Source organism: Argiope bruennichi, chromosome 1 (assembly GCF_947563725.1).
Source record: "Argiope bruennichi chromosome 1, qqArgBrue1.1, whole genome shotgun sequence".
NCBI classification, from domain to species: Eukaryota; Metazoa; Arthropoda; class Arachnida; order Araneae; family Araneidae; genus Argiope; species Argiope bruennichi.
In genome coordinates, this window is record NC_079151.1 from 72,394,144 (window position 1) to 72,520,804 (window position 126,661).

A 126,661-nucleotide genomic window follows, 5' to 3' on the forward strand; every position below is an offset into this window, starting at 1 on the left:
GAATTAATAATTAAATCAAATTAATTATTATCAGATAGTTAATTATTAAATAAATTAGCTATCAGAAATTTAATAATTCATTCAATTATAGTTACAAATACATGCTTGAGACACTTACTGATATATGTTTTTCAATTATATGATCAATTACATATGCATTATTTTGCACTAAAGTATTATCATGGAATACTGATTACTTATTATAAAAACTTCATAATTTTATTCACATTTATAAATAATCCTGCAATGAAGAAAACAAATTGGCCTAACAGATAAATAAAAAATGAGAAAATATCAAATAGCATTCTTGAAACATCGAAAAATATTTTATTTCACAACATCATATATTTAAGTATGTAAAAATTGAAGCACCACACATTAGAATTCAAAAACAGCTCTGTAAAGTCAATAAATTAAAGACAAATTTAAAACTATAGATGAATTTTTCACACAGATATTTGTTCATAAATAATTCAATCACAAAATCACGACAGAAAACACAAATCTAAATAAAATTCATTAAATTTAAAACTAAAAAAAAATCACAATGACTAATCGATACTAAACTAATCACCAAATTTTTAAAACTACTTGTTAGAAATAAAGAAATTTTCATATTTTTAATTTGTTCCATATTATGTTAAAGTAGTTCATAAGAAATTTAACCATCACACATGAGAGATCAAAAGGTGTTTCTGAAGTCAATTAGGTAAACATTTTTTTTAAAAAAAATTAGAATTCAGATTTTCACACAGATGTTTTTATGTCATAAATTATTAGACCACAAAATCACAGACACAGAGAGCAAATCCTGCTGTACAATATTATATAATTTTGTGCAATATTATATTATATAATTTAATATTTAACAATATTATACAATATTACGAATATTATCTAATATCACACAATTTTGTACAATATATATGTGCTACTAGAGAAGTGAATAACAAGGTTATAAATACATAAAATCTATATCTAAAAGAAATATCACAACATTTAATGGATACTAAATTGATCATTGAATTTTTAAAAAGAATATTAGTAAAAAAAACGTTTCATACATGTGTATATTTCAATTTTATATCGAAATAATTTGTAAATATTCAAGCACCATATATGAGAGTTCAGGAGTTGATTTATAAAGTTAATTAAGTAAAAAAGATTATGGAATTGAGCTTTTCATATATCGTAAATTATTAAATTACAAAATCATTAACAAAAACGCAGAATTATAAGCACATTAAATCTATAGCTAGAAGAAAACCACAACAACTACTACAATCACAATCAACTAGTTGAATAGTTTTTCACGAATTACATTACACAATATTTCATAAAAGATTTAGTGCAGCTTACACAACACGTATTTTGAATTTTCATTCCAAAATTCATAAACAAATTTTTGACATTTATAACAAGCGGACATACATTCATTATCCATAGAGAGATAAGATGCTTACACAAAAATACAACTACATTCACATGTTCTAATACCTATTCTATGTTTCATCATGTTTAGATTGATAATTAATGCATGCAATGAAAAATGTTATATGATACATAAAACAAATCTGTTGCTTCCTTTTACTATGAATATCACAACAAATGTTCAAAGATAAGAATACTCTTAATTTCTTCAAGATTTGAAGTGTTGTTCAGTTCGCACTATGTAACGTTAACATTGAGACATCAAACATTAATAACCCTTGTACAGATAAAATGTCTGCACAAAAAAACACCCTGGCATTCACAAGATCTAATAACTATTTTATGTTATCTCTTGTTTAATGCAATCGCAATATTAATTCATCCACATAAATATATCATTTTTTTTTGAGTATCACAGCAATTGCCAAAAATAGTGATAATATCTCCATGGTCTGAGCTGCTATTCAATTAGCTCAGAGAATCCAACTACGTGAGCGAATTTGGACTTGCTCATCAAGTTCAACTAGCTGTGGATCAAAGTGGCAATAAAATGTTCCTCGTATGTAAAGTCAATAATTCGGGGCATTTTTCTTTCATTTTATATGAAGATCTACTTTTCTTTTTTATAAACACATCATGAAGTACAATTTTCATCTAAATGTAATAAAAGTCAACAATATCACTTATCTTTCTCGTCTGAAACCGTTTTTGAATAGAATTAACATCGTTAACAAATTTGTATGTAATATTTTCAAAAAGAAAGGTCTCATTGTCAGACCAGTTTCCTCAAAAGAACAAAATTCATCTGGTAGCAAAAATGACTTCTTTTAGGGCTTCTTTTATTTGTTACAATTACCGCGATGAAAAGAATTAAAGTCTTTTTTTTTTACTTAAATTTTTTAGTCCTAATAATAAAAAGAAATGCAAATAGCCATAAATTTAAACACCACACATGAAAGTTCACATAAAATTCTGTAAAGTCGATTAAATAAGAAAAACTAATTACTTTTGAACTTTTAACACAGACATTCATATGTTACAAATTATTAAAGAAAAAAAAATCATGAAATGAAAACTCAAAATTATGAGCACATCAAATGTAGAACTCGTAGAAAAGTCACAATAATAATCGAAACTGAACTAAATAATTATAAAATGAATAAATTATTAAATCGAAAATAAATTACCGATACTGATAAATCATTAAATAAAAAAAATCATGAACTGAAAACATAAAATTATTAGCTCATCAAATCTAGAACTAGAAGAAAAGAGTCACAATGAATAATCGAAATTAAATTGATCACTAAATTTTAAAAACAACTTAATAGAAATAAAAGAAAGAAATTTATATTTTTCCGTATACTATTGAAACATATCATAAAAATTTAAGTTCATTACATAATAGTTCAAAAGGTGTTTTGTCAAATCAATGAATCAAAAAATTTTTGAATTAGAATTGAGCTTTGTCCACATAGATTCTTATGTCATAAATATTCATTTTATAGTGAAATAGGTGGTAAATATGAGACTTCACAAGGTGTTCTGTAAAGTTAATTAATCAAAAAATTTAATTGGAATTGAGCTTTTTACACAGATATCATAAAATCATAAATAATATCATAAATTATTAAATCATAAAACTATGAAACAGAAAACATAAAATTATAAGAACATAAAATACATATAAAACATAAAATTATAAGAACATAAAATACATATAAAACATAAAATTATAAGAACATAAAATACATATAAAACATAAAATTATAAGAAAAAAACCTCACATAATTAGAAGAAAAGTCTGTAACTAAAAGAGAAAGCACAATAACTAATCGAAAATTTTTACAAAAATTAATTCACATAACATTTCAAAAAATATCCAGTTCAGCTTAAACAATACGTATTTTAAATTTTAATTCCAATATGGATAAATAAATTTTTATATTAATTTGATAATTAATATAAAATATATAATTAAATAAATTTTTATAATAATTAGATAAATTTCTTTACCCACACAGGGATAAAATGCCTTCCCCAAAAAATGCCACTACATATACATGTTCTAATGACTATCCTATGTTTCATCTTGTTTAGATTGATAATTAATGCATGCAATCAAAAACGTTTACGTAATACATAAAAAGTCTTTTGCTCCATTTTACCATGAGTATCACAACAAATGTTCGAAAATAAGAACACTCTAAATTTCTTCAAAGTCAGAAGTGCTGTTAATTCCGCACTAAGTAACCTTAACATTAAAACATAAATTCTTTTTCTCATGTAGAGATGAAACACCGACACTGAAAACCACCTTGATATTCACAGGATCCAATAACTATTCTATGTTCTCTCTTGTTTGGAAAGATAATTAATTAATGGAACCACAACATGAATATATCCACGAGTATCCTTTTAAATTTTTTTCTCTGATTATCACAATAAATGTTCTAAAATAAGAATATTTTTAATTTCTTTAAGGTCAGAAGTGCTGTTCAGTTCGCACTAAGTAACCTTAACATTAAAACATAAATTATTTTTCTCGTGTAGAGATGAAACACCGACACTGAAAACCACCTTGATATTCACAGGATCCAATAACTATTCTATGTTCTCTCTTGTTTGGAAAGATAATTAATTAATGGAACCACAACATGAATATATCCACGAGTATCCTTTTAAATTTTTTTCTCTGATTATCACAATAAATGTTCTAAAATAAGAATATTTTTAATTTCTTTAAGGTCAGAAGTGCTGTTCAGTTCGCACTAAGTAACCTTAACATTAAAACATAAATTATTTTTCTCGTGTAGAGATGAAACACCGACACTGAAAACCACCTTGACATTCACAGGATCCAATAACTATTCTATGTTCTCTCTTGTTTTGAAAGATAATTAATTAATGGAACCACAAGATGAATATATCCAAGAGTATCCATTTAAATTTTTTTCTCTGAATATCACAATAAATGTTCGAAAATAAGAATATTTTTAATTTTTTTAAGATCAGAAGTGCTGTTCAGTTCGCACTAAGTAACTTTAACATTCAAACATAAATTCTTTTTCTCGTGTAGAGATGAAACACCGACACTGAAAAAACACCTTGACATTCACAAGATCTAATAACTATTCTATGTTCTCTCTTGTTTCGAAAGATAATTAATTAATGGAGCCACAACATGAAAATATCCACGAGTATCCATTTAAAATCTTTTTTTCCCCCTCTGAATATCACAACAAATGTCAAAAATAGAGATAATTTCTCCATGGTCTGAGCGCATGCTTAGTCTTTCAACTCAATTGTCTCAATTTTTCTCAACCGACTGCGAGAGCGAGTTTGGACTTGCCTCTCGACGTCGATCACGTCTTCGAAGTATTCTGTACAATCAGTAATTAGGTACATTTTCTTTTTTTGCTTCTGTTTATATGGAGATGCACTTTTCTTTTTCAGAAACACATCATGACGTTCCGTTTTCTTCCAAAGATAATAGAATTCAACAATCTCTTTTATATTTTTCGTCTGCACCACCTTTTGAACGGAATTAAAATCTTTTCCAAACTGTTCCATGCCATTTTCAAAACGGCGGGCCTCGTTTTCTGACCATTCCTCTGAAGTGAAACTTCCATCTGGGAACAATTTGAACTTTCCCAGGGCTTCTTCTGTGTCATAATTATTACGATGCAAAAAAATCAGAGCCTTTTCTTCATTTAAACCTCTTCGTCTCAATAATCGAACAGACTTCAAATAATCAACGACTTCATCTTCAGGTAGAATGGATGAGCACCATAGACAATTGTCCTTATCAGTTTTTATAATATCTGTGAAGTTTAACTTTTCTAATTTGGGAATTTTTGCTTGAAATTCAGAACCCACGCGTTTTACAGATGTCTCCTCCTCCTCACTGGTGCTTTTCATATACACCTTCTTTTTTACTTTCAGGTTTACTGGACGTTCCGACATCGCAACAACAGTAACAGAAATGAAACAAACAGATAATGTGAAGCGGGAAACCTCAGCAACACGTTATACCCCCGAACGGACGAATCCCGCCGTCAAGCGTGTGTGCGAGATGCCCGAAATCTAACAGATAATCAATCTAGCCACGATGAATTTGTTTTTCCGCTATGGACAGACTTAGTCTTTCCAAGATTCTGCGCAGATCACGGTTGCTATAGCAATGGCTGAACTTCACTTTTCTTGGAACAGGCCAGTAGCGTTGTTTATGACATCCAAAGCACTTGGCGCTCTTCTGTGAAAAACGAAATCTTTGAGAATTCAATTATTTTAAAACAGGATTTCGTAATTCTACAAAATTGCTCTCAGCCTGATCGTTTTGTTTTTGTTAAAAAAATCATGCAGACAAGAATAGCCTCCATTAAATCCTAGGAAGGTGATCAAATTAATTTTAATCTTTCGATTGTTTTGAAATATGCTTCTCTTACAATTAAATAATGCTTAGCGGAAGGGTGAAAAAACAGAACAAAAGATTCACATTTGGAAAGTTTGCTCATTATCTTTCTCTGATTATTTGTTTTTAAAATAAATATCACAAATGGTAAATTTCGCTAAAAAAGGACTCTTTACCATTTTTGAAAATAAAATTTACTTTTTCTAACTCATGCCTTATAAGTGAAGAAAAAAACGAACATTTTTATTAGAATAAAAGTAGGTAAATGCAAAGTGATTAAATTTTTCCAATTTCAATTCTAAATATTCGCCAGAGGATGAGAAAATACTGATAGGATAAAATCCTCTTTTTCTTTAAAAACATTTTAAGAATAAAGCTAATAAAACTGATAATTATTTTAAAAAAAGAAGCTTTAAAATTTTGATATTGCTTTACCATTTTTTATTTATCTTATGTATCTACATTGGTTATATTAATGTCATATTATACTTTGAGTGTCGAATAAGTTAGGGAAAAATTCTTCTAAAGTAAACTTAAAAAACTAATTCTAGATAATCCTTTTTTAATGCATATATATACTATCGAAAATGGAATATGATAATACAGAATATTTAATTTATATAAAGTACACTTCTTCAAACCGAAATTACTTTTTTTAGAAGAGACAATAAAGAGAAAATCACAACTGTGCTACCTATTCTTGAATGTCTGATTATTTCATACTTATAGTAAAAGAAGGGGATTCACTATTTTTTAAATTTAAAATTAACCATTTTAGACGAAATTAAAGAATTTAATCAAATTAAATTTTTTTTTCTTGTGACTTACTTGATTAAAAGTAAATATAGGGAACATTAAATTCATATTGAAAATTAGCTAATACGAGACATCTGATTATAATATTATATATATATATATATATATATATATATATATATATATATATATATATATATATATATATATATATATATATATATATATATATATATATATATATATATATATATATAAAGATTGTTATTGTTAGCAATTTATCTCAATGAAATTTTAATGACAGGCAATTAAAATTTTATTGATCCAATAATAGTCTTATGATATTATTGGATTAGGATCCAATATAACTATCTTTTAGTACTTTTCCTCTGATATTTCATAATTTTTATATAATTTCAGTGATACTAATATAATTCTTTTTGAATAAATCTAGACACGCAAAATTAGAAATTATAGGTATAACAGGCAAATTTATGCACATGACATTTAGGCCTAAACACGGTAAGAAATTTGGTTTTACCTGATCTTTACACCTAGCAATAATGAACCATTTCTGTAATATAACTTGCACTTTAAAAGTAAGCACTAGCACACTACAGTGCTTGTCTTCCGAATTGATTTGAAATTTCGTTTATTTATTTATTTTGAAATCCTGATTTTTGACTTGGGCATACTAAGTTTCTCGAATTTTGTTTAGTTAGAATTAAGGTTTGATACTAATCATAAATCAGAACTTTTTTAAATGATAATGAATCAAATATGACAATTCAGAGAATTTCAATTGTGGTTCTAAAAGACGAAGGCAGAATGTTTATCTGGCAAAAAACAATGTGGTATAGCGACAGTATACAAAATTTCAACCATCTAGCTCAAAACGTTTTTGAGCTATCTTTGTTACAGATAGATAGACATTTTCCAAAAATGGGTTTTTCGAACTCGGGGGAATCTAAAAGGTGGAGATTCGTCAAAATCTCTAGTTTGAATTTTTGATGATTATTATATTTTCTCTATACTACGTATACGAGAAGGTAAAAAGCGTTAAATAGAGAGAGCTGGTTTTATAGAAAAACATGCTGAATCGATACTAATGTGGAACGAAAATTCTTAGTGCCATGAGCCTTGGAAAAAAATGCCAAATTTTTACCTTTGGAATTTTACTAAAGAAAAGCAGCTGTAATTTTAGAAGTTAAAGATTTTTAAAAGCTTCTCTTTTGAGAAGAATGTCTATTTGTTTCTGCTTTCAAGGAAAAAGGGATGAACTTGCGTTCTCATGGGGAAAATATACAATCCTTTTGAGTTTGCATTGATTTACTTATTTGGCGAATTAATTTTTCATTTCGAAGAATATTTATAAAATGCTTCATTTCATTCATGAATTGTTCAGACTCTTGAAGAAGTAACTCATTTTATAATAACTCAATTTTATAGAAGTAAAACATGGCTTTGGTGAAATTAAAGATAAATTGTGTAGATCGATACCTTCCAAGAGGAAATTTAAAATACTTTTATTTTTTTCTAAAACGTACGCATATTTTTATGAAAATAAAAAATTGCATGTAATTTATATGGACCCTATTCATGTACTTTTTACGCACAACATAAATCAATGTGTAACTTGGAGTAATTGTTAAGATCTTTCCGACAGTTTTTGATATTATAGCACATAAATGTTTTTTTTTCTCGTTTTGAAAATTAAGAAAAAAAAAAAAAACAATGAAATGTTTTTTTTAGTGACTGCCTTTTTTCTCTTGAGTTTCTGACAATTTCTTTGTGACAAAATATTTGTGCGCCAGTTTCAACAATATTTCATTATGATGATTAAAACTGATTTAATTATTTTTATCAGTATTACACAGTGCCTTATCTTCTATTATTAAAATCGAGCCGGCGTCCTGGCATAGGGGTAGCGCGTCTTCCCCGTGATCTGGGCGTCCCGAGTTCGAGTCCCGGTTTGGGCATGGTTGTTCTGTTGTTCTATCTGCGAGATGTGTGAATGTGCCCTCCTGTAAAAAGGGGTTGTGCAAGCGAATGAGTTATGGGTGAGTAGCAAAGTCGTACTCTTGGCCCTAGTTGGCGCTGCTATAAAAAATAAGAGACGTTCCCCTCAGGCTTAAATCGCTGTCTTCGTAACAGCGGGCTTGTCAGTGGCAAGTGCCATAAGAAACAAACAAACAAACAATTAAAAGCGTAGGAAAAAATATCAGATTTTTAATCTGTGAAATTTGCTTGAGGAATAAGAAAATGAAGTTAACAGTGCTACGAAAGACAATGAACAATTAGAAGATAGATTACTGGGCAATTACGTTCTTAATGGCACTTTGATGTTATGGAAACAAACTTCATTAGGAATGTTCATGAAGTAATAAACAAAACGGAAGTAAAGCTAAAAAATAAGCTTCATGGCAATCATGAACGTCAAATTATACAATTAAGCTTTTATTATTATTAAGCACGATCAATATTCTCGGTGAACAGCTGGTAATAAACAGTTGACGAATTCGCAGCTGCAAAACAATTAATATAATAGAAAAGAGATACTTTAAACCTTTTTATATGATTCTTAATGAGCCACAGAGACATGGAAAGTAATCATCGATTTTGGAATAGATAAAATGTAAGTTCATAAGCCAACTCTATCAAAGATCCATTGTGTAAATAGGCCTAGTTCATAACAAATTTTCTATAGAAGTTTAAAAGGTCCTTCCACTGGTATGGTGAGGAAGTTAAAAGAAAAGAGGGACAATTCATGCCTTCACGTGACATTGAATTAAAATTACAAAATTCTTCCGAAAATTATTGCCCTCATGTTTGTTTAAAGCTGGATAATATTATAAATAAAGCAAAAAAAAAAAAAAAAAAAACCTAAAAAGAAACAAATAATGTTCCTTAAGATGTTACAGTTTGATAACGTGTTAAAAATTTAACATAAAACCACACAACTTATTATAATTTTTAGGATAAGGTTTTGCAAGATTTTGTTGGTGTTTTTTTATTTAATGGATTTACAACGATTACATTAATTATTTATTATTCTTTATTGTTCTTTAATATTTATTTTAATTTTTCATTACTTTCTTTGAAATAATCTATTTTTGGTGTTTTGTAAAAGATTTCGGATTCAGCCTTAGATCCATAAACTTTAAGACGAGCTGTAATTATCGCTTTAAAGATCTAGTAATCTACATCGCTGTAGTCACGTATTGATACATGACATGAGTTTCAGTTTGAACAGACATAACAATACAACTGACAACAATAGTTTACATAGATAAACAAAAGTATATGTAAACATGCTGCTACATAAAGAATTGAAAAAATAATTAATAAACACAGATTTTTATTTCATAGATTGAACATTTGTATTTTTCGGAAAATAGTATTCAACTTTAAGGCTGTACTAAAACTTTTTTTTCAGGGGGGGGGCAGTTGAATCTTGTATTCTGTTCTTTATCCAGTAATCTTCAAACTTTTACATCGCATCACACAAACTTCAATACATATGGAAATTGAAAAAATTTGCGTTATTTAGTCAACGTTTTTTACAAAATCATTCCAAAAAAAAGCCCTACAATTCAGTAATTTTTTTCGCTTAATAAATGAATAAAAATGATTTAATATCCAATTAATGACAAATTATTGAAAGCAGATAGAGATAAACGTTTAAAATTTGCCAGATCAGCAATATCAAAGTACCGTTTAAGAAAAATTTGGAATTTAAAAAATTAAAAGGAAATGAGCAATCCTTTTGTATCTGAAGTGATATTTTTTTTGTATTAATGGAATAAAAAAATTTATAAATTAATTGTACTTACATTGTATAAGAAACGGAAAAAAGCAGGGAGAAGTATCACATTTTCCCCCTTTCTCAATGTGTACTATACGACGCTCAAATATTCAACAGATATTATACTAACAGTATCTGCACGGCATTCTAATGATATAAATGTTGGAACTCTGTTATTTCACTACTTGTGAAGAAAAAATATGTGGTACATTAAGCCAGCATAATCTAACGTGAAAGGAATATTGCCAGCATTTTACAGCGCATAAATGCGAAGAAAATCTTAGAACCCATCACGAACAGAATTGATCAAAAATCAATAAAAATTATTCTGATGTTCTTACTTTAAATTATGAAGAATTGTTCTAGTTATCACCTAACGAATTGCAAAAACATGGCGAAATTAGAATTTCGAGGGCAGGAGTTTTAGTTATTGTTTTTAAAGTTTTAGGGAAAAACATTAAATTTTTAATAAACAAAATTGTTGTTTTTATTTCGGTTTTATTTATTGGTCATTTTATGCCATTTGAAAGAAAAATAAAAGTTACTACATTAATAAAAAAAACTTATAATTGATTTTAAAAAATTGTAAATCGTTTCGATTATTTTAATTAATTTAATCCACATGAGAGTATTTTAACCTCTTGTACTGGAACGGCGAGTACAGCTCATCTTGAATTTTCTAGAGAAGATGATGAGCTGAAGTCGCCAGAAATTATTGATAATTGATACTTTTCATGAAACGTTTTATTTATAAAAAATTTAAAGTGTAGATTCTTCTCAAATAGGGCAGACTGTCCATTGATTTGAAATTTCACAAGCATATAAATGCAATAACTGAAACATGCAAAGACTTGAATATATCAAATTTGGTATGTGATTTTATGACTAAAATTGCATTTCTATATCAGGCCTTGTCTTCAGTCTATTGGAGAAAAAAAAAATCGAAAATATATTTTTGGTTTTCTGGTGCTTGTGTAATAACCACATTCCAGAGCACCAATTACCAAAAAAAATACCAAATATCGTACGCTAATTGTATATTTCATAACTATTATTGGTCAATAGTGTAATTTAATAATACAAATTTATATTTCTTAGTAAGTATAAGAAAATTCCAGGAATTTCTTTTGTTGCTTTCTTTTAAATTGTTGTAAATCGAAATGAGAAAACTTTTTCAATACAAGAAATGTATTATAATGGCCTGTTACAATTCTAGTTATTTTTTTATTATTTTATACAACGCTTTTATATGTCTAATTAATAATAATTTGTTATTAAAATATGAATACAGCAAAGAGTTCTTATGAGTTTTAAAGAAATAGGAAAACTGAAAATGTATGTATATTTATTAAAATAATTTCACTATAAAATACAGGAGATTCACATTTGATAATCGAAAAAAAATTTCTTACAAACTGAGAACAAGATAAATTATAAAATAAATATAATAAAGATTAGAGAAAATATTTTTAATGATTTACAGCGATTTTATTATGAAATTCACAGTAATTGTAGGCAAACAATTCATAGTTCCATCAATTGAAAATTCCAATTTCTTGAGAAATTGTATTTAAAATACTTTGAGTGTTAATATTTTTAATAATTTCAAACAATTTCTTATTACAAATAATGCCATTATAACAGCAACTAACACAGTATATTTATTTTAGTTCAAACAAATAATGCCATGACGTTTACTTTTAATAGTAAATAGCAAAATATATTTTTGAAAGACATGTCATAATTCTTGTACTAAAATAAAAATATTAAATTAAAAAAATTAAAAATAAATAAATGCAATAATTTGCAACGTACTTGTTCTCTAAAGAATCATTTTATGTTCTAGTTATAAGAAAATCATTCATAACTTAATCCTCTGATTATTTATGTTGACTGGAATTCTAAAAAATCTTTTTTAGCAAATTCTTTAGATGAAAGAAAAACAACTGTTTGAAATTTAAATAATACTAATTTGCTAAATAAAGAAGAACTCATAATTAAACACGCAATTAAAGACAAAAAAAATGTTTCATTTCCCATTCTGTTATTAAATTCCTGAAACTAATTTATTTATTTATACATATATGATGATCTGAATTTATGAATTATGAGCTAAAAGTAAAGATTTGAATAAAACAACCTCCTTGATTTCTAAAGTGTTTCACTGAAGAACAGTGAACACAATATTTCATGTAGTGTTTGTAGAATTCAAAGCACTGGGAATAATTTCTCACTGTGAATGATAGCTTTATTACGTGATTAAAACGAAATAATAAAAACTATTATTTTTGGTCTCTTTTATAAGATTATTTTACTTATTATAACTATTTACATTTTAAGAGTGAAACTATTAGAAATGAAAATTGAACCTCTTTCGCCTTTCACGTTCGGAAGACATGTTGAATTTTTAACTGAGTTTAACGTCAAAATAAATGACGATAATTTATTTTTTTTCCATATGAATCAATCTTTTATGTCTCCAGAATGGTAAATAATGTCTGTATTTGAGGATAGTTGAATTAATCTATTATAGAGAAAGACGATCTTGTCATTATCCAAACTACAAAAAAGGGATCCACAGTGAAATTTTCACTGGTAAATTATTGGTTTCATGCTGATCTTGCGTGTTAATTGTTTTTATAATGCTTCATGAAAAATAGTTCTTTAATTTAATGTGTGTGTTTTTCAGATAAAAGCATATTTAAAAGTTTAACCATATATAATGAAATTTCTATTCTTGTTACATTTTTCCACAAAAAATTATACAAATCTAAATAAACGAGTGTAAAAAATGAAAAAACAACAATTAAAAAGTTTATTTCAAACTTAATTATTTAAATCAAATTAATCAATAGTGAACATTAATTAGTTATTTATAATTTCTTCTTTCTTTAAATAAAAAATGTAATAAGTAATCCATAAAAAATGTAATAAGTAAAAAATGTAATAGGATTTCATTTGATAATCATTTAATAACTTAATTAAAATTAATTGAAAAACGAAACAAAAATACAACGATCTCCCAACTATTAAACGGTGATATTTCATTATATGTATATATATTTAGCAATAAATTATTATGTTGTTTCCCTCTATTGTTCTTTTTCAAAAGATCACATAACAGGTTGTTTAAACTTTTCTCTGACGGACATTAAACTTATCAGCACTCATTTGCAATCTATTCGAATGGGATTTTACCTGTCAACTAAGCCGAGTGACATTGCAATTAATGTGCTCAGTAGACGAAGAATACAAAAATATTGCACTAATGAGGAATAGAAGAAATTCTTAGCAAAATAAACAGCCCATTGTTTTACTGAATGACAATGCAGATATAGATATGACATCAAAAAGTCGTTTAATATCTGTAAAACACTTCGACAATGTAACGAATATTCTTTAATAGGCTTTCTTGAAGTTTGATTGATTTTCATCAAACGTCTCTTTTCTTAAAAATAGAATTATCTTTGGAGATTCTCACAGAGTTTTCTCTTTGTAAATCGTGCGAAGATTTTCATAGAGGTATAGACTTATCCAGAAGACAATGGACAAGGCAGCCAGAGTCCGGTTGGCGTACATCACAATGACCGGAGCAGAACCAAAACTTCGCACTTCTGGAAATATGATTTTGTCGAGCACAAAATATAGAATACATCTGAAAAATTCGAAAGGTGGGGCATAGCGGCTAGAAAAAGGAAAAAAGAAAAAAAATAATTAAAAGTGTATTGTCTTGAAACGAAAGAAAGTCATTGTAACTGTGCATATTTTTCACATTCCCTGCATTCGAACATGCAACTTTTAATATTCAGCTTTAAAACAAGAGAAAGAATACTGTTAACTTTTCAGTGACAAAATTAACTAAATATTCACACCAACCAAAATTTTCCCCATTTCTCCACTGTAATTTCAGAGAAAATTACCTCTAAAGCAGTATTTTTATGGCAACTTAAATAATTTCATATCATCCCGAATAACTGAATCGGCGCAAGCGATTTTGGAGTAAAGAGATCTATAAATACTCCGTTGCCAGGTAACGGAGAGACTGAACTACTCTACCTTTATATTTTGGTATTTCTGTTTTGGGTTTTTAAATATCGTTAGGAAATGATTTTTTTAAAAATCTTTTTAAAAGAATCTTAAAGCGTATTTAATTAAATTTGAAAAAAACAAACAAACATTGCTGTCAAAATCGTCTGTTTTCTTTGTCTTTTAGGAATTAATAAATAAATAATATTAAATTGAGAAAATTATGGAAATGAAAGTGGTATTACGGTTTAAATATGCCTAAAAGAAAAATACAAATTTAACACTGAAATTTAAACGAATGTAAGAGGATAAAACTTTGAGTATGTGCATATGAAATAGACGTTAAATTGCAGTAGTGGCTTTGGAATATCAGAGACCTTGCCAAAATATGAGAGGGTAAATAGTATGCTTTTAATTAATTGGCTGTTTAATTAATTCTTAAAATGTTCCTAAGAACCTTTTTTTAAATTTCAATATCTGTGAATAAAATTTGAATTATTTGTATATAAAATATTAGTGACTTATGGAGAAATTTTGCTATAGGAGGTTTTTAAAATTCATTTGATTCAAATAATACCTTTATTTTAATTTTAAATACTTTTCAGATGATAAAATGATTTTCTGCATCATAATAATTTATACAAAAGATGTTTCTTCTTTAAAAATATTAACCATGTAAGTATTTTAATTTCGTGCAAAAATTAATTTCGTATTTTTTTAATTATTTATTTTAATGCTTAAAAATTATGCATTTTATTTGATATTTTGTATGATTAATGAACTAAATCTGATGCATTACTATCATATTAGATACCATAATCTAACTTTACATTAAATCACTGACTATCTAAGGACATTTAATTTAGGATTTTTCCGCTATTTGTCTATATATTAATATTTTCGGACCGATATAAATGTTTATACAAGATTATAAAATCGATATTATATCATTATAATCCCATTAGATATTTTTGCTTTCAACATATATAAAATAATAATTAAATAATTCTTTTTGGTTCAAAATTAAAATAAAAGAAGAATGTTAAAATTATAGGCGCCTTGACGATGGCTTGAATTTGTGATTGTCTTACTCACACAAGAAAATGAATGATTTATAAACTGAATAATTGGTAATATACTGTATTTTAGCAATATAAATATTGTTCTTGAAAACAAATAAGAATACCATTCATGTAAATATATTCTACTACATATTAAAATCAATTTTTATCGACAATTAAAACTACAAAATAATAGTTTTATTCGGAAGTGATAGAATAAATCTTTAACAAATTTAAAATAATCTGTAACTTTTTATTGCTGGGATTTCATTTTTCTCTGTATTTGATTTATATGGTGTATTTGTCATTGAAATTACACTATGTAATTCACTTTAAAACTTATTATTTTATTAAACGCAGTTATAAAATTTATATAATTGTATTAATAAATTGTATTTATCAATACATTTAATTATTAAACAATATTTGAGAATCAAAATTATTTTAAAGTACTAAAATTAATCTTATCTTAAAAATAACATCATAGGAAAAGCTTAGAGTTTACCTATTATCCAGCATAAATCCCATGGAAATACAAGAATAGGCAATAAACGCGGCACTTGTTCCTGTCGTAAGTTTCGATAAAACCTAAATGAAAGGAAATAACAACAGAGTTATTTATTTCCAATGTCAAAATAACACATTACAGAATGTTTTCTCATTCCTAAAGAATACATTGCTCTTAATTTCAGTAAGAAAGAAAAGTAAGAATTAAAAGAAGAATAAAGAAATAAAGAAGAAAAAGTAGGTAAGAAATAAAAATTATTCTTAAAAGTTAATAAGAAATACTCGATGATATCTTAAAAATTAAATGAAAAATTTTTTGCCAAAAGTTTCATAAATAAATTAGAAGTATTCTGATTTATTTTTTGTTTTCATCTGATGAGACAGATTCCTTTCAGTTTTTGTAAAAATATTGAAAATATTTTTCTTCGTAATGCATCCAACCCATAACTTCAGTTTAATTGTACTGAGTTTGTTAATTGCTTCAGTTTTTATTGTACAATGTCATACTCTTTTTTTTTTCAAATATACATAAGCGAACCTTGATAAAAACCAGAAATATTCGGAAAATGGAATTTTTATGAACGCAAGTTAAACTTTTCAAACATTTACCAAAAATAATTGGTAATTTATGTATATTTCTTTTATTTCGTAAATAAAATATTCTTTATAGTTCTTTGCAATTAAATCCAACTACTTTTTATACAGTACTCGGACGTCATAGAATTTGATTATAGAAATATCAATAATGTTGAAATTAGTAATTAGTTACGAACTGACATTTATTCGTAAATTAAATGAGTGTAAATATATTACACCGAAAAATACACTTTCGTAAGAAAATGGTAAGATCTTATTGAGCACTTATCTAAAATTTTCGTCGTTTAAAAAAAATAGAATTTTCACCACTTTTTTTAAAACAAAACACAAACTAAGAATAATTTTTTACTAAAAGAGAAAATAAATGGGTGAAATGTGTTATACGAATAAGGTTCAAAATAAAAGAAAAATAGAGCAATATTTTACGAAATAGTAGTTTATTTTATAAATTATTATTAATATTAGAATTATAACTACATTTAAAATTAATTAAATGCATGAATTATTTCTCAAAATTAAAACAGATTACTTAGAAGAAGTGTAATTAAGTTAAAAACGTTCTTCTAGATGCATCAGCCTTCCGATAAACATGGATAATCAATTTTAAAATAAAAGATCTTAAATAATAAAAATTTGCTCTAAAAATAATATTTTATCCGTCATGTAAAATAGTTAAGCAATGATGCATATTTAAATCGTTTGTACTGCGTCTTTTAATTGCATTTTTTTAATTTCATTTATTTTATATAATTTTGAGTGATAAATTTTTTATTAAAAACTTTTTGCTTTTAATAAAAAAAATTATCAATCAAAATTATACTTCATTTCATTTCAGTGCCATAAATTAATTTTAAAAATTATCTCCCAATATTGTCAGCATTTATATTTATAAATTTATGCAACCTCAAATGAAAAATTTAAAAATATTGAAGATGAGCGCACGTGGCAAAAGCTTTAATGTCATGAGAAGTCACTGATAGATGGCGTTCTATCGAACGCCTTGTTTATGCGAATTTTCGATCGATAAAAGACCGATGTTATGTAATTGATGCAGTGGGAGAATAAACAGGTGGTTGGATGGCGGGATTTTATAGGAAGAACGGGTCAAATGGGCCAAATGAAAATTGTAAAACATTCAATTCAAATTCAACGACAAGAACAAGTTCTAGAACCCACTAGATCCACTGACGCTATTATTCTTTTTATGAAAGTTTGCAGTATTTTCGATTTCAGAAATATTTAATGATATAATTAAGTCTAATTTATTTTTTTTAAATGAGTATTAGAAAAATTTTTTGTTACAGACATATTTTTTAAATTAACGAAATTCATTATTTCAACGACGCGATTTCTTGAGCTAACATAATTAAGTATATAAATTCCGGATAAAGAAAAAAGAATTTTTAAAAAATGTGGCACCAAGATTTTTTTTAAAAAAGTGAATCCTTTATAGAAACATCTTTCTTATGGAGTAAAGCTAATTTCTGATTGAAGAACTCACCCTAATTTGCCGATCATGTTGAAAGTTTGGAGACAAAAAAAATAGTAAAAATTATAAACTTGAATAGCAGATATTTATTTAGTAGAATTGGAAGTAATGGTGAAAATACTTACACATTTGTAAAGACTGATTTAAGGTTGACATAGTTTTAAGATTAAGAAAGTTAAGATTTTAACAATATTATAAGGTTAAAATATGAATAATACAAAGTCTTGGTTAATTGTTCATTTCAGTATCCCGCGATTACCATTTTTCGACGGTTCTACTTCTCGAAGGGGTGAGAACATTTCAGGAGTCCATTATTCTTTGGCCTTGCTTTTCGCACTTAGTAGATACTTTATCGTTCAGTTTTTTTTCCCGTGTATGTGAATATGGTGTCGTTTCTGACTTTATTATTTTTTTAATTCAAATTTAAGTATTGATTGCTTATATGGCAAATTCAAGTGACAAAAAAGCTTTCAGAAATGGCGTAGAGAATATTTTTTATAATGCCGTAGTTATCTACCTTAGTTAATATCAAAATGTCATAAAAAATTCAATAACAAATAAAAAAAGAAACATTTTAACATAAAAAAATTATTATTAGTATGCAAAAAAAAAAAAAAGTGAATGATCGAATTTTAAGAACAGAAATCTTCCATTTATTTGTCAGAATTTAATGTGTAAGCCTCTTCCAAGAAATAAAAACTTTTCTAAAATATTTTATCGTGAATTAGAATCTTTTTTCGATAACATTTTCCCGCTTTCCGTGAATAATCCGAGTTTTCTTTATTGCTCTTGATCTACACCACGATGGCCCGCATACCCGAAAGGGTATAAGACCTTAAAAGTCGCCGGGAAGAGAAGAGTTTGCTTCATTGTTAAATGTAAATGTCTCTTTTTCCTTTCTCTTCTCTCCTCTCACCCCCAATTTTGACTAAATAAACGCACTCTAACACATGCCCAAAAGTGCGGAGGTGTTTTGAATCCGCGAAGGAACAGTAAGCGAGAGATATGGTGAAAATTATATATATGTATGTGAAATGTGAGATTTTGCCTATATGTTGAAAATTGTATTTGCGTACTTTGAGCATTGTTCTTATGTTTCTTTATTATATACTAGCCGCCTTTCGCGACCAGCCGGTTCGCTAATCTTAATGCTTGTTAAAATTTTAATAATTAAATATTTTATGTAACTCCTATTTTAATAGCTTCTTCATCAAAATATTTTAAAGCTTCAAATTTTGATAGTCAAATAATTCATTCATAATATTATAAAGGCCTTCAGCCATAATGTAATGTGTATCTCTCTAATTTTCTGTTACTCCTGTAGAATTTATACTTTAAATTAAAATGGAAATGGTTAAATTGCAATTAATATAAGAACATTTTTTACTGAAACGAAGCATTTTTTTAATATGAGTACTGAAAACAGAGTAAATGAGTATTTAAACCTTATGGGCACTAAAGAATATATTTCTTAATTTGTGTAATATCTCAAGGAGTTTTCAGCAAAATTTTCTCAGATTCATCATGAATAGATCAATTAATTAACAATCTTTAGTTTTAAATGCATTAAACTCTAAGAAAATAAACAGAATCGTTTGAAATAATGGGTCGGAAACATATTGTCTTCAAAACCAAATACGTATCCTTTGAAAATAGAGTTGTCAACAATCAAAACACAATGCGCATGCGTGAATTTTCAACACCAATTATGGTAACGCAAATGAGCGAATTTTCTACGCCAGTTGGGGTAACGCTACGCAGATTAGAAATTTTTAATTTCCTTTATTCTGTTTTATTTCAATTCAAAAGTACTTCAGAATGAATCTGAAAGATCGATTCATTAACAATGTTTTATTTTAAATGCATCAAACACTGAGAAAATAAATATAATTATTTTAAATAATCGGCCAAAAATATGTTAAGCCTATCCTCATTAGAGTGAGGAAAAAAACTGAAGCCTTACTTATTTGGCGGTGGGGAAATGAAAAGGTTTTTTTGGCGAGAAAGTTAGTTTTTAATTAATAATTAAAGTTCTAATTAAAAATTCAAAAAAAAGAGATCCCAGGTGTACATTTCCGATCTCCAAGGTATGCATGTGCCAAATTTGGTAGCTGTAGGTCAAACGATCTGGCCTGTAGAGCGCCAACACACACACACACACATTGAGCTTTATATAAGTATAGATTATTAAACTATTCATCAGATAAATGGGAAAAAATGATCTGCTCTCTGTATTTAAATTTTTATTGTAAACAAATCTGTACTTTTGTTTTTAGCAATAGATTTTATTGCTATTTTCAGGTAGTGTCGGAAATAGATCGATCTTTATATTCATTTTAGAAACTATAACTTTAAATGGCAATTCTTTTATAAAATGATTATTCAAAGAGAAATTTCATAATTTTTACATAGAGAGATAACAAAATTATTTAACAAAAGACAAATTTCAAAATCAATTAGATTTAAGTAGCCAATGAAATGAGTCTTACCGACATGTTGAGAGCCAGCATGTAATATGCGTTAATAAGGAAGCCGAAGTGTATGAACGTGTAAGATTTGTCCAGCAATGTTAACTGCGGATTATACTTCTCGAACTCAGGAGCAGGCTGTTGGAGAAAAATATTTTTTATTTGGTCAAAAGTGTAGTGAGAATTCATTCTGAATATTCAAGTACGTATTTTTTTTTTTTTTTTTCTAGATATGATAGTAGGAATTTGCTGTTTGCAGCTGGAAGATAATATATCAAAACTCGATTCCATCGAAGATTGGATGAGTTTAAAGTTCAGTTATATTAACGTCCCGTTTTCAAAGTAACTCTAGGACTATTTTGGTACGGACCTCGTAATTTTGAACCGCGGTTACAAGACGAGGACGGCGCTTGGGCTGGCTCCCCCTACTCCACATCGCGCTGGCGGTGATGGTGGGAAGAAGGTTTAGCATGCTACGGGATCACTTACACGACGGATCTTCTGCGGAATCGAGTCTCGAACTTGAAAGCCTCCGGTTCCAAAGTCGCGATCATGTCACCAGATTAGATGCCCCCGAAGAGTAGATGAATACGTCGGACTTAGTTTCATTTTAATTATATTAAAATCCCGTTTAAAAGCAATACTAGGGCTATTTTGGGACGAACCTCGAAATTTTGAACCGCGGTCAGATGATGAAGACGACACCTGAGCCGGCACCCCCTCTCCAAACTTTCACACCACACCAGTGGAAGGTCGTTTGTCTCCGGCAAATTTCCCTTGCGCCAGACTCGCTTACACGACGAAATGGAGACTCAAACCTGAAATATTCCGATTCCGAAGCTGAGACCTTACCTCCTCGCTGTGGTCTAAATACTTCGGAAAGAAGAACCCGGCTTTGTGATCACTCATACTGGGAATTTGTAATCAATATAATGATAGATGATGAAAATGATTATTTTCAATTAGTAGACTGGCAATGATATTTAAAAATGGCAATTATCATAACTACAGTAATTCATGTCAGTATTAGATAATTCATGGAAAAGCAAAATAATTGTGCGATTGAAAGTAAAATTCTGTGCTGTGAATTTTAATATCCGAAAGTCTAGGATGCCAATACATGGGTGGTATTTACATCGTAAATAATTGATTAATAACAAATGAACAACTTAGCAGATTTTTGAATTAAAAATATCTTGAATAATCTCTTACTGAAAGTGGGCGCAGCAATCTAATAAGTAAACACGGTAATTCTTTCAGTAAATATATCATCATTTTTAGATTTCTTTATGTCGGATTTTTTGTATCATTACTTAAAATTAGATATTTGTATATTTTTGGAAAGTGGAAAATGTCTACTTATTCCAAAAATTAACTATACATTTTGCAAAGATAAATCTTTACAACAATTTATTATCAGTCATTTTCTTGTAAAAACCATTATCAAAGTTTTCTTTTGAAAGAAGACGTTTATCGAAGCGTGAATAGCGGCAAATAACACTTTTCGAATATATAATAAATCTCAAAAATTAACAACATTTTAATAATGATTAAAAATTTATCATGTAAAGTTTTCTATGGCAGTCGATTTTTTATGAATTTATAACCCATTTTTAATTCTTAATTTATATGCAACATTTGTGAATTAATCCAAATTACTTTTACAACTAAGGGATTTGTTAAATGTCTGCAGAAGTGTATTCATGCATTTGACTGCCCCAAGTAGGCTCTTTTTAAAAAATAATCAAGCCAATTTTCGCAGTTCACTACATTTTTAATTAATTAACATGGCAATAATTTATTTTATTTTATTTTTTATTCTAGGTGAATAACTTTGTAAAAATATATGCTTTTATTCATTTATTATTTTGAAATTTGTATATCATCGGAAGAAAAGGGTTAAAGTAATAAAGTTCTCGAAAACTGTACCGTAGTTATTATAATATTTAACATATGCCATAATTAATAATTTCTTTACTTACAAATAAAAGCATTTAAATATTAAAATAGATATAAAGGAATTATAATTTTCAAATAGATATAACATTGAAATTATTATTTTATAAGACCAGTCAAGGAGAAGATAGCATGATAAAACTAAACGAATAATCAATATTTCGATGTATTATAAATAAACAATTACACTTAAATATGATTTTAACTAATCACTCTCAACATACATAATAGCTTAATATTTTATAATATATGGAATTTGTATTTTTATAAGCTTATTTTTTTGAAATAATAATTTATTTGAAGCTTATTTATTTGAAATAATTTGTATAAGTTTTTTCGTGGAAATATGAATTAATAACCTTTTTGAATTCACATGTCTACGAATTCTCCAAACCCAATGGCCCTAGGTAGCTGATTAATCTGAAATCCCTCATTTACATTATAATTTTTCTCGTCAAATTATTTTAAACTAGCCGCCTTTGGCGACCAGCTGGTTCGCCAATCTTAATGTTAGTTAAAATTTTAATAATTAAATATTTTATGCAATTTCTACTTTAATAGCTTCTTCATCAAAATATTTTAAAACTTCAAATTTTGATTATCATATAATTCATTCATAATATTATAAAGGCCTTCAGTCATAACGTAATATGTATCTCTCTCATTTTCTGTTAGCACCCGTAGAATTTATGCTTTAAATTAAAGTGGAAAGAATTTATCTTCAATTAATATAATAATATTTTTTACTGAAACAAAGCATTTTTTTATAATCTGATTACTGAAAATAGAGTCACTTAGCGTTTAAACTTTATGGGCACTAAAGAATATCTTTTTAAATTTATGTAATATCTCAAGAGTTGGTCAACAAAATTTTCTTAGATTCATTATGAGCAGATCGATTAATTAACAATGTTTAAATTTAAATGCATCAAACACTAAGAAAATAAAACGAATCGTTTAAAATAAACGGTTGAAAACGGTAGAATTTATGCTTTAAATTAAAGTGGAAAGAATTTATCTTCAATTAATATAATAATATTTTTTACTGAAACAAAGCATTTTTTTATAATCTGATTACTGAAAATAGAGTCACTTAGCGTTTAAACTTTATGGGCACTAAAGAATATCTTTTTAAATTTATGTAATATCTCAAGAGTTGGTCAACAAAATTTTCTTAGATTCATTATGAGCAGATCGATTTATTGACAATGCTTAAATTTAAATGCATCAAACACTAAGAAAATAAAACGAATCGTTTAAAATAAACGGTTGAAAACAGGTTTTAAAAAAACTACTTAAAAAACGATGTACTTAAAACTATAAGCATATACAAAAAATATATAACTAACATAAATACAATTTACTTACAAAAGCATGCAACTAACCCAAAAATAATTTAAATCATCCATTGATAACGTTGTCATGGCAACAATCAGAACAGAATGCGCATGCGTGAATTTTCTTCGCCGGTTGCGTAACGCAAATACGTGATTTTTTCTACGCCAGTTGGGGTAACGCTATGCGGATTAGAAATTTTTAACTTCCTTTATTCTGTTTTATTTTAATTCAAAAGTACTTCAGAATGAATCTGAAAGATTGATTCATTAACAATGTTTAATTTTAAATGCATCAAACATTAAGAAAATAAACAGAACCGATTGAAATAATCCGCCGAAAATTTTTAACCCTAGCCTCATTACTGTTGGGAGAAAAAAAAAACTGAAGCCTTTCTCGTTTGGCGCTGGGGATAATGGAAGATTTTTTTTGGCGGAAAAGTTGGCGGTGGGGAAAATGGAAGATTTTTTTGGCGGGAAAGTTAGTTTTTAATTAATAATTAAAATTCTAATTAAAAATTCGAAAAAAGAAACCCCAGGTGCACATTCCCAACCTCCAAGGTATACATGTACCAAATTTGGTAGCTGTATGTCAAATGGTCTGGCCTGTAGAGCGCCAACACACACACACACACACACACACATTGAGCTTTATTATAAGTATAGATAATAGAGAAGTACTTGTAATTCCGACGTAGCTTGAAGTGGAGGTTTGAATAAATGAATATGAGTACCAATTTAGAACAAAGGAATCAATCGATATAGCTTATTGATATTTTAAACTAGGAAATTCAAAACTTTCATACATACTACGTGTAAGTTTCACAATTGTAAATGAGTTTTTAATGAAGCATCTTACATGAGGTATGTCTTCAATGTTTCCTGTCCATGGTTTTCCAGGTGACCAGCCAGGACCTTTGAAAATGACGGATAATTTGTTACCTATTCCTTCAATTTCCCAAAATCTGTTCCAAATGTTCCTGAAATGTCTTGTCTGAAAAAAAGACAATGAATAAATACATACTCTAATTTTTAAATAAGTTTATCTGAATTGAAGTAATTCTATTTATAAAAATTTTATTACTTCAGTGATTACTTTCGGATCGAAGTTACAATTACAATATAAGTAATAATAACGTGTAAAAGATAACTATAGAATCGAAAAAATAATACATAATAAATAATACATAATAATAATTCTTAATAAATAATACATAATAATAATACATAAAATTAATAATATTTTTCCTTTTGATCGATTGTTTTCAAAAGAATTTCTGATGTTTTCTAGTGTTTGAAGGAAATGGAAATTAGACTAACTATACTTTCTTGAAAGGATCTAATGTTCGAAACTTATTCGATTCAGACTAAACCCTGAATACTATTATTACATATGTAGCTCAGCACTAAAACAAGAAAATCCCATCACCACCAATGTTTTCTTATTACAAATAGTACAAGAGATGAAAATAAAAGCTAAAATTTGCCCTCATTTTCTACTCATGTATAAGAAAAATATACATCTTTTTGTTGCTGAGCATTTAATATATTACTGAATGTATGGAGAAAAATTCAGATCATTTATGACTTTTCTTACAAAGCTTTCACATATTAATATGGATTTGCGCAATATTTTTATCAGTAGATTTGTTGAGCAAAATCCAATTTTTATCCAATCCCACACGAACACTATAAGAGGAGATGTTTTCTCGATTGTTTGTGTCACGCATCATGGATTTTAATGCTAGAGTTGTAAAGCTCCATTTAGATAATAAAGGGAATGATTGGAAACCTGTGAACTGAACACGATATTAGAACTGTAAAAAGACTGTAGAAGCTTCTCTTCAACATAGGAAAAATATTGGTTACTATGGTACATGCAAATGCCTAATGTAACCACTTGCGAAATGATAAGAACGTAGGGAATCTCGGGACAGAATTAATAAACCCTTTTATTTCAAATATAAACGTAGATGATAGCTGGAAATTTGGGAGAACTGAGATGATTATGTGTCTTAATAGAACTATCTTTAGAAAATTCGTTTGATGCGCAGTTGACTCCTCTCGAGTTTTGCTTTCCAGAAGAAAACAAATATTGCATATTAAGATTTAAAAATATTCGTTTCCATCTACCTACAAATAAATTATAGTACATTGAAATATTTCTCACCCTAACGATTTTCATCTGTAAGTAGAGCTTTCTGACATTGCAACTAAGGATTTGCTAGTAATTGTACAAATATAAAACTTGTTTGTTTGGAAATTAGGGAAACCAGATGGAACCAAAAACTTTCTTGCATACTCTTTAAGGAAATTGTTATCACAGATAATGCCTTCAATGGCATCCGCGTACAATAGTTACGAAACATTAACGTTTGGCATGAATTTAGTATTTTTACTGAATCTATCGTGTCATCCTTGGCGAGTGTTTTGGCGATTAAACCTTGGTATGCTGTCAAAAGTAAAGAAAATCAAATTTGTGCTTTAAACACTTCTTTCCCAAATGTTTAAATGAAAAATCTGTATTTATAGTCACAAAATTTCATATCAAATTTGATATATTTAAATTATTGCATTTTTAAATTATCTCATTTACATGTTTCTGAAAGTACAGGTCGACAAACAATCAACTCGATTAGATTTGGCTCAAAATTTTGCAGATTAGATATTATGTATTATAGATGTTAAATGTGACTGATTCTCATCTATCTAGGCTTTCTTCGTTTTGTTGTTATCCTCCGTTTGTAGTTATCCGTGGATGTAGAGTTTTCATTAAATTCTTAGTAATTCATTATAAATTATGCTAGAATCGTTAAACTGAGTTGAATGAAATGGTAAAATTGCATTTCAATAGGACTAATTGGATCCTAATTAATTTGACTTTCTAATGTCATCTGAACAGTTTTCTTCAAGAAAAGGTCCTCTTTGAAGTCTGATTTAATTAAATAAAAAATTAATGATTTCAAAATCGCAGAATACTGCCTAATCAATTATGGAATTTTCCTTCTTACAAAAATTCTCTTTAATGGTACCTCTTGTTTAGCTGAGCTACATGTCCTGTTGAAATGTTTTTAATGATACTTCCTGGTGGTGTGAATGTAAAGTATATGGCTAAATATTAGATACAATTCCTCTTGAGGTAGGCAGCTTAAAAGTCTCCATTTCCCTCAATTTCGAAATGAGTATGACCTCTTTTAATCCGAATTCTAGAACTTAAATATGAGATGAAATGTGAAACCACCTGTGTCACATGAAAATTAATAAATTTATGTTTTATTTGGAGCAACTGAAAATACAAACTCACATAAAATAAACGAATGAATTCAGATGCTCTATATGTTTTTAATACATTTTATGGTAAGTTGTCAGAAATCTATTCATTTGGACTGACTCTTCGTTACATGGAACTTTCGTAGTAGTAGTAGAAATGATGTAGAAAGACTAAGTGAAAATTTTTCGAATAATATTAGAACGCAAAGCATTACATTTACTGAGCAAAGAATTTTAAGACGATCAATGATAGCAGATAATGTGCTTTGTCTATGATAACACGATTTTAAAAACATTTAAAATCGTGTTTAAATATTATTATGCGTTTATAATATTCCATGCGTTATGCATTATTCTATTATCATGGGTTTATAATATTCTATGCATTATTCTATTATCATGCGTTTTTAATATTCCATGCATTATGCATTATTCTGTTATCATACGTTCATAATATCCATGCATTATGCATTATTATATTATCATGCGTTTATAATATTCTATGCATTATGCATTATTCTATTATAATGAGTTTATAATATTCCATGCATTATGCACTATTCTATTATTATGCGCTAATAATATTCTATGCATTATGCATTATTCTATTATTATGCGCTTATAAAAATATTCTATGCATTATTCTATTATTATGCGCTTATAATATTCTATGCATTTTATAATATTCTAAAATATTTAAGCTGTGTTCAATTATAACGTTATCAACGTTTCACAAACACGCGCATTTTATTTTTACATTTTTATATAAACACGAACATTAGAATATATCACGAACAAGAATACATATAAAAACACAAACAAATTATGGATGATCCTATATATTATCGTCAATAGTTTGTTAGACGATTTATTTTTAAAACACCATCAGGAACAATTCTTAAAAATCTTATTAAGTTTTAAAAGTTCTATTTAATCCTAGAAATAAATAGGACAGGAGATAGAGAATAGGTATATAGAAAACTTTCTCATAATTCTTATTTTAATGAAAATTACGTAACTTTTTTCATTTTTTTTGCAGTTTGTCTTAAGTTTTTCTTATTTGAGAAATACAAAGTCGAAATGGAAAATAATAACGTTATTGCTGATGCAATTCTTAATAAAAATTAGATTAATATATATTCATTGCTGTGTATGAAAACTTAATCGTGTTTGATATATAATCGTAATACAATAACAATACGCATGTTCAAAATGATTAAATTAAAAGTGGGATTTGGATAAGGAAATAAAAAACATTCTAGAATATAATATAGGCTAAATGGTTAATATATGTTAATACAAGCTAAATTAAGATAGAAATTAGGAAATTACTTAGGGTTTAAATTAGATTACGAGTTATCATTATATATACGTTTTTTTGCAGCAAGAATAATCAAAGAATAGTGCAATTAATTCAAAATCCGGAATATAAAATATTTTAGAGGCTTTTATTAAACTTTATAATATGTCTTTACAGCATTTTTGATAATATTAAAATTAAGATAACTGAAATACCTGAATAATAAGCGGATTGTATGACTTCATTTGAGTTGTACATCCGTACAATGGCTTTTCTTCCGGATCTTCAGGTTCGAAAGTTCCAAATATTCGGTCCCATATTATTAAGAAGCCCCCGAAATTCTTATCGATGTAGCGCCGATTGCGACCTGAAATTTTGTCATAGAATTTCGGAATTATTATTCAGTTATATCTAAAAAAATTTACTATTGATTTTTAAAAAGATATTTTGAAAATGTAGTTAAACGACTCAAATTAAAATATTATTTTTCAAAATGAAGATAAAAAATAATTTTCTTTAATAAATAACAATATAAAATTTAACGTTATCATGGAATACATTAAAATAATCAAGAACCCTAAATAAATATATTCTTTTTTAATGGATAAAGATAGTAAATCAGTAAAGTCAACAATTTTTTAATGTGATCTTTCATTAAAGATAATTATGTATTTTATATCTCCTTGTGTCAAAATAAATTTTTAATGATTCTTTTGAAAAGCACATTTCTTATTTCTTAAACAATAGTGAAAATCTTTTTAATGATTGAAAAGAATTATTATAAAACAGGATGTACTGCGTCTTATACTTACTCGCATATTTAATCACTGTTAATAATATTAGTAATAAGAATATTAATTAACTGTAGAAATCAATTATAGATATATAAAACTAGAGTTCACTTTTGCCTCCGAATTAACGGATTGTTTATTTTCGGTTCTGTATAATTCATAATACAAAGCTATAGATGCACAATTCTAATTTACTGTTTTTTTTTTTAAATACTCATTTAGAAATTTATTCTGAAAAGATAAATTTTATAATTGAGAGAAAAATCTTTGAAGATAGTTTGAGACAACTGAAGTAATATTTTATTGTGGTAATAAATTATCACAAAGGATATTTGCATATTTTTTAGGAGGATTTCGATACGAAATTTAAAAACAGCAAATACTTCGGAATAAAAGTTTCTGCCAACAGTGTATTATTTGAAATGAGGCATATCGTCTGCTATTTTATTATAAAAAAATCAGTTTGGAAGATATATTTTTGCGCTTTCCGAATATAAGTATTCCGATTCCATAATTCAAAAACATTGTGAAATGCACAGTAGTAAAAAATTTTAAATGCAAAATAAGTATAAAAGATGAAAAATCATTAATCACAGCTTCTACATGGAAAAAGGATTCCAAACAAATACCCGAGAAACGGTGCATACCATTTCAAATATTTCTAAAATGAAATCGCTTGCTATAAAAGAAATTCCACAAAGCAGAAATCAATTGCAAAGTCTCTAAATACACCCACAGCAACAATAAATAAAGTAATAAGCAAGATCTACAAGAAAAAGATTAAAAAAAAAAACATAATGTTCGAGGCATGTGGCTGAACGCAGAACACTGCTATAGCAAGACAATTTGACAAAAGAAAAACAGAAATATAAAATAACAGGAGATAAATGAACTCGTATGAATGAAGCATGGATTTACCTAAATGGCAACAATAAAAATATATCTATTTATTATCGAAAACGAAGAGGGAAAATGTAGAAAACTAGTTCCAGTCTGTGCATATTTTTTGCAAATAAAGTAACAGTAAGAGATTCATGATTGTTAAAGGATTCTCCTACAATGGAAAATCAAAAATAAGAAGAGTAGAAAACCAATATTAAAATAATTCCTGCGTAGTATCAAGGGAGAATTTTACTTCGACTGTTCACAGAAGACATTATATTTCTTTATCCAAATGACTTTTAAATAATAAAAAAAGGTAATCAATATTGAAATCTATTAGTTATACTTCGGAAAATAAGTACACTGCATGATTTAAAAAAAATGAAAACTGATACTGAATATATGCCTTTTTAATATATTCCAATGTTGTCTCCTGACGCCTTCACCAATGGATTATTATGATTTTGGCGTGTTGAAAAGAATTCTTTCTAAAGTGCAAACCTACCATGATAAATGGACCCTAGAAAGTAGTGGAAGGGAAATTTTACGAAAAGCCTTTCTATCATGGAAATCACGATAAAGACCTATAGTTCTGTAAAAAAAAGGCTATCAAATCGATTTAGAAAGATAACCTTTACATTTTAAACATTGATTAAATGGCCCCAAAATCATTCTAAAAGTTTGTAAGCACCTCCTGCTTTTACAGCCTGCTTCTGACAGCGGTAAATATCGGTAAGGTATCGGCTTCGAAGCCGCAGGGTTTCAGATTCGAGACCCGATTCCATCGAAGAACCGTCGTGTAAGCGGGAATGGTGCGCGTTAAATCTGTCGGGGACAAATGTCCTCCCGCTGGTGTGGTGTAGAAATTTTGCGAAAGGGGGGGAGATACCAGCTCAGGTGTCGTCCTCGTCGTCTGACCGTGGTTCAAATTTACGAGGTCCATCCCAAAATAGTCCTAGTGTTGCTTTAAAACGGAACGTTAATAACACTTGTAGCACCTCTTTTCTCCCTTGAGCAGAGAGCGCCCCCTTGTGGCGTTTTACAGAAGACAAGTAGTTGAACGGCAGACCTGCATCCTGAGGTCGACTTTTTCCCTATGCGCAACCCTTGCGCTAACACCGAATGCTTGCGACTGGAAACCGTGGAATCCCTCCACTATACTGTTTTCTTTAACCTAATTTTCTATGTGTGTCTGTAATAATGTGTTTGTAAATTTTGTAGTGTAGCTGCGTTCGTGGAAATTAAAAATAGTGTATTTAAAACCGGGCAGTTCCTTAGAAAATCACAACACACCCACTATAAACAATATTAAACTAAACTTTACAATATGCTACTTCGACTTCTTTCTATATAAAATACGTTTAACCCCGAAATATATCATATTGTGAAAGTGCAGAAAGATGAAAGGGGACTAATCTCAATTTTTTTAATCTAAAGAAAAGATTGAATTCGAAAGAATCTTACCATGATGAGCTCGGTGATGACTTGGTGTACTTAACATATATTCGAGGGGAGCAGGAAGTTTATCGATAATCTTCAGATAGAAAAACATTTTTTATGAATATAGTGAAAGCGTAAAAAAATTTCATAAATATTTGCGTACTCTAAAATAGAGCATTATTTAATATTGTTTAATTGCCACTTACTTCTGAATGTAACCAATACTGATATATAATACTGATTTGGTAATGGACGAGGTAAGTTGTTGGTGGAATTGCTAGAGCCATTGGCAGGTACGTTATCTGAAAAATTATCCTTTAAACGTTAGATTAAATAATAATATGTAAATCAATACTAAAAAGTTTTAACTAAATTGATCTAAACATTAAATTCTTATATTTAAATAAGGAATTCTCTCTAACTTTTTAATCAGTTAACTGTTTCGACCTCTTCGAAAAATGCATATCTAAACTGCCATAAACGTATATATATGTATATTGTTACGAATCTGTGAGGCGGCTTCCCAGCATAGTCGGCTCCATAGGAGGTCCCAGAGCTTGGCGACAAACTTGGCGACTTTGGCGCCAAAATAGATTATACCCGAAACATGGAGAATTTTCCCTTCCGTCCCGTAGGAACGGAGATACGCCTCGAACGTCCCTGATTGGTTGAGAAGCTTCTAGTCCCGCCCCCTGAGACCTATAAAAGGAAGCACCCGCACTGCCGGGCGGTGGTACATTCGAGTCATTTTTCTCCACAGTCCTCAGCCATGGAGGAGGACAGTTGTAATGAGAGCGGACGCTCAAGTAGTTGCTCATCAGCATCACGATTTGTCATTACAGACCCAAAATTGAGAGCTGAGATGGACTCATCTTTAGGTATAGCTAGCAAGTACAATTACCATAGCTCGATAGAGTCACTCCTTAAAACCAAAAAATTTTCTACGCAGGCAGTAAAGAACCAAAATTCAACACATCCAGAAAGTCAAGACGAGATGGAAACTAATTTGCCCTTCCAGCCAGTTGATAAAAAACACACGGCTAAAAGGAAAAACTCAATTGATAATTCAGCAATAGACACAGCCAACAAGTTTCAAATACTGGAAGACGAGCCACAACAGCAAACAATAGATTCTCCCCCTATCCACCTGAAATTATCAGAAGACTACAATTTAATCCTACAAGAGATATGCAGAAAATACCCAGGTACCGACAACAAGATGAATAACGGGTTCATTAAAATAACTACAACTTCAGAAGCAGACAGACTGGGCATCATAGAATTCCTCAATAAAAAGAAAAAATAGTACATAATCACTGAAGATCCTACCAATAGACCGATTAAAGTCATCGTCACAGGACTGCCAGGAAGTCATGAAAAAGACGATCTCAAAAGGGAACTTGAAGAATTAAAGTTTACAGTCGGAAAGATTTCTCAACTAAAAAACTTCAGAACCCAGACCTTCCACCCCATCTTCCTGATAGAAATCAAAAAAGTAGGAAACTACAATAACATCTACAACATACAACACCTGTCGTACATGAGAGTGAAGATCGAAACTTATAGGAAACCAGCCAAAGCCACGATGTGCTTTAGATGCGCCGGATTCTTTCACAGCGCGCGGTATTGCAGAGGCAATCCACGCTGCATTAAATGCAATGGAATCACCTGACGGCGGACTGCAGCATCAAAGAAAAAATTCCCAACCCAGTCTGTATAAACTGCAAAGGGACAGGTCATCTAGCTTGTTGGAAGGGGTGGCCTGCCTACCCATCTACAACAACAGAACCCAGACGATCCTATGCCGATACCCTCAGAAAAAGAATCCCAAGAAATAATCCTGAAATAACTCAAACTCCAACCAAAGCTGCACTACAACAGCGACCCAGAAACCAAAGAAAACCACCTGGGCCCAACCCAACTTCAGCACCCCATGCGACCAACCCGGATGTCTCAGATATATATAATATTATTGAAGCCTTTAAAGAAATAAAGAAACTCATAGAAGAATTCCCTGGCCTCCTGACAATAGCTACAAAATTAAAAGAATCGAAGTCCAAAGCAGAACGAAAACTAATCCTCCTAAATGCTCTCCTAGAATAAACCCCAGCCCTCACGCCCACCTCCAAATAGCAAGATCCTGATTCGCTGAACTCGAACAATAAATTATCCACCACCTGACCCTTGGAACTCTGGAAATTCAGAAAACTTCACCCGCACCTACTCCACTGTCTCGCTGCTTTCCCATTGGCCAAGAGAACTCACCCCCTCTCCCACTCCCGGACTCTGCTCCTCGCCACTGTAAACGACCATCATTTCGTCCTGAGCTTACCATCAGTTCAGGGCACCATCCGCTGCCAAGTCGGCATGCTGCTAGGAAGGAGATAGCCCCGCTTCGCCGGGCGGGTGCTCCAAAATCCCAAATCTCGGCCCAAATCTGCCAGGCGGTGGTGAGTCGTGACTAGGGATTGCAATACCGAATACCGGTATTTTGAGCCATTTGTACAATTTTGTAATACCGGTATTCACAAGTTTAAATACCGGTTTTTCGGTATTTACTAGAAATTTTTAAAATTTCTCCACTATATGTTCAGGTATCGCGAACATAGCAAAATAGTATACGTTTTTGCTTTTATGTCTCCCTAACGGACGAAATTAATTAGTTAATTAATTTCTTAATTAATTGTTTAAATCTAAATTAGCGAAACATGGATTATCACTGAAAGAAAATTTTGTATCCGTAACGACTGATGGAGCAACAATTATGAAAAAAGTTGGAAAGTTGATTGGTGCAAATCAGCAGTTGTGCTATACACATGGAATTCAATTAGGAGTAATAGATGTGTTATACCGAAAAAATAAAGAACAGAAGAATCCAAATACTGGGGATGTAGAAACTTCGGATTCCAACTTTAAAAAGAGTAAGAGTGAGAGTGATATTGACAATGAAGATAATGACAATGTAATTGTTGAAGAAGATATTGCTAATGAGGATAAAATATTAACCTATCAAGAATTGCTTCCTATAAAGTTCGAAAAGTTGTTAAGATATTTAAACGTTCCCCTATAAAAAGGATCTATTACTTAAATATATACTAACTGAAAATAAAGCAGAATATATGTTAATATTAGATTCTAATACACGTTGGAACAATTTACTCCTAATGATGGAATGATTTTTGAAACTGAGAAATCCAATCCAAAAAGCAATAATCGACTTAAACCTGTAAATTAATATTTTAGATTGGGAATTCGACTTAATATCCAGAACTGTATCAGCTCTACTTCCAATAAAACTGACTATTGAGGCATTATGTCGGAGAGATTCTAATTTATTAACAGCTAATGCAACAATAAATTTCATGTTGCAGTCACTGAAAGAACAGCACACATCACTATCTGAAGAATTATATATTACATTGAAAAATCGCACAGAAGAAAGGCGTACCGAAACAGAAAATGTCTTATGGCATTTACATTATTATAGTGATTTTAAAAATGAAAATGAAAAAGAAGAAAAGAAAATAACCAATTCAAATCTGATTAAGTTTAGAGCAAAGTTTCTTAAAAGTTTTTACCCACAGCCCTATCCACATTCAGAAGAATTCGGTTCAATTATCGAAGATTATGACGTCACTACTGTCGATAGTGACAAGGAATTGTCTCTTGAACAAAAATTAGAATTAGCAATAAATAAATAAAATTTCAACGAACCAAAATACAATACAGAAATCAGCTATATCCAAAACCATCCGACGAGAAATCGATTTATTTGAAGATGAGGGATTTAGAGGTAAATACTTTGAAAAAGTATATTGCGCATTGCTAACGGTACCACCAACTAGCTTAGATGCCGAAAGAGCATTTTCGACAACTGGTAATTTTTACACAAAATTACTTTTCAGGCTTAATGACAGTACAATCGATGCATTATGTTTTTTAAGATCACATTTCAAAAAGTTGTAACAGTACCCCAGACTGAATAGTGATATTTACACTTTTTTGTGATTTAAATAAATAAGATGTTTCTTTACTTTTTTGTGATTATATACTGTTATAAGTTATAAGTTATTTTTTGTGATATTTGCACTCTCTAACAAAACTGGCAAATAAAACAAAGAAACACCTGTATTTTCTTTCTTTTTCTAAAATTTCTAAAACCGGTATCCCGGTATTAAGATTTAAAAAATACCGAATACCGGTATTGAACTTTTGGTCCGGTATTGCAATCCCTAGTCGTGACCCAGCACTGGTGAATTGAGGAGAAGTCGGAAGCGACAGAGCAGAGTAGAGTGAACCAGAGTCGTCGTCGTGAATTGGAGTCGTGGACCAGTGGAGTCGAATAGTAGTCGGAAGCGACGGTGAAGAACTCGTCTTACAGGGACTAGCGGAGCAGCGACGGAGTAGAGCTGCTGTGTATACTGTTGTATGTTGCTGTTTGTATGCTGCACGTCTCGGCTGAAGATAATCGTCTTTTGTGCAGTATATAGTTGTCGTCTTTGTGCTGTCCTGTGTGTCTTCGTGTAAATAAACGTCGTTGTTTTATTTTCTACTGCCGCCTAGTGATTGAGTGTTCCCCACACCATATCACTTCCACTATCCAAACGAACCCCGAGAAATTTCGTAACAATATATTAGATAAATATTATATAAATAATTAATTATAAATATAATAATTTAACAATTTTTACATAAATATAATAATTGTCATTGAATAAACACGTCATAAGCAAAATATACTTTTTCCATGTGGGGTATACTTGTCAAAAACAGTTATCTGGCTAAAAACTTGAATATTTAAAAATCGCGAAATATTATTTCGGTAGTGTAATAATAAATTTTGAAATACCAAACACTAAATATCTTGTATGATTATTTTCTATTCATCAACAGAATGTCAGAAATGTTACAGTGACTAGAATCAGTACTACGCGTTATAATATCAAAAAGAAACATATTGATTATTGAGTTAAGGAAATTAAAATCTTACAACTTCCATAGCTATGACGAATTTTTGATGAAAAAGAATGATTACTATTCATTTCGTTCCCCCCCCCCACAAAAAAAACTTCATTTAACATGAAATTCTATTTATAAATTCATTGTAGTTTGAAATATTTTAATTGAAACAATATAAAAAGATAATATCGCATTTCTTTTCATAAATATCTCCAATTTTTAATATTTGCTTTAATTATTTTCTGCAAACGCGCAATTAGTGCTTTAATAAATCCTATGAAAATCAAATCTATCCTCGAAATTCTGGAGGAAATCTTGATGATTTTTATTTTATACTAATAAAATGGAAAACTTCTAAGAATCTTTGCTATGCAAGTAATACACATTTAATAATTTACTTTACCGAATACTTAATGTCTTTCTGAAAGAATTTGTCTTAACTTCAACCGAGCAATTCTTGTAGGCAAGACCGGAGTTTAACCCCCTGCTTGCTCAATTTTCAAAAATCGCCGACAAAGGTCTTGCGCCATGTTTTGCGAAATGTTCAAAAGCGAGGGAACAGATGTCCAATCATAGCGCATAATAAAGGCGAAAAATAATAGGTTTGCCAGTCTGGAGATTGCCAGCTTTGGTGCTTTATCGCAACTTGGCGAAGAAACGCTCCTTGTATATATAAAAATTTATTTATTTCGTTTACCTCAGAAGCGGTTCAACCGATTTTGATAAAATTTTATAATTAGATAAGGTTTTGCTTTTTAAGTTTATCTACATTGAGGCCTTTCGTGAAAAAACGAGATCTTACCCTAAAAAATAAACCCATTTTTTTTTAATAATGAACTATTAGAATATTCAACTTCCTCTGAGAAGTATGCAGGGGAAGTGCAGTAGAGTGGTCAGAACTATTTGAATGACGTGTGTGTAAAGGGTCCTCGGTTCGAGTTACGCTTTATATTTTTACTTATGTTTTTATACTTAACATTCTTGTTTTTTAACTTTACCCATATAGATGTCTTTCCTGAAAAAACTCATATACACACAAAAAAAGCCTTTTTTATAACTAAATATTAATGCCTTTTTCTATCTGCTCTCATGCTGACAATGCCATATAGCGTCATCTCCGACCCGATTTCACCACGATAAAACTGAGTATAAGTTCAAAAATATAAGTAATGATAGGTAAACTGTAAAATGAATACTGTAATATAGCTGACTGTTTCGAATAACATGTTAAATTCATGATTATTCATATGTAAGTAAAATTGGAAAATATTCATAAGTAATTAGTTGTGATTTGTATCTATATATTTTCTCTAAAAAAACACACACACAATTTTACAAAAAAAAATTAAGATAAATGTTCCTTTATCAATGGGATAGAATGATATTAAAATGTTGGCATATCTTTATTTAATAAAGCACGTTTCTTCCATTCAGAGTACTTGCTTATATGCTCTGCTGCCCACTTACCCAATGAATTGGCAGCAAAAATATGTGATTTCTCATTGGCGACGTAAACATCATGTCTTCGGGTGTGTGATGAGTTTCGTGGATGGCCCACAGTATGTTCACCTCTGTATTAAAAAAAATCAAAGTTACATAAAGTAGAATATTTGAAGAAGAAATTCGATTAATATATAAATATAGCGTCAAATGATTCAAACAGTTTACTGGATAATTTAAACAGAGGAAATTTTTTTGAGTGGTTTAAACACTATTCTTATGAATATTTTCTTATCATTCTACATTACTGTTTCTTTCTATTGAATTTCATCTGGAAACATTGATGTGTTATTTTAATTTTAAAAAATGTTTACAATTCACAACATGAATATTTTCAAATTATTTAATACCAAAATCTTAGTTTATTGACCCATTTAAAAGATAATACAGGCGTCTTAATAGCTAAAAAATAAACAAACTGTAAAAGGACAAAAAATTGGAGTTTCTTTTATTGCTCAAAGGGGTACGGGCACACTATCTATATATTGTGTATGAGAAAATCCTTCATTTTATAAAAGAAAATAAAGAAACTAATGCTATAAAGAGATGATATTACACTTTACACCACTACATCTCATGATAATATCACCCTTGATCATTTCTGGATGGATGAGATGGAAAATGACGCAATGATGTGCAAGTAAGTAAGTCAACCATCTAACTCTCCGACCCGCCCGAAGGCACACGGATTTAAACCATAAAACTGAATGACCGGACCGCCGCAACAGCAACATTGGCGGGAATTGTGGTTGAGTCCTAAGGGCCGTCATCGGCCACGGTACAACCCTCCCCGAAGGAAGTACGTCCCGTCATCGATGGGAGGAGCCAGATCTACCACCTATTAGTGTACCCTCCAGGGTGGCGAGATCCAACCACCATGCCGGAAGCATCTCATCCTCATTTCGAGGTGCCCCCCCGGGGGGTTTGTGCAAGTAAGTAAAAATGAAGTGATTTGAAGTAAACAATGTGATGATTTTCTTTCAGTGGTTTAGTGACTAGGACGGTGGCTTTAGGGGCATATCGAGCAATGGAATAATTGGCCGGTTTACGCCTCTTTTAAAGGTCAAATAAGATTAAGAAACGAAAAAATAATACATGTTCAGGGCTCTATTTATCCTTATTTGCTTAAGCAATTAATTGCGGAATTTCTTCTTAAAAACTCTTTACGCAGTGCGAAATCAAAATCAAGTGATGATCTGTATACACGTCGAAAGCATTACAAATGTCTGCATTATAAATTTTGCGAAAAAATCATAGTATAGTAAAGAGAATAAAATTTCTTTCTTATTGAATAAAATAATTAGCAAATCATTGTTGGGAAAAAAAGGTAGAGTTACTGAAAATTTAAAAATTGTCAAACATTAAAATGTAAATATTAATGGATGAAGTTGTTGGTACAAATTTGGGCTAAAGTTTTTTGAAGAGATATGTAGGTTTTGCAGGTGTATTGGATCGACGAATGTTAATGTTCGACAGTTGTTAAAAAAATCCAAGAAGTGTTTAGCGATTGTTCACACGAACCAGAAATTACGAAGGGTCTTCCTAGTTCGCGAATTTTATTTATCTTGTTGCAATCGTTATCGGGAAATAATACCCTATATACAAAGAAAGTACTGGGAAATCTCGATATACAAATATGGGGAAAACCCGATAATTTGGGAAAAATAATCATCTCATTTTGTATAAAGCAATACATTCTACGGGAAATAACTTTTATACCAGAGAATATAACCTAATTTTTAAAAAAAATTATAGCAGGTTTATTTGTATTAGAAAAAAATATACCACTAATTGACATTTGTATTACTAAAATTTTGAGTTTTTTTATATAGAAGGGTAGTTTTTTATTTTGCACCACGTGTATACAATCGGTCGCTTCAAAATTAAAAATTTTGATTGATGTGTATGTGTATACATGTTATAACGCAGTTTACATGTTATAACGCAGTTAACAGGTTAAAGTAATAAAGGCTAAGGGTAAAATAGTAATATTATGCCCTGAGCATTACTTAGGGGCACCTCAGCTATGAGGATCAGAAGCTTTCGTTGTGGTGGTTGATTCTCGCCACTTGGTGGGTACATAAATAGGTGGGAGAACTGACTCCTCCCATACATGACGGGATGTACTTCCTTCGGGAAGGGTTGTACTGTGGCCGGTAATGGCGCTTAGGATTCATCCTCAATGCTGCCGCGGCGGTCTAGTCATTCAGATTTATTCATGTGCCTCAAGGATTTTCGGAGTAGTCAACTTGTAATTATCCTCACTAAAGCAATGTTTTTTTTTTTTTTTTTTTTTTTTTTTCGTTTTTATATATGTGAGTAAAAAAATAGTGCGAGGAAATGCTTACAATTATTTGAAAGATGTTTTTTTTAATGGGATTATTTTTACTGTATACGAGTTCTGAAATTTGCAACAAAATTACTACTTTTTTTCACTCTTTGTAAGTTGTGACATTCATGCAAGAAAAAGAATAAACATAAAGTAATCAACTGAGATTGAAATACATACAGAATTATAAAGAGTTGCTAAAAGACTGAAAGACAAATCGATATTCTTTCTATAAAATGAATGATATTAACATCGCTGTATACAAAATGCGACTAAGGCAATTAAGCCAGATGAAAGCACAGACTTAAAATAATATCATAAGTAGCCAGCTTAAAATAATATCATAAGTACGATGTTTCGGATTAGAAGTTCTAAGCTGCTTATTTTTTATTTTTGTAAGCTTATTCTTTTGAATTTCAAAGAAAAGTTTTTCGCATGCTTTTTATTATGTTAAATTAAAATAAAGTCATCTAAAAATTATCATTTGCAAATATTTTGATGTCATTTAGATATTGAAAGAATATTTGAAAATTTGTGATTAATTTGCTCCCTATTTGATATTTAAAACTCAAGTAGGATGAAAACATTATAAATTTAGTAAAAAACGTATTTGACTTTCTATTCTTGCTTTCATCATACTAAAACACTAAATAAGAAAGACTTAAAAATATGTACGGTGTATCATTCTATGCATCCAGTAATAACAGAAATCTGTTATGAACCAGCAGGCAATCCATGTCCACGGCGAATCCCACGGGAGTTCTATTAATCGGTAGTTTTTGTAAATCCAAGCATACACCCATACCTCGGCTCCTTTGAACGGAATCCTGAAAGAATAAATTACTTAAGATTATTACATACTTTATTTAACTCGAGTTTCAAGGTCTTATAGATGGAGATTTTTGTAATGAATTTTTCATTTATTTCCTGGTTTATTATAGTAATGAAATTTTGCGTGCATATATATTTTCAATCATAAAACATTATTTTGTATGGGTTACATAACTCTACTTCTTCTCTTTTGATACAACAGATGGCGTTACCTTATTAACATCAGGGTATATTTCCCATGATCCTTCTTGGGGGTCATTATTAGATTGTATTCGTAGTGAGAATCATGTATTTTCGTGTACATGTTTGTTTTGTCTCGTGAAATATGGAACTTAAGAAAATAATTAAATAACTCTTCCTGAAACTCGTCTATTATTTTCATCTCTTATAATGAAGTTATAAAGAGTCTCGTCCCTCTAAAATTTTAATTATATCAAAATTTAAATTTTCTCTTTTTATTTTGTATAATTGTTCATAAAAAGGAAACTGCTTTTTATAGATAAATCACAGATATTATAAAATAATATCTGTGATTTACAATTCTTTTTCACAATTCTAAGTTTAGATAACGAGTAATGTTAATTCCAAGAGGCAGGAACGACATATATTCACGTTTACGTAATTATAAATATGAAACTAATAACTTAGTAGGTGCTAACTGACAATACATAAATAACAAAACTAAATGCTATGAAGTCTATTCATGTGACAGCACAGACAAGTGACATGCGCAGCAACAACAAACGCTATTATGCAAGTCACTTGCAGCACGTACTACCGTGTGCTTTTCTTTTAAAAAAAGTGCAATAGGTTTTCAAATTAATTGGCCGCGAATTCTTTAACGTACGTCATGTTATTATGAATGGATTCCAGAAATACATTTTTACATTGTTTATATATTCCAAACGACCAAAGAAACTTTAGTGCAGAAGGGTATCCATGGAATGTTGAAAATAATGTCGTTTCATTAATCACTATTATAGAAGCTATCATCCAATAAAGACTATTTTAAGATCTAAAATATACGTTTGTCAATGGTTCACCCCAATAGCTTTCATTGCAGGAAATAATTGGAACATCGAACATTTCTGTGAGAATTGCATTTGTTTGGAACAACCTATGTGTATCGAAAAAAAAAATATATGACTGAATATATATGTTATGATGATGAATTAAATTCCTAATTTTTATCTTAATTTAGCCCATACTTATTTTCTGATCCAGTTCCATTTTTTATTTAAATACTTTTAACAAGCGCTCTAGAAAACTGCTGAATTTCGCAGGTTCATATATTCCAAGTGAAGGAATGAAAATTCTTAATGCTCTCCACATTCTTTCTTCCGTTTCCTTTCCTAAGACTACACGTATCAAAGAATTCCGTATCAAAATTTCATAGTAAAACCACCGAAGGGAAAAATTTCAGTCTATTTTGCTCTTGTGTCGCGATGTAGACTGATGTATTTCTTACCGCTTATTCTTTGTACGTAAATTATGCCTCCCTTAGTAAAATAAATCAAAGTTTTAAATTTTAAAAAGTTCTTATAATCGGCCACGCAATTGCACAAATGTTTTTACACACACACACACATATATATATGCATGTATGTATCCTTATGTGAATGTTTTTTGAAAAGTATTCTAATATTTTTTTTTATATTTACAGTTCTGTAACGCGAAGAAAATGGTACACAACACCATTGCTTTCGTTATTAAAAATTATTTTTTACATAAGAATATACCAAGTGTCAGAAAGCGGTATTACACTCTAATCCTAGAAATTTTGAAAATTTGTACAACCGAAAAATATGAATCAATTATTCATATTTTTCGGTTCAAAACTCATCAAATTAAGATTAAATATTTATATTTTTATAACAGAATGAATGGTTTTACTTTTTTATAATTAATAACTTACAGTTTAACTTACTTGGAAAATTCCATTAGAAAACCATGGAAAGTATTGGATATTGTATCTGACAATCTCCATAATGGCTTTTTCTGGTAAAACCGGATAACCTGTTCAAGTAAAACTGTCACAAGAAAGAAAGGAGCTACCTAGAAACGAAACAAAAAATATTTCGTTCAAAAATCCGAAAATATCGGTACAATGAACGAAAAACCGAATTGTACAGTAAATTTTTAGACCTAAGCGATTAGAACTAGTTTATTTTAATAAGAAAACACACTTTGTACATATTGGTGTTAATATTAGAGCACATAAAAAGCGCATTTATTTGATCGCGATTTTCAGAATTACTACCTTACAGTGTGTATTTTTTATTATTTATTTAATTTGTACTCTTAGCATGAATTGCAAAGAAAACTCTCGTCACTCATTTTGCTCTTGCATAAGACTTGTTAGCATAAAAAGATTGTTACATTTTTAAAAGTTATGGCAAAATAACGTCAAAATTTAATTAATTAATTAAAATTTCAAAAATATATTTGGAAGATAAATGAATGGGCCAAATTTAGTAACTCTGGGTCAATTAGTCTGATCTACAGGACGCCAGCAGAAACACATTGATCTTTATTACAAATGCAGAGAAGTAAAAAAAATGACTTTAAAGGCAGATTAAAAATATCACTTGCTAATAAATTTAAGAAATTTATTATTTTTATTTTATTCTATTGTATAGGCAATTAAAACAGCATCACAATATTTTTTTTTTGACATGACGTTACTAGAATAGATATCGTTTATTTTGTAATTCCTCTTCTATTATAATATGACCACTCACTCTAAATCAACTTTCTATATTGACTTTGGCGAATGAGGTTGACTTCTGATTGGCTGAGAAGTTACGCACGTCTCTCCCTGATATCGAGTATAGCATCGAATACATTTTTAAGGTTCTAAAATTAACTAATGAATAATTTAAAGTAATTAATCCTTAAAATAATTTTAATCATATTTGTATTTGATAAAGAAATGCTTATTAATAACTTTCTTCATTGATAAATTTCATTTTTTTTCTTTCCTTTTTCGTTTAGATAGGTTAAGCTACCTGCGGTTGGTAAAATAAAATGAAGCAGTGATGAATGAATAAATAAAGAGTGTATTACAAAGGAATGAGTGTTATTTTAGATCATAAATATTTAAAAATTTGTCACAGGTGTCATTTTTAATTAATCTTACCTAAAAAAAAGAAAGAGAAATTATGAAATCATAAAAATATTTTGGCTTTAGATTCTGACAAATTTTTACTTTTCAGACCTCTGTGAGCTCAGATAACGCATTTCTTTTCGATACTGCTTCGTTCAGTGATGGCTGGATGGTCAGCTGTACACAAGAAGTCCAGTTCTCGCTTTGAACACAATAACTCAAAAATGCACGGAGCTAGATGGTATGTTTTCTTGGCTCTCAAATTTGTAGATTTCTATAAAAATGTGGACGAAATCCGTCAAAGAGAAGTCTGTCTAATCTGTCTATCCGCAACAGCTATATGATCACAATAACTCAAAAACGCAAACAGCTATATGAATGGAATTTGGTATACAGATTTATCATCAAAATTTTAGATGTATATTAACTTTTGAGCTGAATATGCTAAAGGAACCAACAGTTCATTTTGTATTCGCCTATCTGTGAGCGCATCAACTAAAAAAAAAAGGCAACAAATTATATAAAGAAAATCTGCTATGTTTATGACTAAAATGATGAATCCGTGCGAAATTTTGGATCTAATCGGTAAAAAAGAAGTCATTGAAAACATGTATTCACTTTTTTCATTATGTTACGAAACACATACATCACGATCGTCATATCGTTCATCAGCGAGGAATACTCATGCTTGTGAACTATCATGATTGATTTTTGAATCTTTGCTGCTTACTTCCCTATACTATTCCACCCCCATTATAAGTATATCGGGTGAAGAGAACGTTATGGATTGGCTAATACTTCTTTGGGATTTTCTTATTTTTTTTATGCAAGAATTTACAGTAATCCAGCAATGACCAACCCTCTCCCCCCCCCCTATAATTCTATACAGATGATTGGATAGCATTAAGAGTAAAACAAGTCACAACATAATTAATTTCAGTAATCTATACTTATAATAAAGCTCAATGTGTGTGTGTGTGTGTGTGTGTGTGTGTGTATGTGTGTGTGTGTGTGTGTGTGTGTTGGCGCTCTACAGGCCAGACCGTTTGACATACAGCTACCAAATTTGATACATGTATACCTTGGAGGTTGGGAATGTGCACCTGGGGTTTCTTTTTTCGAATTTTTAATTAGAATTTTAATTATTAATTAAAAACTAACTTTCCCGCCAAAAAAATCTTCCATTATCCCCAGCGCCAAACGAGAAAGGCTTCAGTTTTTTCTTTTCTCCCAACAGTAATGAGGCTAGGGTTAAAATTTTTCGGCGGATTATTTCAATCGGTTCTGTTTATTTTCTTAATGTTTGATGCATTTAAAATTAAACATTGTTAATGAATCAATCTTTCAGATTCATTCTGAAGTAATTTTGAATTAAAATAAAACAGAATAAAGGAAATTAAAAATTTCTAATCCGCATAGCGTTACCCGAACTGGCGTAGAAAAAATCACGTATTTGCGTTACGTAACCGGCGAAGAAAATTCACGCATGCGCATTCTGTTCTGATTGTTGCCATGACAACGTTATCAATGGATGATTTAAATTATTTTTGGGTTAGTTGCATGCTTTTGTAAGTAAATTGTATTTATGTTAGTTATATATTTTTTGTATATGCTTATAGTTTTAAGTACATCGTTTTTTAAGTAGTTTTTTAAAAACCTGTTTTCAACCGTTTATTTTAAACGATTCGTTTTATTTTCTTAGTGTTTGATGCATTTAAATTTAAACATTGTTAATTATTCGATCTGCTCATAATGAATCTAAGAAAATTTTGTTGACCAACTCTTGAGATATTACATAAATTAAAAAAGATATTATTTAGTGCCCATAAAGTTTAAACGCTGAGTGACTCTATTTTCAGTAATCAGATTATAAAAAAATGCTTTGTTTCAGTAAAAAATATTATTATATTAATTGAAGATAAATCTTTTCCACTTTAATTTAAAGCCTAAATTCTACGGGTGCTAACAGAAAATGAGAGAGATACATATTACGTTATGACTGAAGGCCTTTATAATATTATGAATGAATTATATGATAATCAAAATTTGAAGTTTTAAAATATTTTGATGAAGAAGCTATTAAAGTAGAAATTGCATAAAATATTTAATTATTAAAATTTTAACGAACATTAAGATTATCGAACTGGCTGGTCGCCAAAGGCGACTAGTACTTATAATAAAGATCAATGTGTGTGTGTGTGTGTGTGTGTGTGTTGGCGCTCTACAGGCCAGGTCATTTGACATACAGCTACCAAATTTGATACATGTATACCTTAGAGGTCGGGGATGTGCACCTGGGGTCCCTTTTTTTGAAATTTTAATTAGAATTTTAATTATTAATTAAAAACTAACTTTCCCGCTAAAAAAATCTTCCATTTTCCCCACCGCTAACTTTTCAGCCAAAATAATCTTCCATTTTCCCCAACGCCAAATGATTTAGGCTTTAGTTCTTTTTTTCTCCCAACAGGCTAGGGTTAAGATTTTTCGGCGGATTATTTCAAACGATTCTGTTTATTTTCTTAATGTTTTATGCATTTAAAATTAAACATTGTTAATTAATCCATGTTTCAGATTCATTCTGAAGTACTTTTGAATTAAAATAACACAGAATAAAGGAAATTAAAACTGTATAATCTGCATAGCGTTACCCCAACTGGAGTAGAAAAATTCACGCATTTGCGTTAACGTAAAAGGCGAAGAAAATTCACGCATGCGCACTGTGTTCTGATTGTTGGCATGGCAAACATTATCAACGGACGATTTAAATTACTTTTAGGTTAGTTGTATGCTTTTGTAAGTAAATTGTATTTATGTTAGTTATATATTTTTTGTATATGCTTATAGTTTTAAGTACATCGTTTTTTAAGTAGTTTTTTTAAACCTCTTTTCGACCGATTATTTTAAACGATTCATTTTATTTTCTTAGTGTTTGATGCATTTAAAATGAAACATTGTTAATGAATCGATCCGTTCATGATGAATCTGAGAAAATTTTGTTGACAAATTCTTGATATATTATATAAATTAAGAAAGATATTCTTTAGTGCCCATAAAGTTTAAACGCTCAGTGACTCTATTATCAGTAATCATATTATTAAAAAAATGCTTTGTTTCAGTAAAAAATATTATTATATTAACTAGCCGCCTTTGGCGACCAGCCGGTTCGCCAATCTTAATGTTCGTTTAAATTTTAATAATTAAATAGGTTTAACCGGAGTTTAACCCCCTTCTTCGCCAAGTTGCGATAACGCACCAAAGCTGGCAATCTTTATTATGCACTATAATTGAACATCTGCTTCTTTGCTTTTGAACATTTCGCAAGGCCGTTGTTTGCGATTTTTAAAAATTTCGCCAAGCAGGGGATAAAACTTCGGTCGTACCATTAAACATTTTACGCAATTCCAACTTTAATAGATTCTTCAGCAAAATATTTTAAAACTTCAAATTTTGATAGTCATATAATTCACTCATAATATTATAAAGGCCTTCAGTTATTGCGTGATATATATCTCTCTAATTTTCTGTTACCCCTCGTAGAAATTATGCTTTAAATTACAGTGTAAATGATTAATCTGCAATTAATATAATATTTTTTACTGAAACAAAGCATTTTTTTTAATAATATGATTACTGATAATAGAGTCACTGCGCGTTTAAACTTTATGGTCACTAAAGAATATCTTTCTTAATTTATGTAATATCTCAAGAATTTGTCAACAAAAATTTCTCAGATTCATCATGAACAGATCGATTCATTAACAATGTTTAATTTTAAATGCATCAAACACTAAGAAAATAAAATGAATCGTTTAAAATAATCGGTCGAAAACAGGTTTAAAAAAATCTACTTAAAAAACGATGTACTTAAAACTATAAGCATATACAAAAAATATATAACTAACATAAATACATTTTACTTACAAAAGCATGCAACTAACCTAAAAATAATTTAAATCGTCCGTTGGTTGTCATGCCAACAATCAGAACAATGCGCATGCGTGGATTTTCTTCGCCAGTTACGTCAACGCAAATGCGTAAATTTTTCTACGCCAGTTGGGGTAACGCTATGCAGATTAGACATTTTTAATTTCCTTTATTCTGTGTTATTTTAATTCAAAAGTACTTCAGAATGAATGTGAAACATGGATTAATTAACAATGTTTAATTTTAAATGCATAAAACATTAAGAAAATAAACAGAATCGTTTGAAATAATCCGTCGAAAAATGTTAACCCTAGCCTAATTACTGTTGGGAGAAAAAAACAACTGATGCCTTACTTATTTGGCGATGGGGAAAATGGAAGATTTTTTTGGCGGAAAAGTTGGCGTTGGGAAAAATGAAAGATTTTTTTGGCGGGAAAGTTAGTTTTTAATTAATAATGGACTACCCCTAACATTTAGGGGGATGAAAAATAGATGTTGGCCGATTCTCATAGATACCGGATAAGCACAAAAAATTTCATCAAAATCGGTCAAGCCGTTACGGAGGAGTATGGCAACGAAAACTGTGACACGAGAATTTTATATATTAGATTGCAGATTAATCCTTTACATTTTAATTTAAAGCATAAATTCTATGAGGGGTAACAGAAAATTAGAGAGATACATATCACGTTATGACTGAAGGCCTTTATAATATTATGAGTGAATTATATGACTATCAAAATTTGAAGTTTTAAAATATTTTGCTGAAGAATCTATTAAAGTTGGAATTGCATAAAATATTTAATTATTAAAATTTTAACGAACATTAAGATTGGCGAACCGGCTGGTCGCCAAAGGCGGCTAGTCTTACATAAACATAAAAAATAGGTTTAAATTATACAGTATTCGGTTCGCGACAATCCGGCCTAGTTTTCTTTTATCGTAATTCAGTGAGGAAGGCAAGGCATTGCAGAAGCGGTCATCTATTAAGAACTTTTTCGAAAACTAAAAACTGTAAGTTTTGACTCTTATACTCTTATCTTAGGGTTATCTTTTCATATCTGTGTATCATTTATCAGTGAAAAATAAAATCAGCTTGAGTCAATTTTTTTAAGAATCGGGTCTACGACTTACTTTAACGTTTTGCTTAGGTTTCCAGTATTTAAGTTAAGCAGAATTTATGTTAAAATATGATCACTTTATATCCTTTAATTTACCTATTTTCTAATAAATTCTTGAAACGTCCAATGCAGTATATAAACTTATATACTGACTACCATTACAGCGAACTGGTAGTTTATATATGCTACTAATATCAGTCTTCTACTATTTTAACTCGTCACGTTACTGTCAATTGCTTCTATGATTCACCAGCCCGCGGCCGCGTTTTCATTCTATGTGGCTTGAAATAAATGGAGAGCTTAGCACTCAATAAGAAGTGAGAAAGTACGTAATACGTTTGGTATAAAAACCTTGTCTTCTGGTTTTGGCATGCAAAGAAATGAATTCATAGAATTCCGGTTTATTCGGCTCTTTTATTATCCGTTCTACCCTTCCGCCACATTAGGCCGGGTACTCGCAAGTGTACTGTATTTAATATATATTTTCTATAGTGTAATCTTTTATTAATCTATATAATTTCTATATTTACTATAGTAATTAGGTAGATTTTGCAGTATTTTGGCAATAAATATAGGTTTTATGTTTAAAATGTGTTTTTCTAGATTAATTTCAATTTATCAAGCAGTCCTTTCATTTGACATAAACCGGATTACTAAGATTGTACTGTATTTATTAGTTATTTATTATTCGCATGAGCCTTACTTTCAGATGTTTTATTGAGTGTCGCTGGTTTTCTGTCCTATTTTCTTAGCACAATAGTTAAAAATTTAAAAATAACCGGAAATAACAGTGAAACAAAAGGCAATTTTCTCGTGCAAAACGCATTAGTAAGTCTTATTTCATAATAATCAGATATCTTTTTCTAATTTGTTTAAAAATAACTCTTTAGAAGTATAATTATTCAAAGTAGCTTTCTTTCATGATTGAGTTCCATTTTTCCCCTCTTCTAGATCACAATCTTTTACAATAATATTCTCTTTTGCAGTCCTAGTCCGTGGGAGGTAGAAGAGATTATATAGATATCATTAGCATCAGACGAAACGCCATTTGCTTCATTGAAGTACTATCGTATGCAGCGTTGTTAAATTCAGTCATCCCAGGACGAAACGAATTTAAAGCAAATCAACCATCACTATCCGAAAATCTGATAAACTGTTTCTAAAAAAAAACCTGTTTGTGATAGAAGGATATAGAAAAAGAAACAGAGTGAATAACATTTTTAGACTCGTAAATGTTGTTATAAGGAATTACACAGTTTTTGGTTGTTCCTATGTTCTCTTGATCATTATCTACAGTAGGCAGTTTTAAACAACTTTTACGAATTCCGTTTTTATTTTACGTCTATGTCCAATTTTTTCATATATCAACATGAAAAAAAAAATATGAATTCTTTTAACAAGACATCTTTTTAGTCTAGGAAAAGTTATATAGAAATTTTTTGTATAAATGTTTATACGTCTTTATTATAATACAGTAACTCCAAATCTTTCTTAGGCGACGGTGACCTGATTACCTCGAGGCTTTAGGGTCTTAAGGTTCGAATCCGATTCCACCGGAGAGCCTATGTGGGAATTGACCAGATGCGCGTCAAATCTACGAGAATCAAATATGCTTCGGCTGGTGTGGTGTGAAAGTATGGAAAGGAGGTACTAGCTCAGATGTGGTCATCTGATCGCGTTTTAAAATTGTGAGACTCGTTCCAACATAGGCCTGGTGTTGCTTTAAAATGAGATGTTAACAAAAATGAACTTAACCAAATATTTCGAATATAGATGCTTAATTATGTAACCTAAAACTGAATCAGGATAACCAGTGGGAGTGGTCCTCGTAAAACCTTTCAGCATATTCTTTCATAAATATATTATTCCTCCCCCTCCGTATAAAATTATGATCTTTGGATAAGGTCACGAATTCCTTCCATGGCATTGGCGAATATCAGCTGCAAAATATTTATCTTCGGTGTGAATCTTGCATTTTTAAGGAATCTGCCGAGTAATGTTTGAAGATTACTTTCTGGAATGTAGTTAATTCAGAAGTTCACCAAAATCAAATTTGCATTTTAGATGTTTTTCTTTCGATCAATTGAAATCAAAATTTGACATAAAACAATAATTACAGTAAAAGAAGACACATATTTTATTGTAAGACGTTGCATTTATAGTAATGAGAACATACCGTGCAACAGATGGGCAACTCTTTCATAGATTTTATTTAAAATTTGATAAGAAAATGCAAGCATAAATTTGATAAAATAAAAATATAAATTTGATGTAGGTGCTGAATATGTGTATCAAATTTTATTTACCTACTCCTATACGTTTTGTAGATATCGTATTCATTTGTATTCGGATAGCCGTAAAAACACACTTTCACTGAATTGATTTCGCTTAAAATTCGATAGAGCTTTGGCGTAAAGACCTTAAACGGAATTTCAACTGTTGGCTTAAATCATTTTTGAACTGTCGTGTTCACAAACAGATAAACATGTTATAATACCAAACTATACATTTCGGACTCTGGAAGGTCTAAAAGATGGAGATTCAGCAAAATTTTGAGTTCCATTTTTTTTTTTTTTTTATGATTATAATACTTTATATTTGTATACTTCATATACGAGGAAATAATAAGACCCCTCCCTTTGGAGAGCTTAGAAAATATTCGGAATTTTCAATAGCCCTATTGCAGAAATACTTTATCTAATTGATATATATATATATATATATATATATATATATATATATATATATATATATATATATATATATATATATATATATAACATTATTTTGTTGGTTGAAGCAGAGTGCAGGTTTGAAGACATAGACGAGATGTTGTATTTTTAATTCTCTTTAATATACATCTCGGGAAAGCAATTTATTTACAAGCAGACGCAGCGCGCGACACAAAAGCAGAAGTAAGAAGAGCGCGAAACAAATGATCACTAGTCTTATATAACATAGGATTTCCGGCCACGCCCCGATGGAATACGTGTTTTGACCTCTAATAAGTGCAAAAGTATCATTATGATTTGATACGAAGTACTGATGGCGCGTTATTTTTGCAAAGTGATTAATTAAACCGAAAGTGGAATTGGATCACGAAATAAGAGAATATTTTAGAATGAAGTTACAATGGGCTAAATTAAGATAAAATCTTGGAAATTAACTAAATTGAAATTAGAATTATATATATATATATATATAATTTTTACCCTTCTCCCTTTTGTTGGAAAATACATAAATAAATATACAAACACTTTAGCTATTCTACTTATATAAAATGCTACAATAAACTGAAATCTAATGAAATTTTAAACTTTGAAAGAAAGCTAAAAATCCATTATGTTTCGCAACAGTACTCGTAGTGAAAATAGCGAAGCCCCGAAAAAGTAGAAACCATAAAAATACACAACTGTCTTTTTGCTTGAATAAGATTTTAGAAATCAAATATTTTTAAATCTGTGCAAAAAAATGGGAAGTTTTCCTTTTAAAATTGTATTTTTGATTGACTTCAAGAACTTTTCGTGAAGGGACTAACATAACCTTTTCTTTATTCAGTTAAAGAGTTAGATTCCCCACTTTCCTCTGGTTCAAGTGTTTAATATATTTAAGGGAAAGGTTATGAAATAAATTGCCATTAAGATCATTAATATATAATAAATAAAAATATCTATGAAACAAAATTCTTTTCAGGTAAAAGATTTTATCAGTACTAATTTTTATAATGGCGAGCAAGTAAATACTAACTCTTATTGAGTATAGCAAATAAAAATTCATTATTGTATTATAACGGATAGATAAAATAAATAATAGGTATAGAATTTTTAATTCCGATGCAATTAAAATTTCGATCTTGCAATGCATCAATTTACAACTATTTTTCCGGTTGATAGAAAATAATGAAAACGAGTTTGAAATATCCTTTTGACCTTTATATCTTGTTTATAGTTATTAAAAAATAATAAAATAAAACGCTCATTATAAAGAATTTCATTATGAGACTCATTGTTCTTCAAAAGATAATGGCCAATATATTCGAAATAGACCGATTTTTTTCCGAACTGCCATTTCCCATAACTCTTCTGATGCGATGGCGATAGATTTATCTTAACACTTCGCTGCCTATCGAAAGGTCGTTGGTTGTTTATTTCTTTAAAGCAGTTGAACAAAGAAATTACGGTTTATTATTAATCTTTTTTATTATAAATTGAATCTAGACCACTAAGAATGCAATGTTCATTTCTTGAATGCAGTACGTACTTTTAAAAATTTCATTTTTTTATTTATACTTTAGTTGAGGGTCAAATTCTTCACAAATAAAGCAATACCGGAAGGAGTAAAACACACGTAAAAATGATATTTTATATTATTTTTTGTTTCATTAAAGAATAATTTTTGAAATATGTGATCAAAAAAGGATTTTAATTTCTAAGTAATCATCCATATTTACCATTATAAGTTGTAAAACTTTTGACAGATGATTGTTTGAACTATTATCCGTTTTTCGAAACATGTTTTCAAGTTCAGCTTACAGTTTGTTTGATGCCAAGCATCTCTTTTGAAAAAGTGAATGTTTAAAAAAGTGAACGTGTGATTGGATATAATTTCTTAAGTAAATAATATACAAAAAAAACAGAATTGTTTGTTAGAACATATTAAACAGGAAAATTTACGTTCCATTAAATCCTTTACTGAGCATATTGCATTCAGTAAAAGTTTTAATTCTGTTGGTTTTAAAGATCAATAATCTATATATGTGTATTTTATATGTATTAAAGGCAAAATTTAGGTATTTCCATTTTTTTTATAGCTAGAGATTCTTTTATATTCCAAACTAAATCAGTTTGCATTTAAATTGCATCCTTTAAAAGTGCAATGTTTTAATCCTCTTTATTCTTTAAATGAGTGGCGGCATATCAAATTCAAAAAGAACTTTTTTGACTATAAATTTTCTTAATTGAATAGAAACATTAATTTGGATTTTGTCCAGTCCATTTCAAGTAAGAGTAATACACGATGATAATATTTATCAATAAATAAGTGTACTTCATGTTCGTGAATAATTTTTTCATTAGTTTTAAGGTATCCGAGCACGTTCGGGGCACTTTTTTTATAAAAACATGGTGTAGACATACTTTAGCCATATTTCTGGATTTAAGACCATTCAAGATTAGTAATAGGATGTCAATATTTGAAATAAACACTAAAACCTTTTGAAAAGTGACATTAAATAGCATAAATTTAAGTAAATTCTTTAAAAAATTCAAATTGGTTACACCAAAAACAATTACTCTCATCCGAACAAAATTTATACCAAAATAAACTATATAGTTTTCTCTAAGGAATGAAGTACAATCGTATGGTTATAATAATAAATAAAAATTTTAGAACCAGTCGAAGAATTTATCATAAAATTTTTAGTAAATTTATGATGTTAATGTTCAAGCAATAGGTCATAAATTAAAAAATATTTCCTGAATCTAAATTCTTTTAGTGAATTCCCTAGAACATAGTATAAAGACAAAGTCCACCAAATTTCATAGTAATATGATAATTATATTTTGAATTATTTGATTTGAAGTGAGCAAAAAATAATAAATTAATTTTGAGAAAAATGCATTTATAGTATACACTAACATGTTTTAATAATAAATTATGTGTATACATACTTAAAATTCAAAACATTTATAGCTTATACCTTCTTCCTCCTCGACATTTAATGATTTCCCTTTTTTAATCATTTTTTTTCTAGCAATTTTTGTGTTTGGCAGTGAATGCCGCCTAGATTCGTATATTCTGTTTTTGGCGAGCTCAGCAAATGCTCTAACTGCATTTGCACTATTATGCACTCCAAAAACCTTAAGAACATTCAGTAATGCTATAAAACCTCCGTTAAAATGTATTACAGACATAAATGACCCTGATCTGAGAGTTCGGAGCTCAACAAAGATATCTTTAGGTACACATTTCCACAAAACACCGTTAAAACTCTCATTGGCATTTTTCATTTTGCAGTGCAGAAAATATTCCGTATTTAAAACTAAATTTGTGTTTATAAAAGCTTTTAACATGTTTGTAGCAATTTAAATCAGTGCTTCCGGTTATTTAAATGTCCACTTCCGGTTTACCGATCATTACGAAAATATTAACACTTCTAATTAACGTAGAGATAAAAGTAAACCTGTTTTGGATATCTCAGACTAGTCTATCCAATAAAAGAATTTTTTTTAAAAAAAAAATGTCATTTTTGGCGAAAATTGACCATTTCAACATATTCGGATACCTTAAATATTCTTAATCGTGAATATTATGAATATATCATGAATTAATATATTGAGTGCTACGAAATGCACATAGATAATAACATAATAACCTTTTTTTTATTATGCTTATGGCATAGTAAAATGAACACAAATTAAGAGCATATTGTCACGTGTCAATTCTTTTACCCATCTGCATAGATTTTACTCTCAGATATCGCACAAATTCGGCTGTGACGATTCTTTTCGGCATTTGGTAATTAAATTGGGGAAACTATAAAAAGTACAAAAGGAGGAACGTATGAGTAAAATTTCTCAACTTAAAATTCCTTTTTTAAGTTGAGAAATCGGTGATAAAACTCTTGCGTTGTTGTAACAAGTATATCTAGATAAACATTTGTCACTTATGCTTTTCGTCTGAATTAAAATTTTCAAAAAGAATAAAGAAGAGGCGGTTGCAGAGGATCCATGTTCTGATTGACTAAGTCCCATAAGCCTATATTATACCGTTATTATCGTATTGTATTTTATACATAAGTTTATTATCAGAGGTATAGGGCACATTGATTGATAACTGCATCTGTAAAATAGTAATATTACTCTAGTTTCATGGTATTTGCTTCGCACTAACACTTTATTCGAGATAATCTGAGTTGGTGAGGGAGAATTGGCCTTCTAGGAGCAAAAATATAAAAATGGATAAGTAAGAAAAGGGAAAATGCAAAAGGAAAAAAAAAATAGTTAAATGTGTTTGTGAAAGTATTCGAGAATCTAAAAGTCAATCAAACAAACTGAAATTAAACATAATTTCAAATTGAATACATGGAAAAATATTCTAAACAGCTAATCTCTAGATTTGCAAAAAGATTGCTGATATTGATTCTTAATATTACTATATGTTTTTAGTTTTAAATTTCCTAAAAATAAAACATTCAAAAATTTTTTATTGTTAAATCTTTTTTTATTCACATTTTTTTATGGTACTGATAAAATTCTTATATAATTTAAAGAAACATTTTTTTTTGCACTTGGTGATACAAATATTACGATATAAAATTAATAACTCTAAGCCTTATAAATGATTAGCAAAATTCAAAATATTTTAAATCTGTATAATTCTTTAATGTACTAATGATATCTGTAAGTTAAAGAATAAACATATAGGTGTAATGACATATCTTAATTTAATTTAAATCCTAATTAATTTCCAATTACTTTCATCTTAAATTAACCTATGTCAATTTATTTTAAAATTTTTTCTTATTTCCTGATCCAAATTCCACTTTTTTATTTAATTATTGCCAACAGGTGCTCCATTTATTTCTTTTTTTCACACCACGAGCGAAGAGATAAAAATGCATTGCGCCTATGCAGGTATTTCAAAGGTATCTAAGATTCCCTTTACTTGAGTCGACAGGTGCCAATTAAACCCCTATCCGAATCTCATAATAAAATCAGTAAAGTGAAAAATCCTGGCATTTGTGCTCTAGTCTTCTGGTGCGAATTAGGTCTCTTGTTTTTGTGTCTGTTATGCCTTACGATAAAATAAAATTAAAGCTAATTTTAAAAGTCCCTTTCATTCGGCTATGTAACTGCCAAAATCTTACTACATAGAGATCATTAATAACAGTAAAAAATATTAAGAACTATGACTTCAATATCATCCTTTTCAAAAATCAATAAATATTTTTTTATCTGGGAAATTGCTAACAAATATCATTCAATCTTTAAATATTTTTTTCAGAACAGTTAAATAAGACATTCACCTTATACCTGTTGTTCTTGAACAGAATACAATTTGACTGTTGAATCAATTCAAAACTCCTACTTTAAGCTCGATTCTTGACATTATTTCGAATCTTTCCGATGAAGTGAGTATTGAATGTGTTCATTCCCATCTGTACGGATTGCATGAAGTGAGTTAAAAATAAATATTCTGAATGTCATTTCTGTTATATGCGGAAAATTTAATATTTTAAATATAGGACTTCTTTAAAGTTGAGGCTATTAACCTACCGTGGTTACTGAAGAAATGTAACTTCGCTGTGGGTAGCGAAGTGGAAGAGCTCATCAAAAACTCGTTATGGAAAAAGTCTCTTGTAAAGAGTGAAATGTGCGTAGGCAAGTTAAACAAACAATTCTTTGTATCAAATAAAAACAATTTCAAGTTGTTTAGCGAATCGAGATTTTAAAATTAAAAAAAATGACAACAAACTGATTTTTTTAAAAATTAGTTGAGTTAGTTTAGCTAAATTTAATTATGCCAATTAGTAAAAAAATCAGTTTTTCAAAAAAATTAAAGCAAATATAATGATTAAATATTTCTTTACATATCTTCAGATTAAAAAAAAATCAATGAAAAGAATTAAAATATTTCTGTTATTTAGAAAGAGTAATTAATTAAAGTTCCGAATACATTTATTTTAATTAAAACTGTTTTTATTTATTTTTTATTTTAATTTTACAAAAACATCAGAATTATTCTATCTTTTTACAAATCGAGGAATTAATTTCGTTTAGATATAATAATTAAACTGCTATATTTAAAGCATAAAATTCATGTTTTTATTGATATTATTCTTATTCCTAATATTATAAAGAACTAGGTGGTACCCGGCTTATAATTAATTAAATAATTTTGAATATCGTTTGAAATTTGAAAGATCTATTTTGTTTAATTAGGAATAATAGAAAGAGGGATTTTTATTTTCTTGTCGATTGAATACATTAATTGATATTGAATGATATATAAAGAAGAAATATAAATAATATTTATTCTACTTTTTTTGACTTTATTATTCAAGTGCTTTAAGGTGGACAGTATTTTTTGTTTGTTTGTTTGTTTTTCCGTCTTCAGCAAAAACAAATAAATTTCTTCGCTGTCCGACTCATGAGCACCCAACATCCACCTGACCATATGGAAAACATGGATTTTCTAGGTTCACAGCAATAAGTTGGCGAAGTTTTATCGCAATCGAACAAATGGTACTGCAGCGCATAAATACAAAATAAAAATTCATTTTTATATATTAGGTTATAATTAATGATTAAAATTAGAAAATATTTAAAATAAAAATAATATTCTGTTGCTTAAAAAATAAAAACAATGTTCTGTTGCTTAAAAAATAAAAATAATATTTTGCTGCTTAAAAAATGAAAGTATAAACTAAAAACCTTTTATTAATTAAATTTTTATTATTTAATTTGAAAGCCCTTTCTGGAATTGCTTTCTGGAATATATTTTATAAAATGGTAAATAATTCAAGCAATTTCACTATTACTCAATTTTTAAAAAAAAATCTGTTTAATATTTGAATTAATTAAAAAAATATTTTAAACTTAACATATTTGAACAAATTAGCTTTAATTCCTATAAAATATTTAATAGCTCCTTAAACGCAAAATGATTAAGTATAGAAACCCCAAAGAACTCCAAAAATGTAAGAAAAAGTCAGCAATAGACCCATCTTAGTATTCGCTTAAGAGACGTGACCGGCAATTTCCGGTTTATGCCATATTGCAACCTTGGAGGAGGAAAAATAAAGTAACGAGAATATAAGAACGAAGCAAATGGCCATTCCACTAGGAAGTTAAATAACTATTTTCATATCCAGGTTACACAATGTGATTAAGTACTTAGTGCCACACCGAAAAGCCATTTTTTTTCGCATTGTTTGTTTTTCCTTACAAGAAAAAAATGTCACGCACGACATAAAAATGGTCTCTCACAGAGCTTGCTTTGTTTGAAACATAAGCCGATCTGTACACACACACAGGTACTTAATGAAGGTAGAAGAAAATCATCTCATCTTTCTCTTCATAGTCTTGTTGAAAAGCTATGCTATTTTATGCTTCACTTCAAAATGAAAAATTGTTTAAAAATTATTTTAAACCCAAACTTTATGCCAATATTTTTTTTATCTATATGTATCAAATAAAAAGTTTACATCATATTTTGCGAATCATCGCAAAATAATCGTGAGGGTGACTGAATGAATCTTGAAATCAGGAGTTTAAAATTTAATGTAGAATTTTTTTTTAACATTGTGAATTATTTTATGTGATATTTCACACATATTTCGTCACATTATCGATTCTAATAATTGTACAAAAGAAAAAAAGGTGTATCATCCCATGGAATAAATTTTTTGAGCGTGCAATAAATAGTAAGAAATTTTCGGTATAAATCTCTTTATCCGATAACCTTTAAAAATCAAAACTAAAATTCCTGCCAACGTTCTTATTTCGCTATTTTTTTAAAAAAAATATGTAATAGCTGAGACAGTTACCTCCAATTTAAAGCAATAACAGTGGAAATATCGTTTTATTGATTTTTAAATTAATTACTGTTCCGATGAATTAAATTATTTCCCATAAAAGATTAATGATACTGAAAAGAATCTAAATATTACTTCTCATCTTGACTATTATTGACTTAAGGAATCGCGTATCTTTCTATTCTTAATTTGGTAAGAATCGAATGAGAATTAATTCTCCAAGAATTATGCAGTGGGATACGGATATAATAATATAAATTCTACGGATATTGCCACGGATATAAGGATATAAGATATTGCTACGGATATTGCTAGTTTTAAATATATAGTAGCAGTCACATAGCGACAGACAAGTAATGGAATATAGATGCCCTGGCCGCCAATCTGAGGGGGTGCCAAGGAAACAAAGCGTTAATGTGTTAATGCTTTTCAAAGATAAATATGAGAAAAAGGCAGAAAAATAGTAATATGCCCGACAACGTTTATACTTGGAAAGCCACTGATTATGACTTGAGGTGGAAAAAATCGTGCTGTGCCCTGGAATTAATTCTTATAATGTGTTACTGCATTTTTGGTAAGCATTATAAAAATTAATTTATTCCATATTTTTGACATGAATATGGAAAATATCTGGGAAAAGTAATTTGAATTAAAGAGAAAATTATTTTGTTAATTATTTTTGATTAAAATTTTTTTAAATTTTTTTTTAATTCTTAATTCTTTGCACTAATTTCGATTTACTGGACTTTTGTTGAAAATAAAACAATAAAGAGCTAATAGAAAAATTTTAAATTACTATAGTACAGTAATTTATGTAAAGAAGGCTAAAAATAAGATAAAAAAGGTTAACAACATTTCTGGAGAAAAAAATGTTTTCCAAAAACCCGAGGAAAGAAAAAGATGCGAGAAGACATTGTACTATCACCAAAAAAAACAAACAAAAAAAAAACTGATTTTTTTTAATGTGAAAATTAAAAGAGAATAATTCTATAATTTTTTTGGAATAAATAATTTTAAAACTAGCAAAGAAATTATATTAAAATCAGAAGTAATAATAAAGAAACTAAAAATTAAGAAATAAATAACTTATTAAAAAAATAAACAGCCTGCAATTTTCATTTTTGCAATAAAATTCAAACTGTGGTATAAATATTTAATTCAATTTTTTGAAACCAAATAATACAGATTTTATTTATTTTTTCATATTCAATTGAAATCGATTTTAATGTGCTCCTTCATATTGTCAATGACAGATGCTAAATCGACCATACAAAAACAGCGTAAGATTGCTAATATAAACAATTGAGAGATGCAATTGTCGAAGAGTTATTCACGAAATTAAATTGCGAATTTTCGGTTTACTGTATTGGCAACAAAGCAACAAGCTAAAACTCAAGGTGCACATTAAAGTAAATTTCTGTTATAAAGTTCTCTAAAAATTTCAGTATATTGGAAAATTTAATCTATTCAAATTAGTATGAATTACTGAAGGATTTTTAATGGATTAACTTAATGATTTTTTAATTCTATTTTTCTGCAGATTTTAATCCTACGAACTGTTGTTAATTGGAAGTAATAATTTTTTTATTAAGTAGTAGCCATTTTGATATTATCAATTAGATATTTAGTATGACGAATCAGACGGTGAAGTTTATGTTTTCAATTTGCAGTTAAGTGTCACATGCCATGGGCAAAGACGTAATGTAATTTTACACCAAGAGGAACATTTATGTCCGAAATGAAAAGAGCAAAGTTCAAGGCTATTGTAATAGTATGGTTTAAACATACATTAACTGTTTGAAATTTTAAAATATTTTATTAAAAAAGCCACGATATCAAATTATGCATTAAAATTTATTTGGAAGTATACAATAGTCATAATTCCTAGAGAATTAACTGGTCGCTAAAGTGGTTAGTTTTGAAATAATCCCAATGTTAGAAACAAATTATTAATGATTTAAAACCAGAAACAAAATGGCGAAACGTTTTTCAAGTGTGTTAGTGTGTTTCAAGTGTTTTTCACAGTTGATAAAAATGCAATTGTTGGTTTTACCCAGAAATCGTTTGCATCATATAATACCTGTTGAAAATAAGATCAACAATCTGTGATAAAACCAAACCGTTTTCTAACCTATATAAAGATGGAATTTCTGCTAGGTAATATTTCTTCTTTCAATATTCTTTCCCAATTAGTTAGTTTTAACCTGATACTCGCCACAAACTCAGAAAAAGCTAATTAAATATACAGAAAGACTGTTTGTTAAATTAACTTAAATGGTTTCAATGTTAATAGATTTATCAAACGCAATATCTAAAAGGAATATTTATTAGCACACTGAAAGAAAAGCTATCATTTTTTTTATTTTCTACTTTTTAGATATTAATATATAATCCTTCATTAACATGTTATAGTAACTTAATTTTTCAAACTTTGTTAACAAGTAGCGCTATTCGTTTGGAATAAAATTTAGATTAAATTAATCAATTAGTTGATAGTCTAGTTCTTAAAATATGAAAATCGTGCATTTTCATCGAAAACACACATGTGTATAAAATTTCACAACTGTATTCCTTCAGGAAATAAACGAAAAATCCATAACGAAATTCCATCTTTATATTGAAGTAAGTCGAGCTAAATAAAAGTGAGTAAAGAAAAGAAAGACGGAAGCAAATGATAAAGATTAGAATTAACGGAAGGAATTACTGCATTGGATTTCAAGAAAACAGTAGAAATTATCTTTCTTTTTTTTACTGGCTTGTCATCTAATCCCCCCCCCCCTATTTCGCATTTTCCTGAAAACTAATCTTTAAATAATTATTTTTTTCTACATATTTCCTCCTAACCACAAAGCAAAAGTTTCAGTGGATATTATTTACAATATTCATTATTATTGTTGATATTATACGTTTTTTGAAATATTTATAAGCCTTATTTTCAACTTTATTTCAAAGGAGATCTTGCATTTTAAATCTTGTCGCCCTACTTTATATTATTACTTGTTCATTTTTACAATAGATGCATTCCATGTTACATATGCACTTTTCTCAGTTGTGGAAACGCATTTCCGTTATTTTGATCATTTTTTATAATCCATTAAAGGAGAAATGTTCAAAAGACGCGGATTCCTGCGTGACTTAAGAGTTCGAGAGCGATTTAAATTCAAATTCTTGCGTGATTTTAAAATTCTACTTTTTAATATAAGCTTACAAAAGGAAGTGTTTGTCTTCCTGTCTACGAGGCCCAGATAAATCTACCATGCCCTTATCTAAAGAATTTGAATAATTTAGGTCATAATGCTGATTCTAGGCCTCTCGAAGACTGAATTTTAAAATTTAACGCTAGAAGATTTTGGCTTAATATTTTGTGTTGTTTTGGAGTAGTTTTTGTATGTATTTGCCAGTAATAAAGATTCTAGAAATAAATTTGTATACCCCCAATGAGAACAAACCATTGCTGTTCTAAAAAAAATGTTTTACACCTCTAATATAATTTAAGGTATTTTGAGAAAATAAAAAAAAAATATTAAAAAAAAAACTTTTCTTATCTTAAATTTTGTAATATTTTTTAGATTTTTTTATCATTGTTTTAACATGTCTCTTTTATTTAAAACAATAAGGATCAAAATTTATTTTTGATTTTTAATTCACTGTTTTCCTGATGATATCAAAGATATTCTCCACTGATCCGCGGTAGAAGGTATAGATTTTTAGGTCTAAAAGGTCGGAAATTTTAATTTTAATTTTTTTTTTTTTTTTTTGATTTGGTTGTTTTAATTTTATCATTTTATGTGACTTGTCTTTTAAATCACGCAAACTCATGCAGAAATGGAAAAATTTTAGTTTGCATTTATTTGGATTAACTGCTTATTTCTGGGCAGAGGTTTTCTTAATTCAGGGCCTACTTTCATATTTACAGACCGATAAATAAATATATAAATAATAAGCTTATTTTTTATTAAAAAAATTAATGAACTTAAGATATTTGGTTGAATGGACAAAAAAGTCTAATTATTTTAAAGAAAATAATTCATGTGAGAGGATATTAAATTTTTGAACAAAATCCATTCATTCGATTAAATTTAAATAAAAGTATCTATTTTTATTTTTCATCGTGCTTTGATAAAACATCTATAATCGTGTTCTACATTTTAGTCTAATGATAAATCAAGTTTTTTGCAAAATGTTTTTATATTCATTATTTTCTAGTTTTCAGCGATTAATATATATCTTAATTAAGTTATTATAAGTATTTTAGATTATTATAATAACGTAATTAAGTTATATAATAAATATTAAATAACTTAAGTTATTTCTTATTACGATATTAAGTTCTTTCTTTCTTTTTTTTTTTTCCTCAAAGTATCGGTATCATAACATACTGTTACGATAAAAATTGATGCAAAAGAAATAGATGAAAATTCCTTTCAAAGATTGTATTTGTTGTTTTATGATTCTTATCAGATATCATTACTAAAAAAAGATTGTATCTTTCTCTTGTAATAGTTAATAATAGTAAGAATAGGAAATATTAAACCTCATTAAAAAAGAATACGAAAAAGTAAAAGAGAGGTGCGAGGTACTAGGTCAACTGCTAATGTTCTATTTTTGAAAATGCAGTTTTAACCCATTTCGCCTATAATCATAAATATAAAATGAACGATACTTTTAACGGCGTAGATTTCAAACTATGATTTCTTTGTTACAAGAATAAGGTTAAAATTAGTGTTACTCATGAAAGTCCAGGTGTTCCTTGTTACTTTAAAAACCATCTTTTATTCATAGAGGAAAAGTAATGATGGCTTCGCCCACATTAAACTTATTTATAGTTAAGTAAAAGAACCTGAACAACTAATTTTTGAATAATAAGTTCCTGTGTTTGAACGTGGATTAACTTGAATCTTTCCAATTCTTTTCTCTTTAAAGCATCCTCATAAAAAAATGCATTTTCTGAAATAACTCATTGTTTTTATTTTGCTATTACTCAACTAATATTACATGCGTATGTTTAGGGCATTTTGCACTTTTTTTGCACTGAAATAAATATTTTTTAAAAAAATTAATAGTTGAATCTTAAATTCTCAGACAGCAATGAATCATGACATATTCTCAAACTTTCGATCTTAGAATATTTCAATATTATGAGAAATATAATATATATGAAAGAAACGGCAACGGCAATGTCTTATTGTTTCAGAGTTCCATAGTAAGACAAAGTGGTCACGAGCACCTCCACATCATAATTGGAAATAGCTATTATAATTTGTAAGTTGAGGGGAAGATTAAAATCAATTGAAACTAGCTGAGACGAGAAAATAAAGCTATAACTTCATGAAATTTGGTATAATTATTTAATTAATTGTTATGACATAATTATTAATAGATAAAACACTTTACTATTTATAGGGGAATAGAGAACTCGAATGATTTACGTTGTCCGTGCCTTTTACTACGGAAGCTGATTTAATTAGCAATTCTAATTTATTATTTTCCAAAAAATCCGGAAAATTTCACGTGTGTAGCTAAGACCGAAATAGAAATGATTAGAAATGATTTTATTTTTCTGTTGTTGAACTTCTGGTAAAATTTTGTTAAAATTTGATGAATATAATGTTGCATTCATTTTCATATATCTTCATATTAGAGAATGTGAGTGATCGTGATTTTTTCTGTTCACCACTTCGTGAAACAATTGATTGTGATAAAGAAAAGAAAAAGATTTATAGTGAATTAAGAATAGTAATGTGTCCAAACGATTTTTAATAAGTATTGTTAGGATTTTTCTCTCTTATTTAAATTTTATATTTTAATTTGTTTTGTATATGCCATTTGCTAACTATAAAAGTGATGCATTAAAAGTACTGAAAGTTGCCAGCCAATAGTACAGACTTTTAAATTCTAAAAAATGAGTTCTTCACCAAACACTCGTATAACTATATAAAATAGCTAAATTAGGAAAAATTGAACACAATTCTTTAAAAAAAAATCGCTTTTGATGGCTACTTGTAATTAAACGTTTCGTTGTATTAATGCCTCTTTTTGAAGCAGCACAGCTTATTTTGGTACGGAATTCATAATTTTGAGCCCCGGTCAAATTAAGAAAGCGACGCATTGACTGACGCCCCTTTCTCCAAGCTCCCGCGCCTTGCTAAGAAGAGATGTTTTAACTCATGGAGCTCGGATTGGCGAACATACAAGGTAGAGAAGGGCGCTTTTGGTTTGGCATGCTTTGATTCTGAAGTTGAGTCCTTACCATTCGACCAGTTCGGTCCCCTTAACTAAATTAGTTTTAACAAATTAAATTATATTTATGAACATTTGCTGAATAAAATCATTATGTGTCTAAACTGTTTTGCATTTATTTTTGACTATATTAATAATGTTGTAAGAAACATTTGTTGAAATTTTATTTATACTCCTTAAAAGAACCCAGACTCGCCAAAAATAGAAACAAAAAATGGGAACCATTTTTATCTCTTCTGATAATAAAAGTAATTGTAATCCATGTGTGTGTAGGTGCGGTGCGTGCGTACGTGCGTATGTCTGTGCATGTATGTTAGCGCTCCACTGGATAGATCGTTAGACCTACAATTACCGAATTTGGTTCAAATATGCCTTAAGGAGTAAAAGTATGCAAGGTGTTTTTTTTTGAAATTTGAATTAATAAAATTTAAGTAAAAGTGTTATGTTTTTCCGATCTTAAAAATATTTTTGTACAAAACAATATACGATATTGTTGTATGAAAATTTTTATAACACTTTAAAAATTGCCTTATAAATAAAAGCAATTTAATTGCAGTGATTTTTCTTTCTCCAGAATGTTGAATACTTTTTAACAAATATCTTTTGCTAAAAAGTATAGATTTTACAGTTGCACTGAAAAATATATTGTTTTTATTTGTTATAAAAACTGTTATTTAAGAAATTTGCATAGGTTATACTTATGTATGCTGTTTCCACACACAAAAAAATAATAATAATCACGTGCTTTTCTTCCATTATTAAAAGCGAAAGAAGGACAATTTTGTTTATTATTTGTTTAGTTTACATGAAAAGAAATAAAAAGTGTAGCACCCGAAAGTTAAAAGTTAAATAAACTCGAAAATTATGCTGTCATCACAGGACTTTACTTCACTAACACGTTTATGTACACAATGAACTGAGCAAATGCAATTTTATTAAAATTGCGTTTTAATATCTACCACAATTAGATTTTGTTGATAGAATCATGAACTTCAAATTACGCATAAATGTTTTAATCGAAATTCAATCAGTTCTCGGAAAATCTGATAGTCAAAGAGTATAAAATTGATCAATTAATTCGTCTATTTCGAAATAAGAATTAAAGAAACAAAGTTATTTTGGGGGAGAGGGGTTGAATGATACTAATTGCATTTGCCATATTTGTTGCCATAAATGTTCAATAATAAAAGGCTATAAATATAACTTGTTTGTCTTCAATAATTTTTATTTCGAATGTGTAAGGAAAAAAAATAAAAGATATAGAAATAGTTATTATATTTTTATTAGCTGCAAATTTTTCTTATTAATTTTTTTGGATAATTTATTATGTTTAAAATAAATAAAAATAAGCAGCAGATTTATTTATTTATGCAAATATTGATTAGAGGAAAATAAAATTCATGAAAAAATGGAAATAAAAATACTATAATAAGAACTGGTTTCTATCGAATTTACTCGTATAACTGTTTTGTGAACTTTAATTAATTATTGTTTTCTAAATTTTTTCCCTTCAATTGCTTCGCAGATTTCATCAAATCTTCTTTTCTTTTCGTTGTCGCACATATATAACTTGAGCAAATCATTTTCTGGCACACAAGAAAATAAAAGTGATAGTTTCCGAGTTATAACTGGTAAAGGGAACAAAACTGATGTTATTCGTTCCGAAGAAATATATAATTTCATTCTGTACAAGAAAAATGAATACAAAATCAAAACAATATAAAATGCTGAATTTCACTAAAAACCAAGCATTTTCATGCATTGTATTTATAAACATTTTTATTAAAATTTCGAATGATACCAAGTATTTATCTTTAAAAATGTTTAGAAAATTTTCAAAAATATTATTAAAGTTTAAGTGGTCACTTATTTATTTAACAAAGGAATACAAGCAAAAATGTAAATAATGGAGAAAAATTCTAAAAAAATGACATAGATTAATTAAAGAAATGAGACGCATTTTAAACTATATTTATGAAGCCAATAGTTTTTATTCTTTAAAATCGTTTTGAATAAAATAGTAAAAAAAAAAAATAGAATTCAATTGATTAAAGATAATGATAAATATAAAATTATTTATGTTTAGAAACATTTTCTAAAAAAAACTAACTAACATTTCGATTGAAATTTGAAATAATTACTTTTTTTTTTCAATTTTCAAATTAAGTTTTAAAAAGTTCATCCAATTATCCAATTCAAAGCATTAAAAGTATTAATCCAATTCAAAGTGTTAAAAAGTTCATCCATTTACTAAATTAGAATTTTTCATCTATATCTGTGTCCTGATTATTTATCCTGTGTGTCGTGATATTAAATTGCAATAGACTTTTCCACTTTTAATGTTTTATTAATCATTTAGTTTTGAACTGAAATCTTTCTTTTAATTTCGAATAAGAAATTATATCTGCATTTTTTTATTATAATAAATTTCATCCAAATTGGGCCTTACCTCTTTGTAATAATCTTTAACTTGGTCAATTTTCTCGTAATTATGAGCACGAGGGTCCATCACATAAAAGAGGTACCCAAACCTCTTCACTGCCTCCTGTACAACCTCCATATCTACGAACGAACTCTCCTCGAAAGCCTTGTTCCAAATCTCAAACGATTCTTTTTGGATCAGAGCACGATCTTCACTTTCCTTTTCAATGAACGGCGGGAGACGATGAACACACTGGGCATGCGCAGGTTTTTACGCGTTCTTGATTCGAATTTTCTTTATTTCTTTTGACGGACAAATTCCACTTTCTTATTAAATAGAAGATTAAAACTAGTGACAGACAGCAAAAAAGAAAGTTTTTTTTACACTAATAAAGTTTATTAATAATTGAAATAGTTAAATAGTTAAGTTTATTAATAATTGAAATAGTTAAATAGTTAAATTTATTAATAATTGAAATAGTTAAATAGTTAAATTTATTAATAATTGAAATAGTTAAATAATTGTTTATTAATAAATGAAACTTTTACCTTTTTCAGATAATACTCATGTGTTTAGGAAATTCCACAGTTTTATTTTAAACAAGTAGTAACCAAAAATAGATGAACGCGTAATGGCATTGAAAGGATGTCACATAAATAGTTAATTAATTTTTAGAAATATACTCAGAAAGGTAAATTGAGAAAGTCATCCTCATATTTTAAATCAGATAGAATATTAATACTCTAAACTAAGATATGATCTAATTCTTACTAATTTTTTAACAACAGTAAATTTCTTTTATCAATTTAATAGATTTATCGAATATCATTATTTATTTGCTTTGGAACTCGATATATAGAATATCCAATATAATTGTGGTTGTTTCTTAAATTATTAGAGAAAGGCAAGTATTTGAAATTGGAAAAATATTTTAAATGTCATAAAGAATTATATTTTATGCTGTTTCAGTCAATCAATATAATAACAGAAGAAATAAGGAAGTATACATTTTTACGGAATCTCCCTTTTTTATTAGTCAGGATTAATATAATTTTTTTGAAATATAATCTTTTAATTAAAAGTAGTGTCTCGTTTCTGAAATCAAAACTGATCGATTTATGAAATGTTGAGTTTTATTATTTTAGATTAATGAATATTTTAATGATTAATTGTATGACCACTTTCCTTAATAAAACTGTTGAAAAATCTAAAATAGTCATATTCAAAATTACATAATTCTGTAAATTTTTGATCGCATAAGAATGAACATCTTTTATTTAAAATGTTTGTATCCAAGAGCATACAAACATGCAATATTTTACTAAACATTACCAATAGGACCGAGGGACCGTATAAAAATTAAATTTTCGTCATATTTTCATCAGTGCTTTTTAGCAATTTAAAATACAATTATTTACATCATTTAGGGTATTTTTCCAACTAAAAATATTCTTTTCTGTATGAGTATAGAAATTAGTTGTAAAGTTACGATTAAATGGGCACAATGAATATAAAAAGCTGGCAATTGGTGCAATAGGTTCGCACCATTCTCTACTAGGCTCCTTTGGCCACCAGCAAGTTCACTGGGTATTTTGGCTGTGCTTACTTTCAACTGTTTTATGCATAGTTTAATATTCAGGATACTTCCAAGAAAATATTTTTAAGCATCAAATTATTACAGAAATTAAGGTTGAATTAGTTTAATTAACTAATATTAATTTTGATTATTGCATACGTGAGCCATCTCAATTTAATTAGATACCATGACATAAAAGCACGTAAAAACGTATAAGTATTTAACGTAAACACCGTTTTAATGCAAGTGCTTAGTACACGAAAACGTAAAAGCGCTTCATCTAACTTTCGCAGCACTGTAACTAAATTTTTTTATCCATAATATAAACTACACAGATATCAAACTAAGCTTTTACCTTAGCACTTTCTAAGCTTTTAAGAATGGAAGAAAATTACGGAATTAAATATTTGAGGAAATAAAGAAAATGTTTGAATGTTGGCACAGCTAGTTAAAAGTACATCCGAGCACTTGTTATTATTTGTAATCTATGGGAGATAATTTCAATGTAAAAACGTCATGTGAACAATTTGGAAGAATGTCCTGTTTAGAAGTATTAAAATTGCTTTCTCATAAACAGCCATTTACGTCTGCATTCTTCCATAACCTTCAAATATTTCAACTACGACCTCTAAGTTTTCATTTTTTAACTGATTCAGCATAAAGAGAATTCCTCAGACAAAATTTTAGACATATTGATTCAAAATGAACGGATATATATGAGAAAAAAGATTTAGGCACTGTTTCAATATATGCAATCATAGCAAATAGGTCACACTATTAATACTAATTTTTATTTAAATTTTTATTCCAGTTGTTAATGCAATAACTTTATTTCAAAAAAATAATATTTTTTATATACATTGTTATTAAGAATATGAAATTCGTGCTTTTAGTCATATACTTAATTTTAATTAAGTAACAATATTTTCGATGCATACATTTTCGTGTTTTTCAAATAATCAGAAGTTTTGAATAAGTTTAGCAATTAATGTTAATAAAGCAATTTAAATTAAAAGTTTGTAGCACATATGAAAAATAAAAGTCAGATGGAGATTTATTGAGATAGTTGTTTATAATTGAAATGCGAAAACGTAATTCTGTTGATTTGCATGCCATGCTTTCACCAAATGATACTCTCTAAATCATTTATTAATAATTTTTTATACTCAATTACATTTTAACAGAAAGCGTATTAAATGAAAAATAATTACCGAGACGTTTATAAACTCATGTTTCTGTTTTAAAAAAATGATATTTTTCGAAAATCTAGTGGCACTACATCATCCACGCACAAGGAATGTTTTTTGAATTTAATCAACATTAATTTGTTTAGTCATATGTTTTACATTTATTCATATATTATAAATTTCGTAAAAACAGAATTTGCTTCATGGCTTTTTATTCTCAATTAAAGATATCACAAATAATACCTTCAACTTTAATCAATCATCGTCTCAAATAAAACAACAACAAAAATGTAATCAGAGTAGAATAAGTTACATGCAGCAATTTTTCTCCTCATTTTAGCATTTATTTTAAAAATAAAAGCAATCATCTCAATCTAAACCAAACTTGAAAGGCATACTTTGTTTTCTGTTCCGTTTTAACGATTTTTTTCATTCCTCCTGGAGAATTCTTTAACAGAAATAAGATGCCCCCCCCCAAAAAAAATATGAAAATCCGGTTCTGAAAGCTTTTGATTATTGCTTCATATCTTAAAAACTATTAGACGGAAATGGATAAAATCTGGAAAGTGATATTTTAGATTTTGTTCTCCCGATTAGTATCAAATTTTTTTTGTAAATTTCTATTGCTTTTCAAAATTTTAATTCAAAATCTATTCAAAAATTTAAATTATTTTGTATTCAGTTTTTGAATTCAAAAATTAGTTTAAAATATAAAAATAAATAAATTCTGCCTTTCTTACTGAGTTTTTGATATGAGTTAAGAATTATGACAAAAGAATTTTTATATCATGAAATATATTGTAAAAACGGGAAATTTTTTTTTAACATTATGAATTAAAATTTTCAATTGCATGTAATTCATCAACCATTTACATAAAATTACAAAATGTCATACGTTAATTTTAATCTGTAGAATTCAGACATGCATTATAAATTGGATTTTACTCGCTGAAAGAAATGAGTTTAAGTAAATTTAAATAGGGAAATGATACTTTACATGTAGAAATATTTCATAAACTTATCGAGAACATATTTCTACACAGGCAGGCATTTATAATTTTATGGCGAAGCAATTATTTTCTTAATAAAGAGTAGAGTTCGGATAATTCTTTGACAGAATGTACAACAATGCATTCTACTATTGAAAATTGGGGAAAAATATTTTTAAATAATTCCCGAAATTCAGGAAAATTTGTGCAATTATTAAATTGGCACTATTATTAAAAATATATAATTTGAATTTTAAGATGTTTTAAAAATAATTTTTGTGCTGTAATGTTTCCAAGAATTATAGCGGAAGATGTCAAATTTCATTTAAATTTTCATTATTTAAATTTTTGAAAAATGCACATTTCTACATTCCAATGTGCCAAATAATATAGTTCTAGCTCAAATTGTTAGACTTATGGAACACACACACGCGCACGCAAATTTTCTTTTATTATTAACTTTATATGATAACAATAATTCATAAAGACTAATTAAAAAAAGAGAATGTGTTTAAATCTGTGGGTGAGTGTTACAGATCTTCAGGCCAGACCATTTGATCCATAAATACAAAATAGGATTTGGTTGATACCTAATTTCATTATATCACGCACAGGTTCATACTGATGCTAGATTGCCCCTGACGCTTTCACTTAATAATTTTATATTTGGTGCAACTGACAAACAATATTTTTGCCGTCCGCAAATATTAAAACACTATATGTTAATAAATATTGGTTTTAAAAACATCTACACAATTTTTTTTTTGTCGTGTGACTATTTTAAGCCAAATATTGCGCAGTAGCTTCTGAGGGTAAAGACATCTACACAAATTCCTTGTAGTATATAACTTTGATTGTTAATCTTAGTTTTGAGCATAGCTGTTTTTAAAATATTATTAAATGTATTTATGAGGATTTACAAAATTTAAAAGACTGACATAACAAGAATTTAATTTCCTTTTTTTTTTTTCTCAGTGCATTTATTAAGAAAATATTTGTTTTAAAGATATAAATATTTCCTTTTTAAGTAGATTTTTTTTTTTTAATTTTCAAAAATTAGATTTAATAAGATAATAAGAACTTGTAGCAGTTGCATTACTCTTATCTTCTCTTTTGGATACTAGATGGCGATGCCTGATTAGGCCATCCCATATGTCATCCCATAGTGCATTGCGAATGCAATTGGAATGAGATGTGATGCTGTACTGTTAAGCTGAGCACGTGAATGTCTTGTCTTTGTGTTTGCGCTTGTTTAGTGTGTGAATGTGATTATTAAAAGAAATGTTCCTAAAAACATTCCTCCTGTTGCTTCCTGCATGGATCATAATAATCTACATTCCACCACAAACTTTTTATATGAAATTAATATTCACAAACTGATTAAAGACAATCGAAATTTTTGTGTTGTTGAATTATAATATGTAATGATATTTTATTTATTTAAAAATAACGGTATAAATACGTTTATTTAAAAATGATTAATTTGAATTGTATTTCAATTCTTTTATTATTCTGAAAATTATAAAAGTATTATCAATTACTATGGATCTATAAAAAGACATAATTAATCTTTTATAGATCTATAAAAAGATCTATAAAAGACTAATAATATAAAAAATTACTATTATCTAATGAATTTTTCTATCGGATCTTAAATAAACAAAAAAAGACAATTTATGATGGTATTATCAATTAATTTGTTACAAAACGGGTAAGAAAATGAAACTGATATCACATTATTCTAGAGATTTTCATACTTAATTGTGTATAAAAAATTATAAAATAATCATAATTCTTATTTAATATACTAACAATCATTTATGTAATTGAAATAGTAATTTTTTGGAAATACTAGTTGAACTCGCATAGCTTTACCTATGAACATGATGAATGTCAGCGAAATCAAATTTCCTAATTTGGCGTGTTGCCAAATAAACGAAAATAAAATTTCTACTTTCTGATTCAAATTTCTGTCATGAATCAGAGAAGAAAATTTTTAAACTCATCAGGAAACAACTAATTAAAAATATTTGATTGTTCTTATTTTAAATGAAAAAGAAGTGTTCAACAAATGACCTCAAACGATTTGATGAAGATACGGAATTAAAATGCCGGATACTGAAATTTTAGTTTTATTCTTAATTTTCATTTTTATTTATTGAAAAATATTTCAGGAAAAATTCAATGTTTTAAAAAATATTTCTCAAAACTCATTAAATTCAAAGGTAAAACAAACTTTAGAACGAAAAATGTTTCTTTTTTTTTTCAGATATTGTATTAAATTTTTTCTAAAGAACATGCTTCACTTTCGTGCGTATTTACATGTTTTTTCGCATATAATTGCCTATAGTTTTTAAAATAATATTTTTGGTAAAATACATGCGAAAAATCATTCAAAGCAACAAAAAATATTAAATAATTTTTTATATGAAATAAAATAATTTTTATATGAAATATAAAAATTCGTACTGCAAGGTAGGAAAAGTTGAATTTTTAAAAATCAGTATTGGAGTAGTGCAGAAAAGTTCTGCAAGAAAGCAACGTGTTCTTTCTTCTTGTTAAAACTAAACTAGGTCCTCTAAAAATTTCATCAATTACATTTAATAACTAGACGTCTTTCTTTTGGCATTTAAAAATTAAAAAAAGACAAAACTCTTTTTTAAAAAAATATTTTGAAAAATAATTTCGAAATAAGTTCTGACATATAGCGGAAATGTTATCGAATGAATCATTAGAACCCATAAAAATTTTCATCGTCTTCATTCAATATTTAACTGTGCCATATGATATTAAAAAATTGAGAAAAGCTTTAAAAATTGCGTTTCTGAAAGAAATATAATTTGAAAAGTAATTTTTCATATGACGGAAATATTTCGTATTGACTTAGAATCAAGTTTATACGATATTTATTTGCTAATTACAAAAATAAGCATGCACGAAAATAAAATTTATTGTACACAAAACAATCTAAAATTTATCCTATACTTAACTTTTTTTTTCTGTGCAAAAAAAAAAATTATTGATGGTTGCGTTTATCAATGATTCCATTGTACCATTCAATCATTGAACATTCTTCCATTCCATTGTATCTTTAAAGCAAGTGCTTGTCAAGATTTTATTTTACATTTCCAAAAATAAAAATGTCAAAAAGAATAGAAATACGCCATTTTTAAAATGAAGACTAGAGAAATTTGAAGCACGTGCAGTAAATTTGTTTAACATTTATGTCTGAAGTGCCAAGATTTATATTTATGCAATGGCAAAAAAAAAGTTCCCAACAGAAATATACAATTTTTAATTGATCAAAACACAGTGAGAAAAATTGCTAGCAGAAATGTGAATACAGTAACAATCCATCAACTACAAAATAGCGAAGAAAGAGTACGCCGAAAAATGGAAATATCTGTTGATTCGAACAAGAAAGAATTATAGATGTCCATCAAAGTGGATTTCAAAATAAGAAATGTCATAATATTTTGGGAGACAATGAAATAGAGCACAAATCAGAAATTGACAAAAAAAAAAAAAAAAATACAAATCAAGATTTCGATTGAACATATCCTCTTTCAAAATACGCAAGAGAATTGATCCGCTATCTGCAAGTTCAATCAGAATTTCTGTGTCTTATGCAGCAATGGCTGAAGATTTATCTGGTGCCTAAACTAAAGCAGTCATCAAAATTATTATAGGAAATCTAGCTGATTTACATGTAGTTTCACATTTAGTTTAGTTTAGTTAGCATGGGGCAATAAATCCATATAGCTAATAAAGACAAATGAAAAAGAAAGTGGAGGTATAAAGGATATAACCAAAGGGAAATTATTTGAGGTTAGATGAAAAGGCACCCATTAAGAGTTTATATTTTGTTGGACGCAAAAATGGAATCGTTCAACGAATATCTAGTCATCAGAAACTAACATTAAATGCGTATGTAGCATTAATAATAGAACTAGGTAGCAGAGAACTAGGTAGAACACAGATCAGAGATCATATATCGTTAACTGCTGGTAAAGAGGGTTGTAAGTGAAGTAGTGTGAGAAGTAGCGAGTCGGCAGCTAAAGCGAGAAGTTCAGCCGTTGGAGAGGCGGTAGAGGAGGCTCCCAGGAACCCCTCTCCTGCTGGATTCTGTCTATCCGCTTCGTGTGCTGCTGTCTACTGAAGTGTGCTACTGTCGTCTACAGTGTTCATCTCTTCTGTACATAGTTGTCGTCTGTGCACTCGTCGTCTTTGTGCTGTCCTATCTTCGTGTAAATAAACGTCGTTGTTTTTTTTTCTACTGACGCCTGCTGATTGAGTGTTCTCCACACCATATCACTTCCACTATTCAAACGAACCCGGAAATTTCGTAACAATAATCTGAAATCCAGTTTAATATCGAGAGTAATTGATAAAATTTTTGTTAATTCAAAATACCATTGTATAGCATTTTCATAATAAGCCAATAAAAAATACGGAGGGTTATATTTTTTTCAAAATATATATTTATTCTTTTTACTTGCTCTTTTTTGTTTGTTTTTTCAATGTCGAAGGAGCGTGGTTAAATATTGAGCAATGAAGAAGATTTTTGTGAGTTCTAACTGGCCCATTATACAACTTCTTGCATATAATACCAATATCGATTTTGGCATAGTATTGTCTGGAAGTCGCAGATATACGCATGCACCGACAATAACTCTTAACTTTAATTATTTATCATTTTAAAATATTCTCCAAATCATTAAAGGTCCATTTGTGCAAGACAATGAATAATAAAATGTAATAATTTCTTTGTTAGGCGAAATTTGTTTGAAAATCATACAGGCTAGCTTTGCTTTAGATCCCGCATTTATTCGGACTGCCTCTGAAGCTGAAGGTACATAAATTTATGAAGAGCTAAAGATTTCAGTAATGATAAAGGTGATCAAAATAGATTTCTGAACGAAATAAATTTTATCCTCCCAGGTAAGAATTTCCAAGCCATTTTCTTAAATTCTGATTTTTCATGTTGTTGTATTATGCTAGGATTTAAAAGGATTGTCCACACAATTTCTCTACTTCGATGTTTTTATTTCAGCTTTAATTTTAGATGTTCTGTAAAGGGTCAAATGAATAATATTATGCAACCAAAAACCTCTTTTTACTACAATACATTTTATATAAATACGTGTAGCTTGTTTTGCGTCATTGAGTCAAAGATTTTCTGACTCAAACTGTCTTACAGAAACTACCTATAATCAAACAATTAATTTTATAAAAACATAATATTATAATTTTTGAATTGCAGAAATTGAAGTTTTTCTGTAATTTTTTGAAAAATCTTTTTTCATCAATTGGAAAATCATCATCAATCAGATTTTTCAAAATATACTTTTTTTTAGAGTAGCTTTTCCACGGAATTAATGCACGAGTCCAATTTCAGATTACCTTATTTATTTTTTTCATTCCACTGCACATCTCAATCAAGAGATATATCACAAATTGAAATTTTGGGATTATTTGATATATTTCTTATATTAATAAATTATATTACTCATTAAAAAATAAACCTATATCCAAATTATCTGACAGCCTTGAATTTCTTATTCTAATTCTTAATAGTCTCTCTTTCCAAGTAGTATTATTTACTTACTATTGCAACTCTTAAACCAGTTCAAAAACTGATTTAGATCCTAGCTTACTTAAACATTGACCCGTTACTTCAGAGTTTTAAAATGGGAAGAAGAGCACTTAAATCTCTCGACATTTCTTTTATGGTGTTAATAATAACTTTTTCGGCATAAAATTAAAAATAATTTAAACAAAAAAATGAATTATTAATGCAGCTGTGTGTATAAAATAGTTATCAAAATTATCTAATTATTAAATTCAGTATCTTTACTTTACCAAATAATGACATTTAACATAAATTTATCAGCATATCTTTTATCGAGTTAATAATAGCTTTTTCATTATAAAATTAAAAATAAATTATTAATGAAGTTGTTTGTATAGAATAGTTGTTAAAATTAGTTCATTTAATTATTAAAGTCTGCACCTTTATTTTTACCAAATAATCACATTTAACATAAGTAGGCATATCTTTTATCGAGTTAATGATAATTTTTTCAATGTAAATATTAAAAATAATTTGAATTAAAAATGAATTAGAAACGCAACTATGCGTTTAGAATCAAAATTATTTTATTTAATTATTAAATCCAGTACCTTTTCTTTACCAAATAATCACATTTATCATAAATCACTGATTTTTTAAATTTGTTTCCTGCAATTTTTTTAAATCTATTTCCTTTCGTTATGAATTTTTCCTGTCCATCCGGATTACAAGAACATAAAGTAATCCTTTATTTCAAACTAAACGAGAAATCGAAGCTATGTAGTTCATTTCCTCTAGCTCAGTAATCGACGTGTCGTTTTGAAAGGAGATCATTGACTGGAGTTGTAAAAAGATTTTAAGAGATTTTTACAGCTACTGCTCTGTTCTGTTCGCTTTACAAATCTATACTGTTATAAATAAAATCGAACTCATGACGAATAATTTTCCTCTAATTACCTCAACCACATAACCAGCTTCATTTGCATAAAATTACTTTTTATTTCACTTTTACAATAAAAAATATTTGAACTCACTATAATTTATAAGCAGTAAATGCATCGTAAAATATTTTTTATTCGTAAATGATTCTGATGCGGTTGGAAATTTGATAAAGCCAGGTAATTTTTTTCAGTCAAGCAAATTTGTCCTTTCTTCTAAAAATGAAGTCTTGTATTCAGTCATTTTCATGCATAATTCAATTTGCATTTGAATATGTTCATTAATGATTTTCTTATGAGTACTGTGTATTTAATGAGGCTTATTAAGATGTACTGCTTATTTGTGGAATCGTTTCCTTGTCTTCTTTTGGTAAGTAAGTCTGGAAATTTTACCAAAATTAATATTGCAAACTAGAGTAATGGAATTTTATGTCATTTTATTTAAAGTTTTTGAAAGATAATAGTGAAAGTTTTACTAATCAGAGGGACACAGATCTTCAATTCCACAATTAATTTCTTTAGATAATACAAATGTCATGATAAAGATACTATAATAATGTATTACAATTTAAGAGATTAAACGTCAGGAGTTTTTACATAACTCGATTAATGTTACTCTCTCTCTCTTTGTCTCATTTTAAATTAGCATTCAAAATCTGTTCCAATTTTCTATAAAATATCTTAAATATCCCAGTTAATTAATTTAAGTAATTAGTTCACATTAAAAGTTTTTGGTAAAATTTGATTTTATTTTTAAGCGACGGAAATATTTTTCTTTCAATTTTTTTATACGATTTGACATGTTTTGTTTTGGTTTTGTCATATAATAAATAAAATTAACTATATATTTTATCTCATCTCACTGGCTGATTAACTCCAGTATTTGATTCTTATCTAAATATTGGTAGTAAGACTACATGCAAGCTTTCTTTAATTTTACTTGTTTTAATTATAAGTACCTGTGATACCAGACTCCACTCAGCAGGTTTTTTTTTTTTTTTGGTAAAATCGTGTAATTGTGTTTTTTAACTAATTACATATGAACATTTTTCCAATATTACCTACATATGAACTGCTCATTTAAATTAAAAAATCATGAATGCATTTAATTTAACATATTAATCGAAAAAATCTGTCATATTACAGTTTATCCATCATTACTTAGACTTTTGAATTTACACTCAACGAATTCGATAATTTTACTTGTGAGACAAGTTGCATTGGTTAACACAATAATTGCATAGTTGCTATTGAATGTGAACCGAACGTATACGAATTCGTATAAAGCCATATAGCGGCATCTCACAAAATTTTGAAGTACCGATAGTTTATCGTCCTATGGCAACAATTCAAGTTCCACAAAAATTTACGAGATGGCGCTATATGACATTGTTAGCATGAGAGCAGATGATAAAAAGCTCTAATAGTTATAAAAAATGGGGGGGGGTATAAAAAACCTGTTTCCACTTTTTTTCAGTTCGATTCCCTCCTAACATCTGAATCTTGTTTGGAAATTTAGAAAACCTGTTATTACTTAAGTAAAAAGTTAAATGAATTAAAAACATTTGGACAGATATTCAAAGGTTTCAGATAATTTAAATTTTTACACTGCACTTGTTTTTCTTTTAAGTAATGAAAATCATTTAGAACTGTAATAATATGGTAAACACTACAAAGCTTCTACTTAGTAGGTCTTCTTATCATTAGTTTAAGTTTATTTAACATTTAACAACTTTGTTTGAATTGCCCAGTGCTTTTATTCCACTTTTTAAACTTATTTTCGCTTTTTTGATTCTTATCCTTAGCTTAAGTTTGTTTAACATTTTATAGTGTTTTTGTTTAAATTGCTTCGTGGCTTTGTTTCACTTTTTAAACATATATTCACTTTTTTTGCTCTTATCAATAGTTTAACATTTTATATGGTTTTTGCTTGAATTGCACCTTAGCTTTATTTCATTTTAAAAACTTATTTTCACTTTTTTGATTCTTATCATTAGTTTAAATTTATTTAACATTTTACAGTATTTTTGCTTAAATTTCTACAAGGCTTTATTTCCCCTTTTAAACTTATACTTGCTTTTTTTTCTCTTATCATCAGTTAGTTTATTCAACATTTTATATGGTTTTTGTTTGAATTACTCCTTGGCTTTATTTGATTTTTAAAACCTTTTCCGCTTTTTTCCCCAACTGTTTTATTATTTACTAGCCGCCTTTGGCGACCAGCCGGTTCGCCAATCTTAATTTTCGTTAAAATTTTAATAATTAAATATTTTATGCAATTTCTACTTTAATAGCTTCTTCATCAAAATATTTTAAAACTTCAAATTTTGATTATTATATAATTCATTCATAATATTATAAAGGCCTTCAGTCATAACGGAATATGTATCTCTCTCATTTTCTGTTAGCACCCGTAGAATTTATGCTTTAAATTAAAGTGGAAAGAATTAATCTTCAATTAATATAATAATATTTTTTACTGAAACAAAGCATCTTTTTTATAATCTGATTACTGAAAATAGAGTCACTCAGCGTTTAAACTTTATGGGCACTAAAGAATATCTTTTTCAATTTATGTAATATCTCAAGAGTTGGTCAACAAAATTTTCTTAGATTCATTATGAGCAGATCGATTCATTAACAATGCTTAAATTTAAATGCATCAAACACTAAGAAAATAAAACGAATCGTTTAAAATAAACGGTTGAAAACAGGTTTTAAAAAAACTACTTAAAAAACGATGTACTTAAAACTATAAGCATATACAAAAAATATATAACTAACATAAATACAATTTACTTACAAAAGCATGCAACTAACCCAAAAATAATTAAAATCATCCATTGATAACGGTTGTCATGGCAACAATGAGAACAGAATGCGCATGCGTGAATTTTCTTCGCCGGTTACGTAACGCAAATACGTGATTTTTTCTACGCCAGTTGGGGTAACGCTATGCGGATTAGAAATTTTTAATTTCCTTTATTCTGTTTTATTTTAATTCAAAATTACTTCAGAATGAATCTGAAAGATCGATTCATTAACAATGTTTAATTTTAAATGCATCAAACATTAAGAAAATAAACAGAATCGATTGAAATAATTTGCCGAAAAATTTTAACCCTAGCCTCATTACTGTTGGGAGAAAAAAAACTGAAGCCTTTCTCGTTTGGCGGTGGGAAAAATGGAAGATTTTTTTGGCGGAAAAGTTGGCGGTGGGGAAAATGGAAGATTTTTTTGGCGGGAAAGTTAGTTTTTAGTTAATAATTAAAATTCTAATTAAAAATTCGAAAAAAGGAACCCCAGGTGCACATTTCCAACCTCCAAGGTATACATGTACCAAATTTGATAGCTGTATGTCAAATGACCTTGCCTGTAGAGCGCCAACACACACACACACACACACACACACACACACACACACACACACACACACACACACACACACACACATTGAGCTTTATTATAGGTATAGATAACTTTATAGAATTTTGTGCTGTTATATAATTTTGTTGTGATTTTACCTTCGGCTCAATCAAATAAATTCTAATACAGTTTTTCTCCCGATATAGGACGACTTTTATTTCATGTAACATAATTTGTTAAACCTTATTATTGAAACCTAAGTGAATTAATTTCTATTTAAAAGGCTCTATATTTACTACTCTCAAATAATACTATTTTTATTCTTCATTAAAAATGAAATCTTTATATAAAAGAAATTATTCTATTGCATGTAACATCATTCTTAGAAACTGTTCAATTTCTTCGGATTCTTTTTACAGACCTTCACATTCAATGGAAATTTCTAGAGAAAAATATATACATCATAATTAAGTTACGAAAGAAAAACAGAAATATGAATGATGGCCCTTTTTGAATATACAGTCCTCATTATCAGGTCAATAACGAATTAAACGCACTGTAGCTGCGCGATTCAATGAAAGAAATGGGACTACTTTTCAAATGCAAATTTGCATTAATTTAGCAATTAAGTGATTGCTGAAATTTGACACTTCAAAAGGATATAATAAGCTTTTTCTTAGAAGAAATATATTTAATCTTTCGTTTGCTTAAAAATAAACTGATCAATTCTCTTCAGTTTATATTTATCTATTATCTTGGGGACATTTTGAGAGTGTTTTTATCTAAACCACAAAAGCTGTGGATCAATTGTTAGTTCAAGAATTCACGAAATTAGCTTATAAATTTATGGAAATATAATAAAAAGCATTGGGTTTATAATTTAATATGCACTGCACTCGGATGAATGGACAGCCAAACTGCCAAACAGGGACGTTTTGAAACAATTATCAAATTAAAAAATCATAAATTGCTATTTTGTATTTTTTTAAGTGAAATAATAGTTAAGGAAATGTTTATTAAAAAATATATCAATACATTCATACTAATCGAACTGTTCCAAATTAATATATTGTCGATTTCATTTATTTATTTATTACATGAGGAAGTACATATTTTTCTAACTGGCAATTCTATTCAATGTTCTTGTGCTGAAAATAGATGCAATTTTAATTTTTTCTGTTTTAACATGATTTGCAGCTCATTTTTCTTTTCAATTTTACGTAATGAATAAGGGTCAATCCTAGCAGTATCGAATTACGGCCAGATGATTGCTTTCTGAAATGGTATATATATATATTTTTCCCCGAATTTTAACACAAACCCATAATAATGTTAAATTACTATTATGTTTAGCGCAGAATTATACACGCGTGCGATTCAAAATTTATAAGGAATAGAGATTTTAAATGTTATTCATTCTCTCTGAATCATAGTCACCATTTAATCTTTAGGCCAATATAGATAGAATTTATTTCAACAAGAGATTTTGAACTTTATACCAAGTATAAATTTCTTCACATTCACTTCTTGTTTCTTTATTAATTCTTCATTTCCTTTTATTCTTAATTCTTTCTTAAACAAACAAACAAAAAATTCTCCATTTTTTCCTTATAAGTCTATGAAATAAAGATTGAGGGTTTCGTATTTAGAAACAAAAGAATAAGGTAGTAAATATCTCTATACCATTTCTACATCAACTTTCCATTTTATGTTTCGAACCAAATCGATGAAAGGGAAATAGCATCGTTTCAAAATGTTTGTTCAATTCCATTCCCAATTACACGAATTAAAAATTAATGTAGCTTATTAGTGAAGTAATGAAATCTCCGAAAGAAGAAGAAAAGCATATAATCTGCGGAAGAACAGCGGTTTCCAAAAGTTCATTAAACTTATCATTTCGATTCACTGCTGAAAATTTTGTTAAATTAAACTATGAAAGGCAAGTGCTCTTCTACGCAAACGATCAAGATAGCATTATTAATTCCAAGTGATCAGTTTGATGAAAACCTTAAACCGGCTACTCCGACCCACCCGAAGGAACACGGAAAAATCAGAATGACCGGACCGCCGCAACAGCACACTGGTGGGAACTATGATTGAGTCCTAAGGGCCATTTCCGCTACAGTATATCGCTTTCCTATGGAAGTACGTCCCGGCATCGAAAGGAGGACAGCCGACCCCTACTTTTTTCTTCACCCACCAGGGTGGCGAGAACCAACCACCTTACCAGAAGCTTCTCATACTCAACTATGAGGTGCCTCTCCTGTCGGAGCAGTGTTATAAGAAAGGCGCAACTGATTGTTCTCAAAACAAATCTGGAATTTGTCCTGAAGATGCCAAATCCTTAATTAACACCCTTCTATATTTTGTTACAACAATACCAAATATTTCCGACCTGCATTTGGGCTGATTTATATGTGCAGAGAGATCTCATTTACATCAAAAAGTAGGCAAACAAAATTTACATTTTTTTTTCCTAAATAAAATTTTTTTTACGAAATTAACTTAGGCTTATATCTTTTTTATGTATATTTTTTAATTGTTTATTAATTAATTGAAAAATTTTCTTTTTGAAACTCTTATAAAGGGTTTAATTGACAATAGTTGACAGTTGGTTCAAATTGACAATAGCAAAACCTGTCTATAACAACATTTTATCAAGGCTTCTTCAGAATCGTTACAGACAGTTTTCACTGTAAATGAAAGCAGCTATATCTTAGTTTCTAAAACGAGTCACGCCGTATTGCCCAATGTGAAAAACAATCAATTGGAATTCCGAAAACCAAAGAAGAAACGAAACGAAAATTTTTATTCACACACAAAAAAAATCTGCTGATGGAGAATAATATTATCATAAAATTAAAGAGAAAAAAAATTCAAATATTTCATACTTCACATCATATTTTTTAGGGCATTGTATTCTATTCTTTGGGAATATTTCTGAAGAAAAAAAAATTAAAAATTTCTTATTTCAAAATTATTTAAAGTGGCATCGTTATTCTTTTCCTCAGACTCGTTATTATATTTTAAACCGAATCTCGTTCCGCATTTCATAGAGTCATTTGGTTTAAATGTTATTACAATTTCCTGTGCCATAAAAATAGCTCCATAATCTCTGACAAGAGAGCACCTAATTCTTCTTGATCTGAGCGATAGCATTTTATCCCTTCCGACTGCAATTATAAATGCATTTGAATATGTTTTGTGTTTTCTATTGTTTGTTCCATTGTGACGCGAACTTCCGATACAAGTCGTCGATAGATTGTATTCTGTTTTGCGTATTACTTTCTCATTATCATTAAAAGAATCCAGACAATTAAGTTTAAAAGGTTTACAAATAATAAAAAAATATTTTTATTTGAATATAATAAATGCCTTTTAATTAGGGTTTTTTTTTGTTGTTTCTTATGGCACTTGCCACGGGTAAGCCTGCTGTTCGAAGACAGCCGATTTAAGCCTAAGGGGCAGCGCCTCTTGTTTTTATCGTAGAGCCAACTAGGGCCAAGAGTACGACTTGACTACTCACTCATCATTCTTTCGCTTGCACAACCCCTTTTTACAGGAGGGCACATTCACACACCTCACAGATAGAACACAGAAGTAGAAGAACAATCATGCCCAAACCGGGATTCGAACCAGGGACGCCCAGATCACGATGAAGATGCGCTACCCCTAAGCCAGGACGCCGGCTGTCTAGAAATATTAAACTATTAATAGAAACTTAAAATTACTTCTTGTTAATTAATATGGATTTAATGGAATCAGTTTACTTAGAATAATGTGCTTGAATTAAAATGTATATTTACAACAAATTAATAGCCGAGGTAAAGATCTTACTTTGGAGTCAATATCTGAAAAAAAAAATCAATTTTTTACTTTCTCGTATACATAGTACAAAGTACACTAATCGACAAAAAATTCGAACTCAAGATTTTGACGAATCTCCACGCTTCAGACCTCCCTGATTTCGAAAAACATATTTTTGGCAAATGTCCGTCTGTATGTCTGTGACAAAGATATCTCAAAAATGCTTTGAGCTAGATAGTTGAAATGTGGCATATGGTCTTTACATCAAATTGGCAAATTTCTGTAGAATTTCGAGTAAATTCTGTTTAAAGTAAGTCTGTCCGGCTGTTCGAATATATGTTAATATGATAATTGCAAAACGAAGTGAGCTAGATATATAAAATTCGGTACACAGATTTAACATCTATAGTGCAGACAGCTGTCAGATTTTGAGTAAAATCCAACGATAGGTTTGCTGTCTATTGGTGTGTACTTTCTGAAACATTTATACACGATAATTCTTAAACGCAATGACTTAAATTGATATTGGATTTTGTGACTACGGATGCATTTTTGTATCGAATTTTTGTTTTAATCGATTGAGAAAAATGTTTCTAAAACGCCAATTTGATTTGTGAATACTATTAAGGAACGCCAGAGATTAATCGCCAAATAACTTCCCAAAGATGACACGATAGATTCAGTAAAAATATTAAATTAAGGCCAAACTTTAATATTTCGTAGCTATTGTACGACAATACCATGCAGGGCGTTCTCTTTAGTTATTAGAGTTTTAGATAAGCTTATTAGAGAGTATGCAAGAAAAGTTTGAGAAGTCCACTCCTGTTGTTTTTATATAAATTTTAACATGGAAAAGGCATGTGATTAAATCATTTGATTTCCTCAAAACAATAAAAACATTTTTGAAGATTGTGTACCAAATTATTTTTTAACTTATTAAAATTGGGGAAATGATTATGTGAAGATTATGAAAAATAATTTTTTCGATTCTAAAATAGAGTAAAAATTATTTTCAAGAGATAATATAATATTTTCAGAAGAAATAACTGAAATTTTTGATTAACTTATAAATGCTTTAATCAATTTAGAAGTTAAAAGTGGGTTATCTCTTGTCTTGAATGAACATGAAAACGAAATTTCATTCAGATGAAGCAAAAAAGTTAATACTTTTCTAGAAAGACATTTAAATTGATATTTATCTTTTTTTATATATAAGGATATGAAATTTATTTCCTAATATTCATTTCAAAACTTCACACATTGAATCAAAGACTTTGACATATTGTTTTGTTATCGTAATCATGGTTTACCTTCACCGAATGAAGATATTATTTTGAAAATACAGGCTATTGATTATGTTTAAAGGTTCATACATTATTATTTTTTTCGTTTGTTGACAACTCTGTCGAATGTATTGTGTCGCTAAAATGTGAATAATAACGATTCAAAAGGTACAGGAAGATGAAAACATTGATTCAATTTCGCTGTGAAAGTGAAGCGCATAGAGACGAGAGCAAAATCATTCTTCAATTTCGACAGAAAACATGTTTATTGTGAAACAAAATAATCCTAGTTTTTATTTGTCTATTTATGAATGCTATTAATACTTGTTTATGAGTTATAATTAACTTTATCTTCTAATGTGTGGTAAATTTCTATCGAAAAAAAATGTTGCTTTGCACCGCGGAAAATTTTGGTAGAAAGTGAGCTTAATCGGTTTTTTAATTGATATTTATCATTTCTATTCTTTAAGAAAGAAAACAATGTTTATCTTTGCTAAAGATATTCCCATGATAGAAAAGAAAATTAGGAGGTCGTATTTGTTAGTCACCGGTGATCCTAAAACTTCTTTTAATGCCATTTAGCAAAGTTAATTTACTCTTAAAAAAGGGATGTAAATTTTGATGTCCTCCTTTTTCCTATTCAACAAAATGAACTATTATATGTAGCGAATAACTTGGAATGTCATTTTTTCCAATAATAAAGAAATAATAATTTCAGTTCATGTAACTTTCTTAAATGACTTGGGTTTACCACTAAGAGGGTAGTACTTATCCCTTTCCCGTTCTTAAGATCAACCCGAGAGTCTTCATCAAAGATAGAAAGATTCTCTATCCACTCCTCATTAAACCTCAGAATGACAAACCATATTCTTAAGGGCTTGATATACAGTGGGTAAAAAAAGTTTCCGTACGGAAGACTAAAATAAAAATGAACTAGCATAATTTCTTATCTTTGCTTTTAATCTTTATAAACTACTTATGTATTGTTAATATGAGTCTTTAAAAGGGAGTTTCATAATAAATTTCAATCTTTTACTTCCCCCCGTTTGCAATTTTTAAGATAAATGACGAAGTATCATGCAAAAAAAGTTTCCGTACGCGATATACAAATTCCTCCTGACGTGCTGTACAACTAATCCACAATAAATATTCGAAGTGTGATGGTTTGTCAGATTGAAGAATACGACTTTAGTGATCTTCACTCTGATTAAAGAACAGTTGTTTAATTCCACTGTTTCGCTGATCGTCTTAAAATGGAAATTCGGAAATCCATTCGTGAGTTAGTGATTCGGTTGGAAATGGATTATTGGATTGGAAATGGAAATGTATTAAAAAATGGATTATTTATGAACTAAATCAGTGAAATGAAAGTCTACAGTGCAGTATATTATTGAAAGATACCGTGATGTGTAAACATTTGAGGATAGAGGTCGATCCTGAAGAACTCCGAAGTTAAATCGCTTGCATAAAAGGAATATCATGTGTAAGGTAAAGATAATCCCACTGATTAATGCACCTCAACTTGCAGCTGACTTAAAGGTTAGTTACAACATTAAATTCGCATCTTAAATTGTGAGAAATGTCATTTAAAAAGATTACAATGGATGTGGGGCCCGTAAGAAGCCTGTTATAAGTCTCTGCTACAGAAAAAGCGTCTCGAGTTTACAAAGAAGCATATAAGCAAGCCTCCATCTTTTTGGGAATCGGTCCTTTTTTAGTGATGAATCAAAATTGAATATCCGTGAGTCAGATGGTCGAGTTATGATCTGGAGGGAATCAAAACAGCATATGTTACTTAAGAATTTATGTGGAACTGTGAACCACGGTGATAGTTGGAATATGGTATGGGGGTGTATAAGTGCTGCTGGTGTCGGATATTTATGTTTTATAAATGGAAATATGGATAGGTACATACATCTTGACATTCTAAAACAAAACGTTTTAACCAATGCAGATAAACTGTCCCTTGGAATGGACTTTACTTTTCAACAGGACAACGATCCTAAGCACATCTCCAAGATTTGTCAAGATTAATGTCTCTATAATGTTAAAAAACAGCTTCATAGCCCTCCCCAGTCTCCCGATTTAATTCTTATAGGACATTTATTGGAAAAAATTGATCGTGAACTAAAAAAATATGACACAAAGAACAAGTATGAACTCAAAAGGGTCATTCAAAACATTTGGAGTAGTATTTCTCTAGAAACAACAAAAAACTGATGGGGGTTATGCCACAACATTTGAGAGAAGTGATAAAGGCCAAAGGAAGGCCTACCGATCATTAAATGCAAGTTGGTCAGCATGAAAAAGGTCTTTCACGTAGCATGTAAATTCCGTACGGAAACTTTTTTGTTCCTTCTTAGTGGCATTATTTTATTCTTTCAATTTAAGTATTTAATTTTCTTCATAGTTTTTCTTTTATACTATTCATAAATAAGAAATGAAATTGTGTTAAACCAATTTTAAAATTTCCAATTTCATAACAAAATATTTTGTGCCAAAAATTAAACTTTTATTAATAGTCATAGCTGCGTACGGAAACTTTTTTTACCCACTGTATGAAAAGAGACCCCGCTTAGCTTATGGCATTTAAGCAAATGTAAGCTTGGATATCTTTTGGGGATCTTAGAAAACCTGCCTGACTCCAAAACTTATATAGGAGAGCTTCTCTAACGAACAAAGCATGAGCCTCGGGTATTCAATCAATCACACTTCGGGAAAGGGTGAGTAATTTTACAGTGATATCCCAACATCTCGGGCGCCTACCGTACTTTTATTTTACAGGAATTTGGAACTTTTCAGTACTGATAGAGTTAAAATAATTTTTAAAAAAACTGATTTTATATTTATTAATAATACATTCGATAAATAGAGATAAAAAGATTATTAAAATGCCAACCTAAATTACCGGATATAAGAACTTATAATTTTATAATCAGCTTTATATGGGATTTCTTTTTCTTATTTATTTTTTATTCGCGTTTTCATTAAATAAATCTGCCACAGTGTATTTTTATTGAAACATACTGAACAAAAATCACTGTGCAAAGAATTACCACCAATGAATCAACATACCGCCACATTACATTAAAAAAAAGAATTTATAATTACGTTACTGTATGATTCAGTTTTTTGCTTCGTAACGTTTGTCTAGTTATCAATCAACTAGGAATAAATTCAAATAATAATAATAATAATAAATCCGAATTAATCAACTGTGAATGCAAAAAAAGGGCAACTTAACTTTTATTTCGTAATGTCATTCTGCTGCCAAAAATATAATTATATTTTCTCTTAAACATTGTGCCTTAGTTTTGAAAATGTCGAATGACCTTCTATGAAACTGAAGACACGTGCAGCAGGAAATAATATTTTGCTGGATATTATTATTAATCTACGGAAGGAAGATGTATTTATCATTCGCTTGTTTTGCAATCCATAATAAAATAAGTAAATCCGCCTTGGCTTATAATCTTTTATAAACCAAGCAAAGTATCTCAGAGTTCCCATCCTTCTACTTTTTTTATATATATATGATTGAAGGAGATTTCGTAAACTTCAAATATAATGAAAAATCTTGTTTATGTCTTGTCAGTTTTCCGTCACTGTCTTCTCAGGGTTAAAATAATTAGAATGATTTCGTAATCATCAATGTCATATGGTGTTTGTTCTAGAAAAGAATTAAAACTCCATGAAAAAATAAAAAAGTATTTGGTTGACTGATCTGCTAAACTAATTCAATGTGGTTTGAAATATGAATGAATTTCTATTTTCGATTATGCAAAAAAAAAAAAAAAAAAAAAAAATGGTTATAATCGTTAAAAAAAATTAGAATATGAGATTTTGACATACCTCTTACATTTCAGACCTCTCGGAATCCAAAAAATACATCTCTGAATTCTGTCTGTCGATCTGTCTGTGAACATAAATGCTTTAAGATAAGCAGATAAAATATGGCATATAGACTTTACCCCCAAATTTAAGATTTTTATCACATTTTAAACCATTCAGAGAAGGTCTGTCCAGTTGTCCGAGTACAAGTGAATACGATAACAACGAAATATTTTAAGCTAGATAAATAAAATTTGATATGAAGATTTAACATCTAAAAGGTAGGTCCTTAACAAATTAAAATCCGTCAAAGGGTTGGCCGTCTATCTGTCTGCATTTCCGCATGCATTAATACACTATAATTAAAAAAACATAGCAACTTAGGTAAGTAAAATTTGTTTCACAGTTTTTTTTATCATTTAAAGTGTAGATTCTTATAATATTTTGAACCAAATCGGCGATAGAGTTGACAATATGCTGTCTGCAAAGTATGCAAACGTAATGACTCAAAAACGCCATGGCTTTAATGAAATTTTGAGTGATCTTGTGACTACAATTAGAGTTACGTGCCAAATTCTGGTTATAATGGGCCGGGAAAAAAATGCATCGAAAATTTATATTCGGTTTTCTGGTACCAATGCAGCAACTACTTGCCAGCGATTAATCGTCAATTATTGCTTAATAGATACACGATTAAGACCGATATTTCGTAATCATTGTTCACCAATGCCATACAATTTAAAAAAGTAATTTTTTTTTTGGTACTATGAACCACATGATTCACATAAGTAGGACTGTAAACATAAAAATCTGAGCATTCGTGGTGGAAGACCCACAATTTTTTACGGCGAAGAGGGCGATAACACATTTACTGGAGAATATGCCGAGGAAGTTTGGGAGAAATTATAGGAAGTTTGGGAGAAATTAGAGGAAGTTTGGAAGAAATTAGAGAAAGTTTGGGAGAAATTAGAGGAAGTTTGGGAGAAATTAGAGGAAGTTTGGAAGAAATTAGAGGAAGTTTGGGAGAAATTAGAGGAAGTCTGGGAGAAATTAGAGGAAGTTTGGAAGAAATTAGAGAAAGTTTGGGAGAAATTAAATCACAAGTTTTACTCGTCATCTGAAATTTTTTTAAAAAGTTTTATAACCTTTTCCTTTTTTGATATCTTTTGAGTCTACCTTATTAAAAATAAAATTCTTAATCTGAAAATACGGTTTATTTTATAATTTTTTATCTTTCATTACATCAGCATGTTTTTGAGTAAAATAGAATCGACGTATATGAGCATACAAATACACCGAGCTTGAAATATTGGTAGATCATCCAATAGATTTTGCAGCTTATGTCCATGCACACTGTGAAGTCCCTTTTTAAAAAACTGATCAATTTAATTTCCTATTTCAACACATTTTTACGCTGTTAAAATCGGAGTTAATGATTTACGAAGGTTTAATTATTAAATAACTTGCGAGAATAAAATGTGTTTTTATGTATTCACCTTCAATTCTTTTAAAAATTAGAAGAAGAATTGGGAAAGAGGGGGGGGGGGAGGGAAGGAGAGATTTCCATTTCCTTATATCACTGCACAAAAGAAACTTTCGATTTCTGGCATGCTGAGAGTGTTATCGTCGATTAAAAATGGATGTATTAGAAGAAAATACGGATGACGTTATGTAGTTATTCAGGCTTTATTTTGTGCAACCGCTTTCAACGGGTTACAGCATTCGAATGTACAAGATCACATTTGTTGTAGGTGGCGCTCTTGCATGCCATGACGTAACATTCCGCCCGGCGTTGAAATATGCAAGATTTCAAAACACTTTTAATTATACAATTAGCTTACATTTTCTAAAACCAAATAAACTATTCAGATGAAATATTTACAAGTGAACAACAAAATTGCAAAATATATATTAAATTTATATTAATTAATTTATATATATTAAATTTATATATTAAACATGATATAAATACAATTATTATGTACATACAATATATACAACTATCTTAACTATTTTAATTTTCAAAGTTATCCCTTATTGGTAAGAGACAAATTTTTGAAATAGGGCGTGTAAAAATACCTGTGTTAGTTTTTAATTTAACAACTCTTACTCTGCCTTCATTTCCATAAATTATCTCTAAAATTCTAGCCATTGCCCATTTGCAAGGAGGCAAATCATTTTCCTTTAACAATACTAAACATCCGACCTTAACATTATTTTTTTTGAATTGCCACTTATTTCTTTGCTGTAAGTGGTTCAAATAGTCAATTTTCCAGCGTTTCCAAATTGTTTGTACACATTTGGTAGTATATTGCCAGCGCGACAACCTATTGTCAGAAATGTCTACAATTTCCGGTTCAGGTATTGAAGTTATTGGGCGTCCAATGATAAAGTGTCCAGGAGTTAAAACTTCATATTCATTAATATTATCTGATAATGGAATTAAGGGACGTGAGTTAAGTATACCTTCAATCTGAATTACTATTGTTTCAAATTCTTCAATAGTTGTTTTACTGTTAGCTAAAGTTCTATAAAGATGGTGTTTAAATGATTTTACTCCTGCTTCCCATAAGCCTCCGAAATTGGGAGAAGAAGGGGGTATAAATTTCCATTGGATTGATTCTGCGGATAGGTAATTGGCTAAAGTCTCATTAGTCTGACAAACTAGTTTTTTTAAGCGATTTAATTCTGAAGCTGCACCCTTGAAATTAGATGCATTATCCGACATCAATGTTGCAATGCGGCCTCTACGGGCGCAGAGTCTCTTGAAAGATGCAATGAAAGCTTCAGTCGTCAAATCTGTTACCGTTTCTAGGTGAATAGCTTTAGTTGACAAACATACAAAAATCGCTACATAAACTTTTGAATATATTCCCTTTCTTTGGTTTTTAAACTTTATTTGAAAAGGGCCACAAAATCTACCCCAGAATTTAAAAATGGAGAACTAGGAGTTACTCTTTCTGAAGGTAAATTTCCCATTAACTGGTCTAACACCCTAGGCCTTTGCCTAAAACATCTAATGCAATCATGGACAATTTTTCTTGCAATACCTTTACCATTTAAGGGCCAGAATTGTAGTCTAATTTGATGTAAAAAACCTTGTGCACCAATATGTAGACATCTTTTATGTACATGCTCAAAAAGTAACTTAGTGAATGTATGCTTACTGGGTAAAATTATTTGATGTTTAGATTCAAATGGCAAGGCAGAATTTTTAAGTCTACCCCCAACTCTAAGTAATCCTTTTTCATCTAGGAATGGATCTAAAGATCTTAACTTACTTGTTTTAGAAATATTTTTACCTTTATTTAGTGCATCTATTTCTGATTTAAATTCACTCAACTGAGCTACACTAGCTAAATATTCAGTACTTTTTAGCAGCTCCTCAGTAGTTAAATATTTACTTATCTTATTACGAGACTCCTTAGCTTTAGTGTTGTTAATAAACCTGAAAATAAAGCTAACTATTCTAATTAATTTTATGAAATTATTTGTATGATTAAAGAGTTCATCATAAAAATTTGAATTAGAGTCATTAATATTCAGAGTCACAACACATTTTAGTTCATCAACAAAAGCAAAATCCTGCATGGATTGATTGTCTACTGGTTCATCAGTAAGTTCATCTGGACCAGCAAACCACATTTTATTTCTTATGAGTTCATCTGCACTGCATCCTTTAGAAATAATGTCAGCAGGACTGTTTTTGCTACTTACATGTTTCCAATGACAGTCTGATGTGAGGGTTTGGATCTCCGCAACCCTATTGCTGACGAATGTTTTTAGCTTATAGGGCTCAGTCTCGATCCACGCCAAAACAATAGTAGAGTCTGTCCACAATGAGATAACATCCATGGGCAATTGCAGAATTGGAACTATCTTTTTCACTAATCTAGATAACAGCAACGCAGCACTCAGTTCAAGTCGGGGAATGGTAAGTGACTTTAATGGAGCCACTCTGGATTTGCTGCATACTAGACTAGTTTTAAACTGTCCAGATTGGGTGAAGCACTTTAAATAGACAACAGCAGCATAGGCACGTTCTGATGCATCAGAAAATCCATGAATCTCAAGGCGAACTGCATCAGGAAGTAGAATAAACCTTTGAATTCTGAAGTTGTTTACTTCCGAGAGTTTTATGTAGAACCTTTTCCATTCTGTCATTGCATCAGGTGGTAATTTTTCATTCCAGTCCAATTTTATCTTCCAAAGTCCTTGGATAAATATTTTTGCCTTTGTAATGAGAGGGCCTAAAAGTCCAAGTGGATCATAAAGACTCGCTATTTCTGACAGCACTTCCCTTTTTGAAAAGGAGTCCTTAGGCTTGATCTTTACCTTATATGTAAAGCAATCTTCTTTTGGATCCCAAAACATACCTAATGTTTTTACAGAACTAACACCTTGTTCTTTCGAAAATGAATAGGATGTGGTAGACAGGTTTTGTAGTAAATTAGAGTTATTAGCGACCCATTTGTGAAGCTCAAATCCAGCTCTTCCGAGGAGTTCAGAAATCTGGGTTTGAAGATTTTTAGTATCTTCTAGCGTTGCATCACCTGACAGAATGTCATCCATGTAGAAATCAGAACAAATCACATCTGCAGCCTTAGGAAAGTCCTTTTTTTCCTCATCTGCTAAAGCTCTTAAAGGTCCTGGTAGCCAAAAATGGCGCAGAAACTGTTCCATAGGTTACTGTAGACAGTTTGTAAATCTTCACTGGACCATCAGCACTTGATTTCCAGACAATACGCTGTAAGTCTCTTTGAGTGGGATCGATCAGTATTTGTCTGTACATTTTTTTAATATCTGCACTAAATGCATATCTGTGATTTCTGAATCTACTTACTATGGAAAAAAGATCTTGCTGAATAATACCTCCATTTAGTAAAATGGAATTCAGAGAATATCCACTTGTTGTTTTTGCACTTGCATCAAAAACCACTCTTAAGGGAGTTGACGTTTTCTCAGGTTTATATATCGCATGGTGGGGAATGTAATAGTTCACATTGCTATCATCTTCAATTTTTATCTCCTCCATGTGTTCTAAACTCTCATATTCTCGCATAAATTCCTTATATAAGATTTCCATAGTATTATTTTTGTTTAATTTATTCCAGATACCATTTAGGCGCTTGATTGCATTTTCTTTGGAATTTCCTAGTAATGATTCGGCATTTTCCTTTATGGGTAACTGAACTATAAATCTTCCCGTTTTATCTCTTTTATAGGTTTTAACAAAATGCTCCTCACAATAAATTTCTTCTTCACTCTTTGTTATTTCTTTAACATTACCCGGCAATGATTCCAATTCAAAAAATTGTTTAACTGCTTCATCTAAATTTGGTTCACTTACGAGATAACAATTGGCTTTTTGAGGTAACTGGGGAAGAATGCCTGTAACTAAATAACCAAACTTAGTATTTTGTAATATTACATCTCCATTTTGCAGACGAAGTTGCTCAGGTTTTAAAATCTCAAAAAATAGCTCACTTCCTAATAGTATATCAATTTGACCTGGTGTGTGGAAATTGAAATCAGCTAGTTCAATTGAACAGGGAATATTTAATGCAGATATATTTAATTTCGATACAGGAATCTCATCGGTTATTTTAGGAAGAATAGAACATTTCAACATGTGTGAAAATGAATAATCTCGATTTGATACTTCAATGTTAGCAGCGTGTTTAATAAACTGCGTAATTCCATTTATACCAGTTATGCCTTGTTTTATTGATTTTAGTTTGATTCCCAATTTTCTAGGTACATCTTCTCGAAGAATACATAAAGTCGAAGCATTGTCTAAGAGCCCTCTTAATTGAACTCTCCGACCATCTGCAGTTTTCACATAAATAAGAAGAGTGTTTAATATAACTGATTTATTCCCTTCTATCGCCTGTTTAGTCTCTCTCGGATTCAACGTCAAAGCAGATACTTCGGTTAGTACGTTTAGTTTCGGTTTCGTTTCTGCATCTGTTTGGCTTTCGCTCGCCCGTGCCCTTGAATCTGAAGTGGTAGCGCGATTTTCAGCTGACTCATCATGTATGAGCGAGTTATGCCTTTTACCGCAACTTGGAATGTTGCAAGAATATTTTGATTTGCAGATCCCCGGGTGAGGTTTAAGACAGTTAATGCATAATTTGTTATTCCTAACAAAGTTCTTTCTAGCATCGATAGACATATTTTGAAAAGTTACGCATCTAAATAGTGCGTGATAGTTTTTGCATAAAATACAAGCTTTAGCATTGGAATTTTTATTATTAACTATAAGTGTTTTCGCTCTTTTAAATATGCTCGTATTTTGTGGACGTTCGTATTTACTTGGAATACGGTTAATACTTTCTAATAAAGAACTTCGCTTTTCTAGAAATTTCATCAAATTTTCAAATGTAGGAATTTCTGCCGTATTTAGAGAAAGCTCGAATTGCTTCCTTGTCTCTTTATCTACTTTCTGTAGAATGATGTTTACAAGCATTAAATCAGATAGCTTATTTTGTTCGAATGTAAGAACCTTTAACGCTCTGATGTTTTTATTAACGCAGTCTATTAAGGCACACAGTTCTTTAGCAGATTCGCTACGAATTTTCTCAAAATTTATTATTTCTAATATATGAGAGTCTATCAATTGACGTTGATTTTCATAACGATCTGATAATGCCTTAAAGAGTGATTGAAAGTTATCACTAGACGATTCTAATAATTTAGCTTCTCCTCTTAAGCATGCACGGAGATAATACAGCTTTTGAGAATCATTTAATTGCTCATTGTTGCTAATTAAATTAACAAATAAATTTTTAAAATTTGCAAAATCAGCTATTTTTCCAGAAAATTCTGGTAATGGAATTTCCGGTAGTCGGATTTTAGTTACTGCATTATCCTTTGAAACAGGGTTAATTTTAAATTCATCTTTAATTGAATTTAATAGCAATTTCAGACCTACCTCTGTTTCTTCAATCCTTATATTTATTTGATCAATATCTTCTAGGATGGTTTCTATATCTTCCGACGTTTCAATACCGCAATATTGTTCGGATATCTTGTCCAACTGTGCTTGCAATTGTCCAAGTTTCCTTAATTTCACTTCTAATTCCATTGCGTTAATGTCTTTCGAAGCTGACTTTTCGGCACTAAAACTTTCGATTCTTTTCAAAGTAGTTTTTATCGAGCCTTTCAGTTTATTTAGTTTCTTTTCTGAAACCGCTTCTCGGTCATCGCTTTTTTCAACTTTTTTATCCATGGTATTTGCTCCGGCTCGCTTTTGACCAATGTTATCGTCGATTAAAAATGGATGTATTAGAAGAAAATACGGATGACGTTATGTAGTTATTCAGGCTTTATTTTGTGCAACCGCTTTCAACGGGTTACAGCATTCGAATGTACAAGATCACATTTGTTGTAGGTGGCGCTCTTGCATGCCATGACGTAACAGAGAGGAATACCTATATTTATAAAAGGAAATATTTGTATTCCAGCATTCTACAACATTGACCATTATACCCAGAACTATCAAATTCAGATTTATTTTTGAATTTAGTAATGTGCACTTCAGATTGATTTTTTTGAGAAATTCTAATAAGAATTTTAATTAATTCAAATTAAGCAAAATTTTGAGGTACTACTCATCAGAACTCCCTGAAATATTATTGATCAAAACTGACTTTTACTATCAATTAAAAAAAACGGTCGTTTTAATGATATCAATTTAATTGTGTGCAATTTCTTCTTAAAAAAATCTAAAACATTTTTTGCACAATTATCAATGGCAATGAAATTCACGCCTTCTCATTATTTATTTTGTCAAATATTTATTCATGTGATTTCCTTCCATTGTAGAAAACTAAAGAAGGAAGATCCCGCTAATTATCTACTCAGTTTACACGAGGATCAGAAAGTAAAATGAATTACCTCAAAAGACAACATAGAGTTTATAACAGATTACCTGGAAATAAGTTTGTAGTGGCGCTGTGAAGTTCAACTCTATTTGAAAGGTATGCACTAAACTCGATTTTGAACTTCTGGAACTTCGGCTGGTGTAAAGCCTAGTAAAATAATATGACTTTAACTTCTGTTAAAATTTTATACTTAAAAATAACCTAGTTAAGGGACATAAAATTATGCAGATTTAATTGAGATTAAAGACTGTCAGTATTCCAAGGGAACCAACTGGTGGCCAAAAGTCGGCTGTTATTCTAAAATCAGCATTTTTGAGACCAAGGAGGACTAATACATGGAGACAGAGCCGGTTTACCGTCTAAAAATATTAGGAAACTGTCAAGGGTGCTAAGTTGAGAGAAGGACAATTGGGCTTAAAATATTTTTTTGTTATGAGCTCAGGTGTAAAATAAATCTGTAAATAAAATAAATTATTTTAATCATTAGGTATTATGATAATACTAACACATACTGAAGTATAATTGATAAATCTCCCCTCAAATACATTACGTTAACTTTAACTTTATTCTTCTCTTTATTCGACCTGCTTAAATAATATTGTTTACAAGCGCTGGTACCATCTTATTAATAATAAAGATGTGCGTGGGTGTAAAATTCGTAAAGATTTCATTTTCTGTTTTGAAACGAGAATTCAATTAGAATTTCATGAGATACTCATTCTTTAATTCATCGACCCCCCATAGTTAAGCTCAGTAGATTACACACAACTAGTGATAGATAATTCTCGAATTTCCTTCGCTTTCTTTTCAGACGACTGCCCCCACAAGTGCCTCTCACTCTATTTTTTTTATTGAGGTCAGCAGCTTTCTTTCAGAACACGTGTATAATGAGCACTCTCCCCTCTGCGGATTCCTAGGGTGGCAATGTGCATCCCCAGCTGTCTGTTTGACTAACCTACTTTCTCTTTTCACCTTTCAACTCGTAAAACTCAACTCCCGGACACTGAAGAATAAAGAAAACGGAAGTTCTCAAGCGGAGTTTACGACGCAAGTGCCCACTCTACAATGCTCCAGCAAAAAATAAACGAAAAATTTCTGTAGTAACCGTTGGGAATTACTCACGTATGACGAAATTAAAAGATTTTTTTTCTCTTAAAAGAAATTCTGAAAAAGTACAAAGCAGTCAACCTAGAACTGACAATTAAGTCAAACAACAGAAGTACTAAATATAACAGGACAATCAAAATCAGATATTGTGCAATGATCGATGTGTATTGTATACATCATATAGGCGAGAAAAAATTACATTACATTCTTGTCAATGAATTTATATTTAGAAACTAACGTAACGTGACATAATTTTGGTAATTTTGTAAAATTTTTCTGCTGAACTATTTTTTAATCGCATGCAACTAAGTTAATTTATTACCTTCTGATGAATCTCAAGACTGTTGGAATATATATAACACTGAACTTAAAATTATTGCAGAATTTAAAATCCATATTCTTTAAGTAATAAAAAGCGTAGGAAATTATTTTAATGCAGATATTTGAATAATCTTGTCAATTCGATAAAATACAATCACTAGAAATTAAAAAAAACTTTAAATAATTTTATTTTTACTTTGACTAATATCAATGTCCTCCCCTTGTGTCGTCTCGTATCAACAGTATGATGCTTTTGGGAATTAATTTTGCAGTGCAGCTAAGAGAATTTTTGATTGGGACCGAAATTTGATATATTGGGTGCATAAATATGACTGACTCCACCCATTTTTAAATTTAAAAAAGACTTCATTTTGCTATAGAAGATTAAAGATTAATTTATTCAAAATATTTGTTTTCGGAAATTTCAACATTTGTTCATCTTTTGGCTTACAATCGAATTCCGCGAAGAAAGATTTCCATTTATTTAGATACAATCCAGTCATCAAGTCAATTTTTGATATCTTCTTGGGCATTGTAACTCTCTCCAAAAAGGGCATTTTACATAGAGCAAAGCAAACAGTAGTCTGAAGGAGAAACATATAGCGAATAAGTTGAGTGGGGCAACATATTCCAGAGAAATGATTCTAAAGTTACTTTGTGGGTGAACATTGCAGCATTGAAAGTTACTTTGTGGGAAGTCCAGCAACATGTGAGTGAACATTGCAGCATTGAAAGTTACTTTGTGGGAAGTCCAGCAACATGTGGGTGAACATTGCAGCATTGAAAATACTTTCTCATGTCTTTCTCAAAAATCTGTACTTTTTCTCCTTCAATGCTTCTTTCAGATTGGTCAACTGTTGCTTGCAACGTTCAGTATTGATGGTTTTATCAAGTAATACTTCAGAATCTTATCACTGAATTTTTTAAGGGTTTACCATGCTCTTTCTTAAGATTATTGGAACATCATTTTTAAATTGCAGAATCCACTATTTGCAACCTGTATTCGATGAGGCATTTTCAAAATAGATGTCCAATACAATAAATGCATGTTTTCTAAAGTTTTCATTTCAATAAAAGAATGTAAAATAACATGCCTGAATATATATATATATATATATTTCTTGTTGGGTTTTTCGGGTTATTTCATGACACTTCACATACAACCGGGCAGACAAATGAATGAGCAAACGATCTATGCAAGGACGGAATTACTCCAAAATTAGATATATTAGATATAAATTAACCGAGTTAAAGTTAACGCTTTAAAGGGCTATTTTTTTTCTAGTCATATTATGTTAAAATATTTTTGGGCTTGAAATTAGAATAAGAAAAGGGATTCATTTAGCTTATTAGATAAATTTAATTTGATTAATTAATTAATTTGGTTCATTAATAATTAAGCAACAAATTAAGACACATCATTTTATCTGTGATAAAGAACTGAAGCATCTAAGTTTCTGTCTTTCTAAAAAAATGTGTCAGAACTTATGCCCACCTACATAATTTCATACAAAGATTAATAAATTTGGTGGGAAGCATACTTCCCACGGCCCCAGAAAGGGTTAAAAAATCTATATGAATTCAAATTCACCTACACAGTTTGTTTCTGAATTATCACGTTCAAATGCATACATAATATATTGATTGATAGATGGCTTTGAAAATACAATGAGCATTTAAGAAAGCAGAAATATAATAAAAATCTTTGCTTCAGAAGATTAAATGGGAAGTTTAAAGACAGAAATGCGTTCAGTGTACAAAAATGAAAACACTTTGAAAATTAAATGAATTGTCAGTAATAAATGGCGATGTAATAGACCAGGAAGGGCAAAAAATAATGGACATTTCCATTCACTCTTTCTTTTTTTGTTCTGATCCTTATAACCGTTATTACTGTCAACAAGCCTTTTGTATTTGTTAAAGGGTTACTTCCTTCAGTAATTGAACTCATTTATATTTCTTTCGTGATATTTTTTGAACTCTTAAATAAACTAAGGAAATATATTTTTTTTTAAAAAAAGAAAAACCTGATGTATATTAACTTCGTAAGCTTCAGGCTTAATGTGCTGAAAAATACATTGATGGCTCTTTAACCTTTCGCATTCCAAAAAGTAATAAGATGCGTTTTTATTCTTTGAAAGGAAGAGCTCTACCTCAGTTTCGAACTTCAGAGATGTTCTATAAGAGATTCTAGAATATAATTGAATACTATTGAATATACTTTTCGTTTCAGTGAATGTGCCCCCCTGTGAAAAGAGGTTGTGCAACCGAATGTGCGAGTTTCATCTTCATATGAGCTAGAAGTCAGACTTTCCCTCGGGTGCTCAGGGGTCTTTACCCTCAGAAGCTACTGCACCCTCTTTCCGTGGTAACGCGGACACGACATCATCATTCGTTTCAGTAATCTGAGACTACCACTTTTCGAGATTGTATCTCGTAAAAGTGTGAGACACTGAAGAATGTGCAAATTACCAGAATTCTCTGTCATTCTTTGATCTTGATTTCCACCCTATTAGATACTTTTTCGTTCAAATTTTTTTTTCACGTCTGTGTCGTTTCTGACAGCATTATTTCATTTTAATTCAAAATTGCGTATTGATTGTTAATATGGTTAATTTAAGCGTTGGCTCAAATTCTGCTAACTATTTCATTCAATACATTTATAATAATAATATTTTTGTTAGAAAATCATTATTATTAATATTTTTAAACATACCATTTGAAAATAATATTTACAATTTTTTAAGACGTTCCATATTTACAGTAACCCCTTAAATAAAAAAAAAATGCTTTAAATCGAGTAAAAAAACTTTCGATTATCTCAAAATATTTTCAAAAAAATTCAATAACGTATTATAAAAAGAAGCATTTTAACTTTAAATGTTATAAATAAATCATAAATTAAAAAGAATCATTATTATTTTCTAAAAAAATAAGTTACTAAATTTTAACTTAATCTTATGTTGAAATCTTCCTTCCTTCATCATATTTTAATGTTTATGCCGCATATAATACATAAAAAGTTCTCTAAAATATTTTATTGAGAATTAGTATCTTTTTGCGACAGTATTGCGAATTATCTGCAATATTTACGCCTCATAAGTCCGCGAATAATCCGAGTTTACTTTATTATTAAATGTAAACATCTCCTTTCATCTATCCTCTCACCTCCTATTTTGACGAATTAAACCCGTTCTGGCGCATGCGCAATGAGTAGAAGGTTTTAGAATCCGTTGACAATCTTTCGATAATATTTATCGAAAGATTAAACTGCGTATTCATATAAATGTGTACGCATTTTTGTAATTATTAAATTGAAAGAACGTCACAACGGTGCATAGTCTAGAATGGCGTTTGAAAGTAAATCAAGTCCAACAGAGGATTTTGACAATCTCACAATGGTTTCTTTTCTTCCTTCCCAATACAGTTAATTCGCCTTCAGCTTTGTATTGTGATGCATGTCCTGGGAGAATTTTGAAACACAAAGCGAGTGCCTCTAGCTCTTTTTCGAAAACTAACACTGACCAAGGCTCTTATATTTTTTTTCTAAAAGATAAATTTTCTTTCCTTAACATTTACAGATCGAAGAACACTCTGTGATTCTATGCTTTATTTTTCATTCAATTTTTGCCTATCTAGCAAACGATCTTTTCGTTTATTTTTTCATGTAAGGAATACAATTAAAAAAGGAACTGGAATCTCACAGAACATTTTAATGAATCTTCTCGTTTAGAATCTGTCAGTACAAAAAAAAAAAAAAAAAAAAAAAAAAAAAAAGGTTTTGAAATAATTTATTGATGTAACGATCCATTCAAGGGAATGCGAACATGATGACTTGAAAATCCAAAACGCTAGGTGATTGAAATTTGGAATTTGGTTTAAATTTCGAAACTGCAAAAACTAATTCCAAAAAAAAATGTGATTTCGTTTATTTTATTTATTTATTATTATTATTATTTCGTTCTAGGTGATATCCGAAATGTAAAGATTCGTCAAAATCTCGAGTTTTTTTGTGATTACTAAATATGTAATCTCAAAGCTTCTCTCTCTATATGCTTCCTTTACGAGAAAATAAAACCACGAATAATTAAAATATTCCATTTTTTAATTTATAAACACGCCTCATTTAAAGATACACACTACATAAAAAATTCCAAAGTATCGATTTTTTTTATTTAATTGGGCTTTTTTTTATATTACACTTTTACTGAAATTATAATGTTAAACCGTACATGTTTCGGAAGTCATTGATATTTTTTCATTTCAAATTTCAAATGAAATATGTATGCAAATGACAACTACAAATAGCTTTTCCTCCCTGTTAGCTCTTTGCTCACTTTCATATTTTAAAAACTGAAAAAAAAATATTTTCATGTTTAAGTTGCAATTTTCAAATTTTTTGTATATATTTTTTACTATTCGAATGATAAAACTATGCATGGGATCAGTAATTAGTTTCTATACAAACATTAAAAAATGAAGTACTGCTTAACATCCTACATAACCCCTGGGGGTGCACCTCGAAATGAGATTGATATGCTTCCGGTATGGTGGTTGGATCTCGCCAGAGTACATAAATAGGTGGGAGATCTGGCTCTTCCCATCGATGACGGGACGTACTTCCTCCGGGAAGGGTTGTACCGTGGCCGGTGATGGGCCTTAGGACTTAAACACAGTTCTCGCCAATGTTGCTGTTGCGGCGGTCTGGTCATTCAGTATTCTTTATCCGTGTGCCTTCGGGCGGGTCGGAGAGTCAGTGATATGACTTAACATCCCACATTTTCTGTCCTACACAATAGCAAAAATTTTAAATTAAAGTTAATATTCCATGTATACTGCTATCCAATCATAATGAAAAAATAGTAAAAAAAAATTCATCTTATATAAAAAAGGGGGATTTTTTTCTTTTTAGAGTGATTTTATTTGGATGTTCTATAATAATAAATACATTAATATAGTATTTTAAACCCTTTATTAGAAATAAAAATATTAAAAGGATTTTAAAAAGTATTTTATTCTCTTTAAATTATCAGATCATTTGAAGGTTTATAGGTTCATTTATAGGTTATATGCAATAAAGGCATATAACCTATATGGACACAAACTTTCAAGTGCAACCAACATACCAAAAACGGAAACCTAAGAGAGGTAAAATGCAAACAAACAACCCTCATCAAACAGGGCGTAGGCCTAAATTATCCTCAAAACATTCCGAATTACGCAATCAGACCTTCCCTCAGCACTCACAAAAGATATGTTCTTTCTGAACGGGATGTTCAACTTCCTCCTTGAAAACGGAACAGAAGGGTACTTAACCTGTCTACGGGAGTCCTCAAACACTTCGTTTTGTTCCCCGCAACACAACATAACCGGAATTATTGACACCGAAATTCACAGGACTGTGTTCTTTCTTTCAAGCAGTACGAGGAATACCCGATTGAGCAAAAATTAGCCAACTCGTTAAAGCATACTTCTGAAATGGCCTTTTTATGGGTCAGTGAATCCGACAGCTCCCGCACCCGTGTCACTTCATTCTTCCTCCCTTTTAGTTTCGCTGTAAGAATAGATGTTAAAAGCAGACTTGGTATTGAGAATCGATACTTGAAGAAGGTCACATTGCGAATTAGGAAAATTTTGGTTATGATAATCTGTTGTAAGCTTCCGTGTAATTAATTATTTTGGTAATTAGGTAAGTAGTAATAAGGTAATTGACATCCTTTTGTGTCAAGAAAATGTGGAAACAGCGACATGGGCACGTGAATGAGATCTTGGCAATATTGCAAAGCCCACTCATTTTTTTCGTAAAAGGGAACTAGAAATGTTTTTAAAATCATTAAGGTTAGCGGATTATTAATAAATAATTAAGAAGTAATTGATTGTAATTAATTGTTTAAAACAATGGAATTGTATAATAGTAATTCTCGAGTATATTGGATTTTTGAATGTCAGTGCTGTTCCCCCCCCCACACACACACACCGAAAAACACGTGATAAGAATATGTCACATGTTTTTTAGAATGGAAACGGCACACTTGATTCTTTATTTTGTTTCTTTATTAAAAATCCATCATCTTTTGCACATTTTGCGAAATTTTAATTAAAGTATTTTAAAAAATTGTCAACTTATTAAAACTATAAAAGCAATGTTTAACATCCTATACTGTTTAACATCTTATATTAAATGGTCTTTTATGCAAATAATTTATATATTCGATGCTCCACGAAGTTAAAATTCTTTCATGTAGATATTCAGGCATTTTGCCAAAATAACTTCCAAAAATATTATTGCACAAAAATGAATTTTATACCATTTTAAAGTTTCAAAAATTATTAATTTCGTAATCAAAAGAAATTGTGCTGAATTTTGGCAATTATTTAAATTTTTTGCATAATTTCTAACAATAGATTACAAGGTACCCTGAAATGCAGACTGTTTTCAATATTCACATATCTGATGGTGTAATTTATTTCCTTTGTTGAAATTTAAGAAAGAAGCTATTTCTATTTAATATCTATCTGTATCTGTGTAGTTTTCAACACACACACATACAAAAAAAATAATAATAATAAATTAAATCGCAAAATTTAAAAAATAAATGAACCGGATTTTATGTTTTCAATACCCTATGATGTTGAAGATCATTCAATCATCATTAAAATAATTCATGCACACAATAAGTAAGATTAAAGTAAAACAATTTAAAAAGCATGACTTTTATATTAAATTATTTGGCGGAATCACTGTTGGCACGAAATTAGCATAAGTTTAAGCTGGTTCATTTCAATTTTTGAATAAGTGGACTGTAATGTTATTTAAAATCAAACGACAATTCGAATTTCAACTTTTTATTTGATCGAGTTCAACCGACCCCGCAAAGATTCAATACGAAACTGTTATATTCTTTGAACTTTTAACTGTTCAATTCAGCAGGATTACAATAAATTTTATCGCTGAAGCCAAGTCAGCGCATGGTTGCAACATTCTTTAACAAAGAGCTCCAAAGAAGCGGTAACAATGGGCATGAAGTTATATTCAATGGATTTAATTGAAAACAAATATAACCATTACTCCTGGCGAACCAGCTGGTTGCCTGAAGCGATTAGATATAATTGCAATTATTAAGGTCATTTTGTCAATCTATACTTATATAAAGCTCAATGTGTGTGTGTGTGTGTGTGTGTGTGTGTGTGTGTGTGTGTGTGTGTGTGTGTGTGTGTGTGTGTGTGTGTGTGTGTGTGTTGGCACTCTACAGGCCAGACCGTTTTACCTACAGCTACCAAATTTGGTACATGTATACCTTGGAGGTTGAGAATGTGCACTTGGGGTTCCTTTTTTTGAATTTTGAATTAAAATTTTAATTATTAATTAAAAACTAACTTTCCCGCCAAAAAAAATCTTTTCATTTTCCCCACCGCCAAATGAGTAAGGCTTCAGTTGTTTTTTTCCCAAAACTAATGAGGCTAGGGTTAACATTTTTCGGCCGATTATTTCATACGATTCTGTTTATTTTCTTGATGTTTGATGTATTTAAAATTAAACATTATTAATTAATCGATCTTTCAGATTCATTCTGAAGTACTTTTGAATTAAAATAAAACAGAATAAAGGAAATTAAAAATTTCTAATCGGCATAGCGTTACCCCAACTGGCGTAGAAAAATTCACGCATTTGTGTTACCATAATTACCATAACTGGCGTTGAAAATTCACGCGTCACCGCCAAATGAAACCATTTTTTTTTTTTTTTTTTTTTCTTCTCTAAAGAGTTTAAGCTTAAAAATTTTCGACGGATTATTTCAAACGATTCTGTTTATTTTCTTAATATTTTATGCATTTAAAATTAAACATTGTTAATTAATCGATCTTTCAGATTCATTCTGAAGTACTTTTGAATTAAAATAAAACAGAATAAAGGAAATTAAAAATTTCTAATCTGCATAGCGTTACCCGAACTAGCGTAGAAAATTCACGCATTTGCGCTACCGTAATTGGCGTTGAAAATTCAAGCCTGTGCATTGTGTTCTGATTGTTGAGAGCTATTTTCATCGGATTCTTGATTTAAATTATTTTTAAGTTAGTTGTGTGCTTTTGTAATTAAATTATATTTATGTTAGTTATATATATTTTTGTATATCCTTATAGTTTTAAATACGTCGTTTTTTAAGTAGTTTTTTTAGCCTGTTTTCGACCGATTATTTTAAACGCTTCTGTTTATTTTCTTAGTGTTTGATGCATTTAAAGCTAAACATTGTTACTTAATCGATTTGTTCATGATGAATCTGAGAAAATTTTGTTGAAAAGTTCTTGAGATATTATATAAATTAAGAAAGATATTCTTTAGTGCCCATAAAGCTTAAACGCTCAGTGACTCTATTATCAGTAATCATATTAAAAAAATATGCTTCGTTTCAGTAAAAAAAAATGTTCTGATATTAATTGCACTTTAATCATTTCCACTTTAACTTAAAGCATAAATTCTACGGGAATTAACAGAAAATTAGAGAGATACATATTATGTTATGACGGAAGTCCTTTATAATATTATGAGTGAATTATATGACTATCAAAATTTGAAGTTCTAAAATATTTTGATGAAGAAGCTATTAAAGTAGGAGTTACATAAAATGTTTAATTATTAAAATTTTAACGAGGATTAAGATTGGTGAACCGGCTGGTCGCCAAAGGCGGCTAGTAATGATTAAACATAGAATACAGAATTATACTTCGCTGTGTAAAATAATTTCCGACCCTGGTTAATTGCTAAATTCTTATTCATATCAATATTCTCGGATTATTTTCTTTCATTATAGTCGATTCTTCAACTTTCTCATATAAAAGAATAACCCAATTCTCATTTGCATTCTGTCATTTAGGTCGAAACAAGCGGGAAGGTGTTTTCATTTTCACTGCAATTGCATGAACAACTCGATGAACTAAAATGATCAAAATAAATCGATTGTTTGAATTATATCGACTTTTCTGCTTTCAATTTTTAATGAATGCAACCAAAAAAAAAATTTCGCTCAAAGTTAATAGAAATTTTGTTTCTTTCGAAGCAATCTAAATCTTTTCGTAGATAATTTGCAATTTTGGTTTCTCTTAAATCAAGGTTATGCAGGAAGCACATTTCTTTAAAAACGAAGAATCATCCGTTCACAAAAGAATTAAAAATAAATACTTTGTTCATTCATTTCTTAGCGGATGACTTCAGGATTGCTTCATTAGCTTCTGTCATGATTATGATTGACAGTCGCCGGGCAAATATATTTTGCAAAATAACCTCCGAATTTGCGCAAGAGCTGTACTGCTTCATGGAAGTGAAATTGCATATTATAGTTCCATAGTGTCGCTGTTTAATAAAAGAGCGATAAATGAACTTCATGCTTAGAATATCAAAGAAAGGTATTAAAATCAAAGTAAAGCTCATATATATTTTACAAAGTACGAAAAGTGTTTAGCACATTAATGACTTTTATTTTTTTAATATTAATATATATATATATATATATATATATATATATATATATATATAATGAAATTTATAGGAAACAGGTACTCTGGAGTGATGAATCAACTAGACAGATGGCAGAGTCTGGGTTTGGCATATGCATCGAGAATGCCTTTTGTCAGGATGCATTGTGCCTACAGTTAAGTTTGGCGGAAGTGGAATTATAGTCTGAGGATCTTTCTCCTGGTATGGACGGAGACCATTGATCCCAATTCATGGTAAGTTCAAGGCTGACTCCTATTCCACTGTTCTAGACAACAATATGCTACGTACGCTGTGGCAGTTTTACAGGTTGGATCATTGTTATTTCCAGGACGACGATGCCACTTTTTATGCTGCTACGTTCGCCATGGATTGGTATGACGACAATAGAGTAAACCGATTGGACTGGCCTGTTCAGAATCCAGACTTGAGTCTTATAGAAAACTTCTGGAACGAGTTGGATCGCCGAGATGCAGGGGTGCAGCAACCACCCCAAATCGTCGAAAGAACTTACATATCTTCTTCAAGCCGAGTGGAGGAAAATACCACTTTCCATCAACCAAATTCTAGTGGAAAGTATGGAGGGTTAAGGCTGTAATTGCCTGAGATGGAGGCTCTACCAATTATTGATAAATTGTGTTTATCTCTTTTATCACAGGTATGCAATTACTTATTGGCAGATTGTGTGTGCGTGCGTGCGTGTGCGTGTGTGTGTGTGTGTGTGTGCGTGTGTGCGCGTGCGTGCGTGTGCGTGTGCGTGCGTGCGTGCGTGTGCGTGTGTGCGTGCGTGCGTGTGTGTGCGTATGCTTTTTGTGTAGCTGCATATAATTTAGGAAAATTATTGAAAACAAATTTTATTACTTTTTTTCCAAGAAATTGTAAAAAATTTATATATGCCAAATGCTTACATTATGAATTAAGCAATATTTTAATGAACACAAATCACATTATAACAACTATGCATTAAAAATAAAACTCCTTTTTATCAATATATTTTTTACAATGCAAAAAATATTTTGATAATAATTTTAATGGTAGAAATATTCGCACAGTAATCTTAAAATAGTCTCATATCGATCTTTTCTACAAATGTTTATATCAAAACGCATTTAAAAACGCAATGGCATAAATATATCATATTTGGTATAGGATTTTGTGTCTACAAGTACACTTTTGTGTCAAATCTTTGCTCCAATCGTTTGGGAAAAACATATCTAAAACGCGAATTCGATTTTCGAATAAATAGGCATGGCAGGGATTAATCTCGAAAACACTCGCCAAGATTGAATACGATAGATTCAGTAAAAGTGCTAAATCCAAGTCAAAACTTGATATTTCGTAATTATTGTACGCCTATATCATGCAAAGCGTTCTTTGGTATGGCAAGTATATTAGAGAGTATGCGAGAAAGGTTTATGGAGACCACTCCCTCTTGTTTCGTCTTGTAAGCTACATATATATTAAGGAAAATGCTGCTTCGTTAGTTTTCAACAATGGAAGAAAATCATGTATAAAAAATTCGTTGGAACAATGAAAGGGCTTTGAATTTCAGAACTTTGAATTCAGAATATATATATATATATATATATATATATATATATATATATATATATATATATATATATATATATATATATATATATATATATATATATATATATATATATATATATATATATATATATATATATATATATATATATATATATTCTGAAAACAGCCAGTCATTAAATATGCGTTATTTTAACCCCTTGCCTGCCGTGGGCGTATATATACGTCTCCCTAAGTCAATTTGTTAACTGCCCCAGGCGTATATATAAGTTTCGCAACTATATACGTGGCACTAGGGACAGAATCTCGCAAGTTATCCTCGGCAGGTAAGGGGTAAATTGTCTTACTTTGCTCCGCTCATTCTGTGCATGAAACGTTCTAATGGAGACCAGTTCCATGACATCATAGCACTATTAAGAATGTAAATTCCCTTATAAATTTTGCGAAACTGTAATTTCGCATTTTTGTCTGCTTTGTAAATTACACAGGTACAGATATTAAACAGAATCTTTCGTCCTTAGCTTTCAACAATGGAAAAAAACCATGTGATTAAATATTTGATATAACAATGATAAAGGTTTGAATTTCAGGTTGACAATGTAATCTAATGTAAGAAATAGACAAAAAACTCTTTTTAAGAAATTGCAAAAATTCAGCAAAAATTCCCACTGTTATTGAATTGGTATTCTTAAAAAAATAATACTTTAAATTTTGAAACGGTGTAAAACTTTCATTTTTGTGTGATACTTTCAGAAGTTATCGGTTATGCAGGAACATTAAATTTCAACATTAAAATTCATTTCAATTTTTAAGTAAGTAAAGCTGTAATTAAAGTTTCGAACCCCCCTTCCTTATTCATATGGCTCATTTTATTTCACAGATAGACTAACTATTCTGAAATTAGCATTCTTGAGACCAAGGACGACTGAAATGTGCAGGCAGAAGACTGATTATCATCTACACGGATTAAGTAGCTGTCTAACTGTGCTAAACTGCGGGAAGGGTAAGCGGGCTTATAACATTTTTATGTTATCAGCTCAGTGGTAAAGCAAATCTGTAAAGAATATAAATTCTTCTAAGGTATTATGATAATACTAATACTTGGTCAAATATAAATGGTCCAGCTCGTTTCAAGTATTTTACATTCATTTTAATCTTAGAGTATTCATAAGCACCAGCCTGCTTAAATAATACTTTTTACAAATGCTGATGCTTCGTATTCGTAAGTCATCTTACTAATAATAAAGATGTGTGTGTGTGTGTGTGTGTGTGTGTGTGTGTGTGTGTGTGTGTGTGTGTGTGTGTGTGTGTGTGTGTGTGATATGTCCAATTTTGTTTAACAATATTACACACAGCGCCATTTCTCCCATGGTAGTGAGTCTTTGAACTTTTATTTTTTTGTGCATAAAAGAAATTCCCATGACCTTCTTTAAACTATTACCTAGTTTGATAACATTTGCTCCAGTAATTTTCATTTGATGACCATTTCAAAGTGGAACTTTAATTATAACCACCGTGTACATCACATTAAATACATTAGAACTAGAGTTAATGACATTTTGATGTGTCTTATTCAAATAAGCTTCTCAATTGTAGGATCTTATTTTATAGTTAACAGAAATATATATGATTGATATAAATAGTAAATAAGTTTCATAAGTGAACTTTGTCAGATAAAAATAATTTAAAAAAAGAAATAAAGTGTTTGTTAAATATAATGTGAGCTGTTAACACATTTAATAACCTTTGGTGCCATATCTTATTTAGGCTTGAACTCAAAATTTTGTTGAGCCAACAAATGTTTCGTATGCATTGCAGAATTTGTCAAAATCAAAAGCAAAACTTCTTATGCAATTTTATATCGATTTACAATTCAGCAAAATTGCTTTTTTGTCTATCAAACACAAGCATGGTAATTGATTTTGGAAATTCTTATATATAATTTGCTTATTTAAGAAACTGAGGTTTAATAATTACTTCCTAACTTTTTTCTGCAAATTTTACATATAGGTGCTGTCGATTTATTTTCACTTATTTACATTTCTTGAAGCATAAATTTGTTTTATAATATGCATATACTTAAATGTATTAAAAAAAGAAATAGGAAGGGGTGCAAACTAAGAATATTTCAAATATTACAATCCAAGTCAGGTTTGTTATAGTCAAGGTCAACATTATAATTAAAATAAAGCAATCATCAACAGTAATTATCAGTATTTGCCACCAAAAAGCTGTGATATATAGAGAGTAGGTGCAATTCGTTACTGTTTTGGTGTGATCAGACAATTTGTACATAAAGAATAATCAATTTGTCAAACAGTGTTTTGCTTCACTATTATTATTTAAAACTAGGTTTGCAGCTCCCAAAATTTATTCTTCCTTGTACACAAAGAATAATTTATTGTACGCAAAGAATAATCAGTTTATCAAACAGTGTTTTGCTTCACTATTATTATTTAAAACTAGGTTTGCAGCTCCCAAAATTTATTCTTCCTTGTACACAAAGAATAATTTATTGTACGCAAAGAATAATCAGTTTATCAAACAGTGTTTTGCTTCACTATTATTATTTAAAACTAGGTTTGCAGCTCCCAAAATTTATTCTTCCTTGTACACAAAGAATAATTTATTGTACGCAAAGAATAATCAGTTTATCAAACAGTGTTTTGCTTCACTATTATTATTTAAAACTAGGTTTGCAGCTCCAAAAATTTATTCTTCCTTGTACACAAAGAATAATTTATTGTACATAAAGAATAATCAGTTTATCAAACAGTGTTTTGCTTCACTATTATTATTTAAAGCTAGGTTTGCAGCTCCCAAAATTTATTCTTCCTTGTACACAAAGAATAATTTATTGTACGCAAAGAATAATCAGTTTATCAAACAGTGTTTTGCTTCACTATTATTATTTAAAACTAGGTTTGCAGCTCCCAAAACTTATTCTTCCTTGTACACAAAGAATAATTTATTGTACGCAAAAAATAATCAGTTTATCAAACGGTGTTTTGCTTCACTATTATTATTTAAAACTAGGTTTGAAGCTCCAAAAATTTATTCTTCCTTGTACACAAAGAATAATTTATTGTACGCAAAGAATAATCAGTTTATCAAACAGTGTTTTGCTTGACTATTATTATTTAAAGCTTGGTTTGCAGCTCCAAAAATTTATTTTTTCTTAGAAATAAAGTATTCTTACAATTCAATATTCCTTTTGCCAAATTATGCCAAAAATAAGTCCAAATATATGGTAAAAAATCAAATGTTATTTCAGTTATAAAAATAAACCCAGTGTTATTTTATATGTATCATATAAAAAAAATCCCTACTTAAACAAATTTGTATTTTACAGAAAATATTCATTTACAGAGATCTTAGACTACACACGAAAAGTAATTTTCTCCCATTTCAGCATACTTTTATAGCCTTCGTTTTCCCAACAGAAGACACTCGCATGTTACATATTATCTACACAAAGAGTCGCGAGCGACTTACATTATTATTCAGAGTTTTAATACACTTTATCAAATATAGATGTTTACCAATTCGTAGAACCCTTCGTCAACCTTGGAACCTTGACGTCACGGTGACATTTGAAACCATAAAATCTGAAACTAAATATTTTTTTAAGAAATAGAAGGCAATACAATGAGATATAAAGATAAGGTCAGGACCAAAGTATCCTCACGATTGACCCTCGTAACATTTTTATCTGGAGCAGACACCCGAGAAAAAAAAGAGCAAGAAAAATAAGAAGTATTAGACGCTTTATTCCCGATGTAAAGCAGCAGCGAAAAACATCAACAAAATGTCTCGCAATTCAACCTGCATAACTGCTAAGCTATGTCACTTCGCCGGTTTGTATTTTATTTTGTGAACTCCATCTTATTCAGAAGGGCTTTCTCTCTCAGCGTGTATTCTGAAGTTGGAAAAGCAGCTCTTTCTAATCTTATTCTGGTTTTTTTACCCATCTCCTTCTTACAAATAATGATACCGCTGATTCGGAATACTAAGGCATACATAGAATCAGAATCAGCATCTACTCCAAGAATTGGATTTTCATTTTCGATCTCGTGATTACGACGATAAAGGGTTCTTTCTACAATGTTGATTTTTGAAGTCAAAACACATATATAATGTTATAGTCGAGAAAGAAAAAAAAAAACACCTGACAATTTTATGATTCCAGTGCCTAGAATTTTTTTCCCAATTGCGGAATCTTTTATAAGTTGGGAAAAATTAAAAATAGAGAAAGAAGCTTTAACCATGTACCTTGCCCAGGCAACGAAGATTCCTTCAGATGGGATCGCGATCCTCTCCGATTGCAAATCCGCTTTAGAGACTATTCAGGGTGAAAGGACAGGGATTTCCCAGAATATAAATGCTCTTCTGTTCTCTATCGTGGCAATGAAGAAGTCGTGCACCTTGCAATGGATCCCAGCCCACGCGGACATTGAGGGAAACCAGCAGATCGACACTCTTGCCAACGAGACCAGAGCAGTGAATCCCATCCCTCTATCTAATACTGTTCTGCATACTAATGCCGTGGCAAGACAGAGGCTCTGTACCAATCGAAAGAAATTCTCCCTGACATATCTAAATTATAAAAGAGATATCACCACTACAATTGCAAGATTCAAAACAGGGCATCTGAGAGGCATGAGGATCATGCCTGTTGGTTCCAGACTCTATGTATAGTGCAGACACTGTCCAGACGTGCAGCTGGATCCGGAACATGTTTTTAGCTGCCGTTCTATTATTTCAGCCCTCTTCAAAATAGACATTGACTGCAGCAGGGATATTCTTTATTCCGATAAAGCTGAAGGTGTGACCAGGGCTGTTCTGCATGCTTTCGGCCCAATCTAATTGTCCCCCTCTCTCCCTTTTATTTTCTTATTTTTTATTGCACTTCTCACTCGACAACAACAACAACATTAAAAACAGAGAATTATCAAGAATGAAATATCCAATTCTTAAAACATGTTTTAGGTCTGATTCGTCTATCGTTATTCTATTTTTACTTTCTCGTATACAAAGTATAGAAAAAGGAAATATTGTTATCATCAGAAAAATCGAACTCGAGATTTTTATGAGTCTCCACGTTTCAGACCATCCCGAATATGAAAACACGCATTTTTAGAATTACATCTATCTGTATGTTTGCGAAAACGGTAACTGAAAAACGCTAGTGTTTCAGTTACCGTTTGTCAAAAAAAAAAAATCATTTTAAAAGGTTTTTTTGTAACTACTGTTCCCCAATGACATACATTGATCAGAAAGTACGAGAGAAAACTTCGGGCAGACCACTGTAGCCGATTTAAAATTTATTAATCATAGCAATGATAACCCCACCACCACCACACACACACTCACAAAAGATATTTAATGTTGTTGTAACTCATGTATTTATTAATATAGTAAACAATAAAAGTATTAAGGTGTCCCATAAGTTTCTTTCCTATTTCTGATAGGAAATGAATACTGTTACAGTTATTTACAGTTTAAGATATTAATTATTTTGTTATACAAGAACCCTTTTACTCTATTACCTTTTTCCATCTCTCAAGAAGCCTCATTATGCCTTCTTTCCAAAATTCCTGTGTTTTAGACAAGAAATAATCCTCCAGATGCGCTTTTATTTCGCTGATCGCATTAAAGCGCTTATAGCGAAGAGAAGTTTTTAAGGACAAAAGCTAGTAATATTCAGATGGCTTGAGATCTGGAGAGTATGCAGGACGCGGTGAAACATCCTAATCAATCTGTAAGAGCTTCTCTCTTACGACTAATGCAATAAGTGGTCTCGCGTTGTCATGATGAAAAACGAAGCCTTTTTGCTATGGAAGCTTTTAGTTGATCCAGCTAATGACAGCATTTCGTAAAATTTATTGTTTCATCTTGTGGAAGGATCTCGTAGAAAATTACTCCTCTCCAATCCCACCAAATGGACAAAAGAACTTTTTTGGTGTGCAGCAGAACTCTGGTAGGACTGAAACCGATGTCATAGACAGCTAATAGATAATCCTGCATGTTTGCACAAGCGGAGCCAGATAAGGCAATTCATAGTGTGATGAGAAAGAAACTTTTGGAACACCCTAATATTATTGCAAAATATTTAGAAATTTACTTTAAAAAAAGGTTATGAAAATTTAGAAAGAATTTCATTTAGGAACATCGGTATCAACAAAAAAAAAAATTATTTAAAAGCTTTGGGTGTTTTTTTTTGGGGGGGGTGGTAGGGGCAATAATATACAATTAATTCTAAGTATCATGCATATAGTAATTTACAAATAGAATGCCAACCTATTAACGTTCTCATATTTAAATAGAAATAATGAAAAAATTTCAAACATATCCGAAATGAATAGATCAGAGAAGGAGAAAAGCTATCAAAACATTTGATAAATTTTAATGGCTTTAATTTTGTAGTTTATACTTGTTTAATAAGCTTGAGAAGTTCATGTTGTCTATTTCAGTGATATAGTAATAAGGCCTCAAAGGTTTTGCTTGATTTTATGACCCAACATATTACGCCAAACGATTTCATCATATTAAGCCAAATGGATAGTGATAATGTACTAAATTGTAAAACATTTAATGTTGCAATTTAAAAAGATAAATTCTTCTTATACTGAAATATAAAATTTTTTTTAAATGTATGAATAATTATACAATAATATCTTCAAACTTAATGTCATAAAATAAAAATATTTCCAATAATTAAAAATCATAAAAACCAATGAAAAATCGAAAGCAAATTAATGAAAGAGAAAATCTGAAAAGAATTCGGGGAAAAAACAAAAGTGAAATATATAATTGCCACAGTTTCTTGAAATTAAAATGACCGATGTAGATGATATAAACCGTATTGCATAACAAGTTTCCTATTTCAAGAAGAAGAAAAAAGAACTCATTTCAAAAAAGCCTCCAATTATAGTAAAAATCAAAACGGCTAAAATATTTGTCAATTAATATGCTTACATAATTATCACAGGAATATGAATTCGTTTAATAAATGATTCATAATTTCGTTATAATGATATGAGATTAATAATGTTAAATATAATAAAATAAATTTAATAATAATAAAAATAAAGCATTTCGTTAATAATGATAAAAGGCAATTTAATTGGTCTTTCATTATTAAATTGAATAGTGAAAACAATTATATCTTTATTTGTCCTTGTGGACCACCCAACGAGACTTAAAACATTTCCTGTATAGAATTCTAATTTAAAATATAAATTTTCTAAAGCTTTTCTGTTACTGACTATTGTAAATAATTCAAAACGCTTACCTGACCTCCTGCTGCTATTACTCTTAAAGAAAGAGCGTAATTGATCACTCACTGCAAATTTGTTTTTTGGTGATGGAATGAAAAAAGAATCATCGAAAGGCGTATTGTTATATTCTTCATCACTGGAAATATCAGAGAATGAATCGAAATTGGCTTCATCGAAGCCACTTGACCCCAGACTTTCTATCGTTCTGTTCTTAAATTCTGTAAACACTTTGATAATGTTACACTGAAACGGGTGGTGATAATTTAAATTCGCCACCAGATTTTCCAGGACAAATCTGTTGGCAAATCTCCAATTACTGAAGCTCCAATTACTACTGTTCTCTTTCAGATGCTTGCAGCTTCAGATCTACCAGAAATTATTCTCCACCTCTCAGATATTTTGGAAGAGATAGAAAAACTTTGGAAAATGGCCAATGCTCAAACACCATTTCAGGCATAACTTTGGAAAAATGTCAATGAACAAGATCCATAAGCAATTGAAAGTTCTCAAGTGCCTCCGCTGAAGCATCCTCCCCTTCCTCCTTTTTCATTTTATCCTCATCGATCCGTGTCATCTTCATCATGATTTTCTTCAGTTGTTGAAAGTTAAAGAATAAGGATTTTATTTCATATGTGCATGTAGTTTACAAGAGAGATCAGCAACTAAAGTTACAATACATTATTCATCTTAATTAATATGCATTAAGTAAGCTATGTTTATAAGATCGATGAATCTCACGTTTACATTTTTAGTACCGCCATAATTGATCGCCATTAAAAAAATTTATGCGCCCAATGAGAGAGAGGAGCATATGCAAGACAATCAAAGCAGCACAATTTTATGACTATCAATTTCAAGTTACATATAAGGGATTTATTGTTGTTTCTTATGGCACTTGCCACGGACAAGCCCGCTCTTACATTGACAGCGATTTAAGCCGGAAGAGGAGCGTCGCTTGTTTTTGTAGTAGCGCCAACTATGGCCAAGAATACGACTTTGCTACTCACACATCACTCATTCGCTTGCACGACTCCTTTTTACAGGAGGGCACATTCACACATTTCTCAAAGAGAACAACGGAAGAACAACCATGCCCAAAACGGGACTCGAACCCGGGACGCCCAGATTGCGGGGAAGACGCGCTCCCCTATGCCAGGACGCCGGTATATAAACAATTTAGCTGTAATTAAATAAAACCAATATCCCCGGTGAACCAGCTGATTATCGAAAGCTACTAAAAAGCATAAATGAAAGCATATACATATCTACAAAGTTGCTATAAAAAGTAACCTAAAATAATTCGTTAACATTTTGAGTGTTGTAACGTGTTGTAGCGTGAAACGAAATTCATAAGATTATTTTTAAATAGATGTTTCATCATCTATCTGATTATTCAGCAAAATGTCGAAATTAGCCACTGCAAGGATATCATACAAATCTCACAGCCAATATTTTTTTAAAGTTTATAACGAACAAGAAAGGAAAATAACTGAAAAATCTATTAAAAAGATTAAAAGAATTTTAAAGAATTAATAAAAAAAAACGTCAATGATATCGTATATAAAGCTGCTGTTTCAAATCCAATAAAAGACAAGCATTTTTATCATCTGTGAATGCAGATTTCTATAAAGAATAACAGAAATGGTAGTTAATGAATTCCTTTTTGAAAATAAATATTAAAATACAGTTATAGAACCTGCACTTGATTCCAAAACGTTTCTGGGACACCTATAGCAACATTGTAGCGACGTGAGGAAATTAAAAAAAGTGGCAGTCAGATAATTACATTTCCCTCTTGCATGAAATAGGTAGCTAGTAGACTCAAAGAGAAAAAAAATGGTTGAATAGTTTCGAAAATGTGATGAAATGTGCATTTCAAAATAATTAAGGAGGTGTTAATTTGAGTTTTAAAATAAGGTAATAAGAATTTTAATCTACTGAATATGTAAATTTGAGTAATACACTACATTTTAAACTTGAATGCTCAGTATCTGCATTTAACACAGCGGCAGACAAATATATTGCAATGCTTTACATAAATTTTAGAAAATATTCATTCAGTTTTTATATTTTAGAATCTACAAATACGGATATAGCATTTAAAATGGCTTGTCATTTTTATTGTTTTAAAGTAGATAAAAAATACATTCTTAAAAATTAATTAAATTTGTATTTTTACCTGCTTTTTTGCATTTGATTAAATTATTGTTATCTTCAAAATTTTGGAAGAAATAACTGGAGAAAGTTCTCTAAAAGTGTATTTTTTCTCTCTTGATATTTATTAATATTTTATTTTAAAACTTTTATTTACAGCGATTACCAGTTTCTACCCTGGCTCTATCTTGTGGCTTTTTGAACTAGATATGGGCTCAGTTGTTGAATTACCGGGGCTACAAAAATTAATTTTGTGGTTTTCAGTATTTCATTCATTTTTAGTAATAAATTCACAAGGAAACTAAGGAGATCACATAGTTACTTAAAAATTTGAGGAGAAAAAAACTGAGCAAATCATATAGCTAGACAACAAACTAATTAAATATTAAAAGTGATAAGCATTAGAACTATCTAGCGCAAAAATGTTAAAAAATTGAAAAAACAAGTGAGAGTGGTCTCTTCAAAACTTTCTTGCATACTCTCTAATAATGACGTTATCCCAGAGAAAGCCTAGCGTCACATTGGCATACAATATTTACTAAATATTAACCTTTGGCATGAATATAGCATATTTACTAAATCTTTCATGTAATCTTTGGCTATAATTTTTTGGCGATTAATCCCTAGCATGCGGTTAATAGTATCCAAAAAACGAATTTGTGTTTTAGACGCGTTTTACCCAACCGATTGAAACGAAAATTTGACACAGAATTACAATTGTAGTCACCAAATCCCATACCAAATTTGATATATTTAAGTCACTGCGTCTTTAAGTTATCATGTTTGCATGTTTCTGAAACTACAGACCGACAGACGGTCAATCCCTTCTTGGATTTGTCTCAAAATTTGAAAGACTAGAGATATTAATTCTGTATATCGGATTTCATCCATCTAGCCCTTTTCTTTTTGTAGTTATCGTATTAAATTATATTCAAACAGCCGGACAGATCGACTTCCACTAAGCGAATTTTGCTCAAAATTCAGTAGAAAGCTACATAGTTAGTATACCAAACTTCATCCGTCTAGAGCAATGGGTTTTGGAGTTAGCTTTATCACAGATAGACAGATGGACATTTTCTAAAAGTTTGTTTTTCGAACTCAGTGAGGTCTAAATTGTACGTATATTATGAATTACTATGAATATATGTATAGTATGAGTGTATAGAATGAATTGTATGTATAGTATGAATTACTATGAAATGAATATATGTATAGTATGAGTGTATAGAATGAATTGTATGTATAGTATGAATTACTATGAAATGAATATATGTATAGTATGAGTGTATAGAATGAATTGTATGTATAGTATGAATTACTATGAATATATGTATAGTATGAGTGTATAGAATGAATTGTATGTATAGTATGAGTGTATAGAATGAATTGTATGTATAGTATGAATTAGTATGAATATATGTATAGTATGAATTAGTATGAATATATGTATAGTATGAATTAGTATGAATATATGTATAGTATGAATTAGTATGAATATATGTATAGTATGAGTGTATAGAATGAATTGTATGTATAGTATGAATTACTATGTATATTCCTCTATACTATATATATGAGAAAATTTAAAAAAACAAATTTTGATTAACACGTAAGAATGCCATACTTACGACCCCTTTAAGTGCTCTTTTGAATTATTTAGAGGTATACCATACATTTTTCGCTTTTAGTACATTATTAAGCATTGTTCATTTTATACATTAACACAAAAAATGGTATTCGATATTTTTTTTAGAATTTTGTCTTTTATTAATATTGATAGCTGACATCAATAAACGAATATAACACTTAAAAAAATTAAACCATGACCCCATTGATGGATTTGCATCATTTTTTTCAATCACAATTTATTAAATTTTAATTGCTTCACATCCTGGCACTTCTAGGATTCTTGGTTATGTGGAAGTGTTTAAAACTGAATAAATAGATAAAGACCAGTGGTTGGTTTCAAACACGGCAAATTAGACAATTGCATAGGAAAGCTCGGCTTATGGCAGGAGGGACACAGGCGTTGGATAATTTTTAAAGATTCTATTGTTGCCAAATATATTTTATTTTAAACTATAAAGATGGCACTAGTACTTTGTAATATATGATTTTTTCTGATTCCTACCTATTTCATTACAATCCCCAAATTATTAGAGTATATATACATAACAAGCATCTTGTAACATAGCACAAACACAGATGCCCTTTAGACATGCGTTATATTTGAATAAAAATGTTTATTTTGAAAATGTAACTAAAGAAAAAGATTAACTTAAAATAAACAATAAAGATTTTGGTTTAGTTAAAAGTCGATAGAGATAGGCAATTAAATTAGTAAAAAAATTGGCCGCAAAATGCCTAAATCCGTTATTGATAAAGCTGCTTAAGAGATCTTTTTACAGCAATATCTTGACAACTGTCACTTACTTGTAACAATTATCAATTTTATGGCAGAAAACCTGGAGTTTGCAGGCCGATAACAAACGTCATTTGACTGAGGGTTTCGTTGGTTTGTGGCCTGTTTTATCTGTTCAAGTTTTGATGTAAAACTGACTCATAAGAACATATTCAATTTACACATAAATATTTGATATTAGAAGGAGGTTCGGTTACGGCCAAAATCACATTTTAATTTTTGCTCGTTTCAATTGATACTCCCATTTTGAAAATCCACCACGATCTTTTATTCAGATTAGAATCATAAATCTGGCAAGATTGGCGGGAATACATCCTTAATAAAATGCACTTCAGAACATTACTGGATGTTCTAGTTTTATTTAGAATTGAATGATTTTTCAAAATTTTACTTATTACTGTTTCTTTATTTTGTTTTAAAATTTATTATCTTTATGTCGATTAATCTAAGAAATCTGCTGAGTCTATACACAGTTGTATAAAATCATACGGGGTTTTATTGTTCTCGTTCTTTGGTATATTCCTGTCCATAACCAGCCCTAACCAACGTCTGGTTTTTCAAAGTCTTTTGTCAAAACCGGTTGTCAGAAACATGTGAGGTGAAATGATAATTTTTAATTCTTTTTTTACAATTTATTAACTAAGAATCTGAATATAAATTAAAAATGCAGTTCTTCAAATGTCAAGGTTTTCTATGAAAAGAGATAGTTAAGGACACAGGTGGCATTGAAATAGTTTTCAAACAATGCAATTGATTGATTATCTATATCAACGTTGACGTAAATTAGAAAGCAACTAAAACCCAGACGGAGCGATTTTCCCAAAGTTTTCCTTGGATAAGTGGATCATGGGTAAGGCAGAAAAAGCAACAGTGTACAATAATGATAAAATATTAACTTTTGGCGTGAATTTAGCGTTTTTATAGAATCTAGCGTGTGATCCTTGGCGAGAGTTTTAGCGATTTATTCCTGGCATGCGATAGTATTCAAAAACTGAATTAGTATTTTAGACGCGTTTTTCTCAATTGGTGAAAACTAAAATTTCACACAGAATTACAATTGTAATCACAAAATCATGCACCAAATTTGATATATACATGTCATTTAGTTTTTGAATGATAGCATTTGCATGCTTCTGAAAGAACACACCGACAGACGGTCAACTCATTGCTTCATTTGGCTTAAAATATGATAGATAAGATGACATTTACTCTAGAGTTGTTAAATTCTGCGTACCGAGTTTGTCCATTCAGTTCCCTTTATTTTGCAATGATCTTGTTAACTTATATTCTAACATCCTAATAAAGAGACTTTTCCTGAATAGATTTTGCTCAAAATTTGATAGAAACTTACAAATTTGGTCGTGATTTCGTATACCGAATATCATTCATCTAGCCTAAAAAGGGCCGCGGTGGTCTGATGGTAAGGTCTCGGCTTCGGAACCGGAGGGTTTCAGGTTCGTGACCCGATTCCACCGAAGAACCGTCGTGTAAGGAGGTCTATTGCACGTTAAATCCGTCATGACCAAACGTCCTCCCGCTGGTGTGGTGTGGTGTGGAGAGGGGGTGCCAGCTCAGGTGTCGTCCTTGCCATCTGATTGCGGTTCAAAATGACGAGGTCCGTTCCAAAATAGCCCTTGTGTTGCTTTAAACGGGACGTTAATATAACCAAACCAAACCATCTAGTTTAAAATGTTTTTGATTTATTTTTGTCACAGACAGGCAGATAAAATGGAAAAATGTATTTTTTTTGAATTCAGGGTGATCTAAAACGTACAGATTCATCTAAATCTCTTGTCATGTTCTCCATATTTCACATAAGAGAAAATATAAATTACAGAACGAATAATTTATCAGACGTTAGTAAATTGAAGAGATGACGGCAGGCAGCATGAGACAAAGACACAAATAAGAAACTACCATCAGCCAATGAAACTATTCAGACCCTTCGAACTTTAAGAAGATCAGTCAAATACCGGGCTGAATCTTTTTTTCTGAACATTACTCATATGTAACAGTTTATTGAAAGAATGCTTGATAACTCAATAGACTCGATAATATTTTACAAAATTTTTAAAAAATTAAACATGTATGAATATTTTTCTATTCTGTACTTTGTAATGATAATACAAATGCTATAGTATAATACGTTTTTTCAGCTGTTCTTGTATATTTAAAAACTGTATTATTTTAAATAATTATTATGCTGATCATTCAGTTGTAGTAATCACTTTGAATTAGACCAAAGTAATCACTGAGTATTAGAAACATTCATGTACATAATAAACATAACATGTACTGTTTTAACCCTTTATTTACCGACGGTACTACTGTACGGTAGTACTGTTTAAATCTGGCTTATATCTTCACACTATGATGATTTTTTCGAACAGTACTTAAAAGAACGCAAAGAATGTATTTCTAATAGAAAGCAGTAGATGTCAAATAAAAATAACATTAAAAATCTTTTATTATTAATTTAATTAATTAAACTATTTTAATTCATTAAAAACGTTTTTTTTTTCTTCTTCTTCTTTTTCCTGGGTTTATTGTGTACCAAAACTTAACTAATGGTTCAAAAATAAATCTGAATATGATGGTAAAAGAAATGAGTAAATAAAGAGCTAATATCTAAATATCTATTACAATTTGATGCTTGCAAATAATCTGTTGAATCATAAACAAAAAGCTATGCATAAGTTATGCTTTGATAATTCTTTTTGCATGGAATTTTATTGATTTTTAAATCGGTATTACTTTTTAAATAGTTCTCAAAAAATTTAAAATTAATAATTGTGTTTATTTTGTGGTAACGATTAGTTTTATTCAAAACTAATTCTGTTATAAAGAACTCCTACTACAAGTGTTCGATTCGTTTCAATCATAAAGGGGTTAGAAATAAAAAAATTTGTAATAAAATTGCCGTTGCAGTTTTAAAATATTGAGAATGTGATTATCTCGATTTCTAAATATCAGTTCACATAAGCTGAGTTCTTTTCTTTCTTTCATTATTTCTGTCCATTTTTTAAAATCTATATTGTTTGTTTACAGCCAGTTCTTTAATTATCAATTATTAAAAATACACTGTTACATTTTCCTGTAAATAGTAATAATAATTAAAATAATGATTTTTTAAAACGTTGTAATCACGAAAATATGAAAAGTTTTAGTAACTTTTAATGTCCACTTATATATAATATATATTTATGATGGCGATGATAAGGATGAGATCGTCATATCATCACATACATCAATTGCTTCAACAAGAACAATAATCTCAAATATCTGATCAGAAATGCAACGTGTAACAAATACATTAACTATGAGTTTACTTTCCCCTTTGATCATAAGAATCACGTTTTTTCAGATATTTATACATCATTGTCCTTTAAGCTAACACTAACACTT

The 126,661-nt window shown here is 29.6% G+C and overlaps 2 protein-coding genes across 4 annotated transcripts; both read right to left on the bottom strand.

The window, feature by feature from the left end:
- Nucleotides 1-4,719: 4,719 nt before the first annotated feature.
- LOC129972939 (mesoderm induction early response protein 1-like) lies at nucleotides 4,720-5,481 on the bottom strand. Its single transcript, XM_056087266.1, has one exon. The coding sequence runs from the start codon at nucleotides 5,395-5,397 to the stop codon at nucleotides 4,720-4,722; it is 678 nt and encodes a 225-aa protein (XP_055943241.1). The 5' UTR covers nucleotides 5,398-5,481.
- A 7,883-nt stretch (nucleotides 5,482-13,364) lies between these two features.
- Nucleotides 13,365-118,763, bottom strand: LOC129979068 (alkylglycerol monooxygenase-like). Of its 3 annotated transcripts, none has more exons than XM_056090687.1 (11): nucleotides 118,695-118,763; nucleotides 43,074-43,201; nucleotides 40,991-41,142; nucleotides 37,954-38,057; nucleotides 31,734-31,829; nucleotides 31,552-31,621; nucleotides 28,630-28,781; nucleotides 24,704-24,838; nucleotides 20,576-20,692; nucleotides 15,999-16,081; nucleotides 13,365-14,091 (listed from the first exon to the last, which is right to left on the bottom strand). In XM_056090687.1, exons 2-11 carry the CDS (start codon nucleotides 43,085-43,087, stop codon nucleotides 13,884-13,886), a joined length of 1,131 nt encoding a protein of 376 aa, XP_055946662.1. In that variant the 5' UTR covers nucleotides 43,088-43,201; nucleotides 118,695-118,763; the 3' UTR covers nucleotides 13,365-13,883. The 3 variants fall into 3 exon arrangements, with proteins under 3 accessions (XP_055946662.1, XP_055946660.1, XP_055946661.1); XM_056090685.1 differs by lacking the exon at nucleotides 118,695-118,763 and adding an exon at nucleotides 68,524-68,671; XM_056090686.1 differs by lacking the exons at nucleotides 20,576-20,692; nucleotides 118,695-118,763 and adding an exon at nucleotides 68,524-68,671.
- Nucleotides 118,764-126,661: the final 7,898 nt, after the last annotated feature.

What these genes read in the sequence shown, in the direction of transcription:
- LOC129979068 (XM_056090685.1), bottom strand. Translation starts at nt 68,634, where the DNA reads ATGGAGGTTGTACAGGAGGCAGTGAAGAGGTTTGGGTACCTCTTTTAT. An exon ending in TCATCACCGAGCTCATCATG is followed by an intron (nt 28,782 to 31,551) that starts GTAAGATTCTTT and finishes ACAAAATTTCAG; the next exon opens with GTCGCAATCGGCGCTACATC. An exon ending in ACATTGAAGACATACCTCAT is followed by an intron (nt 20,693 to 24,703) that starts GTAAGATGCTTC and finishes TTTCTCCAACAG; the next exon opens with CCTGCTCCTGAGTTCGAGAA.
- LOC129972939 (XM_056087266.1), bottom strand. Translation starts at nt 5,397, where the DNA reads ATGTCGGAACGTCCAGTAAACCTGAAAGTAAAAAAGAAGGTGTATATG.